We start from the raw sequence: 144179 nt of genomic DNA on the forward strand, positions 1-144179 counted from the left end.
AGCAGAAGCTAGCAAAATTGTTTTCTAGAGCGTTTACTCAACTTTTTCACAACCATTATTCAATTTACCAATCTCACTGAATAACAACAGCCAATAAACGCTAATGTCACTTTTACACACATCCTAATCAAATTTCAACTTGTAGCTGCAAAACAAAGCTAATAAAGTGAATATATTACTCATTTGATGGCTTCTACACAACCAACCACTCTTGCTGAATAACATAAACATCAAAAGTGCTTTTTCAACAACTAAACAACCTGTACTCAGCTTATAAACTGTGTTAGCGCTACTTTGGATGCATTTTTACAGTCAGCTAGGTTAATTTTTAGACGTGTGCAGTTTTACAGCTTCAACTCTGCTCCTTTACAAAGGTGAAGTAACTAGTCGAGAAAAGTGAGTCATGTGCACTATTATAAAGCCTCTACTAAGCGATTTTGTTGTAGGAGGACATGTTGATTTTTTTACATCAGTTCTAAGTGTTGGTGTAGAACAGTTGTTAGTGTCAAGGATTGCCAATGCGGTCGTCTCGAGTTTGATTCCAGATTTCCGGTGCAGGGTAAATAATTTGGTGGTGTTGCCTGTAACTAATTTGGATTAATTTGATTTACAGCAAACTGTAAACTCAATAAATTCCTTCATTAAAAAATATCGTAAACAATATTTAACCCGGCTTCAAGACAAAGCTGTGTAGTGATTATTGGATAACCGGGAAAAGGTTGAATAAGCGCCTTTCAAGTCCACACACAACTAAACAGCAGGATAACAGTTGTATATAAGTGTTAATGGATATGCAATAAAACCTTGTCCCAACCGTGCCAACAGCCATAAGTAGCTGACTAAGTTCGCCAGATTTGCTTGTATAGAGGTTGAGTAAAGGTTTTCTCATTTCGTACAACGTTTGAATACAACTTGAGGCTGTATAAATAAAATGAGTAAAGCGTTTACGTTGTGAAAATTGTTAGTTGGGTGGGTTCCAAATGCCGAGAATCCCACCACGCATGCTATCACGGGTTATTAAATATTAAACGTGAAGAACTACAATGGTAAGCATTTGCTGCGTCGCGGCCATTGGTCTTCTCGTTCATTTACCGGCAGATTGCTTCTTCCGATGAAATGCCGAATATGCACACAAAAAAACAAATATTGTAGCTCTAAAAATTATGCAATTTTATATTGAAAGTTTCGCAGATTTCGTAGTTTTAACTACGAAAATATTCAAAACGAAACTTTTTTTTTTCGTTCAAAAGTTTTTCTTTCACTTTCGACTTGTAATTTTAAAAGTGGATTTTTTTAAATAAAAATTGTATAACTGTCAAAAATACCTCTTAATTGCAAAGTTTTGGCAGCACTGCACCTTAGTTTTCTGCTAAAGTAAACAAGACGTAGCAGTGAGCAGCAGGAGTGCTTCCACTTGTCCAAATTTTTCTTCCGCCGGTTTATCTATGTCATTGGAATCGGTTCCTGCTACTAGCAGAGCGGTACACCACAACTCGAGCCACCACTAATTTCAACAAATTTCAAGTGTCATAGCAACCAACGAAATAAGCTCAGTGTGCCTGAATGATCAGCGAGCAAGGGTTCCGCAAGTGTGACGTCCGGCTCGAACAAACATGCATTCTGATCCTGACAATTGGAACTGCTTATGGATCAACGCCACGAAATAGCTTCTGGAAATGTCGAAAGGTGCAATAAGTAAGAATAGATTTTAAAACCCTCACCGTCAGGAAATAAAACAGTTTTTGTTGTATTTTTGCAGAAAAAAAACGAGCTTATTTCAACGGAAAAGGTAGGTTGTGAATCGGGAAGCGTACACGGCTAACAAGCTGCTGATTCAGCCACGCTTGAGGCAGGAAGAAAATTCTCCGATGTACAACCCAATTGAGAAGCATACCAGGACGTTTATTCTAAGAAACTCGACTTCGAGCGAATCAGTCCGTAGAAAGGAAATCTTTGGAGGATTCCAAGGCCACTGCACCGACGCTTTAGGAAACCGGGTGGACGAAATGGTCCCAATAGAGGATGTCCGCAGCATCAGCTGATGAGATCAAATTCTTTCGGATAAATCAGACGGATGACCAGAGCAGCTTAGTCCGGAACCAGATAACGGAATCCAGTTTTAATGTAAATAAAATATATTTAGTAATAAATCATTTGAATAGTAATAATTTTTAATGTAATACAAATTAGGTCTTAAAATGAAAATTATACTGTAAAAATTAAAATACTTGTTTTTAAATTGAAAATATATATTTTTACGATCCGAAATACCATTCTTTCGTATTAAAAGTTGTTTTAATTAAAAATATCTAATCCGCTTTTAATTTCAACACTCCCACGCTTTCCATTTGACAGTACAACAATTCATTTTGAAAGTTTTAACTTTTAAAAGTAGGGAGCAAACAACTTTTGAATTAACAGTTGACTGAGTTTTGTTTTGAATGCTGAAGACTTTCTACCAAAAAGAACCAACGCAAACTTTTAATTTCACCAATGCTTTTTTTAATTTTATTAACGATAATTTTTTGTGTGTGTCGATAAATAATATAAACATTGCCATCTGTCACCTGGCTTTCAAATTCAAAAAATCGTTTTAGTGTTTTCGGCGTACTTATTGCTTGCATAATAAGGAATAAGTGCACCGAACACACCAAGACGATTAGACGGAAACTCGCAATTTTATCACACTTTTTAATAGTTTCCAGTTTGGTGTGAAATGCGAACTATGCTAGCTTGGAATGTTTTCAACCTCTCTGTGCTAATCTAATAGTCCTTAACTAACTATTATCGGTACAGCTCTAAACCGGACTAACTCACTAGCAACAATCCATTTTACTCTCGTTCTATTCATTATACATAGTATCGGAAGTTATAGCACATCATTATGCGATTACAGAGTGCACTACTTCCGAAACTTTGTGTAAAGTACAAAACTAGTGTAAAATCGATTGTACCGATAATATTGTAAATGTCTTCACCGTCGTCTGTTACCCAGCAAAACAAACACGCCGGTTACAATATCTTCAATAATATTAATACCGCATCGAGTACCGCATAACCGACAGATTCCCACTCCAGGATCCACAAATTAGATACGCTTACCAGCAGTATCGCCACCACGATGCACCAGTACCGGTTATTAGTTTTACCTGTCAGCGCATTCCACCCTGGATAGTGACTGCCCTAGGAGGCCAACTCAATGAAAACAGCCTCTTCCTCTTAATACTTACCTTTCCCAACTCCGGTTACTGTGCCATACAATCCTCCGGTCCACTCCGCGATTTTCACGGTAGTCCTCATAGGAAAAAAATACAGCCGTGCCAGTTCTCCGGGCGCTCGATCTTGATTATCGGTCCAAAGTCTAAAAAACACAGTCGCAAAGTGAAAGCTTGAAATTTTCACTATTCTTTTAATCTAGACCAACAATTTAAATAGGCAGAACAACCAAACGTAAACAATGCAATGGCTTTAAACACAAATTTCTCGAGAATCAAAACACACGCACACAAACTAACAATTGCATTCGATGAAGGAAGTTTTCTCTTTCAGATGCTGGAATTAGATTATGTGAATGTGTTTTGATTCTCCGGAAATTTGCGTTTAAAGCCATTGTTTAAGTTTGGTTGTTCCGCCTATTTCAATTGTTGGTCTAGAAATGCTCGTTTGTTCACACTCTGCGATCGGAGCGCGAAGTTTGACACTTGATGCTCTAGCAGAGTGTAAGCGAACAAGCATACAATTTTTATGCTTGTTCGCTTACTCTGCTAGAACCCGAGCGTCAAGTGTCAAACTTCGTGCTCGGAAGGCAGAGTGTAAACAAACGAGCATAAATTCCACCACATAGATGGTCTAACGACGTCTATCCAGCCATACAAAAAATTTCTAACGTTAGTCTCACGTTAGACTAACATGTTAGATCGAAAAGAGCTGTAACGTCTAACAGAATGTGTCATATCAGTCTAATATTAGACGAACATTAGACTAACGTTAGACCAAATGTTAGTCTAATGGTCTAACGTGTTAGACTAACGTTAGACTCATGTTAGACTAACCTTCCGTGCTGGGTAGTGTTGTTAGTTTGTGTGGGCGTATTCGGTTCGCGTGAAAAGGCCTTAACAAGTTTTGTGTACAAAAGTTGATAGGCCCATTTCAAATGTTACGCGAGTATTATTGATGTGTTCATTTTTAGTAAACAGGGCCCCGCTGTTGTGTCACTTTTTGTCGAGTGAGTGAACTCAAATCCATCCGTGCACTCGTCTATACGAGCTCGAAACGAGCTGTAACGTCTAACAAAATGTGTCATATCAGTCTAATATTAGACGAACATTAGACCACAAACGAAGTGACAGACGGAGCGGCTCGAAAACTTTGGTGACTAACCAACTATTTCAATTTTTCAGTGTACCACATGGCAACACCACTACTACTGGATTGTACCACATGGCAACACTACTACTGGATTGTACTAGCATTTTCACCAAATGTATTAGAATGTTTTGGTTCTATCTCTTTCACTCTACTCAAAACTGAAATGCATAAAAAAATGAGAAAATGATACGCACTCTTTGCACACTGTCAAAGAATCATGTATATAATTGATGCTATTGGCTTTGACGGCGAATCTATATAGCTCTTTACTCCTATGGTAAAATCCATAAGCAAACGTCAGACTGTGCGTGAAATTTACTTCCAAAAACGAAGAGGTTCGCAAGTGGTGCTACAATTTATGTTTCCCAACAGCGAACTTCCTGTTTTGTCGGCTTTTCCTCGAGTAAATAGTTCTTGGCGCAGGATCAAAATTTCTATCCCATTTTTTGCGGTTTTCGTCCTTTGATTCCCGAAGGAGTTCCTGCAGAGCGGTTGATGATAATAATTATTAATTATTAATTGTGAAAGGGAGCTTCCTCCGTTTTGTTGTTTTTATGCTGCAGTTGAAAGTTATCGGTGTATTTATTTTGGCTTGATGACCATCAACGTATCGGAGTGTCGTAATCTACGAGTAGCAAGCTACGAACACCTCCTGATCCATGTCGATAAGCCAATGCTAATGTTCCACCCAAGCCACATACGCACCCAAGCCGAGCATCGTCATCGATAGGGCCAAAGGACCACTCCTACAAATGAGGTTAATGTTCCGTTCCACCTACACTGCGGCAACCGCAACCGACATGACAAGACGTGCCCCTATAATGACCTGTGTTGCCGAAGTAATTGATACCAAACATCGTTATCGAAGATTAAGGAAAGAACCGACGACGATGTTCTAATTAACAGTCAATAAAATTAAAGTGCCAGTCGGAAGCAGCACGTTGTGTATCGCTCGAACAATAACTCCGCAGGTGAAAGACGTTGTCAAATTTACTTCGATTTTTGACCCGGCCTCGAAGCTACCGTTTCCGTATCGATACCGATCGGTCGTTAGAGTCTAAAGCTAGCCCATTAGTTTCTATCCCACAGCTCGTTCTCTACCAGGAGAACGGGACGGACCACGACGACGGGGAGAAACCACATTCGGACCGACCACTGATACACATGTTCGCCATTGCCACTCTGATGTTGCTGCTGCCTATTAATTTGGTAATAAATCAAGCTGAACATTGCATTAGGTCCTAAGTAACATTGATCGATTATCTTCGTCGACTTTCTCTTTCGTAAATAACTTTATCACATTATTGATGTGTTTGTCGTATTAGATGCTAGACAAAAGCTTCTTTTATCGATCTGTGTGCCGGGGAATGTCTTTACATGGCCGTGGTGATGCAAAGAAAAATTCAACGAAGAGAATCTGTCAATGTTACTTAGGACATAATGCAATGTTCAGCTTGAAATCACTAATTCAATTACACAAACCCACTTCATCTGGCCCGTTTCAATCGGATGGTGGGGGAATGGGGGTTGAATGCGAGAGGCTCCCAAACATACAAAATTTGCTCTTTCATTATCACGATGTTCTTATGCATAATCTAGTGTGACGTAACGTTGGACCATGCGTGAGAACACCGTGAGAACAAAGGAGTCGACTACATTCTTTCTGCCGCACCTATAGTACCGGACACGGTTCCCGCGCTGAATGTTCCTTACTTTCTCACTCTAATCAAAATTTCCTTCGATGAGTGAGAAAACAGCACACCGTCAACGCGAGTTGCCAGATCATTGCACACAAAACCAACTTGAATTAATTCAAATCAAAAATACTAGCGAACCTGGCGGTGACCGGCGGAAAGTGGTCTAAAATTCTATTACAGAGAACCACATTATTTTAATTAATTTCTTCGGAGAAAGTCGTCTGTAACTTCGTTTGTGATTAGACTAACGTTAGACCAAATGTTAGTCTAATAGTCTAACGTGTTAGACTAACGTTAGACTAACCTTCCGTGCTGGGTTTACTCAAACATTATCGAGGCAAATAATTGACCACTTGTCAAGCAGTTTTGGCGTGACTTTCTACCAGCGATTTCACAAAACTGGACCAAATAATTTCTATTTTTTTATTGGAAGATTACCGCAAAAGCTCAACGCAGATGTCGCCACTGCATGATGATGATAATGTTGACAGACTGCATATAAAATTCGTGAAAGTTAGCATTAAATCATAATTTTCATCAAGCCTGCGTGAAATCCTTCCAATATAACATTCGAATTGAAGAAGAAAACGTTTTTACGATCAGACTGATGTGCAGCTTTGACTTTTCCAGGTGAACTTTCATAAGATATATTCATTTCATTTCACGGCTCCATGAATGCTGCATCGTAAATATGATGGTAAACAGAAGTAAATTGCTCAATTACTCAAAATAAAGATGATTTGTCATCTTGTTATCACTTTGAAGACCATCTAGCACTATTTTATAGTATGGTGCGTGTTGAGTAAATCAAGCTCCGGTGCATTTTTCGTCAAAAATTGTGAGTATCAATATGTTTGCTTAAAAAAGGCCAAAATGAGCATTTATTGAATTTTGGCGTCCCATACAACCAATTCTCAATTACCACCAGCATGATACAACCTTTCCTAAGTAAATTCACTTAATTTCCACTTTCATCTTAGTGAAAATCGCACATATTAACTATTTTCTGAAAAATGCAGCTGCGCAGGAGGTAACCTCTCCCTGTGGGTGCAAACTTGTTATGCATAATTTGCCATGAAAACAACTCCGATCCATACCGAAATAATAACAAATAGTTTTCAAACACGTTTTCTTACACGATTCAAGCAAAAGTTTCCACGGGAAATTATTAGTTTTTCTTAATGGACCAATTTGCCCCAAAAAGCGTCTGTTTTACTTGGAAAATTTGGAATCTATCCTCCTTCTAGTAGTTCTCACTTCGAAATGTAGGTGGCGAAAGCTTGGAAAAGTTTCACTGCAAGCCGCCAATTAAACGCTCAAATGTTGGCTACTTTTCTCGAGGTTCTAGAAGAAAAAATCTCAAAATAATGTGCCCTAATTAATTATATGATTTGAGTAGTAGCTATACTAAAGATCCGAGAGATGTCGCCCCTTCAGTGGTAGGAAAATATTTTTTGCAGTATGGAGAATATCAGAAAATCCACGATTTGTGATTAAGCATGCTTTCACAGAAGGAAAGAAATAAACGAGTGTTTACCTTATCACCATAGTAATGTACTCGTGCAATTTTTGTGCATCTAAATCTGCTCATAAAGACGATAATGAATAAAAACTGAAAATTTTCATGCATTTCCAAATGGTTTCCTACCATTTCCATACATTCGAAAGTGAATGGCCCTCTGAATGTGGATGATGTCAAAAACAACAAAACATTTCGGTTTGCTCGCGCTTGAAACTGATCGCGCATTTAACCACAGTGGGTTTTTACGAAACACCGTGAGGGAAGTTAATCGGATGAATAATGTGGATGGACTGAGCTCAAGTCTTTTAAGCGCATTTCTATTACACTACTATTATATATTATAGTCTTCTGCTGATGTCATCGAGGAACAATCAAAGCTGTGTATTGCCGTACACTCGGCGTGGCTCCATCAATAGGTTCATCCGATGGAATCGCCTCACCTTCCGGAACTAAGAAATTAAATGATTGAAAAAGAGTGGTGATGAAAAGGAAAAGATTGGATCTTCCCATCATTTCGCCCATGCACCGATGCCTGCCAACACCAAACGGATGGAAATCAGGAGGAACAACAATTTTTCCATCTTTCAAAAATCGTTCTGGTTTGAAAATATGGGGCTCTTTCCAATCATTTAACATCATACCGCGGAACATTCCCACCAGCATTGTATCCTAAAAATAGAGAAATCATGTAAACCATGGCCACACTATTACATTGCAAATGGTAAAGTATTATGTTTATGTTTATTAAAATGTTACTTTTGGAATGTTATATCCACATAATTTAGTGTCTCGTAGAGCTCGATGGGGAATACCAAAGGTATTTGCCATGAACATCCGTAAAGCTTCCAATACCACAGCTTCACAGTATGGCAAACTGAAATTAGATTATAATTGCTAGTTAGAGGTATAGAAAACTTATTAATCTACTTGTAATTACTAACTTTACTCTGTCTTCGAGTGTAGGGAGTCGTTCTCGACCAATGACTTCATCTATTTCCGTTTGTAATTTTTGTTGTGTTTCGCGTTGTCTTACTAGATGCAAAAAAGCGAAACCAAGTGTTTTTGTAGTAGTTTCCGAACCAGCGATGAACATGTCTAGACAGACGGCCAATAGTTGCTCTTGAGAAAAACTGTCAGGAATACCTTTATTTGACTGCAAAATCTTCAGATATACTTCCATCAGGTCACGGGGTTCGTCGGTATAGTTGAACTTTTTTTTATGGTTCTCTACTTCAGCTCCAATGAATTTATGCATTAGGTCATGAATTTCTACAAATTGTTTGTATCCAGAGAATTTGGGTGCGAAAAATCGTATGAATGGAAAGTGGCTAAAAAGCGCACCCATCATATCAATATTTGCGAATAGTTCGTGCAATAACGATTGAAGATATTTAAGATCCTTATTTTCTCTGGTATATCTGATTCCAGCCATCATCAGCCAAAGTGTATTCAGAATATAGACAGAAAATACACCTTGCATCTGCACAAGAGCACTACCATTTCCTGCTTCTACCATTGCACGAAAATCAGTGTACACATGTTCAGCTTCATTTTCAATTATTTCTGACATACCTTTTCTCGCAAATCCAAATTCTTTTAAATGCCGCACTATGAAGCGCCGCTGTTCCTGCCAAAATTCTTCATCCGTCAGTAAAACACCTCTTCGTAATCCCCACGTTCTTGTTTCATAAAATATTCCTGTTGGTCTACCATCAAGATCTTCATTGCTCATCATTTCACGCAACGATTCCCCAGATATGGCCATTACTGTCATGTCTTTGCCAACTTTAAAACCGATCACACCGTTATGTTTATAATTGGAAGCTATCAGGTTAATGGCTTTGCACAACATGCCAGTGTTCTGTCGAGCACGTGCTATCTGTAATGCGCTTCCTATGATGGGGTACCATTTTGGACCGGGTGGAAAATTTGGAGGTTTTATGCTGTCTAAATATAAAAATATCAAAAACACTAGGGTAAAACATACAATGTAAAACCAGAACATTGATTTTCGATGCTTGTCCTAATGGTCCAAAACAGAATCTGTGAATGAACAAAAAAAAAACATTTTAACATTTCAATTTTTATTAAAAAAAATAAGAAACTTGATGCACACTCAGAAACATTACTAAACAACGAAAGATTAAAATTTAATCATTTTGTGATTAATATCTTGTACAGACATACAAAGTTCACTGTTGTACTACCATTGTACCTCTATGATTGTACTGCTTTAAGCTAGTACCACAAATTGTACGTTTTGAGGTACTGGATTAAAGAAGTACAACGGTACTAATTTGTATGTCTGTCTGTTGTATAATCAATACATTGATTCTCACATTGATTGGATTAAAATTTACTTCAAAATTATACCAACCGGTGGCAACTAGGAATACTCAGAGGGAGAGATAGGCGGAGAAAACAAAATACAATTCGGTAGCAGGGATTTGTTCCTAACTTATCTTGCAACCCTTGCTAGAAGCTATATGGCGGCCTGTTTGTATGAATAAATGTATCCTTCACTGTGCTTTTTGACACTATCTGGATGTTCGGATTTTGAAGGCCGGCGCACAATAGATACGTTTTCAGGTTTTTTGACAGTTAGCCCATGCATTATCTGTCAAAAAACCCGAAAACGTATCTATTGTGCGCCGGCCTTGACCCCTCCCTTTCCCGCTTCCAGGAACAGAAGAAAATGGAACAATATACGCCCTCCAGTTAGTGTCAAAAATGACAGTGAAGGATACATTTATTCATACAAACAGGTCGCCATTACCGAGCATGGAAAGCTGGATTGGTTCCAAGTAAATTTATTTGTCGTTAATCAGTGTAGACCGTTTTACCACAAACGAAGTGACAGACGACTAACTGGCGAAGAAATCAATTAAAATAATGTGGTTCGCTGTAATAGAATTTTCTTAGAAGCTTGTGCCATCATCCACCAGATGGGATAGTATTTTTGTTTTGGTTTTGCACAAAGTTGATTTTGTGTACAATGATTCTTTGACAGTGTGCAAAGAGTGCGCAACCGGTGAACCACAAACGAAGTGACAGACGGAGCGGCTCGAAAACTTTGGTGACTAACCTGCTATTTCAATTTTTCAGTGTACCACATGGCAACACCACTACTACTGGATTGTACCACATGGCAACACTACTACTGGATTGTACTAGCATTTTCACCAAATGTATTAGAATGTTTTGGTTCTATCTCTTTCACTCTACTCAAAACTGAAATGCATAAAAAAATGACAAAATGATACGCACTCTTTGCACACTGTCAAAGAATCATGTATATAATTGATGCTATTGGCTTTGACGGCGAATCTATATAGCTCTTTACTCCTATGGTAAAATCCATAAGCAAACGTCAGACTGTGCTTGAAATTTACTTCCAAAAATGAAGAGGTTCGCAAGTGGTGCTACAATTTATGTTTCCCAACAGCGAACTTCCTGTTTTGTCGGCTTTTCCTCGAGTAAATAGTTCTTGGAGCAGGATCAAAATTTCTATCCCATTTTTTGCGGTTTTCGTCCTTTGATCCCCGAAGGAGTTCCTGCAGAGCGGTTGATGATAATAATTATTAATTATTAATTGTGAAAGGGAGCTTCCTCCGTTTTGTTGTTTTTATGCTGCAGTTGAAAGTTATCGGTGTATTTATTTTGGCTTGATGACCATCAACGTATCGGAGTGTCGTAATCTACGAGTAGCAAGCTACGAACACCTCCCGATCCATGTCGATAAGCCAATGCTAATGTTCCACCCAAGCCACATACGCACCCAAGCCGAGCATCGTCATCGATAGGGCCAAAGGACCACTCCTACAAATGAGGTTAATGTTCCGTTCCACCTACACTGCGGCAACCGCAACCGACATGACAAGACGTGCCCCTATAATGACCTGTGTTGCCGAAGTAATTGATACCAAACATCGTTATCGAAGATTAAGGAAAGAACCGACGACGATGTTCTAATTAACAGTCAATAAAATTAAAGTGCCAGTCGGAAGCAGCACGTTGTGTATCGCTCGAACAATAACTCCGCAGGTGAAAGACGTTGTCAAATTTACTTCGATTTTTGACCCGGCCTCGAAGCTACCGTTTCCGTGTCGATACCGATCGGTCGATAGAGTCTAAAGCTAGCCCATTAGTTTCTATCCCACAGCTCGTTCTCTACCAGGAGAACGGGACGGACCACGACGACGGGGAGAAACCACAGTCGGACCGACCACTGATACACATGTTCGCCATTGCCACTCTGATGTTGCTGCTGCCGGTTATTTTGCTAATAAATCAAGCTGAACATTGCATTAGGTCCTAAGTAACATTGATCGATTATCTTCGTCGACTTTCTCTTTCGTAAATAACTTTATCACATAACCGTTTATTGATGTGTTTGTCATATTAGATGCTAGACAAAAGCTTCTTTTATCGATCTGTGTGCTAAAAATACCGGGGAATGTCTTTACATGGCCGTGGTGATGCAAAGAAAAATTCAACGAAGAGAATCTGTCAATGTTACTTAGGACATAATGCAATGTTCAGCTTGAAATCACTAATTCAATTACACAAACCCACTTCATCTGGCCCGTTTCAATCGGATGGTGGGGGAATGGGGGTTGAATGCGAGAGGCTCCCAAACATACAAACTTTGCTCTTTCATTATCACGATGTTCTTATGCATAATCTAGTGTGACGTAACGTTGGACCATGCGTAAGAACACCGTGAGAACAAAGGAGTCGACTACATTCTTTCTGCCGCACCTATAGTACCGCACACGGTTCCCGCGCTGAATGTTCCTTACTTTCTCACTCTAATCAAAATTTCCTTCGATGAGTGAGAAAACAGCACACCGTCAACGCGAGTTGCCAGATCATTGCACACAAAACCAACTTGAATTAATTCAAATCAAAAATACTAGCGAACCTGGCGGTGACCGGCGGAAAGTGGTCTAAAATTCTATTACAGAGAACCACATTATTTTAATTAATTTCTTCGGAGAAAGTCGTCTGTAACTTCGTTTGTGCGGTGAACACTCGTGTTTATTTCAGTTACCGTGTGGACGTAATTTGTGATGAGCCCCGGTCCCTTTCAAATTGTATCATTATTTATGTACGGTTCATATATTTGAAATGACGTTTCACATTCATCTAGTGATGGCCGATTTTTATTCGAATTATCGATTAATCGATTAACGAACCGAAAAGTAAAATATTTGCAATCGGTTATATCATGCCGATATAAGCATTAACTTCTCCAGAGGATCATCACCGATCGTTTCAAACATGTGCTGCACTCTCATTGGTGGAAAAATGGCAGCACAGCGAACAAAAAAAATCGATTAGTTGTTAATCGAGTAATTAAAAAATGGAACACCTCTGATTTTGGTGTGTTTGTTTTGATATAAATGAGCGCAAAATTTCATCTCTACCGAGGGGGCAGCAAAACCATAAAATTACCTTGAATACGAGGGGTATTCAATGGATGAAAGGGACCGTGAAAGAGGACACTAAAATAGAAAGTTTTTCTTCCGACAGTTTCATCTTAGTATTCATCTTTGAGAACACCGTGAGAACAAAGGAGTCGACTACATTCTTTCTGCCGCACCTATAGTACCGCACACGGTTCCCGCGCTGAATGTTCCTTACTTTCTCACTCTAATCAAAGTTTCCTTCGATGAGTGAGAAAACAGCACACCGTCAACGCGAGTTGCCAGATCATTGCACACAAAACCAACTTGAATTAATTCAAATCAAAAATACTAGCGAACCTGGCGGTGACCGGCGGAAAGTGGTCTAAAATTCTATTACAGAGAACCACATTATTTTAATTAATTTCTTCGGAGAAAGTCGTCTGTAACTTCGTTTGTGCGGTGAACACTCGTGTTTATTTCAGTTACCGTGTGGACGTAATTTGTGATGAGCCCCGGTCCCTTTCAAATTGTATCATTATTTATGTACGGTTCATATATTTGAAATGACGTTTCACATTCATCTAGTGATGGCCGATTTTTATTCGAATTATCGATTAATCGATTAACGAACCGAAAAGTAAAATATTTGCAATCGGTTATATCAACAATCAATACGAAACTAACGATTTTAAATTGGCTCACCACTTTAGTAGCCTATTGGTCCCAAGCAAACGATTAACGTACCCTATTCTAGTCGAAATTCTAGTACTACGCAATGTTTGTTTTGATTCGCTATGAAAGTTTGACAGATAAAATGAGGGGTTATTGGTTTTTCCTATGTTTCGAGGGGTGATTCGACAAGCTTGGGACCGAAGATAGTACCAGAGGTGAGCCAAAAAGTTGAGCACGTTTCTTCGGGACCTACTTGTCTTAGAGTTACCTCTATGGTTATATCATGCCGATATAAGCATTAACTTCTCCAGAGGATCATCACCGATCGTTTCAAACATGTGCTGCACTCTCATTGGTGGAAAAATGGCAGCACAGCGAACAAAAAAAATCGATTAGTTGTTAATCGAGTAATTAAAAAATGGAACACCTCTGATTTTGGTGTGTTTGTTTTGATATAAATGAGCGCAAAATTTCATCTCTACCGAGGGGGCAGCAAAACCATAAAATTACCTTGAATACGAGGGGTATTCAATGGATGAAAGGGACCGTGAAAGAGGACACTAAAATAGAAAGTTTTTCTTCCGACAGTTTCATCTTAGTATTCATCTTTGGAGTGCGTATCATTTTGTCATTTTTTTATGCATTCCAGTTTTGAGTAGAGTGAAAGAGATAGAACCAAAACATTCTAGTACATTTGATGAAAATGCTAGTTCAATCCAGTAGTAGCATAGAGGTAACTCTAAGACCACTGGGTCCCGAAGAAAATCATTATTATTTTTGGCTCACTCAGTACCAGAACAACGGTCCCAAGCAGTCCCAAGCTATTTCACTCACCCCTGCATGTTCTGCATGAATCCACACACCCCTGATGTTATCTGTCAAACTTTAATAGCGAATCAAAACAAACATAGTGTAGTAATAGAATTTCAACTAGAATAGGGTACGTTAATCGTTTGCTTGGGACCAATAGGCTACTAAAGTGGTGAGCCAATTTAAAATCGTTAGTTTCGTATTGATTGTTGGTAGTAGTGTTGCCATGTGGTACAATCCAGTGGTAGTGGTGTTGCCATGTGGTACACTGAAAAATTGCAATAGCAGGTTAGTCACCAAAGTTTTCGAGCCGCTCCGTCTGTCACTTCGTTTGTGGTTTTACAATAGCTTACACTTTTAGAACTTTAAAAAACACACATTTTGATCACCTAATTATGACGTTTGGACATACGTGCGTAATTAGGTGATCAAAATGTGTTTTTTTAAAGTTCTAAAAGTGTTCTGAAGAATAGTTTTCTCTAAATACAAAGCAAAAAAGGTTATGGTCGAAAAACTGTTTTTTTTCATTAATCACCCTAACCTTCTAGTTGTTTCATTTCGTAGAATGCGTAGAATTGCATTAGGTCCTAAGTAACATTGATCGATTATCTTCGTCGACTTTCTCTTTCGTAAATAACTTTATCACATAACCGTTTATTGATGTGTTTGTCATATTAGATGCTAGACAAAAGCTTCTTTTATCGATCTGTGTGCTAAAAATACCGGGGAATGTCTTTACATGGCCGTGGTGATGCAAAGAAAAATTCAACGAAGAGAATCTGTCAATGTTACTTAGGACATAATGCAATGTTCAGCTTGAAATCACTAATTCAATTACACAAACCCACTTCATCTGGCCCGTTTCAATCGGATGGTGGGGGAATGGGGGTTGAATGCGAGAGGCTCCCAAACATACAAACTTTGCTCTTTCATTATCACGATGTTCTTATGCATAATCTAGTGTGACGTAACGTTGGACCATGCGTAAGAACACCGTGAGAACAAAGGAGTCGACTACATTCTTTCTGCCGCACCTATAGTACCGCACACGGTTCCCGCGCTGAATGTTCCTTACTTTCTCACTCTAATCAAAATTTCCTTCGATGAGTGAGAAAACAGCACACCGTCAACGCGAGTTGCCAGATCATTGCACACAAAACCAACTTGAATTAATTCAAATCAAAAATACTAGCGAACCTGGCGGTGACCGGCGGAAAGTGGTCTAAAATTCTATTACAGAGAACCACATTATTTTAATTAATTTCTTCGGAGAAAGTCGTCTGTAACTTCGTTTGTGCGGTGAACACTCGTGTTTATTTCAGTTACCGTGTGGACGTAATTTGTGATGAGCCCCGGTCCCTTTCAAATTGTATCATTATTTATGTACGGTTCATATATTTGAAATGACGTTTCACATTCATCTAGTGATGGCCGATTTTTATTCGAATTATCGATTAATCGATTAACGAACCGAAAAGTAAAATATTTGCAATCGGTTATATCATGCCGATATAAGCATTAACTTCTCCAGAGGATCATCACCGATCGTTTCAAACATGTGCTGCACTCTCATTGGTGGAAAAATGGCAGCACAGCGAACAAAAAAAATCGATTAGTTGTTAATCGAGTAATTAAAAAATGGAACACCTCTGATTTTGGTGTGTTTGTTTTGATATAAATGAGCGCAAAATTTCATCTCTACCGAGGGGGCAGCAAAACCATAAAATTACCTTGAATACGAGGGGTATTCAATGGATGAAAGGGACCGTGAAAGAGGACACTAAAATAGAAAGTTTTTCTTCCGACAGTTTCATCTTAGTATTCATCTTTGAGAACACCGTGAGAACAAAGGAGTCGACTACATTCTTTCTGCCGCACCTATAGTACCGCACACGGTTCCCGCGCTGAATGTTCCTTACTTTCTCACTCTAATCAAAATTTCCTTCGATGAGTGAGAAAACAGCACACCGTCAACGCGAGTTGCCAGATCATTGCACACAAAACCAACTTGAATTAATTCAAATCAAAAATACTAGCGAACCTGGCGGTGACCGGCGGAAAGTGGTCTAAAATTCTATTACAGAGAACCACATTATTTTAATTAATTTCTTCGGAGAAAGTCGTCTGTAACTTCGTTTGTGCGGTGAACACTCGTGTTTATTTCAGTTACCGTGTGGACGTAATTTGTGATGAGCCCCGGTCCCTTTCAAATTGTATCATTATTTATGTACGGTTCATATATTTGAAATGACGTTTCACATTCATCTAGTGATGGCCGATTTTTATTCGAATTATCGATTAATCGATTAACGAACCGAAAAGTAAAATATTTGCAATCGGTTATATCAACAATCAATACGAAACTAACGATTTTAAATTGGCTCACCACTTTAGTAGCCTATTGGTCCCAAGCAAACGATTAACGTACCCTATTCTAGTCGAAATTCTAGTACTACGCAATGTTTGTTTTGATTCGCTATGAAAGTTTGACAGATAAAATGAGGGGTTATTGGTTTTTCCTATGTTTCGAGGGGTGATTCGACAAGCTTGGGACCGAAGATAGTACCAGAGGTGAGCCAAAAAGTTGAGCACGTTTCTTCGGGACCTACTTGTCTTAGAGTTACCTCTATGGTTATATCATGCCGATATAAGCATTAACTTCTCCAGAGGATCATCACCGATCGTTTCAAACATGTGCTGCACTCTCATTGGTGGAAAAATGGCAGCACAGCGAACAAAAAAAATCGATTAGTTGTTAATCGAGTAATTAAAAAATGGAACACCTCTGATTTTGGTGTGTTTGTTTTGATATAAATGAGCGCAAAATTTCATCTCTACCGAGGGGGCAGCAAAACCATAAAATTACCTTGAATACGAGGGGTATTCAATGGATGAAAGGGACCGTGAAAGAGGACACTAAAATAGAAAGTTTTTCTTCCGACAGTTTCATCTTAGTATTCATCTTTGGAGTGCGTATCATTTTGTCATTTTTTTATGCATTCCAGTTTTGAGTAGAGTGAAAGAGATAGAACCAAAACATTCTAGTACATTTGATGAAAATGCTAGTTCAATCCAGTAGTAGCATAGAGGTAACTCTAAGACCACTGGGTCCCGAAGAAAATCATTATTATTTTTGGCTCACTCAGTACCAGAACAACGGTCCCAAGCAGTCCCAAGCTATTTCACTCACCCCTGCATGTTCTGCATGAATCCACACACCCCTGATGTTATCTGTCAAACTTTAATAGCGAATCAAAACAAACATAGTGTAGTAATAGAATTTCAACTAGAATAGGGTACGTTAATCGTTTGCTTGGGACCAATAGGCTACTAAAGTGGTGAGCCAATTTAAAATCGTTAGTTTCGTATTGATTGTTGGTAGTAGTGTTGCCATGTGGTACAATCCAGTGGTAGTGGTGTTGCCATGTGGTACACTGAAAAATTGCAATAGCAGGTTAGTCACCAAAGTTTTCGAGCCGCTCCGTCTGTCACTTCGTTTGTGGTTTTACAATAGCTTACACTTTTAGAACTTTAAAAAACACACATTTTGATCACCTAATTATGACGTTTGGACATACGTGCGTAATTAGGTGATCAAAATGTGTTTTTTTAAAGTTCTAAAAGTGTTCTGAAGAATAGTTTTCTCTAAATACAAAGCAAAAAAGGTTATGGTCGAAAAACTGTTTTTTTTCATTAATCACCCTAACCTTCTAGTTGTTTCATTTCGTAGAATGCGTAGATGATGAGATAAAAATTTGACGTCTAGGACAAAGTTGCTTTGTTTTGCATCCTCTACAACTTTGAAGAAGTAAAAAAAGTTCCCAAAAATTTCCTTGAAAAGTTAGATTTTTGAAGTCACCCTAAAACTGAATCACCCTAATGAATGATCCAATTAAAAGATGCGCTTTTTCATTACCAACTACTCTTTCGAAGACATCAAAACGCTACAACCAGTAGATTTTGCGGAAAACCCAATTTCCATGTATTTTTTTGCATGACCTAATTGTCAAAAAACCTGAAAACGTATCTATTGTGTGCCAGCCTTAAGAGCAACAATCAATTCGAAACTAACGATTTTAAATTGGCTCACTACTTGACTAGCCTATTGGTCCCAAGCAAATCGATTAACGAACCCCATTCTAGTCAAAATTCTAGTACTACACTATGTTTGTTTTGATTCGCTATGAAAGTTTGACAGATAAAATGAGGGGTTAGTGGATTTTCCTATGTTTCGAGGGGTGAATCGATTAGCTTGGGACCGAAGATAGTACCAGCAAAGATAAATACTAAGATGAAACTGTCGGAAGAAAAACTTTCTATTTTAGTATCCTCTTTCACGGTCCCTTTCATCCAATGGATACCCCCCGTATTCAAGGTAATTTTGTGGTTTTGCTGCCCCCTCGGCACAGATGAAATTTTGCGCTCATTTTTATCAAAACAAACACACCAAAATCAGAGATGTCCCATTTTTTAATTACTCGATTAACAACTAATCGATTATTTTTTGTTCGCTGTACTGCCATTTTTCCACCAATGAGAGTGCAGCACATGTTTGAGATGTTAATCCTTATATCGGCACGATATAACCGATTACAAATATTTTACTTTTCGGTTCGTTAATCGATTAATCAATTATTCGTAAGAAAATCGGCCATCACTAGATGCATGTGAAACGTCATTTCAAATATAAGGACCGTACATAAATAATTATACAATTTGAAAGGGACCGGTGCTAATCACAAATTACGTCCCCACGGTAACTGAAATAAACACGAGTGTTCACCGGTTGGTACCAGAGCTGAGCCAAAAAGTTGAGCACGTTTATTTGGGACCTTCTGGTCTTAGAGTTTCCTCTATGGTAAGAGAGCGTATAGCTCGGGTCCCGACTCAAGTGAAGTGATGTAAAAGAATAAGTGAAATAAACCGATCAGAAGTAGTTTAACCAACAATTAATACGAAACTAACGATTTTAAATTGGCTCACTACTTGACTAGTCTATTGGTCCCAAGCAAACGATTAACGTATCCCATTCTAGTCGAAATTCTAGTACTATACAATATTTGTTTTGATTCGCCATGAAAGTTTGACAGATAAAATGAGGGGTTAGTGGATTTTCCTATGTTTCGAGGGGTGAATCGATTAGCTTGGGACCGAAGCGAGTACCAGAGCTGAGCCAAAAAGTTGAGCACGTTTCTGCGGGATCTTCTAGTCATAGAGCTACCTCTATGGTTTAACTGAAGACGAAACCAGATGTATTTTTATACTACTATCACCGGCTTAATACTGAAATTATATTAGTGGCAACGAGGATACAGTGAATTCAAGTGCGAAGTAAGTTCGCGTGTGAAAGTTGAAGAAATCTATTTCCTGGCAATTTTAGTGCGTGGCCTACTGTAGATTGTAAGTTTTTTTTATCAGTTTTATACTATTGCTGGTTGAATCAAGTTTTATGTGTGGCGTAGTTTTCTTTTTTCTCGACCAATTTCTGTTCGTCAGGCAGTAAATTTGTACTAAATTTCTTTTTGTCTGATTCGAACAATATTGCGAAGTGCGGTGAGCTTAAGCTGGGGCCTCCCTTAGCTGGGAGGTGGCTGGGTTCGATTCCCGGTCCGGTCTAGGAATTTTTCGTGTTGGAAAATTTCTCGACTTCCCTGGGCATAGAGTATGATTGTACTTGCCACACAATTATACTAATGCAGAAATGGTACAGGCATCGAAAGCTCTCAATTAATAACTGTGGAAGTGCATCTAGAACACTAAGTTGAGAGCACGCAATAAGCTAATATGCGATATGCAATAAGCTTGAAATTGATGAACTACATCGGTGCACCCCTCGTTACTATATGTATCTTGCGCATATCATTATAATAACCTTGGCGCTCATCACCAATAGTTACCCTGTTGTTTTTGCTTTCCATTCTTGAATAAAACGTGTAACTTTGCTACCGCGTGTTTTTCTCTTTCGAAAGTATTTCGTGTCCGTTCTGGGTTATTCTTTTCAGCCGACGTAGATCCACTGTTGAACCTGTCCACCTCGGCCTACAAAAATGCGAAGAAGAAGAAGAAGAAGAAGGTGACCTTAAGCTATTGGAAATAGAAATTAGTAGAGAATCGCACATTTAGAGAAAATCACCATTTTGATAGTTAACAATTAAGCAATTTTCTTTTGTGTGCATATAAAAAGCAGTTTGCTACACCATTTTGTCTGTTCCCTTTTGTTCATACAGTGAGCACCGGCTGGGTGAACACTTGCAGTTAAGTGTTTTTTTCAGCGATTTGACGGTGTTGGGTTCGAGTGAGTCCTGTGAGCTTCCACTTGCTATTCCGTTGATTCAGTTGTGTGCATTTGCATATTTGTGCATTGCCGTCAAAGGTTATTGACCTTTTGAATATTCAAGGAAGATCAGGCATAAGAGTGGTGAAAGTTCATCGACCTGTTGGATTGGGAGTGATTGCTGTTGTTGCTGAATTTTGCTGCTGCTACTGGAAGGAGGTTATTGCTGTTGGTGAGGTTTGCTGCTTGTTACGACGCTGCACTGAGGATCAAACATTTTTGCTTGCTGTAAGTGTCAGCCGGTTTTTGTTTTTTGGCTGCACTTGAGTTTTTTTTTCCACGACTAGGGTAGTTGTGTGCATGGTGATTTTAATTTCTTCAGGTATGTGGTAATTTGTCTGACGCCAATATTATTTTATTTGTCTTGTGTTTATACAAAAGTGTATATATTTTTCTATAAGATTAAAAATCCCAATATTTATTTGCATTTTTTGCGTATTTCATTTATTTTTTGCTACAAGGATGTCTATCAATCCATCCTCTGAACCTTTTATCCCAGGAACCATTCCGTTTTCGCATTATTTAGAACAGAATGGATTTTGAACACAACAATTATACGGAAGATAAATATAAGACTGCGTTCTTGGTGGTTTGTGAGACTGAAGTGTTTTCTCAGCTAAAACTTTTGTTTCCCGGACAGAGTTTAAAGGATCTTACGTACAAACATATAACGAAAAAATTGAAGCAGCGTTATGACAAAAAAGACTCCGATGTGATACATAGCTTTAAATTTTGGATGCGTAGACAAAGGCAGCTTGAGAAGGCGGTTGATTTTGTGCTTGATGTTAAACATTTGGCTGAGCATTGCGAGTTTGGTGAGTTCAAAGATGGGGCCATTCGTGATGTATTGGTTATAGGAATTAATTATCGGAAACTACAAAAGCGTTTGTTCGATGAGGATGATCTTTCTGTTGCTAAAGCTGAGAAAATGATTGTTAATCAGGAGATAGCTACGGATAGAACTCAATTTTTGAGAAGCGGTAGTGTGTTAGCTCGTATGGGCCGAAGACAAGATCTTACACCACGTAGGTTAAATTTTCGAAGCAGAAGTAGAAGTAGGAGTGACAGCAGAAATCGATCATTTTTTTTTAGAAGCAGAAGTGGTGGAAGATATGGCTATAGAAGAAACAGTAATTTCGATAAAGAGTTTTTGTGCTCGTATTGCAAGAAGAAAGGTCATGTCAGGAAGTATTATTACAAGCTCAAAAACAAAAGCCCTCGCAAATTCAAATCCAGTGTAAAGTTTATTGATGTATGTATATGTACACGGACAGAAAATTGTTTGCATTGAACCAAAAAAAATTTCATTTGTTTTTAAGAAATAATTCCGGTTGAAATTATATTGCATTTTATTGTTTCGATAATATTTATACAAATAAATTCAAAATAAGATTCTTTTTGTTTTAATAAGCCACTCTTCAACTGCAACTATTGTAAAAACAACAATATTCTTTTATTAAGCCAACAATAGTTGATTTTAATTTAACATTTATTTGTTGTGTCTGTTCCCCGGGCCATGAATGCAAAAATAACTATCAACCATTCCCTCGTTTCCACCCGGACAAAAATGTATACAATAACAAAAAAATTCTCGTTTGATTCAGCTCTATAGAGGTAAGCAAGTATGCTGCAGTCGCAAAATATAAACAGTTTTTCTTTTTTATCCTTTATTTTTTCCGTCGATCTTACTTTCAGTACTGAGTACCAATGCTCCCGACGCCAGGAAGGCCGATCCCACACCTGGACCCTACTTATCGACCCATCAACTCATGAACCGGAGAGATTTTATGCCTCAGAAAGGTTTCAATTGTTATTCTGTTTGTTACAAATAGAAAACAAAACATAAATATAATCCCAAATTATTGAATAATGAATCAATAAACATATTTTTATTTCTACTGCGTATATTGTCAGTCTAAATAAAATAAATTGATTGAATCAACAAGAAATCTCTTTTAAAAACAAACATATTTTTTTGTTGACTCAGCTGCCAAATTTGACAGCTTACGTCAAAACCATAAAAGCTCTCTTGTATAAATTCGAAAATATTTTCTTTTTGATTTAACAATCCATGGGTTTTTAGAAACAAAGATACTGGATTGTTGAAATAATAATGATTCCTTTTTGCATCCAAAACAAAATGAAATTCTTATTAAATTTACGTCAAATATTATTACGCTTAAAATATTTTTTTCTGCGTGTATGTATGTATGTAAAGGATACCACTCATTGTTGCAAGGCACAGCCATTAGACAGTGGATCATCCTCCAAGTATGACTTGATCAAGTACGATACCTGGTTGTATTCAATTTACCATTGTAAGAAGGGCCAAAAACGGAGAGGCGGACCCGTAAGCAGATACACTTACGCGCAATCCGCGGGATCAGGAGAATCGCCTTCCAATGATAAAATCCTACAACCCGATGTAGAACAAGCCATCATACGAGGGAACGTCCCAATGAGTGGGGAGAAGAGCCCGCCGTCAATTCACGAAATGTTAATGACAGGGAGTTGGCAATTCCACTCTCCCCATCCAAATCGCTTCAATCCGGTGCCCTGGTGGTTCCATCCCTCCCCTTTGCATTTAATGTGTGTATATATATATATTAATATCGGCATTACCCGTTAGATTTTGTCAACACAATTTTGCCTTCTTAGCTATTCAAAATCTTTAATAAATGCAAATCTTATCATCTGACCTATTCCGCGAGTCGTGCGAATCTCCACCACCAATGAGTCAACAAAAGTCACGCACTAGTGGGGTGACTCTCCGTGCAATCAAATGAAGAGTCACCTCACACGAGGCGACCACCGTCACCCTACTAGCGACAGAGAGCCATACTACTCGCAGAACAGGCCTGCAGGTGACGTTTAAAGCTTTACAATTTTACTGAAAATCTAAGAAAATTATTAAACATAATTTAATAATATTACTGCAGAGCACAAGCAGTTTAAATATACTGAAAACGTGTTGCCAAAATCGAACGGATACTTTATATGTTTATTAATTTATCTTACCTTGATGGACCAACTACTTACCTGTCCTTAATGGCCATAAGCTCCAATCGGTATTTTCCGGTAAATCCGATCACGATCCTTTACAACATTTGGCCGACACCAACGCGCATCATCGCAACCACTCAGCACTTTCTTCCTCTTCACTAAATTGAAGGGCTTCTAGGGAAACTATTTTCTTGTGGACCGCGTTGCGGTCGGACTTCACTGTTCTTCTCCTTCTTTTTCTCTTTTAACCCCTACAAGAGATGAACTAGCCTATGGCTAAAAATCTCTCTAATAATAAAGGAAAAAAAAAAAAAATTTTTTAACCCCTACTACGAGAAGATGAAACACCTATGTGGCACTCACTCTCCTACTATCGGTTGTCGCTGCATTAAAACCGCTGCCGCTCTCTTTCACCGTTTTCTTTTTGCTTCTCTTTCTACTCTCTTCGTCTCACAGAATTTCACCACCGCTTTACCATAGAGGTAACTCTAAGACTAGAAGGTCCCGAAATAACGTGCTCAACTTTTTGGCTCAGCTCTGGTACTCTCTTCGGTCCCAAGCTAATCGACTCACCCCTCGAAACATAGGAAAAACCAATAACCCCTCAGATTATCTGTCAAACTTTCATAGCGAATCAAAACAAACATTGTGTAGTAGTAGAATTTCGACTAGAATGGGGCACCCCGAATAGAAATTGTAATGTAGGAAACATCAGCAGACATCTTCAATACATTAAATTTTAACGTATATTGCTGTACCCTTAATGTATTCAGACTTCAGTGTGACGTCCAAGTACATAAAAATACATTAGCCTCAAACGTTACATCAGAATCAAACGTCTTGACGATGTAAAATTTGACATCAGAATACATCCAACGACAACAGAACCTAACGTTACATTAGAATCAAACTTCATCACGATGTAATATGTTGCACGCATAAAACATCAGAATACATCCAATGACAACAGAACCTAACGTTACATTAGAATCAAACTTCATCACGATGTAATTTGTTGCACGCATAAAACATCAGAATACATCCAATGACAACAGAACCTAACGTTACATTAGAATCAAACTTCATCACGATGTAATTTGTTGCACGCATAAAACATCAGAATACATCCAATGACAACAGAACCTAACGTTACATTAGAATCAAACTTCATCACGATGTAATTTGTTGCACGCATAAAACATCAGAATACATCCAATGACATCAGAACCTAACGTTACATCAGAATCAAACTTCATCACGATGTAATTTGTTGCACGCATAAAACATCAGAATACATCCAATGACAACAGAACCTAACGTTACATTAGAATCAAACTTCATTACGATGTAATTTTTTGCACGCATAAAACATCAGAATACATCAAATGACAACAGAACCAAACCACAGACAAACAGACATAACACATTGAGTATTTCTCACTGTAAAACATCGTCGTTAAAACATTACCGCCATCTGTTGAGTACACTGTGGTGGGCACTACGCTGAACAGATGGCGGTAGTGTTTAAACGTCAGACGCAAGGGGATTGACTATGCGCGCCACTAGTGGCGGTACTACCAACTACGATGCTTTTAAATTGTTCGTTAAATGCTTGTTCGATGAACAACTTGCGAGTGTTATGTCTGTTTGTCTGTGACCAAACGTTACATTAGAATCAAACTTCATCACGATGTAAATTGTTGCACGCATAAAACATTAGAATACATCATATGACACAACAATAAAAAGTGGCTTGCAGTGCAGTGATGCCTCCTATGCATAGTTTTGTGACATTATCAATTGCAAATAAAATTGAGCTCTTTAGAAGAGTGGAAACGCTAATAAAAGTGCACTTAGACGTTGTATCGTCTTGACGCCTTCTGCGCACTTATTCTTCATTCACCAAGGAATACCGTGCCGATTCAAATTTCGGACACTTAAACTCGAATTTCGGACACTTTTAAAAGTTGATTATCTCGGTCGAATATGATCCACATGTCTTGTAAATTTTAAATTTTTTTGACTAGTGCCCTCCACGATCATTTAACATTATTACTTTGTTTCTAACTGGATGTAATATTTAATTAAAAATGAAAGTGTCCGAAATATGAATCGTCCGAAATTTGAATCGGAACGGTATGTGCGATGAAGACACAACAACAATTTAACGTAAAACCGCACTTTTATTAGTTTTTCCGCATTCATAATCTCATAAATGTGCCCAATGCGCGATCCTCGACGCAATCATAAAAAATAGCACATTGCGATTACAAGGTAGAGCTTACCACCATTAACTCTTGCACGACTGACATAGCCTCAAATCACTGAAAGAAGTTTTGGCATGCCCTGTGGGCAATGTTTATTTGTATGTAAAACAATGCCCTGGTGACGTTACAGTGCAAGAGTTAATTAGTGTTTTAATTGATTATTATCGTTTCAATTGAAAACCGATTTTACTCTTGTTCTGTACGTTAAACATAACGTCGGCCATAGTGTGCTGTACACGCTAACTTGAAAGTACCCATTAATGGTTGAAAAAGACCCATTTTGAAGAAAAGTGGCTTGACTCATTAAATGAGTAAATTTTTTACCCATTAATGAGTATCTGTTACCCATTAATGAGTAATTGTTAATCATTAATGGGTAACAGATACTCATTAATGGGTAAAATTGTTTAATCATCAATGAGTTAAACCACTTTTCATCAAAATGGGTCTTTTTTACTCATTAATGAGTACTTTCAAGTTAGCGTGTATACCGCATCCGTGTACACGGTTAGAAAAAAGTACCCAAAAGTAAGTTCTTTTCACTCATCTCGGCACTATAGTGCAGGAACCCAAAAATAGGTAAAGCGGGTCAAAGTAGTTTTCATTTACTTGTGTGCAATTCGTATGGAATTTTCCACTAGCTTTCAACGCAAAAGTAAGTTAGTTGTACCCAACAGTAGGTAAATATTATTATACTCAACGTTGGGTTCCCACACGTTACTACCCCTGTTGGGTGGTTTTGCTCCTCCGTTTTTGACAACATTAGAAGGAGAAAAGGAGACAAAATAGTCAAAAGTAGGTAAAAGTGAACTGGCCGTTGGGTACTTTTTTCTTACCGTGTACGAATACAGCACCCACACGAATAAAGCCCTACAGTAAAAGTATGGACGACTGACACCACAAAACTGAAAAAAAAAGCTGTTCCAATCCCGGGACGGGACGTGACAATCGAGCTTCTCACTCTTCTTAATGTTTTTGAAGAATGCCCTTCGGAAAGTTGCGCGTGGTGTTTGAAGGAGTAGACCAATGATGCCAGGAATGTAAAATATTTTTCTATTTTAAATTTGGATTTTATCCGGAGTTTCTACCGCAGTCTAGCAGCTTGAACATCATTTTTGCTCAACACAATAAAATTAACCATAAACAAACAACAATATCCATAGCTTAAAACACGCAGTGCCCTAAATTTTTCAACTCACCTTTCGTAAATATAAACAAATAACAACGCCATTGACGTCAACATTCATTCCGGCATTTGTGTCAAAGTTAAGTTAAAGTTGTGTCAAAGTTAAGTTAAAGTAATTTTAAAGTTAAAGTTATGTTAAAGCTTAGTTAATGTTATGTTAAACTTTATTTAAAGTTATCCCGCATAAACAATAACCATTAGAGGAGCCTAACCACCAATTCGGGATATCATCTCAACTTTATGTGGTATGGTCGTACCATCTATGAAATTGTTAGTGTATGGTACCCGTTTATTAGGGATGTTATAGGTAAGGTAAAGTTAAGCAAAAAATAAATTAAATTTATGTTATATTTGAATAAATTTAAGTTAAAGTTTTGCTAATATTATGTTAAAGTAAAGTTAAAGTTAAGTTTAAGTTACTGTTAAGTTAAAGTTATTTTAAAGTTAAAGTTAAGTTTAAGTTATTTTAAAGTTAATTTTTTGTTAAAGTTAAGTTTAAGTTATTTTAAAGTTAAAGTTATGTTAAACTAAAGTTAAAGTTCTGTGATAAGTAAGTTAAAGTTAAGTTGAAGTTAAATTAACGTTAAGTTAAAGTTACGTTAAAGTTAAGTTAACGTTATGTTATGTTATGTTAAGTATAAGTTAACTTAAAGTTAAGTTTAAGTTAAAGTTAAAGTTAAAATAATTTTGAAGTTAACGTAATGTTCAAGGTAAAGTTAGGAATGAGGAACGGTTGACCACCGATCGGAAGCCCAGAAGTGAAGGAAAAAGTATTCCGTACAACACCAAAAATCACAACCGCGTAGTTGGGGCCTTCAACCGAAATCCGAACGCCTCCGTTAGGGATGTGGCTAAGAAGCTGCACCTAAGCCGAAGTTTTGTCCAGAAGACCAAAACTAAGGCTGGGCTTCGAACGTTCAAGGTACAAAAGGCCCCTAATCGCGACGAGAAGCAGAACAAGTCCGCCAAAACCCGTGCCAGGAAGTTGTACCTCAACATGCTGACGAAAGTTGAATGCTGCATCAGGGACGACGAAACATATGTGAAGACCGACTTCAAACAGATCCCCGGCAACCTGTTTTTCACGGCCAAGGATAAGTTCAGCGTTCCGGAGCATGTCCGCACTCAGAAGATGTCCAAATTTGCGAAGAAATTCCTGGTTTGGCAAGCCATCTGCAAGTGCGGGAAGCGGAGTGCACCTTTCGTGACCCAGGACACGATGAACGGACAGGTGTACATAAAAGAGCCCTAATAAAAATTGTATGGTTAATTTGCTTAACGACGTGTTCTGGGTATCATCCAAACCATTTATGGAATAGTTCAATGATTTGGGTTATCGTTCGTTTATGGTTATTTTTATTAGGGAGTGCCTCCAGAAGCGGCTGCTTCCTCTCCTGAAGGCCCACAACGTCCCAACAATCTTCTGGCTGGATTTGGCCTCATGCCACTACTCCAAGGACGTGCTGAAGTGGTATGCGGACAATAAGGTCAATTTCGTGCCGAAAATGTTCAACCCTCCCAACACTCCGGAGCTCCGCCCCATCGAGAAGTACTGGGCGATTATGAAGCAGCACCTTCTTAAACGACCTAAGGTAGTGAAGACAGTCGAGGAACTGAAGAAAGTATGGGTTTACATGCAAAAAACGGTTGATTCACAGGTTGTGCAGAATCTTATGGCCGGGGTTAAGGCCAAGGTGCGGGCATTTGCGTACGGACTGTAAATAAAATACGAGTAAAATGGTAAAATGAAGTTATTTCTCAATCCCTGAAAATTTGATGGCAATCGGATGAAAACTCGAATTTTGCGAATCAATTTTGTGTGTGGCAATTTCATCGTGGACACCCTTTAAATTTATGTGATCTTCCCTGAAGTTCTGTGAGTTTATCTAAAGTTCTGCGAACTTCTCTGAAATTCTGTTCTATAAATTTCCCTTAGGAACTAAAAAATTATCTTTAAATTTACGAACATCACTGTAGTTCTGTTAATTTCTCTGAAGATCTTCAAACTTCCCTGAAGATCTGTGAACATCCATGAAGTAGTGATTATTTCTTGAAACGACGACAAACATTACTGTAGTGCTGTAAATTACTCAGAAGATCTACGAACTTCCCTGATTTTCTTTTGATTTCTCTAAAGATTTCAGTTTTTTAAAACTTCTCTGAAGTTTTTTTTTAATTTCCCTAAAGTTCTGCTAGTTTCTCTGAAGATCTACGACCTTCGGTGTAGTAAGATCTTCATAACAATTTCCGATTATTCTACGTTCTGAAGAAATTTTCAAACGACTTCAATTCGATTTTTTATCAGATGTTGGTCCTCAGAATAATTCCTGATCATCTTGACCTCTTCGAAAAATATCTCAAGATTTTAATTTCTAATCCTTATCAACCTGACCACTTCGAATATTTTCTAAATTACTTTATTTGAATTTCTGATCAGTTGTAGGTCTTCAAAACAATTCCTGCTTATTTTGATCTCTTGTAGTAATATCCGAAAAGTTTCAATTGATTTATTGATCAGTTGTAGGTTCTCAGAATAATACCTGATCAATTTAAACTATTCAAAGAATATCAAAAGGACATCGTTTGAATTTCTGTTCAGTTGTAGGTCTTCAGAATAATTATTAACTTAAATTAAATTAAATCTGGTATTTTTCTGATGTTTATAGAACTACCCTGAAGTTCTAGTAGTTCTTCTAACTAGCCTTAAAATGTACATTTACCGCTATACCGCTATGCCGCTGTCCTGGTGTAATTGGGTTCGGCCCTTTACCTGGCTCGTAGACATTTCAAAGACAACAATGTCTGCATGATGTTTATACATCGGTTCAAACTATGCGTATTGATAAGTTTTCTGAAAAGATTTGGATCTAGGTGCATAGTTTGCTTTGATAGTCTTTCACAGTTTCTCTAGCATTCTCTAGTCTTAGCTCATCTAAATATTTACTGCAAAATCCCTGGATTAATCTTCAATTTGGCTTTGTTTTCTTGTTTATTTTCTATCGTTCTATGTTCTGCAACCGAGTGGCAACCACTTACGCCAGGGAGGCAATTGAACACCTAGACCTGGACTCATCAACTCAAGGGCCAGGATCCACGGCTGTGCTTCTTTTCGAAGGAAGGCATGACACCACCAAAGCAACCAAGGAAGTCATCAATCACCACCAACTGACGAGTTTCGTTTGTGGTTCGACACATGGACGGAGCATTTGTGTTTTGCTAAATTTTGCAAATTATTGGGGAATTTCCCTAAACTTTCACGCGGCCACCAGTTTTCACTCTTCCACAGGCCTTAAGGGTAACCCACATTAGATCTGCTTGCGTTGCGTTGTCGTAAATTTTATAGTTAGACAATATATTTAGCTGTCACTTTGCTGCATCGCGCCAGATCCGGATCTAATGTGGGTGGCCCTGTAGATTTGGAAACTTGATTATGTAAACACTAGGCATCTTTTTCTGGTAGTTCGTTCAAAAATGATACAACAATCGTCAAGCTCGCTGTAACGTCACCTAGTGCCTCGTCACCTACAAATTGGCGCCTATGTCAGTGGTCAAATAACTCTTAGCGCGCTAATGGCATAGTTCCCCTGCCGCATAGAGAGTTGCCACAATGACATTAGGTTAGCTAAGGTCAGTTAACTGACTGGTGGGAAACGGGAGCTTACGCAATGGCTATTCTGTATGCATTTAAGAGATAGTCTACCAGAATGGATGATTTTTTTGTACAATTTTATGTTTTCTGATTGTGCAAAACATGAGAATTAACTTTTCCAATGCTTTCAATTGTACAAAGCATTAGTGCTAGAAACATGATCTTGTAAACACTACACACCTTAACTGTTAGTTTGATTAAAAAATGCTGCAACAATCGTCAAGCTCGCTGTAATGTCACCAAGTGCCTCGTCACCTACAAATTGGCGCCTATGTCAGTGGTCTAATAACTCTTAGCGCGCTAATGGCATAGTTCCCCTGCCGCATAGAGAGTTGCCGCAATGACATTAGGTTAGCTAAGGTCAGTTAACTGACTGGTGGGAAACGGGAGCTTCAGCATTGACAGTTATGTACGCATTTTTATGATGTTATCTAACAACAATGGTGTGTAGTGTTTACACGATTATGTTACTAATTCTAATGTGTTGTAAATATAATTGAAAGCATTTGAAAAGTAAGATTCTAGTGTTTGTACTTCTTAAAACATAAGTAAACATCTACATTTTAAAACATTCAAACAACGTTTACTTTAAACGTTTTGTACATCTGAAAACATCAGAGAACAACAAACAGGAAGTACAATTGAAAACATCCGAACAACGTTTAGTTCTAACGTTGTGTACATCCGAAAACATCCAAAAAACGTTTGGTTCTAGCATCGGGAAACATCTACATAAGAAAACATTAGAATACATTTACATATAAAAACATCCGAACAACGTTTAGTTCTAACGTTTTTTACATCCGAAAACATCCAAAAACGTTTGGTTCTAACATCAGGAAACTTCTACATTAAAAAACATCAGAAAACATTTACATATAAAAACATTTAAACAACGTTTAGTTCTAACGTTTTTTACATCCGAGAACATCCGAAAACGTTTGGTTCTAACATCGGGAAACATCTACATTAGAAAACATCAGAAAACGTTTACATATAAAGACATCCGAACAACGTTTAGTTCTAACGTAATGTACATCAGAAAACATCCTTAAAACGTTTGGTTCTAATGTCAAGAGATTGAAATTTTTGACGTCAGACCGACATTAGAATGGCAAAATTTTGTTCCAAAATTTCTGATGTATACACCATGTTACGTTGCTTAAATACAACTAAATCATAATGTTTTCTAATGTTTGACATCAGACATACATTTGATTTCGATGCTGATGTAGACATCAAAATCAAACGTTGGGCTAATGTAAATTTCTATTCGGGACGTTAATCGTTTGCTTGGGACCAATAGGCTAGTCAAGTAGTGAGCCAATTTAAAATCGTTAGTTTCGTATTGATTGTTGGCTTTACTCGAGGGGGACGACTCTATCTACGATGCAGAAAAAATTGTGTTATGCTGTGGCTAGCTGCACGCACGCTGAGTAGATAGAAAGAAGATTGTTGACGATTCTGAAGATTTCCTGCAAGAAGATGATGGGCGATGCAAGTAGATGCGACAAATGAAAGAAGATTTTTCGAAGATTGATTCGCTAGTGTGAGATTTGTTGAGCATCTAAACTTGAGATTTAGATGTGCCGCCCCCCTCGGCTTTACTCTGTATTCCTTTAGGGTGCTCACTCACACACTACTGTTTGCCGCTATATTTTTGGCTTTTTATTTTCCCCGCACTATCAGCTTCTTCTTTTTTCCCCTTTCCTGCCTTCTCGCACTCAAAATTATCGCTACCGTTCGGCGTGGAATCCACAATTTCCACTCTTAAGTGCAACTACCCTTGCGCTCCCCTCGCACACATATGCACACTGGGCCTCCCCGCATAGACCCTTCGCCCCTTCAGCAGCAATCCTGCCAAAAGCAGTCTCAATCACGCTTTTTCTTTCTTCTTCTATCACCGCCACCGATTGAAACCATCACGCAAGTTATAGCGCATCACCTGCGGATGTTAACCGCCACCTTATCTTCGTATCACTCCACCAATCCGCCTCCTAATCCGTATTACCGGACCAGCCTTCCGTCGAACACTTTCCTCGAACCAGCAACAGCCTGAACGCAGCAGCAAACAGCACACACGTCCGACTCAGTCGGTAGTCACTCACGTATGTAAAAATCATACGATGGCTGATTGACAAAAAACTGACAGTTCTTCATAGTTTGTTCGTATGAAAATGCAGTGTAAAGTTTATTGATTCACCTAAACCCGCCGATTCAGGAACTTCAAGATTATTCAAGCGGCTAAAGAAGGATATGCAGACTGATTCTGATGAAGATTCTCCTTGTTTACTGATTTCAACTGTAAACAAAAATAATGTACCTTGTTATGTTGATTTGAAAATTGAAAACAAAATAATAACTATGGAGATAGACTGTGGATCAGCGGAAAGTGTAACTTCTGAGGATCTGTTTCTTTGTAACTTTACACTGAGGCAAAAGAACGTAAGAATTCTATAAGAGCCACTTATGAATTTTAGCCACAAGAAATCGGTATGAATTTCATTGATTTGCCTTATGAAAAATAATATTGACAAAAAAATAATAAAACTGAGTAGACTGGAACCGAACCATGGACGTTGAGATTACGAGTCCTGTGTCTGGCCCACTCGTCTGTCAACGCTTGGGAAATTGGAATGATTAATGCAAAGAAGAGCTACCTCATGTAAGACGAAAAAAATGCATAAGTCGTGCTTATGAAATTCATATGTGTCGTTCATAATTCGAGCCTTATGAAATTCTTAAGTCTATTTGCCTCAGTAGGTCATGTAGTCATGTAGGAATCTTCCTGTGAACACGGTAAGAAAAACCCGAATTTATCCACCTATGGTGTGATCATACCCTTCTTACTTATTCAAGTTTATTTATTTTATTGTCATTATCAGTGACCAAGCCCCCCACCCCCGTGTCATCCAGTGACGCTACGCCACTGCCTGGGGGTACCCGGAATATATCCGGGTGTAGTCTATTTGGTGAGGCTACCAATCACCTTATCATCGTATTTTAATGTGATATAATGGGTTTTAATTCAATTCATATTCAAGCAACTTCCCCAGGGTACCCGGAACATGTCCAAGTGTGTCCAATGTGGTCTGGAACACTTAACACGACTTGCATTAATCTTATTTTTGAATTCTGTAGTAATTTGATGTGTCGCATGATGGTTTTGATACGTTTTTCGTTAAATCCAGCGTGAAGGCCCATATTCACCGGATCTTATTCCGGCCATATCTCCGGAACCGGTTCACCGATTCCAAAACCGTTCAATAGCGTTCAAAGACCTATCATTTGTCGCCGAGTTTGTCCAAATCGGTTGAGCGGTTGCTGAGAAACGTGAGCGCATTCATTTCGTTACATACACACACACATACACACATACACACATACACACATACACACGTACATACACACACACACAGACATGTTCCGATCTCGTCGAGCTGAGTCGAATGGTATATGATGGTTTTGATACGTTTTCCGTTAAATCCAGCGTGAAGGTCCATATTCACCGGATCTTTTCCCGGCCATATCTCCGGAACCGGTTCATCGATTCCAAAACCGTTCAATAGCGTTCAATGGGACCCCAAGACCTATCATTTGGCGCCAAGTTTGTCCAAATCGGTTGAGCGGTTGCTGAGAAACGTGAGCGCATTCATTTCGTTACATACACACACACATACACACATACACACATACACACACACACAGACATGTTCCGATCTCGTCGAGCTGGGTCGAATGGTATATGACACTCGGCCCTCCGGGCCTCGGATCGATAGTCGGTTTTTCAAGTGATATCTATACCCTTCTTTGTAAGAAGGGTAAAAAGTACCCAAAATTGAGTTCCTTTCACTCATCACGTCCGTGGGGCTAGGTAAAATTAAGTTAAAGAAGAAAACTCAATTTTGAGTAATCCTGGCGTTGACCAAGTTGACAAAAAAATAATAAAACGGAGCAGACTGGAACCGAACCACGGAGGTTGAGATTAGGGGGCCCATGTGTTGACCACTCATCTATCAACGCTTGTGAAAATGAAATGGTTAAAGGCGCATAAAAGCAACCTCAATGAAAATAAACTTATATTTGAGTTCATTTATTATTACTCAATAATTGAGTAAATTTTAACCAACGCTGCTTTTCTGATTCACTCAACGGCGGACCTCAAATGATAGAACCCAACGTTGAGTTTTTTAACTTAATTTTGAGTATTTTTTCTTACCGTGAAGGCATGCAACAAGCGTCTAGTTGTTATTGATGAAAAAAAACTGAAAATTTTAGGAAAGGTTGAGGTGTCGGTACAGCTAGGAGAAATTCATAGGCAGTTTTACCAACAATCAATACGAAACTAACGATTTTAAATTGGCTCACCACTTTAGTAGCCTATTGACGAGTGCACGGATGGATTTGAGTTCACTCACTCGACAAAAAGTGACACAACAGCGGGGCCCTGTTTACTAAAAATGAACATATGTGTTCATTTTTAGTAAACAGGGCCCCGCTGTTGTGTCACTTTTTGTCGAGTGAGTGAACTCAAATTCATCCGTGCACTCGTCAATTGGTCCCAAGCAAACGATTAACGTACCCTATTCTAGTTGAAATTCTATTACTACACTATGTTTGTTTTGATTCGCTATGAAAGTTTGACAGATAACATCAGGGGTGTGTGGATTCATGCAGAACATGCAGGGGTGAGTGAAATAGCTTGGGACTGCTTGGGACCGTTGTTCTGGTACTGAGTGAGCCAAAAATAATAATGATTTTCTTCGGGACCTACTAGTCTTAGAGTTACCTCTATGGTTTTACCATAGAGGTAACTCTAAGACTAGTAGCACAAACGAAGTGACAGACGACTAACTGGCGAAGAAATCAATTAAAATAATGTGGTTCGCTGTAATAGAATTTTCTTAGAAGCTTGTGCCATCATCCACCAGATGGAATAGTATTTTTGTTTTCGTTTTTGCACAAAGTTGATTTAGTGTACAATGATTCTTTGACAGTGTGCAAAGAGTGCGTATCATTTTGTCATTTTTTTATGCATTTCAGTTTTGAGTAGAGTGAAAGAGATAGAACCAAAACATTCTAATACATTTGGTGAAAATGCTAGTACAATCCAGTAATAGTGTTGCCATGTGGTACAATCCAGTAGTAGTGGTGTTGCCATGTGGTACACTGAAAAATTGAAATAGCAGGTTAGTCACCAAAGTTTTCGAGCCGCTCCGTCTGTGACTTCGTTTCCCTAATAAAAAATAACCATAAACGAACGACAACCCAAATCATTGAACTATTCCACAAATGGTTTGGATGATACCCAGAACACGTCGTTAAGCAAATTAACCATACAATTTTTATTAGGGTTGTGCTAGTAGGTCCCGAAGAAACGTGCTCAACTTTTTGGCTCAGCTCTGGGACTATCTTCGGTCCCAAGCTAATCGATGTACCCCTCGAAACATAGGAAAATCCACGAACCCTTCATTTTATCTGTCAAACTTTCATAGCAAATCAAAACAAACATAGTGTAGTACTAGAATTTCGACTAGAACGGGGTACGTTAATCGATTTGCTTGGGACCAATAGGCTGGTCAAGTAGTGAGTCAATTTAAAATCGTTAGCTTCCACCGGTTGGTTTTACCAAAGATGAATACTAAGATGAAATTTTGTGGTTTTGCTGCCCCTCGGTAGAGATGAAATTTTGGGCTCTTTTTTATCAAAACAATCACACCAAAATCAGAGATGTCCCATTTTTTAAATTATTCGATTAACATCTAATCGATTATTTTTGTTCGCTGTGCTGTTATTTTTCCATCAATGAGAGTGCAGCTTATGTTTAAAACGATGGGTGATGATCCTCTGGTGAGGTTAATGCTTATATCAGCATGATACAACCGATTACAAATATTTAATTTTCGGTTCGTTGATCGATTATTCGATTATTCGAATGAAAATCGGCCATCACTAGATAAATGTGAAATGTCATTTCAAATTTAAGGTCGTACATAAATAATGATACAATTTGAAAGGGACCGGGGCTAATCACAAATTAGGTCCCCATTGACGAGTGCACGGATGGATTTGATTTCACACTGTTTACTAAAAATGAACACATATGTGTTCTGAAATAAACACGGGTGCGGACCGGTTGGTTTTACTAGGTAATTTTACGTTGCGAAAAAGATTTTGTTCCTTTGATGGGACGCACTTGGCTGGACATTCTTTATGCTGGATGGAGAAATGTTTTTGCGAGACCGACTGCGGCAACGGAGTACATCAGTGCGATCAATGACGAGGAGACAGTTATTGATTTAAAGCGTAAGTTTCCGAAGGTTTTTGATAAGGATTTATCTAATCCTATAGTAGGATATGAGGGTGATTTGGTATTAAAAGAACACCTATTTTTCGGAAGGCTTATGAAGTCCCTCTCCGTTTGCGACAAAAAGTTTTGGAACATTTAAATAGTTTGGAGAAAGATGGAATAATTACACCGATAGATGCTAGCGAGTGGGCGTCACCTGTGGTAGTTGTAATTAAAAAGAATCAGGATAAAGGTACGATTAGCAATAGACTGCAAGGTTTCGATAAATAAGGTGATTGTCCCAAACTCGTATCCTTTGCCTTTAGCCCAGGATCTTTTTTGCTACTCTTGCGGGTTCCAAAGTTTTTTGATCGCTTTTCAAGTTCCAAAATTTTTTAAATATGTATGGGCCGCGGATAATTTCCACCCCCCCCCCCCCCCCCCCCTAAATTGTCTACGTAGTTTATGAACAGCCCCTTACCTTGCTCATTACGCATTAATAATACGGATACGAATTTTGTTCATTTAAAACAAAAATATAAAAAAAATATACACGCAGAAAAAACTATCGTCGTAACAAAAATATTTGAGGTAAATTTAAATGTAAACTCAGTTTGTTCTGGCCACAAACATAAAATAGCTTGATTTCAAACGTATTCCATGTTTGAAGTCATGTGAAATCAATGTTTGAAATAAAAATAATGTTACGTTTATTTCAAAAATATTCGCGTTGAAAATAAACGTATTTATTTTTGTTTGGTTTGATAGCTATGCGAACAATAATAAATATGTTTATTTTAAACATGCTTCTCATGTTTAAAATAAACATACATATTTTGGAATTATTTGAGTAGTTGAGTGCAGGGTAAAGCAAAATAAAACGGAAAGAAATGAAAAAAAAAGATCTTCGGACCTTCGGGCAGGGCATCTTAATTCCTGCTCTTTTCGGGTGCGATTAAGGGTGACATGTGGGTATTGGGGTCCTGGTTCGGGATGCGAGGACCCGTCGGGGTGGGTGTCCGGGGGTTCCAATTCAGTGGAACCGGTGCAAATTTGTGTTATTAGCGTCGTTTTGCCGTTTCTGCCACTGGTCCTCATACCGGTTTCTTTCCGTGTTCGATATCGGAGGAGGATCCGGAATGGATTCGGAATGGATGACCGTTTTCTGTTGAGTTTGAGCAAAGCTGGGGCAACTTTTTCCGAATGTAACAAGAAGGAAATAAAAAGGCATGACACGCTAAAAACCGTTTACCCAAATCCTATATTGTAGAAATAAACATGCTTTTGAATTTAATTCAAACATTAATATTTTAGTTTTAAACATGCTTTCAATTTACTTTGTTTAGAGTATAAACATTTATATTTTTGTTTTAAATGAACAAAATTCGTATCCGTGATGCAGCACAAGCTCGGTTAACAAGCTGCGGCAAGTTTTTACGTCGATGCAAATGTGAAATTGGAATTCAATCTGATATTGAAAACCAACCCTAATAAAATTGTTATGGTTATTTTGCTTAACGACGTGTTCGGGGTATCATCCAAACCATTTGTGGAATAGTTCTATTATTTGGGTTTTCGTTCATGTATGGTAGTTTTTTATTAGGGAAACAGTAACAAAAAAGTTGTTGAATATTACAGCAGATAAGCTGCACATAACATATACACACTAATCCAGTCAGTAATGTTTTTACTGGGTTTTTGAATTGTGGACTGTTCGATAAAAGTTTAAAACTCTGCAGAAAATTCAAAAATATGAAACTTTCTCCGAACTTGTACAGATATAGAGATTTTAACGTCCGGTTGTATTGGTGCGATATGTGAGAGTGTGTTAGTGAATATCCGAGGAAAATACATAACAAATCGATGTCAAACTCATTTTGACAGATCTACTTTCATACATTTTTTAGGTTAGCCAGAGGAAAATAATAAACAACTTTACACGGCGTTGCTCCCGCTAGTGTGCGTGCGTTAAACGTCACTAATCTCTATAGTTCTGTTAACTTCATTTCTTTTTTTTTCCTTTGATTTGTTTTCCGTCGATCTGGTTTTCCGTACTGAGCACCAATGCTACCAACGCCAGGGAGGCAGCTCCCATACCTCCCATATCGATCCATCAACTCATGAACCAGGGACCAACGGCTTCACTTTCCTTTTGAAAGAAGGCTTGATAAGGACTTTAGGCCTCAGAAAATCCGGCTGCACCGACTGGGACTGAACCCAGGCCTTTTGGGGTGAGAGGCAATCAGGCTTACAAAATCAATCACCACTGGCGCCGCTAATCTCATTTAATGATAGAAAATAAAATTTGTCGATTTAATTGATTCCTTATAGCTAATGGTCATTTAAATTGTTACTGAATTTTTCAGCAATTCAAAAACCCAGTTAAAAATACTGACTCCTGTAAAATAATCTAAGTATGCAGGTCATTCCGCAGGCTGTGTAATATTACGCTTTGCGATATACACCGATTTTGCGAACAACATTACATGAATGAATGAATTACATGTAAGGTAAAATGGTGCCCGACATCTGAAGGAAGGCAGAAAAAATGCGCGCAGCGAAACGAACCGACGGAGAATGACAAGTGCTGTGAACAATGTGATTGGTGAGGCAAAAGAAAAGAAGTCAGCTGTTTCATTATCACGACATTCTAATGCATAATATAGTGTGACGTAACGTTGCATCATGCGTAAGAACACCGTGAGAACGAAAGAGTCGACTACATTCCTTCTGCCGCACCGCACACGGTTCCCGCGCTGACTGTTCCTTACTTTCTCACTCTAATCAAAATTTCTTTCGATGAGTGAGAAAACAGCACCCCGTCAACGCGAGCGAGAACGCGAGTTGCCAGATCATTGCACACAAAACCAACTTGAATTAATTCAAAACAAAAATACTAGCAACCTGGCGGTGAGGGGCGGAAGGTGGACTAAAATTCTATTACAGAGAACCATATTATTTTAATTAATTTCTTCGGAGAAAGTCGTCTGTCACTTCGTTTGTGGTTGAACTTTGATGGGGTGGTGGTCAGTACCATAGAGATTCGTGTTCGCGCTCCACTGAGTTTTTCCGGCAAAGCAGCGGCTGACAGCAGAGACGTCGATGGCAGAAGTATGCCGCCCGTTAAAGTACGTGGGCACACCGTCATTCAGAATCACCATGTCTTCCTTCTCGAAAATATCGACCAGGGTAACACCTCGAGGGTCAGAGCGGGGGCAGCCCCAGCTTGGGTGGTGCCCGTTCAGATTCCCAACCAGGATGCGCGGTTCCGGTAGTTTAGCTATGGCTTCGCTGAGTTGATCGTGCTGGTTTGGCAGCCGTCCGCATGGCAGGTATGCACATGCGACGGAGATGTTCGCCGGTGCCGCCAGCTGGACACCAAGTATGGGAAGCTCGGAGTCCATATCGACAACCTGGAAAGGTATCGTCTTCAAAACCCCGATGGCCACCGAGTGCCGGAAGTTGTTTCCCCGTTTAGCTGTCCACGTATACTTACCGCCTAGAAAGCGGTTCATTTGGTCTGTTGTCGCTTTGTTAGTTTCCTGGAGTGCAATGAGCCAGGGGGGATTGTCGTGGCAAAGGAGCTCTAGATCACCAATGTGGTTCAGGAACCCGTTAATGTTCCACTGCAGGATGAAGTTTACTGGCTTATTTTACTCCGTACAATATTTAAACAATAAATTTTAATGTACTCAAAATTCAACAGTAAAAATCATTGTAGCGGACGAACTCGGCTCGCACTTTGCCGATCTCGCAGCCATCGAGAAGTACGAAGACGAATTCAAGCGGAAAGCTAAGCCTTCGATGTCATCCATTGCAAGTTTTTCTGTTTTTTTCTGACGCTGGAAACTCGGACATCAACCAGGCATTCTCCTGGCAGGAATTGCAGCATGCCCTCCGCTGTAGCAACGGAAAGTCGGCAGGTCTCGACGAAATCGGGTACCCTCTACTCAAAAGGTTACCAACGCCAGGCCAGCTACGGATACTGGAGCTTTTCAACAAACTCTGGCTCACTAACTCGTATCCAGCGTCGTGGTCTTAGTCATTCCCATCCCAAAAGCCAATGAAACAACCCGTGAAGCTAGCAAGTTCCGGCCAATAGCCTTGACATTCTGTATGGCCAAGGTCCTGGAGCGAATGGTCAACAGGAGGCTAAAGCATTTCCTTGAAGCCAAAAACCTGCTAGACCATCGACAGCACGCTTTTCGTCAAGGGTACGGAACGTCAACTTGTTTTGCAACATTAGGGGAGGTCCTCAAGAGTGCCAACGATAGCGGACTCCACACCGAGATCGTCTCGATGGATATATCGAAGGCCTTCAACAGGACGTGGACGCCCCTCGTCTTAGAGCAGCTTGTCAACTGGGGGCTGTGTGGACTCATGGTCCACTTCATCGAAAATTCCCTGACCGATCGCTCTTTCAGAGTCGCAGTGGGCAACATGAAGTCCCAGCTTTTCAGAGAAGAGACGGGCGTCCCACAAGGTTCAGTTATCGCCGTTACCCTCTTCCTTGTGGCCATGAACGGAGTTTTTGGAGGACTGCCGAAAAATGTTTACATTTTCGTGTATGCAGACGATGTACTTATCGTAACTACCGGCCCAAGAGCACGCATGCGAATTTTGTTCATTTAAACTAAAAATATACATGTTTATACTCTAAACATATGAATTATTCAAATTAAATTGAAAGGATGTTTGAAACTAAAATATGTATGTTTGAATTAAATTCAAAAGTATGTTTATTTCAACAATATCGAGACATAAATTGTATTTGACAGCATCTGTCACTGACGTGTTTGTGTTTGACTGACAATGAACGGTTTCTGTACGTGGCGAATAAGAATGGAATCATTGTCCGGTGGGACCTGGCCAAGTGGGAATGTTTGGCGGTGATAAAGGCGTAGAAGACCAAGCAGAAAACGAGATCAAGAGCTGGACGGAGCGACACTGGAGCTGGTGAATCTTCACAGAACAGGGGTTTTCCGGAAGATCACCCATCATTCGTGGTGAAGGACTGGTCTCTGGATGAAGGACTGATGTGATTGCATCAGGATCATACGACGACTATAATGCAAATATAAGCGCACGATTGGTGATTTAACCTAATCGAGCACTTTTATTTGTTTCATCCGAAAATAATTTATAATAATAAATAGAAAATCACCCTAAACATTAAGTACGTTTAATATGAACATCAAAATCATGTTTAAAATAAAAATATTTATTTTTGATTATAAAGCTAAAGCACGTTTATTTTCAACACGAATATTTTTAAAATAAACGTAGCATGACTTTTATTTTAAACATTGATGTCACATGAATTTAAACATAAAACACGTTTGAAATCAATCTATTTTATTTTTGTGGCCAGAACAAACTGAGTTTATGTTTATATTTACCTCAAATATTTTTATTTCGATAATATTTTTTTCTGCGTGAGGGATTATTTCAAGCTGAACATTGCATTAGGTCCTAAGTAACATTGACATATTCTCTTTGTCGAATTTCTCTTTGCATTCCCACGGTCATGTAAATACATCCCGAAAAAAAATAATATTATAGTAAAACAATGAAATTACAATGATTTTCGCTGTTGAATTTTGAGTACATTAAAATTTATTGTTTAAATATTGTACGGAGAAAAATAAATTTTAGATTTTTAACGATACAATGCTCAAACAATGAAAATTAATGTGATGAGATTAAATTTGTTCTAAAAAAATCAGTTTTTTTTACGTAGGACTACGTCTTTGATTTCTATATGGGGGTACACTTTGTGAAAACCGAAAATGGAACATGTAACAATTAAGAAAGATTTTGAACGCTAATAGCTCAGCTGCCCCTGGTCCACTTTCAACAATTTTATCACCAATATATATATGGCTATGCATAATAATAAGAATGCTTCCTAATGTTGATTTTCAGCAAGAAACTATTGAAAAACTGGTAAATGTCCAGCATTGTCCAAAAGCGTCGAATTAACTAACAAATCCACCCATTATCTACATGCTGCTTCCCCAGCACAGTCGTCAGAGAGTAGTAAGTAGACGAAACAAGTCGAAGTAGCATTCGCCTCCGATCCTCGGGTGCGTGCGAATAGGGAGGATGGAATTGCGTAATATTTTGCACACTCATCGCTATATTCAGAACCAAACGCAAATTCTTCGAGACAACCACCATCCGTCGTCTGGCTCGCCGTGGCGGTGTCTTACGTATCTCCGGTCTAATTTACGAGGTGTGCTGAAAGTGTTCCTGAAAAATGAGATCCGTGATGCTGTCACCTACACTAAACACGCCAAGTGTAAGCGGCCATGGATGTCATCTACGTTTTGAAGCGCACTCTGTTTGGTTTCGGAGAATAAATCATCATCATCATCACGAAAGATAGTGCCGATGAAGAAAATCGATCAATGTAGATAAGACCTATTGAAAAGTGACGCGAGATTTGTTTTCCGTTACGAGCTCCAATGCTACCGACGCCAGGGAGGCAGCTCCCACGCATGGACCCTACCAATCGACCCATCAACTCAACCGGGGACCAACGGCTTTACTTCCCGAAGAAAGGCGCCGACTGAGATTGGACCCACACGGTAAAAAATGGTCACATTTAATCCAAATGCTCTTGCACTTGACTCACTCTGTCATGCGGCACTACGAATCGAAGTGATTTATCATTGATTTTCAAGTGATTTGCGTTTTGAAACAAAAGTGATTTGTCGTAGAAAAATATGTGATGTATAACACCTTTATATTAAAATGATTATCATTTGAATCGGCACCACTGTTTTCATCTATTGAATTTGATCAGTTTTGCTTTTGGAAGCAAATGTCAAAAACGCACACGATAAACATTACTCGCGAAGATGGCAAGTCAGCTAATGAAGTGTGAGCAGGAAAGCGGTAGTTCTCCATTTCCACCCGAAATTATTTGCATTCTAGAGCGTGAGTATTACGAAATTGTTGCTGTATTCAATAATAATGTATTATTATTTGTTTTCAGGTCATGGAATCGATCGGACGGACACAAATGCAGCAATCAACCTTCTCACCGAATTAGGCATTGTAACGCTGGAGGAGACGGAGGATCAAATCATAATTATTTACAACCAGCTGGATACTTTTGAGGCAAGCGAGGAACAAATAGACGGGAACGAACAACTTGTTGACGAAAACAATTCATCAGACTCTATATCAGGTACTATTATCCTCAGTCAATCAGAAGCCCTGCAATCCTGTTCCGATCACCAAGAGTCAAAACAACAGTCGGTTCTCGTCGAACGGAATTACATCCGAGGTTTGGCAGCTCGAACCCTACCGGTGAACACTGTCCCTGATCTGACGGTAGAAATATCGGTATTATAGGTAACATATAATGATGTACTTATTAAGATTATTTCTGTCATAGGTTTTAAAATCCAATGCAAAAGTACAAACGCCTCCCGAACAATTACATCAAGCATCCCGGGTTCCATCAACACCAGAAATATTGGAAGTAAGTACCTAAAGTCTTCTCATAATAACACAAATCAAACACAGACATATTTCAGAAATCGCCTGTTCGCTGCAACGATAATAAGGAGAATAACGGAGATGTCGTTGACGCTGAAGTCAACGATGTGAGCGATTTGACTCCCGATACATTGAAACTGCTTCTCAACGAAACAGTGACTGGCTCAAACATCCTTCAGCAAGCGGTAAAGGGTAATCTATCGGAGAGGCGGCAGTTGGAGTTGGCAGAAATAGTTGCGACTTGGCACTTGGCACACCGTACGAGACTTCATGAGAGTGATCTGAAGAAATATTCCCGTGTGATCGTGTTGCTGTTCAGAAACGAGAAGCAGGTAATTTGTTTGAATGTTACAGTATTGTTGAAAATTGCGCCGGCAGGAGCATTAAGTTATGTGTCAATGTAATTGTACTTCTGAAGAAGGTATTCACGTATTCAGTTGTTTCACTTTACAGTTTTCACTATTATTTCTAGATCAACAATTTAAATAGGAGGAACAGCCAAACGTTAACAATGGCTTTATACGCAAATTTATGGATATTCAAAACAGATCCATGCAATCTAACACCAGCATCTGATAGAACAAACAACCTTTATCGTATGGCATTGTTAGTTTGCGTGGGTGTGTTTTGATTCTCGAGAAATTTGTGTTTAAAGCCATTCTTTACGTTTGGTTATTCCGCCTATTGTAATTGTTAGTCTAGATTTACTTTTATTACAAGAATACGATGTTTTTAATTAAGTGCAACATGCAACTCTGTTAAAGCTGGTAAACCTATTACTTTTGTTTTACAGGATTCGTATTTTTTGCCGCGAGGCGGCGACAAACGTAATCCGAGTGGTAAAATCGCTAACAAAATCAACACGTTGAAAACCAGGGCTCGAAAACGTAAATTACAAGACGAGGAGCATGAATTGCATCTGAAGGATAAGAATAATTCTGAAAAAGAACTCAGTGAAGGACCAAACAGCACTGCACGTGATGCACTCGATTGGCTGATTACAAATGATGCTCCGTGGACAACAGTACTCGATGAGTGGAAAGCTTCCTTTTCAATTCGATCCACATTACTAAGAAAGCCCAAGCCTCTGGAAGAATTAGTGAAATCAAAGCTGTGGAATCTAATTAAATCAGAACACGGACACCAACTGGTAAGCTCAAAGAGTAAAAGTAAATTGATTCAATTTTAATGTTATGTTTACTTTCCTAGATTGACATCGATTTTCAACTGCTGAATTTGAATTCTGCCAAGGCAAAGACTACTTGGACCGAAAGTTTCCCAATAATTGGCAGGTTTATAAAGCATCGTTCTATTGATGAAACATCAGAGCATCTAATCAGCGTTCTAACCAGTGGCTCTGCAACCGACGGTATGCATACTATATGACACTGTTGCTAAGACGAATGTTTTGAAGTAATTATGTCTGTTTGATACTTTCAGACCTACGTACCTGTGTACTTCTCCTGCTACTGAACACTGTTTTGCATCCCCAGAAAGTAACAAAAAGTTACAAACCTACAGTAGTGAACGGTAGAGAAGACACCATATTATTTGCAAATACTGACCTTGAAGCTTACGAGAAGATTCAGGAGCTGTATAAAGTGTACCATCAATTGGGAATTCCCATCTCACCTAAGCTGGTATTTTTTGGACAACCAACTGAACTCTCGGGAGTATTTAGAGTGTATTTTCAAGATTTCTATTACTCATTCTCAACAGCTCGGCGTGCAATTGATGTGTACATTAAATTTACAACAGTTCTGTCACTGAAGCATTCGAAAATTAGCAAACTGGTGTGGATGTTCATTGCTAGGTACTTTTATGGATTGAAAGTGACAGAGAGATACACCAGCATTGACAGATTGGTAGACTATGTGAACTCGTCTATTACGAAGGAACACGATCAGAATGAAAATCGATTGCTTTGTTGAGGAGTGCTCCGTGCAGTTTGATTCGGCGGCAGAATATATTGAACACTTACACGGTCATCATAAAGTTCCAAGTAGCTATCGTATTCCTTGTACGTATCCGGGATGCTTATCAGTGTTCAGCAAATTCTACTCATTCAAACGTCACATGTTAAGCCACCGATTCCATCAAGATGCCAACCGTGTCATTGAAAACATAATACACGAAGATCATGCAGCTGGTTTGAATTTTGCCCCAACTTTACCGCAGGCACATCTTGAAAGCGACATCTGTTCCAAGAAACAACATTTAGAACAATCGATAGCAGACATCAAGGCAGCTGCAGTAAACTTTACTCTTAAGTTACATCAGAAGAACAATTTAACCAGAGCCGATGTGCGATCTATACAGAAAGATTCCCAAGATATGTATTCTATGATAGCTGAAAAAATAGAAGAAATTCCATTGCAGATTGACGCAGAATCGCAGTTTAAATTGGAGACATACGTTGATACGCTTAAAAGTACATTTAACTTTATTAACACTGACTATAAATTTCTAAAATATCTTCAACAACAAAATTTGTACAAACCTCCTAACGTTATAACTATACAGAATAATACTGTTACTGAAATTCCTCTATTAGACCCAGAGCATATGCCAATAGATTCAGAGAATAACTACGTTGTATTGATGGACATTGAGTTTCAGTTAAAATCGTTTTTCGAGAGTAAAAATGTTTGGAAAGAGACAATTAGCCATCTGCATGAACTTGAACGATCAAACAGAATAAGAAACTTTATTAATGGGAGCACATGGAAAACTGTTAAGGAAAAATATCCAGGAGATTACGTTTTACCACTTTCATTTTACGCAGATGAATACGAAATCAATGACAATTTATCTTCACACAATAAAAAAAGATACAATTTGCGGAATGTATTATACGTGTTTAATTATTCCAGAAAAAAATGCTTCAAAATTAAAAAACATTTTCGTTGCTGGAACTGTCAAAAAGGTATCTATTAAGAATGTTGGAATTAATGCATTGATGGAAAAAGTTGTTCAAAAATTTAAATCGATCGAAGAAGAAGGTATTCAGATAAATATCGATGGTTCCGATGTGTTAGTAAGATTTCCTCTAATAATACTGCAAGGGGATAATCTTGGCATCCACACTATGTTGATGTTTGCTGGTGGCTTCAATGCTAAGTATTATTGTAGGTTCTGCAAGAGAGTTAAGGATTATTTACAGCGAGATGTCTGTGAAGAACATGACTACATGAGAAATGAGCAAAATTATTATGAAGATGTAGAGCTAGGAAGTCAAAAAGAAACAGGAATCAAAGGGTTTTCAGAGTTTAACAAACTGCCATCGTTTAAAGTTACAGAGAATAAAACGGTCGATGCAATGCACGATATGTACAGTAACGGAATATGCAAATATGGATTCAAGCTAGCTTTAAATTATTTTATATATATGAAGCAATTCTTCACATTGAGCCAACTTAACACACGCAAAAGGATTATAAGTAAGCAAGCATATGATACATCATTATGTAGGATGCCAGATATAGAAGAAATTTATGAAAAAAACACTAAGTCAGTTAAGATGAGAGCAACAGCTGCTGAAATGCGATCATTCTGTTACTATTTCACTTTGATTGCTGGACTATTCGTGCCATTAGAGGATCCTGTGTGGAAGTATGTAACATCACTTGTCAATCTTGTCGAACATGCTTTATTGCCATCGTTCTCAAGTTCTGATATTGAAAAATTGAAGAGATTAGTTGCTGAGCACCATACAATTTACTTGAAATCATTTGAAAATGAAATGTTAAAGCCAAAGCACCATCATATGGTTCACTACGCAACTGTCATAGAAAGTAGTGGACCAGTCTGCAATTTAATGTGTATCAGAATGGAGGCGAAACATAAGCAATTTAAGCAATATGCTCACATTACCTCTTCAAGGAAGAATATTTGTTTAACATTATGTATAAAGGCAGCTTTGCAACATAGTTATGAAGTACATAATGTTACATTTTACAAAAGCTGTGATGCTGGTAACTTTCAAAAAGTGGATTTCACAAGTAGACCGTATTTTAGTAAGCTAGTGTATCACGATATAATTAATTTCCAAAATGAAACATTTGCCACAAACAAATGCACAATTGATTCTATATCTTATCAGAACGGACTATTTCTAACAGTTACACAGGCTGGGGTGACGGAATTAATTGAAATCGAAGAAATTTTGCAAAATGAATCAAAAAAGTACATTGTAGGAAAACTCTGGGAATGTGGTGATTTTAATTACCACTTCCTAGCCTATGAAGTAATTGGTAGCACTCAGCTGTTCAAAATAATAGAGGCATCAGATTTTGATAGCCCTCCTCTTATGATTCACATGATTCATGATAAGTATTTCTATCGAAAAAAACATCAATTTCTTCATGAAGATAGCGATATTTAGTAAACAAAATGTTAGTACTACCCCTAATAAAAATGTTATGGTTAATTTGCTTAACGACGTGTTCGGGGTATCATCCAAACCATTTGTGAAATTGTTCAATCATTTGGGTTACCGTTCGTTTATGGTTATTTTTTATTAGGGACTTCCATCGTTAAGAAAAAGCTCTGAATGTAATGCTAATTAGGAATTACCATAAAGTTGTAAAAATAAAAATTCATATAATAATCATCATTGTCATTGTCAATGTTTTGATATAGAACTCATAATATATCTAGAGTAACATTTGAAATGGGCCTATGTCCAAAACGTAAACAAATCGGGTTTTGATACCATTCTTTAGCACCGCTTGATAGCTACTAATAGTGTAAGAAAGTTCCGCATAATCGAGAAAAATCATTAAAAATAACTCGATTTTCGAAACGGCCGATCAACGAAATTTTTCGATTCATTTATAGGCCCGCACGCTAAAACGGCCAACCATTCATTTATTTCATTTCATTGCTAAGCCTAGTGACGTTGAAGGGCCGATGATTGAAAAATTTCAAACCAAAGCTAGGCCCTACTGCTTGAGGCAGGGCCGATGATTTGTTTTGAATTTATTTGACGTTGCGAAAAGGCTTAGCAAAGGGCCTACCATTTCTGATGACAAGCACAACGGCTTAACAAAAAGGGCCAATCCATTGAAAGATTCACAAAAAAGGCTTATTAATGTATGAAATTATATTGTTATCGATTTTCATATATTTTTGAAAGGTTTTCGCATATTTTGGATGTTGTATACTGAGATACAGTTACTATTGTTATTGTGAACAATATAAATGCCTAAAATACTTCAATTTTCTTAAATATGAATTGAATAGAGGCGGCAAAAATTTAAAATTCATTTTCAGGTTTGTTTACGTTTTGGACATAGGCCCATTTCAAATGTTACTCTAGATATACACAACCAACTAATTGCGTGTGCAAAGTAAATAACTGGCTTCAGTAAGTTCAAATAAGTTCTATTACAAAACATTGTCAAACTTATCAAATGTTTTGATCAGTGTCTCGTCTTGCTTATACTACAAGCCTTGCAATGTTGTTCAATATCACTTGGAAACATGTGAACTGGGTAGTAATATGATACATGTTCTATGGTGATATTCTGAATAACATATAACAAGGCTTCCAGTATGAGCAAGGCAATATATTTATTTCAACCTATTTTCAGCCAACATGAAATCCAAGGATAAATTAGTTAAAATTAAAGTGATAGATTGTTAATATCAGTATGGTTGACATTTCGAGTTCAAACCATATGTTGGAGCAACCCTAGGATTAAAATGAATTTCTTCCGATTTCAACAAACTCTCATGCACTAATATAAATAAGGTATAAGATAGCACTGTCGATCTCGTTTACTGCCATCAGAATGTAATTATTAATCTTTCTTCTGCTATCACTGGCCTTCAGCTAGGGAGAGAAATTGATCTCGATAGAGAGTAGGAAAGGCCTTTTCATCTATCCCTTCTGGACTGAATTCCCATATTTAGCTATACGCAAACCAATATCAAGTCAGTCAAAATAAATCTCTAAACAGTGCGCATCTTACTCTCGTTTGCCTCTTACGGAAATAGTTCTTATCGTATCGTAATACGGGTCGTGGTGAAGGTTTTAGGAAATTTATCCATACCGAACGGTCTTCGAGCTCCCGCCGCGGTTACATTTTGATCCTTCGAACCGGATATACCGTTTAGTGAGTTCTAACAACGGTGAAGAAGTCGGACAAGTGATTTGCGGTCAGTGCGATAGTCGAAGACTGAACTTTCGTTGCACGTTCTCGTATCGTTGCTTTCGGACGCAGCAAGTGAATAACTGCCCAGAGCAGCATAATTAGAGTGCGCGAAAGATCGAAGGTTAATTAACTTCGATCTCGTTAGTGTCGTTGGAGGCTATTCGGCAGCGATTCCTGAGGTGCTGCAACTCATCTGCAGCTAGCGTGAGTCCATCAGGCAAGCTAGGCACGCTGGTTTGGCTTGGGGCTGCATTGTGCTACAGCGGACAATAGGACGTCGGACAAAGGCATCAACTCGCCACGCCGTTGCTTCGTTTGCTTTTATCCCGGTTGAGTTTTCGCTAGGTGCTCTGGTTTTCATATTCGTTGGTGGTCTCATTGTGAGCTTAGGTGAGGAGTTGAGTTGATCGAAACGTGTCATCGATAGAAATAGGTTGTAAAGGATGGCACCGAATTTGAGGACATTTTCCCGCCAGGAGCGGTTTTATATGGACACCATGACCAATTTGAAAGAATTTGTGGCAAATTTCGTAGCTGAGCGCGACAGGGGACAACTTGAGGGATGGAAGTAACGGGTGGAGACTTTGTACAATGATTTCCAGGCAAATCGACTGCAAATTGAAATGTGCATTGATGTTGCCGATAAGCCCGATAGCGACGAAGAAGCAGCAATGGCTACAGAAGAAGCAAATCGGCTTATTCGGCAATCGTTCGAAAATAATTATGTGCGAGTCTCTAGTTTTCTAACCATGGAACTTAACAAGTTAGCCGCAGAAACGAAAGTGAATATCCCTACTACCTCCAGAGGTAGTGCCAATTTAATAGATCAGCCTTATTCACGCATCAAGCTCCCAGAAGTCAAACTTCCAACCTTTAGTGGATGCATTTCAGAATGGATAACCTTCCGTGATACTTTTAAGTCCCTTATAGATTCAAATCCCCAACTGTCGCCAATCGACAAATTGTCGTACCTCGTTGCGTCCCTTTCTAGAGATGCTAGGAAAGTAATAGAATCCGTAGAGCACACTGCAGCAAACTATATTGTAGCCTGGACCTTATTGGAACAGCGATTTGACAATAAAAAATTAATTGTGAAATCATACATTGATGCCCTGTTTTCAATTGAACCCATGAAAAGAGAGTGCTACGAATCTCTAATGCACTTGGTAGATGATTTTGAGCGAAACCTGTGTATGGTTGACAAGATAGGCATTCCAACCGACGGCTGGAGTATGTTGCTGGCACACATGGTTTGTAGTCGTCTAGATGCGTCGACCCTGAAGCAGTGGGAAACTCATCATAAGTCAACAGATGTTCCTAAATACAAAGATGTCATCACATTTTTACGTACCCATCTTACAGTGCTCCAGTCGCTGACACTGTCGAAGTCCCGTTCAATCGATCCAGTCAAATCGGACTCGTTTCGATCTCAGAAGTTCAAAATAAATACAGTCCACACGGTTACCAATACCAGCTCATCATCCTGTTTCTGCCCTTTTTGCATGAAACAACCTCACTCACCATTCAAGTGCGACTTATTCCAGAAGTTGTCAGTAGCCCAACGTTTTGAACAGGTGAAGAAGAAAAATCTGTACCTCAACTGTTTCTCCTCCTCTCACCTACTCAGAAATTGTTCTTCGGGCGCATGCAGAGTGTGCAACCAGAAGCACCACACCATGCTTCATCAACCATCGCAAGATCGCTCGTCCACTCATTCGAAACCACCCGCATCTGCTATAAGTTCGCAGATATCGGAATCTTCTCAGGGCGATCAATCCAACCCATCGAACCAACCTCCACAGTCCCGGCTCTCGTCCTCTGCAGAATCCCAATTGCCTTTAACCTCGGCCCAAACAACTAGCCTCGTGTCCACCACTCTTGTTGGTAGCAGTCGAAGCGTTCCTGCTACAGTTCTGCTGCAAACCGCAATCATAAAGGTTTTCGGTCCTGGTGGAGACGCCCAGTGGGCCAGAGCGCTGTTGGATCCTGCGTCACAACTGTGCCTAATCACTGAGAACATGGTGCAGAGACTGAAACTACGTCGTTATCGCAATCGCCAAGAAATTGGAGGCGTTGGCAACACTCTCGTCATTTCGTATCATGCTGTTGATGTTCGGATAGGGTCTCATTGCACGGAATTTACAGTGGAAGAACCCTGTCAAATACTAAATAAAATCACCCGTGAGCTTCCAGTGAATACGGTAGATTCTTCCTGTTGGAGCATTCCATCCGGAGTTATACTGGCCGATCCCAAGTTCCATGAACCGGGACCGATTGATCTGCTGCTGGGTATGGAGCTGTACTTCGAACTGCTCCTAGAAGGATTCATCAAGCTGGGTCCTGAGAAGCCTGTGCTACAAAACACTGTTTTCGGATGGGTAGCATCCGGAAAGGTAGGACTTGGCCATCCTCGTGAACAACCCAAGATAGCTCATGTATGCAGCATAGAATCACTTGATGATCCAATCTCTCGTTTTTGGGAAATAGAATCTTGCTGGTCACCTAGCACTCGTTCTCCTGAGGAAACCTTTTGTGAAGAACACTTTGTATCTAATACTTTTCGTGATGAATCGGGAAGATTTGTGGTCACCCTTCCGAAACGACTCGACGTGCTGTCACAACTCGGAAGATCTAAGGAAATAGCCACTCGTAGATTTCTTGCCCTTGAACGTAGACTTGATGCAAATCCCAAGCTTAAGGAGATGTATGCTGCATTCATTGGGGAGTATTTGCAGCTCAACCATATGCGGGAAATCGATGACACTGACAACACTTTCCCTTCTTACTACCTACCGCATCATGGTATGGAGAAAGCTGACAGCACGACTACCAAACTACGGGTAGTGTTCGACGCCTCTTGTCGGACGGACAGCGGAGTATCCCTTAATCAAGCGTTGATAGTGGGTCCTGTGTTGCAGGATGACGTACAGGATATATCGCTTCGCTTTAGGATGCACCAGTTTGCGATTATTGCCGATGCTGAGAAAATGTATCGACAGGTTCGTCTTCACCCTGTTGATTTTCCATTGCATCGTATTCGCTGGCGGTTCTCCTCTTCGGAACCGATCAAAACATTCGAACTAACCACCGTTACCTACGGTACTGCCTCCGCGCCGTACTTGGCTACAAGATGTCTTCTAGAGCTGTCAAAGGAAGGCGCTGATCAGTTTCCTCAAGCGGCGGATGTCCTGTCGAAGGATTTTTACATGGATGATATGCTGACCGGTGTCGACGACGAAGAAGAAGGACGGGAATTATGCAGACAATTGCGAAACCTGTTGCAGTCTGCTGGTTTTAATTTACGTAAATGGGCGTCCAACTCGCTGTCTATTCTCTCGGTCATACCGCCAGAACTGCGTGAAGAACGAGCCGTACTTGAACTAGATTCCCCAACAACCATCAAAACCCTTGGACTCATATGGGAACCATCGACGGATCTACTCCACTATTCCGTTCCCAAATGGTCCCAAACTAACACAATCACAAGACGAACCGTGCTGTCAGACACAGCAAAACTGTTCGATCTACTTGGGTTGATTGGCCCGGTGATAGTCCTTGCTAAAATCTTTGTCCAATCTCTCTGGCGAACGTCTGAATCCTGGGACGATCCATTAGACGAGCTCCAACAGCAGCATTGGTTGGAGTTCCGCAACAGTTTACATGGACTAGCATCGATCACCATCCCTAGATGGGCAGCCCCCACGTCCGTTTGCGTATCAATTGAAATTCACGGTTTCTGTGACGCCTCTGAGAAGGCTTATGGGGCCTGCATCTATCTGCGAACCGTTTCGACCGACGGGAAGATTGTCGTACATCTATTGGCTGCCAAGTCGAAAGTAGCACCTCTTGGTGATTTGAAGAAGCAGAAACGTATTTGTCTGCCTAGGTTGGAACTCTCTTCAGCACTTCTGTTGAGCCATCTCTACCAGAAGGTTCAAACCAGCACAGCGCTAAAGGTAAAGACCATCTTTTGAACTGACTCGATGATAACCCTACACTGGCTCCGGTCAACTCCATCGCGGTGGAAGACTTTCATTGCCAACAGAGTTTCGGAAGTGCAGCATCTCACGATCAACGGCATTTGGGCGCATGTACCTGGTATAGAAAATCCGGCGGATATCATCTCCCGTGGAATGTATCCGACACAGTTGCAAGACACATCATCCTGGTGGAAAGGCCCTGCATGGCTGAGCCAACCGTCACGGTTTTGGCCTCCTCTAACGCAACAAACATCTTTCGACTTACCGCCTGATCTACTGGAAGAGAGAACCGTTTCACTACCGGTGCAGGTGTCTTCACCAAATGAAATTTTTTTCATTCGATCGTCGTTTCCGGCTCTCGTTCGTATCGTTGCTCTTCTACGTCGCTTTAGTCACAACAGCAAGCCCGGCAATCGCCATGATCGCACTTATGGATTCTTACGTACTTCAGAACTCGCTGAAGCCACCAACAACCTAGTTTGGTTGGCACAACTCGAAGTTTTCGCTAAAGACATCGCAGCAGTAGCCAACAGCAGTGAGGTTGCACCCAATTCGGACTTACGAAACCTTGCTCCAATTCTCGTCGACGGAATCCTTAGAATCCGTGGCCGTCTTAGACACGCGGCTATACCCGAGGATAGGAAACATCCTGTAATCCTACCGGCACGGCATCCCCTTACCAAGTCAATTGTTACCTATTATCACCTGAAAAATTTACACGCCGGACCTCAGCTGCTTGTAGCATGTGTCCGGGAAAAGTTCTGGCCAATTCGCATTCGAAACTTGGCACGAAGCATCGTGCACGCTTGCATAAGCTGTTTTCACTGTAATCCTCGTAGCCTCGAGCAGCTCATGGGAGATCTGCCTCCAGAAAGAGTTACTCCAACGTTGCCCTTCCTCAACACCGGGGTAGATCTTTGTGGACCGTTCCAGTATCGTAAAGGCAACAGGGCTCCTCCAACAAAGTGCTTCGTAGCCATCTTCGTGTGTCTTGTCACTAAGGCAGTTCATGTAGAGCTTGTCTACGACCTCTCCACTGTAGCGTTCCTAGCAGCGCTGCATCGGTTTATCGCTCGAAGAGGCAAGCCGAACCTTATAGAGTGTGACAACGCAAAAAACTTCAAAGGAACAGCAAGGGAACTGAAAGAGCTGGCGAAGCAGTTTCGTTCACAACAACGTCAGGGTGAAATAGTTAACCGCTGTGCAGACGACGGAATAACGTTCAAATTCATTCCTCCACGCAGCCCAAACTTTGGCGGGTTGTGGGAAGCGGCGGTGAATTCCTTCAAACATCACTTTCGTCGAACCGTTGGAAACTCCGTCCTATCTCAGGATGAATTCGTCACCCTGCTGACTCGAATCGAAGCCTGCTTAAATTCAAGACCGTTAACTCCTCTTACGGCTGACCCCAATGACTTGGAAGTTTTAACGCCTGGTCACTTCCTCGTCCATCGTCCTCTTACTTGCTTTTCTGAACCCGACCTTTCGGAGGTACCTCGAAATCGGCTTGACCGCTAGCAGGAGAATCAAGAGCTTCTACGGCGCTTATGGAAACGGTGGACTATCGACTACCTGTCTGGCCTTCACCCTCGTACCAAGTGGACACGAATACGGGACAACATCACCGTAGGAACGATGGTTCTTCTGAAAGACGATAATCTTCCACCTCTGAAGTGGAGATACGGAAGAGTCAGCAATGTATACCGTGGAGACGATGACAATATACGGGTAGTAGATGTCCGGACAACAGAAGGAGAATATCGGCGCGACATCGCAAGGATTTGTGTGCTTCCCATTCGTCAAACAACAACCGAATCAACTGGTGTACCCGGTGGCAACCCAGATGACCACTAGAGACTCTTCCATCGCAGTACTCAGTATTGCGCAACGAACGGAGGCCCTTGGGCCTCCGTACCCTGTAAGTATTGTTTTATAATGAATTTTCAAAAAATAATGGAATGTTTGTACTCCGGCATGTACGGCACATACATGGCTACTCCGATGGGCAACCATTGAGTATGCCCAACCCCGATGACATCGAGACGATCTACGCAACCCCCTGAATCGCTACGAGAACGTCGTCATAATCAAGAAGTTGTTGTCCAGTAACATGAACAATCGAGCACAACCTGGTTTGCTCACCGGTGTCGCTAATCTACGGTGTTGAGAAGTACCAGAATCTAAATCGATGGTGAGACCGGCGAGTCTTACCGTATTGTGGCGACACACCAGAGGACCATTATTCGATCAGGAAACATCTCTCAGCATCACTCGTCGTAGTAAAGTCGGTTTAAAGGTGCAACCTTTCAACAGGGGCCGGCATATGTTGGAGCAACCCTAGGATTAAAATGAATTTCTTCCGATTTCAACAAACTCTCATGCACTAATATAGATAAGGTATAAGATAGCACTGTCTATCTCGTTTACTCCCATCAGAATGTAATTATTAATCTTTCTTCTGCTATCACTGGCCTTCAGCTAGGGAGAGAAATTGATCTCGATAGAGAGTAGGAAAGGCCTTTTCATCTATCCCTTCTGGACTGAATTCCCATATATAGCTATACGCAAACCAATATCAAGTCAGTCAAAATAAATCTCTAAACAGTGCGCATCTTACTCTCGTTTGCCTCTTACGGAAATAGTTCTTATCGTATCGTAATACGGGTCGTGGTGAAGGTTTTAGGAAATTTATCCATACCGAACGGTCTTCGAGCTCCCGCCGCGGTTACACATAGCACATCAACAACGATGTTCAATACAATCTAAAATGAAGTGATTTGCTGTTGATTTCATCGTGCTTCGATATGATCTTTTCCAAGGGATTTGCACATCGTATTGCAATGTTTGGCTAGTAGTGCAAATTCAACAGCAAATCACTTTACATGAGCATGATATTTTTTTACCGTGCAGGCCTGCTGGGGTGAGAGGTAATCACGCTAACCGCCGGCGCCGATATCTTTCAAGGTGATATCACGGCGAATGAGAACGACCCAAATTTGAGTTTAGTTATCTCAGAAATAAGAAATAAAGTGCAGGAACTCAGCGATGAGTAAATTTGCATCATGTTTTCCCAGCTTTTTCCAGGATTTTCCAGGGAAAAATTCCCGAATTTGAGTACTACTCCGAGACTGAATAAAATTTTCGTCAATTTCCTCATTTTCTGGCAGATTTTTTAGGTTTTCCACAGGAGATAAATTTACTCATCGCTGAGTTCCTGCACTTTTGGCGATTATGAGTGAACTAAACTCAAATTTGGGTCGTTCTCATTCGCCGTGTACGCAAAAGGAAAAGAGCCAGTGTCGCTACTTGATAGCAAACTACTCATAATGGGAGGAGTCTTTGTAGCTTGTATACCACTTGGGTGCACATCATTCTGCTTTAACTTGAAAAGATATAAAAGAGCGCTGCTGTATGGCATTAGCAATAGCAGCAGCAGGAAGGTAGTGGCTAGTCCACTCCTTCACATCTAGCAAGCAACAATTGACTGGTCGTGGCAAAGGAGGAAAAGGTCTGGTAAAGGCGGCGCCAAGCGTCATCGCAAAGTTATTCGAGAAAACCGCCATCGGTCGTCTTGCTCGCCGTGGTGGTGTCAAACGTATCTCCAGTCTGATCTACGAGGTGTGCTGAAGGTGTTCCTGGAAAATGAGGTCCGTGATGCTGTCACCTACACTAAACACGCCAAGCGTAAGTGGCCATGGATGTCCTCTTCAATAAAACGGCTCTTTTCAGGCCATCAAGCTTACATCAGTAAAGAGTTGGAATAGAATTTATCTGTGCTTGTTTTTCCATATTCAGAACCACAAGCCCCCAACGATCACACAAAATGCTCTCCAGAGTTGTAATCTTGTAACCAAACTTGGAAGCAGGGGTGCAAGTGGTTTTAATTGACTCTCTTAATCAACTTTCTCTTTGAAAAAAAAAATACTACAAATTTGGTACGCCTACAATTCAAAAACAGAAAGAGTTGGGATAATAGATAATTGATCAATTAAAAGAACTAAATGCTCTTCACATTTATTCCGTCCACTAGCGGTCCTACGTCAAGCTTCCGTTCGTGCCCCTAGGCACAGACCCTTCTACTTTTTTGTTAAGATTTTTAACAACCCCCCTTTTTTATTGTAAATTTCTCAAATACCATGATTTTCATTGTTGTGAACCATGAATTCTGTTGTGATTTCATGGTAATTAACAAAAATGTCCAATGTTTTGACAATAAAGGCCCAAGCGCAATGACAGCGGAAGCGGAACGGCAACGGCAGCGGAAAAGCCCGATCTGAGTAAGCCAACTTCTCGGATTGAACACTTGTTGGAACCAAATCGACTTCGGTTAGGCATCTTGATGTCATTTTCTGACAACTGTCAAACTTTCCGTTTCCGTTCCGCTTCCGTCCACATTGCGTTTGGGCCTTAAATATCATGGTTACAATGACAATAAAATTCATTGTATTTTTATTGGATTTTTTTTACTTAGGACCTAATGCAATGTTCAGCTTGATTTGTCCTCGTTGATATAGAGATTAGTGACGTTTAACGCACGCACACTAGCGGGAGCAATGCCGTTTAAAGTTGTTTTTTGATCAGTTCACGAAGATTTGCCGCACTCTTCTCTCACCCGTAAGTTTTGACAGTTTTGGGTGGTTTGTTTTGGCTCCCATTCGTTGCTATCTCTTTTACTCAGAAGCAAAATGATAGGGAGCAAAAAGTGAGGTTAGGGACCGTGCACTGATCTATTATTTTCCTCTGGCTAACCTAAAAAATGTATGAAAGTAGATCTGTCAAAATGAGTTTGACATCGATTTGTTATGTATTTTCCTCGAATATTCACTAACACGCTCTCACATATCGCACCAATACAACCGGACGTGAAAATCTCTATACAACTAGAGTCGGTGTATAATGAGTCACGCCAAGAGAAAAACAGTTGAACTCGCATCACGGTTTTCGAAGGATTCCCTTTCTTTTCACTTGGCAACAGAGGACTTCTATATCAACTTCAAATGACTTCTAGCTAGAACAAAAAATTGCGGCTGTACACAGCAAAAAAAGTTGTTGAATATTACATTGAAACTGATGCAACCAGGTCAATCCATCGGTTATGTAATATCACATTGTACGATGTACATCGATTTTGCGAACAAAATTACATCCATTGATGTAATATTGTATCTGCTTTTTGCTATTACATCATTATTTCATACATCAGCTTGAATTACGTTGATCGATATTACATTTTTTTTTGCTGTGTAGTGAATCATTATATCAGTGATTTTGTCAAATTATCTTATCAAACAATAGTAGAAGTTCTCATTACTGATCATTAACAAACGTATCCCATGACAATTTAATGCTCACTGCGTGTTTATGATCATTTCTTCAATTTTATTTTATATTTTATTGCAATACCTTTCGTGGACCATTCATAGCATCGTAATGTTTGTTTACTTTGCACAATAGGTAGCCGGTTTGACAGTTCAATAGGTAGACTTGGCTTCACTCTTGGCGTGACTCATTATACACCGACTCTATATACAACCAGTCCTGAAAATCTCTATTAATTTGTCAACTTGTCACTCCCAACATAGTTTACTTATTTTTGGGTAGGTTCAGTTTTGACAGATATGGGTGGATTCTACCCAAATTAGTTTTGAAATAGCGTGAATACAATGTTCAGCTTTATTTCCTGCATGGTAAGAAAAAATACTCAAAATTAAGTTAAAAAAAACTCAACGTTGGGTTCTATCATTTGAGGTCCGCCGTTGAGTGAATCAGAAAAGCGGCGTTGGTTAAAATTTACTCAATTATTGAGTAATAATAAATGAACTCAAATATAAGTATATTTTCTTTGAGGTTGCTCTTATGCGCCTTTAACCATTTCATTTTCACAAGCGTTGATAGACGAGTGGTCAACACACGGGCCCCTTATCTCAACGTCCATGGTTCGGTTCCAGTCTGCTCCGTCTTTTTATTTTTTTGTCAACTTGATCAGGATTCTCAAAATTGAGTTTTCTTCTTTAACTTAATTTTACCTAGCCCCACACAGAAAAACAAAACTACCCACCGCTTGGGTTTTTTAAACTCAAATTTGAGTTATTTGACCTCTGTCCGTTTCATTTCAGTGCTAACATTTGAAAACGGCACAAAAGCCATTTGTAAACAAATGGTTTGTGGGCCCTTTACTCACTACTTGAAGTACACCCACGCGACACAACAGCAACATCGGGTAGGGGAAATTTTCCCCTTCCTGACGATGCTGTTGGTTTGCGTGGGCGTTCTTCGGGTAGCGAGTAAAGGGCCCACAAACCATTTGTTTACAAATGGCTTTTGCGCCGTTTTCAAATGTTAGCACTGAATTTCCTCTCGCTATTGTTGTCAAAAATAGAACGAAAGATTCGACTCAACCGTCTAGTTCCGTACAAGAAGCCAAAATTGAGTAATATGCGATATACCCAAATTTGAGTTAATTGAACTTAATTTTGGGTAGAAAAAATTGAAAATAACTTAGCGATGGGTAATTTTTTTGCCGTGCTTAAATGCAAACTACTTTGAGCCGGTTTACCCAAATTTGGCTTATCGTACGGAACATGGGAGATGAGTGAAAAGAACTTAATTTTGGGTTGTTTTGAATTTCTGTGCACGGAAGCCACGTGATGAGTGAAAGGAACTCAATTTTGGGTACTTTTTCTTACCGTGTGGGTAGAGTCGGTGTATAATGAGTCACGCCAAGAGAAAAACAGTGGAAGTCGCATCACGGTTTTCGAAAGATTCCCTTCCCTTTCACTTGGCAACAGAGGACGTCTGCATCAACTTCAAAGGACTTCTAGCGAGAAATTTAATTACCGGCTGCAGTAAATTATTATATTAGTGATTTTGTCGGATTAAATCAGCAATATATATTACAAATTCTCATTACTAATCATTACCAAACGAATCTAATTACAATTTAAATGCTCACTGCGTGTGTATGGTCATTTCTTCGATTAAATTTTATATTTTATTGCAATACCTTTCGTGTAGCATTCATAGCATCGTAATGTTTATTTATTTTGCACGATAGGTAGCCAGTTTGACAGTTCAATAGGTAGACTTGGCTTCACTCTTGGCGTGACTCATTATACACCGACTCTACGTGTGGGGTTTACTTCTCGACTCTATACACGTTAACTTCAGTTTACTCACCGGGTGAGTCGATCGTACTCACTTTCGTCCGATGTATCGAGTTGTCAAAAACTGAGTAAACGAGAAATGTCAAACTGAGTAAAAGCCACTCAGTCTGCAAAATCCTAGTCTTAGAAAAAAATGTCAACCATGTTGGAGGAAACGTCCTAGAAAACGGGTGAATGTTTCACTCAAAACAGGCGGAAATTCCTTCAGGTAAGTAGAAATTGCTTAGGGCAATGGTTTTAAACCATTGTGCTCCGGTAGAATGAATCCGAAGCAGACATTTTTCAATTCCTTAAATAAAATCAAAACAAAAGTAAAATTTCTTTAGTTCAAGCTGAAGATTGCATTAGGTCCGACTTTCTCTTCCGTCAATTACCGTTTCTTGTTGTTTTTGTCGTATTAGATGCTAGATGCTTATTTTATCGATGTGCTGAAAATACCTGGGAATGTATTTACATGGCCGTGGGGATACAAAGAGAAATTCGACGAAGAGAATCTGTCAATGTTACTTAGGACCTAATATAATGTTCAGCTTGAGTTGCTCTACACTCAAAAAAGTTGGAAGGGTTGTATACTAGATACGACCGCAGGGTTGGCGTTGGATAACGTCTGTTATGTGTTGTACTTAATTGTGTATATTATATTTTAGGAATATTCCTTAATAACTCTTTTGCGATATCTTTCCCCAAAGCGCGTTCGGACAACTCAGGCGTTTTCATTAATTTCTTCTCTCGATTTCGGAAGTGCACGACGTATCTGGAACTACCACACCAAAATGTATGCAGAATATTGTCGGTACTGGATTAGTAGCGGTAACCAGCAGGACCTACGTTGATTTAAGCTTAACACCCGCAGATTGATGAACGCTCCATCACATCACTTTAACCTTTCACATTCTGGCAAGAAAGTCAATTCTAAAACACCCTTTAAATTTATATGGTGGCCCTGAAAAGGGCCGGTTTTTTGTTCTGAGTCGATGAAACTAAATTAACCCTCGAATCCGTACAGAGTACGTCCCTGCCGCTTCAGACCGTAAACGACATCCATGGCGGTGACAGTCTTTCTCTTCGCATGTTCGGTGTAAGTAACGGCGTCACGAATAAAGTTTTCCAGAAATACCTTCAGCACTCCTCTGGTTTCTTCGTAAATGAGACAGGATATTCTCTTAACTCCACCACGACGAGCCAAACGACGGATTGCAGGCTTAGTGATGCCCTGGATGTTGTCACGCAACACTTTTCGGTGACGCTTGCTTGGCTCCTCCTTTGCCAAGTTCTTTTCCACCCTTGCCGCGTCCTGTCATTTCCTAGTATGACGATTGTAACGTCGATGAAAGTTGAAACAAAAGTGAACAAAAATTCCAAATTTTGGCTGTTTTATACCTACTCGAGGGTTAAATTCGTTTGGTTAGTTGTTGTGTTCTTGTTCTTTCATCGTTTCTGATTGGTTGAACACAGCAAACGCATGTTATAAAACAGAATGGAAGTGATTTTTATTTTTTATTCCACAGTGTGCTTTCATTGCATACACATCACAACCAGCTCAGCAGACCGCTCGCAAGTCCACTGGAGGAAAGGCTCCTCGCAAGCAGTTGGCAACGAAGGCCGCTCGCAAGAGCGCTCCAGCCACCGGAGGAGTAAAGAAGCCCCATCGCTACCGGCCAGGCACCGTCACCTTGCGTGAGATCCGTCGCTATCAGAAATCCGTCGCTATCAGAAATCCACCGAACTGCCGATCCGAAAGTTGCCTTTCCAACGTCTGGTCCGTGAAATTGCCCAGGACTTCAAGACCGATCTGCGCTTCCAGAGCTCAGCTGTTTGGCTCTGCAGTAAGCTAGCGAGGCCTATCTGGTCGGTCTGTTCGAGGATACCAATCTGTGTGCCATCCACGCCAAGCGCGTCACTATCATGCCGAAGGACATCCAGCTGGCTCGTCGTATCCTAACAAAACCGGCCCTTTTCAGGGCCACCACAATAATTCAAAAGAGTTGAAGTGACCTTTCGTTCCGTTCTAGTCTAGATTAAGTCTAGACTAACATTTGAAAAGGGCGGAACTCCAAAAAAAACCATATGATGACCTAAAAATTAATCCTATTTCACGACTTTCCATTTTCTGGTTGATTTTATAAGCTTGACATACAGTTAATAGTGTAATCTATCATCATGCATAACTAAAAACTCAAAAAAAGTTTTCTTTGTCGTGAAATTGAGAAGAAAACATCAAACGCTCTGATAATTTCATTCATGTTGTTACCCCCAGATCTTCCACACTTTGAACTGCCAACACTGGTGATACGCCGTGGAAGTACACCATCGGGATTTTTTGTTTGTTGTTCCGCCTTGTTTCTTCGTTCGTAAATTTTGTGAGAGTGGAATTACGCCCGCAGATGAAATATCAATCGGATGCGTTTCAAATGAATCGGGCGTGACTAGATACTACCGAATCAATACGTTTGGCATATTAAAACAATATAATTCGTTGTTCTGGTGCAAGGCGTAACAACCAGTTGCATCATCGAGTTGAAAGTTGGAAATACGCCATGTAAGAAGAAACGTTTTTGATAATATGAAGTGATATTTTCTTTTACTTTTTCGTGTTTATCGAGTAGTTTGTGAACTGTTCTCTCTATATGTGCCAAAATATGGTTTGTTTACATTTTGGCTCTTCCGCCCCTTCAAATGTTTCAAATTTCACTTTATTTTCATGTAGCATCAAAGTGAAAAGGTCTTTGCCCAATCCACTAGAAAATAACATATGGTACTTTCTAAGTAAATTTTATTATGTTTTCAAGATTCTCGTTGCTAAGAATTTAAAAACTATTTTTCGAGATAAAATATGGCTCTGCTGAATCTTCGCAATTAGAAAATTAATCGTTAAACTCTTTCTTGATAATGTTGTGGCCCTGAAAAAGGCCATTTTTCCAACGCGCTCGGCGTAGTTGCCCTTGTGGAGCATACGGTGAATACGACCGACTGAGAACTGCAGCAGCTGGGCATTCCATGACGGCGGCCCAGTATACCAGAGCACTGGCACCAACGCACTCGGCGTAGTTGCCCTTTCGCCCCCAGGCTCTGCTGCCGCTGCTCTGCTGCCGCTGCTCTGCTGCCGTTGCTCTGCTTCCGCTGCTCTGGTACTGCTGCTCTGCTGCTCTGCTGCTGGGTCGACGATCGGATAGACAATGATGGAACGGGCGACCTTGTTGGACGCTTATATAGTAGAACAGAAAATATCAGAGGTGTCAGATACTCGCATCTGATGTCTCGGTTGGAGAAAGTATAAGAATATAAAAAAAATCAATCGATTTTCACCATCTTTAGACAATCGTTTACTTTTAACCATTTTTCAATAGTTTACAGACTGAAATCAATAGTTTTGAAACTTTCAGCAAATTGCTAGAAATATTTCCAATCGATTGATGCCATTATCTCGTAAATCTATCGAGAGACGGTTGAGTTATTATCGTTCAAAATCTTTTAATTTTTCGTAACTCATCCAAAATAACTGTTTTCAATTTAGTACCCCCGTATGTTGCCGAAAGACGTTATCCAACGTCAAAAATGTGCACGTCACTTGCCTATTCAATTGATCAATCACAATCATTTCAGTGCTAACATTTGAAAACGGCGCAAAAGTCATTTGTAAACAAATGGTTTGTGGGCCCTTTACTCGCTACCCGAAGAACGCCCACGCAAACCAACAGCATCGTCAGGAAGGGGAAAATTTCCCCTACCCGATGTTGCTGTTGTGTCGCGTGGGTGTACTTCAAGTAGTGAGTAAAGGGCCCACAAACCATTTGTTTACAAATGGCTTTTGTGCCGTTTTCAAATGTTAGCACTGAATTTTATGTGTTTTACACGCTTATTTCTCGTGTTTCTAACGTTTCTAACTATGAAAAAATATCATAAATTCAGGTGTATTGCACGTTACATTCCATTAAAATATTCATGAATCTGCGCTACAGTGAAAAACATACAGATTCGAAGTATTTTGCTCATAGAATGCTTGCTTAGCAAAATTAAACAAAAATATTTTGCTTTCAACCAGTCAGCTTCAAGAGAGTAACATAAAAACCCTGGTTTGGACCTGAATCCAAATGTATAGAAGCGGCAAAAACAAATGGAAAATGTTAAATTTTGAACCCGTGGGCGGACGTTTGCGGCCGATAGATCCAGGATTGTTGTAAGGTATGGGTTTTTTAGTGGAAAAGATACATTCATTGATTTATTTCAGTTTGTTTTCAGCGTTGGTGGAGTAGTCTATTGATGTTCGGAGAAATCGATTACAGAGGATATTCTGAGAACTGTAAATTTAGTGACATATACCAGATTAAAAAGTCTTTTTTGTTTGATTTGTTTAAACTCATTCCCTTATCCATCATGATGTTTCACCGTATTGGTTTAAGTATGGGTCAATTCTATCTGAAACGATTATATAGAGGAAGAAAATTAATGGGTAGAGTAAGTTATTTCTGAAATACTTCCCCCCAATACCATTAACTCCCGATTATCTTTTTCTTTTCAGAAATGTTCTTTACAGTATACGGGGAACAACTCATGTCGAGGTTTAGTGAAACTTTTGAATACATTTGTGAATATTGAAATGTTCACTATTATATTTTTGTTAATTATTAGATCATTCTAGATCTTGTCCCATATGCATAGGAAATCAAGCAGAGATGGCATAGTTTTACATTTATGAGCAGCAGCTAGCATATACCTACATATTTCATAATAAGAAAATAAAAATTGAATAATAAAACTTCGTTTCAAAATACATTCTATTTATTACTTAAATGCAGGGTTGCTTCCACTCACTTGCTATAAAAAATTGTTTTTCGGAATTATAAAATCATTAGATGATGTAACGATATGTTGTGGTGGGCATTGGCCAGAGTTGGATTTTTCAGATATAATCCTAAATAGGACCTAGATTATTTTAATACTCTAGTAACCTCAAGTCCGTGCTCTGTCACAATGTTTCATTGTGATTAATCAACACTCAAAGGGGTAAAATATCAAATTTGGGGTGAATTTGAAAGAAAGGGAACTTGGAGTGTAGAGCGCACTGCCCACTGGACGATTCTGAAGCCTGGCCAAGTGAGTGGGGTATGGGTTTATTTGATTAAACGTCATTTCCAATGTATATATTGATACATTCAAACCATTGGCATTTGAGATAAGACAGAGATAGGATGCGGAGGGCCCGCTTAGGGGAAGCGTATCCCATGTTATGGTTTCCATTTATTAAATAGTTCAGATAGGCTGGAAATGACAGGTTCATAGTGAGAAAATGTACCATATGGGGCCCGTTCACTGATCAAAATCAGATTCTCATCGTCAGGTCCTGCCCAAAAATAAGGGGATTGACGATGTCTTGTCAAGTTTTATTTTGAATTTGCGTTTTGCATTTAATACTCTAGTAAATCTCGCGTCCGTGCTCATTCACAACAGTGTGAGGTGTCAATACTCACTGGGTCATATGTCTTAGACCAGTTCCAGATTAGTTTGCTATTAATATCTTCTGCATCGCAGTTCGCGATAGATTACTAAATATGGGTTCTCTTTTCCGACTATAATAGTGTGAGGGAAGGGGGTGAGTTAAACGTTGCGATATGAGAGCGAATAGAGGCAAATAAATAGGGAAGACAACACCATGACCCAAATAAGTAACCAATGCATGCGGCTCACACTTAACTTGTTCTATTTCTTTCTTTCTTCCTATCATGTACTAATATTAACTGCCTGAGGACAAATGGGAACACGACCAGAAGATCAATAGGAGAAAAAGAAAATTCGAACAAGAAAAGAAGAATTAAACTTGCACCGGCAAGAGGAAGCAGACAGAAAGGATCATGCCGGTTGGAGACACCCAATGTATACTGGACGAAGCTTGTATCTAGGAAAAGTCGTATGTACAGGAAACCGTAAGTAGGATAAGAATCGTAAAAGGTGTGTGCTTGCTTGATAAGATCCTAACTTTACTTTAAATACACGGTAGGAATCGAATATCCATTTATGATTAAGGTTTTGCCCATTTTTCAGTGGGAGTGGCAATACTCATTGATGAGTGATTTTAGAGATGAACTAGCCTAAGGCTAAAAATCTCTTAAATAAAGAATAAAAAAAAAAAAATTGATGAGTGATTTATCGTACCCATTTATTAGTAACTGTTAGCAGCTAATGATTAATTGATTTACCTATTTTAGAATTACCTATACTTCACATCAGAACCTCATTTCCTTCAATTACTACTCCGTCGCAGCACACACCTTATATGGATCGCTAACCTTTATTTAGTTTCAGCATTTTAGACATTATAATCAAAAGGTGAGTTTTAAAAGTATAATTACCATGCATATAGATAAGTTAATGTACCAGAACCTGGACGGACACGAGTCTACCCAGGGGAGGACCCGGATACGACCACCCATGTGTGTCTAGAGTATCGCACGAGCTGACGAGTGCAACGGGAAGGACAGTAGGTGTATAGACTAGGGGGTTGGTCCCTAGATAAGCCTTCTTAGCGGAAGGCACAGCCTATGCACTGAACAATTACAATTAAAATCATTAGATGATGTAACGATATGTTGTACTTGTAAGTAACAAGAAGAGGGTGTAAAGTATGTGTTTGACTCATAAAACCTGTCAATTTCGCTTACAAAACGTCACAATCTGCGATCTTATGATTCGTGAGCGTTCACTCAGAGTGAGTGCTCACGAGTCGTAAAATCACTGATTGCGACGCACTGAAAGCAATATTGACAGGTTTTTGATTTCATAATTCTGAAAAACAATTTTTTATAGCAAGTGAGTGGAAGTAACCCTGCTTAAATGTAAGGCCCTCAAATTAATTATGATTAACAGTATAATTTCATGTATAGATAACGTTGCGGTAATGAGTGAGACTGTTAATATCAATAAACGAGGTACATGAAATCTAAATGTGTCATAATTGGTTTTATAGTGCTCATGAGTTAATTCATATTATACACGGACAGAAAATTGTTTGCATTGAACCAAAAAAAAACTTTAGTTGTATTTAAACAAACAATAACTATTTTTACAATAGTTGCAGTTGAAAAGTGGCTTATTAAAACAAAAAGAATCCTATTTTGAATTTATATGAATAAGTATTATTGAAACAACAAAATGCAATATAATTTCAACCGGAATTGTTTGTTTAAATACAACTAAAGTTTTTTTGTTCAATGCAAACAATTTTCTGTCTGTGTATCACTGTGAAAACCAACTAGAATCATTCTAGAGCATAATGCAACATTTCCAAAGGGTGAAACCGCTATTGTACACATGCAAATTAAATGCACCATCAGGTAGAATAATATTTCCTCTACCAGCTGACTACCAGCTTCAAATTAACAGAAGTGAACTTTTTGAATTGTGAGAAATCGGCGGTCTACACACTAAGATTTTTTTTACAGTATACTGTATTTTTTTCCAAATATGGAACAGCTGAACATTCGGTAATTTTTTGGATTTACAATTTGTTCGGTAAATTTGTCTTAACTCTTGAGCTGTCAAAAGTTACTGGCCTGGACTGTAAATAATACTGAATGATTGGTAAAGCTTACAATAGCGTTCAGTAATGTTTTAACCGAAATATCTGTAAATTATTTGCCATTGTGGTTATATAAATTGCAATTTAATCAGCAATAATTAACGAACGGCTTGTTCCATTAACATATATTTTATGTATTTTCCCTGGTATTTTGAACTTGTTGTAACACGCCAAGAAAAGGATTCTTCAGGTCCAGGTCCAGCAGGGAATCTAAACCAGGTTATCGACGGCAACATGCACTTGAGGGAAACATCAGGTCACCTTAAGTCCAGATGACTGGAAGCGATGGCCTAGGATCGAATTGAAAGTAAAACAATTATCCGCTCCATATATTCAGCGGACTATAGCCAAATACTTACTTTTCCAAACAATACTCCTTTTCGAAATATCGACAAAGGATGTTTTTGACAGTATGACATTTACAAATCTGTTCCGTAATATTTACAAGAATCTGGTACTTTAATACCGTTTGTTTTTGTAAAAGACTATTTTTACAGTACGTTCGCCACTTTTTTTTACAGTATTATAGAATTGCAGCCATTTACAGTTTAGATCAGTTATTTTTATTTACAGTTTTCGGTAATTTTTGGAAAGTACGTAAATTTAGTATTATTTATTGCTGAAAGTTTGTATAATGATACATTTTACATAGCTTTCGGTACAAAATATATTTTACAGAACGAATTCAGCAAAAAAAAGTACCGAATAGAATTTAAGAAATTTGGTGTGTATATAAGTCATTGTTTACAAAAGCAGTTTCACCATAATGAAATGTTGATACTGAGTTGTATTTTCCATCTAAATTTATGAGTATTCAAATGTTTGCCTAAAACCTCGCCTAAAACTATACCGTAGTTAGTAAACAGTCCCTTAGTAAACTCACTAAATTTCTCTGTAGAAATCACACATTTTTCATCATCACATTACATCACACAGCCGCTAAATCACTTGTTTCCTTTTTAGAATTTTGCAACCATCATCCGCATACAAACATACATAACACATTGAATACTTTTCAATTTAAAACATCGTTGCTAAAACACTACCGCCATCTGTTGAGTATACTGTGATGGGTAGTACGCTGAACAGATGGCGGTAGTGTGTAAACGTCAAACGCAAGGGTTATTGACTATGCGCGCCACAGGTGGCGGTATTACCAACTAAAAACATTTAAATTGACCGTTAAATGCGTGTTCGATGAACAAATTGCCAGTGTTATGTCTGTTTGTCTGTGCATCATCCATATAGCAGTTCTCACTTCGAAATGTAGGTGGTGAAATCTCACAAAAGTTTCACTGCAAGACACCAATAGCGAAAAATTTTCCTAATAAAAACAAATCAGTGACACAATCTAACTTTAGAAATCTATACAGTCTATATATAGACGTAAATCACAGGCCGTAAATATATTACGTGATATTTTGATATCAGAACCATTAAATTATGACGTTTAGTCGGACTTGCGACTTTCAACGGCAATTGTACACTATTCTGCGATGCACAGGACAATAGTATTTAGTATTTACCTACATTATTTGACAAATTCCGTGCGTTCTTATTGATGAATTTACGCGAAACTGCACCAGTGCATGCGACGCCTAGGTTTGAAATTCAAAACCACAAAAGTGATGATGTACTAAAAAATATCCCATTCGATTTGACAGGAAGCAAAACGTCATTATCATTTGCACATCATTTCCATCTGCTGAGTGCTGGTCGACCGTAACGTAAATTCATCATTTTTTTTTTTTTTTTTTTGTCGGGAAAATTAATCTGCTTTGTTTTATATTCTGTTGATAAAAACAGCGTCGATCTTGAGGTTTTAAAACATTTGTTGGACTTCTGCAATCGAACATTTAAAATCAAAACTCACTACAATATTTTTTTCAATATTATTATGCATTACAAGAAATTTTTAATTTATTAGTTGTGCGCAAATTATTACAAACTACGCTTCTACCACAGACAAACAGACATAACACTCACAAGTTATTCATCGAATAAGCCTTTAACGGACAATTTAAAAGTATCGCAGTTGGTAGTATCGCCACCTGTGGCGCGCATAGTCAATTCCCTTGCGTTTGACGTTTACACACTACCGCCATCTATTCAGCGTAGTGCCCACCACAGTGTACTCAACAGATGGCGGTAATGTTTTAGCGACGATGTTTTACAGTGAGAAATATTCAATGTGTTATGTCTGTTTGTCTGTGCTTCTACATTAATAAGGACCCGAAGTCACCAAAAAGATTTAACGTAAAACCAAAGTTTTATAAGTGTTTGCGTATTGCGCGTAACATTAGTTGTGCGCAAACAACTACATACTTAGTTTTTTTTCTACCGAGCTCGGCTGTGCAAATCTCGACAAAAAAAGTTTTACTGAGATCCCAGCAAACATTTCAATTGTTGTACTAGTCTACGCTGGTTGACGAAATAAATAAATAAATAAATTATCCGAGACTCAGCAATCAAATATCACTTTTACTGAGATCTCAGTGCAATTTATTTTTTCGAAGATTTGCACAGCCGAGCTCGGTAGAAAAAACTAAGTGTGTACGTTTTTACGTTAAATCTTTTGGGTATCTTCGGGACTCATCAATGTAGAACCGTAAGCGTTTGTGCAAAATCAAATAGGGGAAATGGCTCTAATGTTGGTCTATGGATCTAATAGCGAATTCGTTTATTATTCAGTTCCAACCTGGATCGGGTATCAAGATTGGGTCTGCTTGTTTTCTGACAAACGTCAGTTTGCTCGTTTGTTTTAAAACCTAGCTCAGGTTGAGGTTCACACTGACAAAAAGTTCGGTTTCGCACTGGGTTGGAACTGGTGTTAACCCCGATAATAAACGAATTCGCTATAAGATCGTGCCCATCGCTAAAAATCTGCTATTTATCAATTTTATGTAGATAAACATAACATTGGGACGATACTAATGGATATTTTTGGTCGCTATTGAAAATTTAGTCGATTGCTGTATTTATGTATGGGCTAAAATTAGGGAAATTTAGTCCGACATTACATCCATTACCCCTAGCTTGCGTATTATTTACTATGATAAGCTCTGCAAAGATTATGGCACGTGTTAAACAGCACTGGTTACGGCCAAAATGTTTTTTTTATTAATTTTAATGGTTCAAATTGATATGCCTTTAGCTGCAAATGGTTCAGTTGTTTTTTTATCGTAAATTGCGAAAACATTCAAACCATCAACTATGCTATCTTCTTTCAATTATCTTGCGTAACTCACTTTTCGCGCACGTAATCGATCGCTCTGTTTTTCACCCGTGCCAACGATTTTCTAATGTACACTAAGTACAGCCGACGGCCAGTTTCTTCTAATATAAGGTTTTCCCCCCTTTTACTTTCATGGATAAGCACTTAGTACCTGTATGAACAAGTTCTTTCTGTAGCCAACACAAGGCGGATCAACTGTTGGTATGCAAGAGTTACTGTTATGCGATTTTTAGGGGAAAAAAAAGAAAGAATTTATCGCATCTTTCCATTTTTAATGTGCGTTTGCAGGTGGGGTCTGGTGGAGACGTAATGATTTTTAAACCTATTTGAACTATCAAAATCGAACCATTTTTTCTGTTGCAAGAAGGAAATAAATTTAAAAGTATTGGAATTTGAGTGAAATGAAAGTCAATTGTTAATTTTTTCACAATTCACTTCAAAATGGTTCCGATGATCATGTTCCGTTTTACCGGTGCACTTGCAGTGCATGTACACATAGACGAGTGCACGGATGGATTTGAGTTCACTTACTCGAGAAAAAGTGGCAAAAGCTACTAGCATTTGGCAATGTTTATTGATCATGAACACTAATAGCGAATTTGTTTACTATCGGGGTTGGAACCAGTGCGAAACCGAACTTTTTGTCAGTGCACTGAACATGCGAACCTCAACCTGCACGGCAAGAAAAAAGTGCCCAAAATTAAGTTCCTTTCAATCAACTCGTGGCTTCATACACAGCAAAAAAAAATGTAATATCGATCAACGTAATTCAAGCTGATGTATGAAATAATGATGTAATAGCAAAAAGCAGATACAATATTACATCAATGGATGTAATTTTGTTCACAAAATCGATGTACATCGTACAATGTGATATTACACAACCGATGGATTGACCTGGTTGCAGCAGTTTCGATGTAATATTCAACAACTTTTTTTGCTGTGTAGTCCTCTCCAGGCTAAAGCCCTACAGTAAAAGTATGGACGTCTGTCAAAAGTTGTTCCAATCGAACCGTCAAAATGCACCGCTTTGCTCGATTGGAACCAATGAGCTGTACCTCATTGGATTGGAACAGCTTTTTTCAGTTTTGTGGTGACAGTCGTCCATACTTTTACTGTAGGGCTTTACTCCAGGCGGGTTCGTATTGGTGAGATTTGCGTGTGTTGTGAGATGAAATTTTTTGTTAGCCGTGAGAAATTTTTTGTTTGCTGTAAGAACTGTCATTCTAAAGTAAAAATAAACAACAAAACGAAAACAAACCCTACGCTTGCACGATAACAGTCAAATACCCTTTTATGAGTAAAATTTAACCCGTTTTTAATAAAAGTGGTTTTACTCATTAATGAGTACATTATTTTAACAAGAATGAGTTTCTGCTAAAACGCTGTCCACACTGGAGAGTTATAACATGTTATAACGGTTGTCAACTAATTGCAACACAGAAACCACCATCAAGAGAGCGCTATAACATGTTATAACTCTGTAGTCTGAACGTACTATAACAGTAGCAAATAATTACTACTTAATTGACATAATAAATTATTGATTAATTAGTAGTGCCACTTTTATTGACAATGGGTTCACTTTAAATCATAAATGGATGTTTTATTCTTACCGTGCACATGACAGTATACGCTAGTGTGTGTAAAATTATATTATTAGGGTAGTGTTCGTGAGATCCTGCTTGCCCGCATAAACGCGAACCATAAATTAACCTTACCTAAAATGGTTAAAAATTGTTTATAATCCCTGCTAAACTTTAACTGAAATGGTTATGGAACTTTACATGAACATTTAATGATAAAGTTTCAACCTTATGTATTATGGTTTTTTGGAACTGGACCTTACAAATAATGGGTTGTTAAGAACCATTACCGTTCCAAATTCTTGTTTTCTCCATACATTTTCGGAAAGAGAACTATATTAGAACCTTTTAACTTATGGTTTGAGAACTTTAATGGTAATGGTTATGGTAGTTAGTAAGGTCCACGAATAGTTTTGTAACATCGACCAACTTTATGTGGAATATATCGCGAATTGGTTGCCTGTAATTTACTGATTACCAATTCACGATATATTCCACGTAAAGTTGAGCGATTATACAATACCATTAATGGACCTTACTGACTACCATAACCATTACCATTAATGTTCTCAAATCATAAGTAAAAACGTTCTTATATAGTTCTATTTCTGAAAATGTATGGAGAAAACAAGAATTTGGAATGGTAATGGTTCTTAACAACCCATTATTTGTAAGGTCCAGTTCCAAAAAACCATAATACATAAAGTTGAAACTTTATCATTAAACGTTCATGTAAAGTTCCATAACCATTTCAGTTAAAGTTTAGCAGGGATTATAAACAATTTTTAACCATTTTAGGTAAGGTCAATTTATGGTTCGCGTTTATGCGGGTGGAGAACTCAATAGGGCTAGGTAAAATTAAGTTAAACGCTGTCCAGACTGGAGAGTTATAACATGTTATAACGGTTGTCAAATAATTGCAACACAGAAACCACCATCAAGATAGCGCTATAACATGTTATAACTCTGTAGTCTGAACGTACTATTAAACAAGAAAACTCAATTTTGAGTAATCTTGTTGAAGAATCCATTGAGTAAAAATTACCTAACGATCAATCGAATGGAAGAGGTGAAAAATACCCAACGTACCAGTATCCAACCGGTGTTCGTTGCAATTTTTTTGTCACTATACCCCCTACGGACACCATACACAAACGATATCATAGATGGTACGACCATACCGCATAGAGTTGGGATGATATCCTGAATTGGTTCCCTAATAAAAATTGTATGGTTAATTTGCTTAACGACGTGTTCTGGGTATCATCCAAACCATTTGTGGAATAATTCAATGATTTGGGTTATCGTTCGTTTATGGTTATTTTTTATTAGGGTTATTAGGCGTTTCTTATGTTTATGTGGGATATGTACCAAACTCTAACGAAGACTAATGCGAGGACTAATTGAGCAGGAAAGGAGGCGATGGATCACAAACAAATCACAGCGTCGATGGCAGTGCAGGTTGCTATGATTTTCATCCAAAATTAAGTTAAAAGTACCCAACGGTGAAAACATAACGGTTGAGTACACTGATAAAATTCCAAAAATTATTTTTATGTGTCCCACACATGAATTTTTGCAATGTGATCAACAAATGATATCTATGTGTAGGACACATACTTACACGAACAGAAAATTGTTTGCATTGAACCAAAAAATACTTTATTTGTATTTACACAAACAATTCCGGTTGAAATTATATTGCATTTTATCACAAACGAAGTGACAGACGACTAACTGGCGAAGAAATCCATTTAAATAATGTGGTTCACTGTAATAGAATTTTCTTGGAAGCTTGTGCCATCATCCACCAGATGGGCTAGTTTTTTGTTTTGATTTGAACAAAGTTGATTTTGTGTACAATGATTCTTTGACAGTGTGCAAAGAGTGCGTATCATTTTGTCATTTTTTTATGCATTTCAGTTTTGAGATAGAACCAAAACATTCTAGTACATTCGGTGAAAATGCTAGTTCAATCTAGTAGTAGCACAAACGAAGTGACAGACGGAGCGGCTCGAAAACTTTGGTGACTAACCTGCTATTTCAATTTTTCAGTGTACCACATGGCAACACCACTACTACTGGGTTGTACCACATGGCAACACTACTACTAGATTGAACTAGCATTTCAAGCAGTTCAGTTCGGTGTTAGCTCGCTCTCTCGAGTTGTTTGAAAAGTTCATTGCGATAGTGTTCGCGCTCTCTCTTTCGCGGTTTGTCGTGCGTGTGTGTGTGACCCGTAATGGGGAAGCATCGGTCGCGAAGCCCGGCGAAGGTCCAGAACCCCGGAGAAGGAAGCTCCGGTGTGCCTACCTCGAACAGGTTTGCTGTTCTCCCCATGGATGGGAATATCCAGCCAGCTGTGTTGGAAAAACGCAGTAAGAAGAGGAAGAAGAATCGAGGCCAGTCCGATGTCACTGCGACAAACAACAGCGATGTTGGAGATTTCGGTGACGCTGCCGAAACCGTGAATACTGCCGAAATGAGCTCGGCAAAAGTGAAGCTACCTCCATTGGTAGTGAAAAATGCCCATCTTAATGTGCTCATGGCGGATCTAGCGACGCTGGGTGTTAAAGCCGAATACAAGTTGGGCAGAGTCGGCACTAAAGTGATGCTCCGTACCAAAACGGAGTTTGACGTGGTCGTCGCCCACCTGAGGACTTCCAAGGTGGAATTCTTTACCCACGACATTCCCGGTGAGAAGCCGTTCAAGGTCGTCATCAGGGGCCTACCAAACTTCGACCCGAAGTTTATCGAATCAGAAATCAGGGACCGGTACAAGCTGGCCCCAAGTGCCGTGTATCGAATGACAAGAAGAGACGAGAATGTGAAGGCGTATCCGGATAGCCTTTTCCTGGTTCACTTCCAGAAGGGAACGGTGACGCTCAACGCACTGAAAGCCATCCGGTCCATCAATTCCATCATCGTTCGCTGGGAGCCATACCGTGGCGGCCATCGCGATGTGACTCAGTGCCAGCGGTGTCTGAACTTCGGACACGGTACCCGCAACTGCAACATTAAGCCACGCTGCGGAAATTGCGCTCAAGACCATGCCACCTCCGAATGTCCTGCGGATGAAGCTGTGGCGTCCAAATGCGCCAACTGTGGTGGTGCTCACCAAGGATCCAACAAGCAGTGCCCTAAACGCGAGGATTTCAAGCGCATCCGAAATCAAGCGTCCACCAACAATCAACCAGCACGAAGGAAGGATAAGGCCCCGGCTTTCAGGACAGAGGACTTTCCACCTCTTCGTGGACAAGTGAATCCCAGGGTGCGATCCACGCCCTCTCAAGAAACGTCTGGATCTTCTACTGGACAAAGCTCTCCATCCCCCCCTGGATTCTGGAGGCAACCAACAGCTCAAACAAACAATCCCGATCTGTTCTCAGCAGACGAACTGATGGAGATTTTTATCAACATGACCGGTGCTCTACGTAAGTTCCGCAATAAGCCCGAACAGATCCAAGTGCTCGGTAAGTTCATCATCCAATATGGTGTCTAAACCGCTAACCATCGCTACCTGGAACGCTTGCTCTGTAAGAGCTAAACAGATTGAGCTTGCCGACTTCCTCCGCAAGCATAGCATCGACGTGGGTCTTCTAACCGAAACCCACCTAAAGTTCGGTGACAGCTTCTGGTTGCCTGACCACAACATTATCCAGCTTGATCGCACCAGCTCCAGGGGGGGTGGTGTAGCGGTCATCGTCAGAAAGGGAATCAAGTTTTGCACTCTGCCCCACATCCGCACTTCTATCATCGAGGCCATTAGTGTGGAGGTGGAGTCGTCGACTGGAAACGTCCGGTTCATCGCTGTTTACTGCCCACGCCAGTGTACCGCAAGCAACGGATTAGGAATCCAATTCAAGAAGGACCTGACCGCCATCACTCGTACTAGCTCCCGATTCATCGTTGGGGGCGACCTGAACGCCCGCCATGAAGCTTGGAGGAACTACCAGAGGAACCGGAACGGATGTCTATTGTTCGACCACGCACAACATGGTCTGTACACTGTGCAATTTCCGGACGAACCAACTTTCATCTCTCCGGCGGGAAATCCCTCCACGCTGGACTTTTTCCTGTCAAACATCGGACTATCCAAGCCGGAGGCGCACAACGATCTCAGCTCCGACCACCAACCGGTGGTGACTGAAGTCGGTGTCAATGTGGTTCCTGCTAGAAGCTGCCTGCGTAAAGACTACCACCATGTCAACTGGGTGCAGTACGGACGAATGGTGGACAGCAACATCGATGAAAATCCACTACTCAACACCGTAGATGACATCGACCGGACGTTGGAAGGGCTCCAACAGGCCATATCCATGGCTGACGAGGCATACGTTCGACAAGTTCCTGTGAGGGGTAAGTTTGTTGCTATTGATTCCCACACCCAATTACTGATTCGGTTGAGAAATGTTCGTAGACGCCAGTTTCAGAGGACTGGAGATCTGGGCAAAAAACGTGAAATGGCCGATCTGAACAGGCAGATTGCTTCCAGAATGGACTCACTCCGAAATGAAAATTTCGGGCGTGTTGTCCAGAATCTGGACGACCGCTCCAGACCATTCTGGAAGGTAGCCAAGGTCCTTAAAAATCATCCCAAACCCGTTCCACCTCTCAAAGTCGAAAATGATGACGATCGGCTTTTAATTACCCCACAGGAGAAAGCAAATGCGATCGGCGAGCATTGCACATTTGCTTGGCTCGACTATCCAAAGTCCGCTCGATGATCAGGTTGCGCAATGCGTTCAAAACCTAGATACCTCCCCTTGTGTCGTGCCTCCGGCGGATATGATTACAGTACAACAAATTTGCTCAGCGCTGAAATGCACCAAGAACATGAAGGCTCCCGGGTTTGACGGTATATTCAACTTGATCTTGAAGAGACTCAGCATGAAAGTGCAGTCTCTTCTAACCGCTATCTTCAACAGATGTTTGGAACTGCACTACTTTCCAAGCATCTGGAAAGTAGCGAAAATCATACCGATCCGCAAACCCGGTAAGGATCCAACATTGTCTTCAAGCTACAGACCAATCAGCCTCCTTTCAGCGCTGAGCAAATTGTTCGAGAAACTCATTCTCAATCGTTTGCTCAAGTTTGTCGAGGAAAATAACATTCTCCTTCCGGAACAGTTTGGGTTCAGAAAGGGGCACTCCACCAATCACCAGCTAGTACGGGTGATGAATAACATCCGAAGTAACAAAGCTGTATCCAAGTCCACAGCCATGGCCTTGTTAGCCGTTGAAAAGGCGTTTGACAATGTTTGGCATGATGGACTTGTGTACAAGCTTTGTAACTTCAACTGTCCTTTACATCTTATTAAAATCACCCGTAGCTACCTCCAGCAAAGGTCGTTTAAGGTATCGTTGAATGGTTGTCTCTCAGACACGTTTTCGATCCCAGCAGAAGTCCCGCAAGGTAGTCTGCTGGGCCCCTTGCTTTACAGCATTTACACTTCCGACATTCCTCCCCTCGGTGACGGTTGCGTGTTTTTCCTGTTCGCAGATGATACTGCAATAGCCGTCAAAGGAAGGATGCCTCGCGAAATAACGAACAAACTTCAACGATGCCTTAACGCCTTTGCTGATTATGCCACCACGTGGAAAATCAAAATCAATGCCACCAAAACACAAGCGATCATGTTCCTCCATCGGCAATCGCCCAAACTGAAACCGGCTCCATCTTGTACTGTAATCATGGATGGCACAAGGGTTGAGTGGTCCGCCGAAGTAACCTATCTCGGGATGTTGTTCGATGAAAAGCTCCTCTTCCGTTCGCATGTAGAGAAAACAGTAGTCAAGTGTTCTGCCTTGGTTAGGTGTCTGTTTCCGCTGATTTGCCGCAGATCCCGCCTCTCAAGGGTGAACAAACTGGCCGTCTACAAACAAATCATAGCACCTGCGATCCTCTACGCAGCTCCGGTGTGGGAATCATGTGCACAGACTCACAGGAACAAAATCCAGGTCGCTCAGAATAGAGTGCTGAGGATGGTACTTGATCGTCCTTTTGACACTAGAATAACAAATTTACACGAAGAGGCAGGCATTGCCAAAATAGATTCCAGAATTAACGAAATTAAGACTAAATTTGCACAAAAATGTAATTTATCAGAACATGCTTTGATAAGCAATTTGTATATAGTAGATTAGGTGTATATAGTAGTTGTAGGTTAGTAGTAGTTGTAAATAGTAGTTATAAGTAGTCTTCTTTTTCAAAGTTTCAAGCAAACCAATCCCACCAAGGTGGTCATTCTCTAAAACAGGCCTGATAGGACTAGGAACTGTAATTAATAATAATTGAAATTTCACAGGAACTAAAGTTGAAAAGACGCATCTGTGTCACTTGATAAGTTATACATGTAAACCACACAAATTCAAGAAATATAGATCATTTAAGTCAAAAAAAAAAAAAAAAAAGTGCTTTTGCTCATTATCGCTTCGGACGGCGTAGCACTTGGACTAAATCAGCGGCTTAAGGTGGATCACGGCGTGATCACAATGAGGAAATGCAATATATGTAAACCCCCTCCCCCTTTCACATTAACCCCTCCCCCTCCCCCTCCCCCCTTCATAACAATCTTCCCCCCTCAACAACCTCTCCTACCCCCCCCCCTCCCCACATTCATCAACAACCTTTCCTACCCCCCCCCCCATTTATCAACAACCTTTCCTACCCCCCTTCCCCATAAACAACCTTTCCTACCCTCCCCCCATCAACAACCTCTCCTAACCCCCCTCAACAATAATCTGAAAAAGACATAGACTTTGACCATCTCTATTATATATTAATATAATAATATTTTTTTTTTATATCTTTGTTAAGGAGACTTTCAGCCGTTGGCTGGCTCGTCTCCGAACAATATAATAATAAATTTTAAATCACAATTATTAGTAAAAACGGAAGTTTTTCCCTTAATTTCTTCCCACACCAAAACACAAATAAAAATAAAAGAGTTGATTTTAAAACTTAATTGCATATAATGGAAATTCAAACAGTTACCAGTGTCTACGCCAAAATATGTAACGGCTTGTTTAGGACCATACATTTGAACTTTCATAATTTATTACATTCCAGGAAAAATACTTGAACCGACATTGAACACTAACAAAATTTCAAATATTGTTTTTATGTGTCCCACACATGAGTTGTTGCAACGTGATCAACAAATCAATATCTATCTGTCGGCCACATACTTAATATATGTACATATAAAAACCATGCGTGACCACACATACTATTCATTTGCGTGTAAATTTCATGTGTACTTCTGAGTGGATTCTGTTTATGTGTGGTCAAATGAAAATCATGCGAAATTTCACATGGATATTTGTCAAGAAAAATGTGTAAATTGTTTTGAGTCAACCATAACCGAAACATTGAAATACTTGTAAATTTTAAGATAAAGTATAATAGTCAAAAATGCATGAAAACCATCAATTTTGTGTGGTTCTACGTCATACTGCGGTCGTGTCTAGGACACAACCCTTTAATTTTTTAATTTAATTGTAATTCTGTTGGTAACAAATAGAAAACAAAACATAAAAATAATAGTACGTTCAGACTACAGAGTTATAACATGTTATAGCGCTATCTTGATGGTGGTTTCTGTGTTGCAATTAGTTGACAACCGTTATAACATGTTATAACTCTCCAGTCTGGACAGCGTTTAATCGCAAATTATTAAAAATTGAATCAATAAACATATTTTTATTTCTACTGCGTATATTTTTAGGCTTAATAAAATAAATATGATTGAATCAACAAGAAATCTCTTTTAAAAACAAACATATTTTTTGTTGACCTAGCTGCCAAATTTGACAGCTTACGTCAAAACCATAAAAGCTCTTGTAAATTCGAAAAGATTTTCTTTTTGATTTAACAATCCATGGGTTTTTAAAAACAAAGATACTGGATTGTTTAAATAATAATGATTTCATTTTGCAGCCAAAACAAAATGAAATTCTTATTAAATTTACGTCAAATATTTTTACGTTTAAAATATTTTTTTCTGCGTGTAATATGTGTACACATAAAAGTCATGTGTCAGACATACTATTCATTTGACTCATAAATGTCATGTGTGCTTCTGGGTGGATTCTGTTTATGTGTGGTCACATGAAAATCATGTGGAATTTCTCACGGAAATTCGTCAATAAAAATGTGTGGAATTTTATTAGTGTACTATTAACTGAAAATTGAGTTATTTTTAACTTTGAATCGCAGCGTGTTTTAGTTAAACGGAATGTATCGATAAATATTTCAGGATATTCTTCGTAAATTACTTTACGCAATACAATTTACTAAGATGTACATTTTAAACAACTACGGAAAGTACCAATTCAATCAATAGTGACAAATACTACGTTTTGAGCTAAACGATGATTAACAGAAAATTAACTTAAATTTGGGTTCATCTACACGAAACGAAAATCAATTATTTTATTCATGTGTTTCACTTATACATTTTTGCCAAAGCATCAGCCTTATATATTCCATAAGACAAACCACATAGGTCCTACAAGAATGCATAAAAGGTATGTGTGACCACTTATACATTTCATTTGACACATGAGCTTCATTAACTTTTTGCAAGGCGTCTGCTTATTAGTTGATTTATACATTTTATGAATAATCAGCAATAGAAATTTGCCAAAAGGTATAAGGAGATTTCTATCCGTGTATTATTACTCAATAGATGAGTAAATTTGACCCATCGCCGCTTTTCTGATTAACTCAACGGTAGACCTCAAATGATAGAACCCAACGGTGAGTTTTTTAAACTTAATTATAAGTAGTATTTTCTTACCGTGTATAGGTTTGAGGTATACCTACACACCAAATTTCTTAATATTGTTCGGTACTTTTTTTGCTGGATTCGTTCTGTAAAATATAATTTTTACCGAAAGTTTTGTAAAAAATATAATTTTACTAATTTTCCGCAATCAAAACTGCTGAATTTCCGTAAATTACATAAATTTACCGAAAACTGCAAATAAAAATTACTGATCACAACTGTATCGGTCTGTAATTCAGTGATACTGTAAAAAGTGTGGCGAATGTACTGTAAAAATAATCTTTTACAAAAAGAAACCGCAGTACAGTACCAGATTATTGTAAACATTACGGAACAGATTTGTGTTCTTGTACCATTCTGTCTAAAACGCTGTCCAGACTGGAAAGTTATAACATGTTATAACGGTTGTCAAATAATTGCAACACAAAAACCACCATCAAGATAGCGCTATAACATGTTATAACTCTGTAGTCTGAACGTACTATAATAGTACGTTCAGACTACAGAGTTATAACATATTATAGCGCTATCTTGATGGTGGTTTCTGTGTTGCAATTATTTGACAACCATTATAACATGTTATAACTCTCCAGTCTGTACAGCGTTTAACTCAGCATTTGCTGCCATTTCGTAATTGATTTTACTTCGGTTCTCTGGTGTTAAAAGTAAGTACTTTAATGTTTGTACATAATCCTTGATTCTGGACCAGGTTCTGGACCAATTGTTTTCAGCCACCATGGACGTAAGCTGGGTCTAATGCCCTCATCAAATCAAATGCACTTGTGTGGTTTACTTGCTCTCTATAAAGCCTGGTACGCAGCTGAAAAGTAATGACAATTCGACAGCAGGGATTTGTACCTTAATAATCTTGCAACCCTTGCTAGAAGCTAGCATTTCACATGACTGTTACTTTTGATTCGATTTACGTGCTAATTAATAATTGATTACATCGCAATACTTTGCACATTTCTTTGTGCCATTAATGAACCAACTAAAATCAATTAATCATAGAGCTAAAATATTGTTTTTTATTCAAAAAACTAGTTGAATTTGAGAAACACACGAAACATAGAGGTGATTGAATTTCTGTTCGATTGTAATACTCTCAAATTTAATCTAGTAAGAATAAGAAAAATTCTAATGGGAATGTTCGATTGGCTCAGATTTTGACAGATCATTTGGCTCAAAACATTCCTTCCGCTAGCTTCCGCTTATCTCTCCCTCTGAGTATTTTTACTGGTGGTAAATTTGGCGGGGAACTCCCAACAGTTTCAATGTACACTCACCAGATGGCACTGCGATCACATAAGGGTGGTGTATCCATTGCCTTTGTTCGAGGAATTGATTTGTGGGATATCTTGCCAGATGGAACAAACGATAACCTGGAAAAACCGAGGGGCACGCAATAGCCTTTTTGACTGCGTTGGATTTAAAGTACAAGCTCAACTACTTAATTACAAGTAATTAAAAATGAAAATTAAGTATTTTACGTAATTAAATTTAATTTCGCGTAATCAAAGCAGTGCCAGTGTAATTAACACGTACTTCAATTTGATTACGTAATTAATGTAATTAAAAATTTATTTTCTGTAATTAATGTAATTAAAATTAAACAAATGTAATTAAAAACGTACCCAAATCCTTATTCTTGAACTATTTAAAAAAAATTGAAGAAAACCCTTAACACATACTCGAATGAATCAATTTATTCAAAAACACTTCTTACACCCTGAAATACGCCCATTAATGTTTTACTAGACTACAAACATGACCAATTCTGCGAATACTTATACTAAATTTCTTGAAGCACCATGCTAGATGGAAACTGAAATAATCCACTCCCGACAATCGATTTCACTCTCGTTTTGTACGTTCAACATAAATAACTAGTGCACTGCATTCGTTGAATAATGCTCTTTAATGCAGAATTAGAATAAAATCGATTGTCACAGTGGGTTATATCGGTTTACAACTCTAGTGACAATATATAGTGAAAAATGATACTCATAATGAGGGCCGTGATTGCCGTACAAATGAAATGAGAATCACTTAGTTGTGACTCCCAGGTTGTGACCAGGCTTGCTTCCACTCACTTGCTATAAAAACATGATTTTCTGAATTTTAAATCATTAGATGTTATAATCATATTTTGTATTTGTTACATACAAGAAAAGGTTGAAAGGCAAGTGTTTGACTCATGAAACCTGTCAAATTCGCTTTCAGATAGTCACAATCAGCGATTTTACGACTCACGAGCGCTCACTCTGAGTGAACGCTCACGAATTATAAGATCGCTGATTGTAACACTCTGGTAGCGAAATTGACAGGTTTTATGAGTCAAACACTTGCCTTTCAACCTCTTCTTGTATCTAACAAGTGCAAAATATCATTATAACATCCAATAATTTCAAAATTCAGGAAATCATTTTTTTATAGCAAGTGAGTGGAAGCAACCCTGGTTGTGACGACAAGTCTTCAAATTTTACATTTCCTTAAATTCAAGCAATTCCTCGAGCAAATTTCCTCCCGATTAAAAAATGTTCGAATTTTAATAGCGAATTTGTTTATTATCGGGGTTGGAACCAGTTCCAACCCAGTGCGAAACCGAACTTTTTGTCAGTGCGAACCTCAACCTGAGCTAGGTTTTAAAAACAAATGATCAAGCTGGCGTTTGCAAGAAAACAAGTAGACCCGATCTTGATACCCGATCCAGGTTGGAACTGAATAATAAACAAATTCGCTATAAGTTATGCTCGCTGCACAGTTCGACAGATGATGATATTAACTTGTGCCTGAATTAACAGATTCAATGGAAGATGTATTTGCATTTGCATAAATTTTCTGATATTACGCGTGAATTCTTCGATTATTTCAATATTTCTTTCAAGCCTTTTATTATTATACTAATAATAATTAACAGATTTAAGGCAGAGTTCATTAACAAAAAAAAATTATAATCAGGTTTTGGTTGCAGACACTAAGATGAGTCAAACCAATAATTGTGTGCTCTTATTTGTATTATTGCCATTATGATCACATCCGTATTTAGAATTGACGCGATAGCACTTATGAAAGGCCCAAGCGCAATGTGGTCGGAAGCGGAACGGAAACGGAAAGTTTGACAGTTGTTGCAAATGACATGAAGCTGCCTAACCGAAGTCGATTAGGTTATAATTAGTTTTCAATCTGACAAGTAGGCTTACTCAGATCGGGCTTTTTCGCTGCCGCTGCCGTTCCGCTTGGGCCTGAAATTCGCCTCCCCATTATTCGTCTTTCCATGCGTCAACTACACGGTAACCAGTGTAAACACATTAATGTGTAAAATTTCACACATTTCGTGAAAAAAGGGGCCTACTCATAAAATGTGTAAACTACGTTTACACATTTATGTGTAAACCCAGCAAACGTCAATAGAAGTGTATTTTTTACACATTTTTCAAGAACGGTTTTTACCTTTTTTTACAGCGAAATGTGTAATAAGTAATCATTTCTAGAACTTAAATATAATGGGTGCGCATGGTTTTTTATTAACTTCGGACTTTTCTTATTTGTGTCAATGATAAAATAAAGATTGCTCGAATAAAATAATATTTTATTAAAAAAAAAGGAATGCCATCAAAAAATCAGTAGTGGCACCGGTGGTGTAGAGATAAGCGTGATTACCTCTTACCCCAGCAGGCCTGGGTTCAATCCCACCGCTGGGATGTTCTGAGGCATAACATCTCTGATCACGCCGAGAATCACGCCTCCCTTCGGAAGGGAAGTGAAGCCAGGAAGGATCCAGGTGTGGGAGCTGCCTTCCTGTCGTCAGTAGCATTGGTGCTCAGCACAGAAAAACAAATCAAGGAAAAAAACAAAAAATCAGTATGAAGCAAGCAAGCGACACACCGGACACTGAATGATTTTTTTTTTCTAAAACTTAATTATGAAAATAGTATTAATCACCTACCGTCTAGTATGTCCATCGTTGCACTGTCCAGCTTGGAACATAGTTCCTTCATTTTCCGTTAAACAGGAAATATATACAAATGGCGTCAGGATACAGCAAAGTTTGAAGTTTTTTTTTACCCATTAATGAGTATAAAAATACACATTTTTTGACTGGTACTTCATTCTTAAAATGTGTATTTTTTACACATTTTAAGATCTCCAAATTTACACATTTTTTGACAGCTGCATATAAATATAAAAAATGTGTATTTTTTTACTCATTAATGTGTTTACGCTGGTTACCGTGTAAACAATACTATGGGCAGAACTCCAAACCGATAGGAAACGATGAGTCCCATGTGCACAGGACACGAAATGATCGTTACCGATCAACTTGACACACTCAAGTTATCCGTGCCGGGAAGACAATTGCATACTAGCTGCGATTTTTTTCCCGGAAGTAGCGCAGCGTGTGAATGTCCAAAGTATTCACCAGCTCCAGTGTCCGTTCAACTCTTTCTCTTAGGAGCTGTTCATAAACTACGTAGACAGTTTAGGGGGGGGGGGGGGGGTTGACAATTATGCACGGCCCATACAAATTAAAAAAAATTGTATGGACGCAGGGGGAGGGGGTCAATAATTAAAAAAAATGTTTACGTAGTTTATGAACAGCCCCTTATCGGCCTCAAAAAAAACTTCTGATCCTGCGAAATGGCCAGCGAAAGAACTACCGCCTTCTCCGCCTTTGTCACCGTTCCCGCTTGATCAGGTACCACGTACAGAAATCGATCATCGCCAGTCAAACACAGACACATCGGTGACTGATGTTTTGAAATACGATTGATTTCTATATTGCTAAAAAAACCGAGGGGCACGCAATAACCTTTAACTCCTACGCAAGCCTTTTTTAAGTACAATAATTACAGTTAACTACATGATTAATTACTTTAATTACGAGCGTCGGAATTTTTTTGATGTAATTACTTTTAAGTACAAATTTCAGCTTTAATTACAAGTCGCATAAATTAAGTACATTAACTCCATTAATGTACAGCGAGACATGTACTTAATTTACCCCCAGCGTACCGTTAGACCCTTTCGTTATTGGCCCGTGAAACAAAAATTTCACAGGCCCTTTTGCTACGTTAAGGATAATGTCAGCTCTTATAAATTGAATCGCTACCGCTGTTATGCCTTCAGAATAGACCCTATAAACATACATCTCCCGGGACCTACGAGGAAATCTACGTTGGTGATTGGTGCCAATTCACATGCAACGATCGGTTCGTGATTGGAAATGTAGTCGGATTTCAATACTGCCGAGGTGTAGGCAGGGCAAAAACCTATATCCTGGATCACGCCCCTGTTAAAGCGCCGAAGAATGCGGCAATGAACACGGTAACCAGCGTAAACACATTAATGTGTAAAAATTCACACATTTCGTGAAAAAAGGGGTCATAAAATGTGTAAACTGCGTTTACACATTTATGTGTAAACCCATCAAACGTCAAAGAAGTGTATTTTTTACACATTTTTCAAGTACGGTTTTTACTGCAAAATGTGTAAAAAGTAATCATTTATAGAATTTTAATATGATGGGGACGAATAGATTGCTCGGATTCAATACAATTTAATTAAAAAAAAAAATCACAGCCAGACAGCGGGCAATTAAAAACTTAAAAATGATTTTTTTTCTAGGGCTAAGCTATGAAAATAATATAAACCACTTACCCTCTAGCTTGTCCATCGTTGCTCTTTAAAGTTTGGAACGTAGTTCCTCATCCTTTGCCTAAAATTGCTGAAATTTATTCGCTTAGGCAAATGGCTTGCATCAACGAAGCAGTATGCAGCAAGTTTTGAAGTTTTTTTTACCCATTAATGAGTATTAAAATACACATTTTTTTGACTGGTACTACATTCTTAAAATGTTTTTTTTTCACACATTTTGAGATCTCCTAATTTACACATTTTTTGACAGCTGCATATAAACATAAAAAATGTGTATTTTTTTACACATTAATGTGTTTACGCTGGTTACCGTGAAAGGAATGTTTGTTTGTGCTAACTGGTTCAACCTTAGAAATAACGGATTTAATTTGGTTTCACATCCACCACGAAAACAGAATTACAATAGAAAATTATGTTAAGCACGTTTTGCCTCTTTGTATTTAACCCCAAAATGTATGGTTAAGGGGAAGCTTACCGCCCCGAAAATATAGCTTTTTTTTCGACACGGTTTTTTTTTTAATAATGGGAATAATTATCGAAAATTCAAGAAAATCAGTTTTTTCTTAGATTATTAACAAAATTGATTTCTCCACGGATACAAATTTTGTTCATTCAAATCAAAAATAAATACTCTAAACATATAAATGATTCAAATTAAATTGAAAACATGTTCAAAATTAAAATATTTATTTTGAATTAAATTCAAAAGCATGTTTTTTTCGAGGCTGATGCTGCTCCTGCTGATACCGATGACCGGTCACCACCACTTACGGTGATTGAATGAGCACCGTTCAGTGAGACCGCATTGAATTCGATTTTTAAGTCTGTGTTAGGGAATGCGCTGATTTCAGATATTCGGTGATAATTTTGATCACCACTGCAAAAGTTGGACATTTGTGTAATTTTCAATAACCCATTGAAAATTAATAAAGTGTTCATTTTAGCAGATTGGTAGATAAATTTCTAATCGTTTGGCTTGTTTAGAATTAAAATCTATGTGGTCAAAACCTGACCTCTTTTCGTAACGCGATCGATTTTTTGTAATTGCACCCCCAATATGTTGCCGAAATACGTAATACTACCTCAAAATCATACTTATGGGTCGTGGAGTTATAATTGTCAATTTTCCGAGACTTGGAAGCATTTTAAGGGTTATAATAAATTACAGAACAATCTATAAAATATTGCGGACAAACCCTGGAATTTTAAGTAAAAATTAAAAGTATTCAAAGTTTTGATTTTACATAAATATTGAGGAGGGCTCCCTCATAATTTTCCAAGGGAAAAATTCTTAACAGAATTCCTGAATTATTATGACATGAAGTCCTTAGATGAATTTAGAGGGATTTCTATGCAGAAGAATGCAAGTTCCAAATTAAACTCTTGGTAATTTTAGAAAATTTCAAAAGGAGTTTTGAAAAAAAAAACTTTAAGGGAAATTCTTACGTGATTCTGAGGAGATGTGAATGGGAATCGTGAGGAAAATAACAGATGGATTTTAAGAAGAATTCCAAGAGAATTATTATGAGAATTAAACAAGAAACAGAGTTCTAAGAGTGTTCCGTGGATAATTTCAACCCTAGTGCGAAAAATTCATCACAGAGCTTCAACCAAATTGATTGCAAAAAAAATACTGATAATTAAAAAGAAATTCTTTAAAATACTCCATGGGGTTTCTGAATAAAATTTCATAAGATTTCTGCTGCTTTGAATAGTAAATTTTGAAAAGAATTTCAAAGGAATCAAAGTCTCCGAATGGGTTTAAAGTAATTCTAAGAAGGATTCCAATCAAATTCTTAGAAAGAGTTTCAAGAAATTCCAAAAAGAATTCAACGGTAATTATTACTCGGAGTATTTCTGGTTAATTTCAGAAGTATTCCATGATAATTCAGAGAAGAACTATAGAGGTAACTCTAAGACTAGTAGGTCCCGAAGAAACGTGCTCAAGTTTTTGACTCAGCTCTGGTACTCTCTTCGGTCCCAAGCTAATCGATTCACCCCTCGAAACATAGGAAAATTCACTAACCCCTCATTTTATCTGTCAAACTTTCATAGCGAATCAAAACAAACATTGCGTAGTACTAGAATTTCGACTAGAATGGGATACTTTAATCGTTTGCTTGGGACCAATAGGCTAGTCAAGTAGTGAGCCAATTTAAAATCGTTAGTTTCGTATTGATTGTTGGTAGAACCATAGAGGTAACTCTAAGACCAGAAGGTCCCGAATAAACGTGCTCAACTTTTTGGCTCAGCTCTGATACTATCTTCGGTCCCAAGCTAATCGATTCACCCCTCGAAACATAGCAAAAATAAATAACCCCTCATTTTATCTGTCAAACTTACATAGCTAATCAAAACAAACATTGCGTAGCACTAGAATTTCGACTAGAATGGGGTACGTTAATCGTTTGCTTGGGACCAATAGGCTAGTCAAGTGGTGAGCCAATTTAAAATCGTTAGTTTCGTATTGATTGTTGGTAGAACTTCAAGTTAATTCTGGAATTCATATCATGAGCATAATGAAGAACGAGAAATTAAAACCCCAGAAAAAATAGTTTAGTTTCGGTTTTACAAATATTTGTTTCGCAAATGCCCAGCATCTTCAATATTTTCCTTTCATGCCCATAACATATGAAATTGAAACGACAAAAATCAATTTGAAATATTGCTGAGTGATTTAATTCTAAAAACAAAAAGATAAGAATATTATGCAGTAAATAAAGTAAGACATTCATTTGGTAAAGAATCGCTCTGTTTTAATGGTTTATTCTAAAATCCTGGTGTAAACAATTGTTGCTGTGGCATGGTTAATTTATTTTCCCGTTTCACTCTTCGAATTCCCGGGTTTTTCCGGTTCGCTGGTCACCCTACAACTTAGCCTGGTGGCAGGATGGCACCGTTACTTTCCCTAGCTATTGATGTAATGGCAAATAAATACGCTTCGACTAAGACAATAATTAACGTGTTCAACAGACAATCAAAACAACAATTGACATTACTGTAATATCTTGACCTCAGTATGCACAACTGTAATACTTTAAAACTGCCTGTCCAAAAACAATAGCAATACGTCACGTAGTTTATACTAGCAGTTTATAGTTGGCATTGCTTTCTTTTACGCTTTGAACCAGTTCTTGAATGTTCTGGTACTCAATATCAGATAGTCAGAAATTCAAATGTCGGCCTGCTCTTCGGATTGTAGTTCCAGCAGTTTTCCATGATGTCGAACACCTTATCCGGGCATATGTCCGGTTGAGACGTTGAGAGAGCCGTTGACCGTTCTCAATCAGTTTGATCACGTCCACTCCTTTCATGTCGTGGTACGGTGGGGCACCGAGTGAATACATTTCCCATAGCGCAACCCCGAAGGACCAAACACCGCTAGCGTGGGAAAAGGTTCCAAAATTGAAACTTTCCGGTGCAGACCTGGAAAAAAACAGAAATCCGTCAGGATTTTCAAGTTGGCTGCATACTGGCAAAGCACTTACCATTTGATGGGCCACTTTCCGCCCTGGCTAGCATGATAGTAATCGTTCCCGGCACCAATAGCCCGCGACAGGCCGAAATCGGATATCTTGGCTTGGTAGCGAGACGCTAGCAAAATATTTCGAGCTGCCATATCCCGATGAACAAAGTGGTGCTGTTCGAGATATTGCATTCCTGAAGAAAAAGAAACGGATACGATAATGTATTGCAATGATCGGTAGTGCGGAGCAGTCACTCACCACATGCAATCTGCGCAGCCCAGATGATCAATTCATGCTTCGGACTAATCGTATTCTTGTTGGCAATGATGTAGTCCAACAACGAACCCTGCGGTACCAACTCCTCGAAAATCATCAGCGGTGGTCCCTTGCAGATACCGATCATAACGCTAGCCTCTCGCAGGAAATCCACCCGATTTCGTTTACCCTGGCTCTCGACTAGCTGTTTGATGGCAATTGACCTAAACTCGGACGGTTCTTGTCCTCCCGGGATGAGTTGGTCCGTGCCGGGTTCCAGCTGACACGGTCTCAACAAGCCCTGATAAACATATCCGAACTCACCACGTCCCAGTATTTTCTGGGTCAGGATATACTCCTTGGAAATGAAGTAGTTGGGTCGATTGGATATAATGCGGTTCAGTCGCATATGCAGTCGGTCATCTTCGTCCTGTTGCTTTTGGATAATGGAAAGGAATTCGGAATCGCCACTTTGAATGCTGTCGCGACTGGCTGTAGACATGTTGGAATCCAACCGGTCGAAAGCACCACCCGAACGGAATGCTGCTAGCAAAGCAGGAGGTGGACTGATCGGTGATGTACATTCTAGAGTCGGTGTATAATGAGTCACGCCAAGAGTGAAGCCAAGTCTACCTATTGAACTGTCAAACCGGCTACCTATCGTCCAAAGTAAACAAGCATTACGATGCTATGAAAGGTCCACGAAAGGTATTGCAATTAAATATAAAATATAATCGAAGAAATGATCATATACACGCAGTGAGCATTACATTTGTCAAGCGATACGTTTTGTAATGATCAGTAATGACAATTTCTACTATTTTCTTTAAGATAGTTCGACAAAATCTCTGATATTATAATGATTTACTACAGCCGTTAATTTTTTTCCTCGCTAGAAGTCATTTGAAGTTGATGCAGAACTCCTCTGTTGCCAAGTTAAAAGAAAGGGAATCTTTCGAAAACCGTGATGCGAGTTCAACTGTTTTTCTCTTGGCGTGACTCATTATACACCGACTCTAGTACATTCTACCGTTGAAATGCTAATTGCAAAGATCGGAATGTTCCGAGTGGCGATGTAGTTAGTTGCCGTTGGTGGTTTCATCGGTGTGTTGTTGGAGTCTATCGGGGGGAGCTGTGGATAAACCCATGGTTATTTGTATTATTATTGTTAACAAAATAGTGTACCTGAACAGGAGGATTCAAAGCCGGGGTCACTGGCGGTGCATCGATGAAATAAATTTCCTCATTACTATTGTCCAGCTGACTTTCGCCGTAGATGTTAGAATTAATCGATCGAAGGGTACGTATCATTTGCAGTTGATTCTGAAGATCTTCTCGAACCGAGTGCACTGTGCAATGGAGGGCTCGCCAGGGGGGGGTTGTACGTTATTGTTATTGATACTGTCGATGTTACGGCTGGACGGAATGGCGAATGGTTGGCCAAAGTCGATATCCACGATGGCACAATTATTGGGCGGGGAATGATGATGATGATGGTCCCACCTCTTACCCCTACAAAGGTTTGAGCTGGACGATTTATCTTTAAGATAATTAAATATGACATTTTATTACTTACTTAAGTGTCCTGAGCGCCATCCCTGGCGCAAAGGGCCAACGTGAAAGATCTCCATCCTGGGCGATTGTTTGCTTTCGCCTTGACCTGGGCCCAGGTCAAATTCCGGTCGACTTGCTTAATCTCCTTGTTTAGGCTTCGCCGCCATGAGCCCCTGGGTCTGCCTCTGCTGCGATGTCCGGCTGGATTTCAATCCAGCGCTTGTTTGCAGATTTCATTTCCGCACTTCCGTAGAGTGTGGCCAACCCACCTCCACTTACGTTCCCGAATTTCTGTCGATATCGGCTTCTGGTGACACCGTCGATGGAGCTCGGCATTCGAAATCCAGTTGTGAGGCCACCAAGCACGAATTATATACCGCAGGCATCGGTTGATGAACACCTGCAGCTTCTGTGTGATCTCCGCTGATACGCACCATGTTTCGCTAGCGTACAGCAGTACAGATTTCACGTTAGAGTTGAAAATTCGGATCTTCGTGCGGAGACTAATCTGATTTGACTTCCAGATGTTTCGTAAACTCGCAAAAGCAGCCCTTGCCTTCTTGATCCGTGCACCTATGTCACTCTTGGTTCCGCCGTCCGACGCTATCTGGCTGCCAAGATATTGGAAACTTTCAACCTTCTCCACTTCCTGACCAGCTACCGTAAAATTGGATGGATTTCCCGTGTTGATATCCAACGATTTAGTCTTGCTGACGTTGATGTTGAGACCTGCCGCTGAGGAGCGTTCGGCGAGATCGTCGAGCTTACTCTGCATGTCAGAACGCCGTTGTGATACTAAAGCAACGTCATCCGCCAAATCTAGGTCGTTTAGATGCTCCATTGTATAGGCTGCCAGAGCAACCCACGGTTCGGCACACGGTCGATCGCACCAACCATTATCTCGTCGATTACGATGAGGAACAGTAGCGGTGATAGAATACATCCTTGCCTCACTCCAGCGACTACCCGAATAGGGTCAGATAGGGCTCCGTTGTGCAGCACCCTGCACGTGAAAGCCTCATACTGAGCTTCGATGAGGTTGACGATTTTATCCGGAACTCCCTTGCGCCTTAGGGCGCCCCACAGGTTTTCGTGGTTGAGTCGGTCGAAAGCTTTTTCGTAGTCAATGAAAACCAAGTAAAGGGACTCTTGGAATTCGTTGACCTGCTCCAAGATTATGCGGAGCGAGACAATATGGTCCACACAGGATCTTCCAGCACGGAATCCCGCCTGCTGCCGTCGGAGAGTCGCGTCGATCTTCTCCTGTATCCGGTTGAGGATAACTTTGCATAGAACTTTGAGAACACAACACAGTAACATAATGCCACGCCAGTTATCGCATACAGTTGGGTCCCCCTTCTTTGGGACCTTCACTAAGACGCCCTGCATCCAGTCAGCCGGAAAAGTCGCGGTGTCCCAGATATTGCAGAATAGTTGATGCAACATTTGTGCAGATAGCATGGGGTCAGCTTTGAGCATCTCTGCTGATATGCGATCGACCCCGGGAGCCTTGTTGGATTTCATGGTTCGGATAGCAGCTTCGATCTCCGGTAGGGATGGCGCCTCAGAATTGACGCGAGTGATGCGTCGCACTCTTGGCGGTTCATGCCGAGATGTTGATGGCTGGTTGACCGACGAAACTTGTAGAAGCTGTTCGAAGTGTTCAAACCAGCGTTTCAGCTGATCAGTGGGGTCGGTGAGCAACTGACCAGTCGCGTCCTTCACTGGCATCCTAGGATTCATCCTTGCTCCACTCAGGCGTCGTGAGATATCGTAGAGGAGACGGATATCGCCTGTTGCTGCGGCTTTCTCACCTTCATCGGCTAGGGAGTCCACCCACGCTCGCTTATCCCGCCTACACGAGCGCTTCACTTCCTTCTCGAGAGCCGAATACAGTTGGCGGGCCTGGTTCTTCGCTCCTCTGGTTCTCGCCCGCTCTATCGCGGCTTTTGCATTTCTCCGCTCCTCTATCTTCCTCCAGGTGTCATCCGTGATCCACTCCTTTCTCTGAGCGCGCAGCTCACCCAGGTTGTTTTCACTCGTTTCAGTAAAGGCATCCTTGATCGCCGTCCATTGCTCTTCTACGCTGCCACCATCAGGAATATCCGCAGCTCTGGTCTCCAGTTCCTCGACGAATGACCTTTTTACTGCTGGATCTTCCAATCGGCGTGTGTTGAATCGCCGTCCGAGCCGCTCCTCCCGCCGCTGGACCCGCGCGATACGAAGGCGGATCTCTCCAACGAGGAGATGGTGGTCAGACGCGATGTCGGCACTGCGTTTGTTCCGAACGTCAAGAAGGCTCCTTCTCCATTTTCGGCTGATGCAGATGTGGTCGATTTGATTTTCGGTATGTCCATCACGGGAAACCCACGTGACTTTGTGCACTGGTCGATGGGGGAAGAGCGAACCCCCGATCACCATGTCGTTATTGCCACAAAACTCTGCCAACAGCTCACCGTTTTCGCTCATTTCGCTAAGACCATGGCGCCCCATGACACGCTCATAATCCGTGTTGTCGGAGCCGATCTTCGCATTGAAGTCGCCGATGTAGATCTTGATGTCACCTCTCGGAATTTTATCCACGACTGCATTCAGTTGACTGTAAAAGTTCTCTTTGTCCTGTAACTCGGCAGCATCGGTTGGCGCATAACATTGGATTATGGTTAGGTTACGAACCCGCGTTCTGAATCTGGCAACGATTATCCTCTCATTGATAGGTTCCCACTTGATGAGCGCCGCATTTGCTTGGGCGCTAAGCAGGAAACCAACTCCACGGTGGCGGGGAGCGTTTTCACCTCGAATACCAGAATAGAGTAGTACCTGTCCCGACGGCAGCTTGTGTTCTCCAAAGTTTGGCCAACGGACTTCGCTTAGTCCCAGGATTTCGAGCTTCATGCGTCGAGCCTCGCTGGCGAGTTGTGCCAGCTTCCCCTGTTGGGCTAGCGTTAGTACATTCCATGTTCCAATTCTTGTCCGTTGTTTTGCGCTAAAAGTCGTTGCCGTAATATCAGTCCGTGATCTTTCTCTATTGGTTTCTGTAACAGTTGTAAAGTTTCGGGGACAGTAGGTAGTTAGCCTAAGGTCTCCTATCCGCCGTGATGGGGCTGCCATCTTGGGTATAGCTTTCGGGGATAAGCGTTTCTTGTTTCAGCCGCTGGATGCCAGGCAGACGCTGTTTGAGCCGCACCTCCATGGTGTACAGACGCTCAGTTATTGTGTAGATGGGGCTGCCATCTTAGATTTAGCTGACACAATACAGCATTTCTTATTCAGCCGCTGGATGCCAGTCAGACGCTGTTTGAGCCGCACCTCCATGGTGAACAGACGCTCAGGCCGTGTAGGCCGCGACATTTTATCCAGGTTGGCAAACAAAATCGAACTGGTTTCAGTTACAGATATAAATTCCCTCTAGAGTTTACAGTTGCTTCACAGCGATATAAATGTTGAAAAGCTCAGGCGTCCACCTCTTAGTTCGCCTTTTTGTCCACCTAAAATATTCATAAGTATTACAAGCAATCAAGAGTTAATGAACAATCAACAAAGCATCCTATTACACTAGTAACCCCGCAATCTGATGCTATCATAATTTTCAGCAATGTCAGGAATGCTCACGAACCCCCAACATTTGCCAGAAAACTTACTACTAACTCAAGGTATCTTCCAAATAAGCTTCAAAATTGCATTTTTTTTTTTTATCAAATGTTAAATTCAATCCTCTATATCCGTAATACGCGCGCGAGGCTCAAACTACTATTAAATCAAATATCAAAAATCCATCATCACCATCGTGGCGAACAAAATAGTTTTTTCAGTGCTACAATAATTATTAAAAAGTCGTTATAACATATAATCCGTTAAAAATAACTTCGTCAAGATACATAATTTGTCAATTCATAAAAAAATCACTGGATAACCGTTCAAAAGACAGTTTTAACGTGTGAAATGCAATGTCTCTTAAATTCTGCTAATGTTGTTGAACGTTTAATGTGTCTAGGCATCGAATTGAAAACATTTATTCCTTTAAAAAATAATGAATTCTGTGAAGCACAAGTCAAGAAATGTGGTGTTCTTATTTCATCCGCGTTTCTAGTATTATATCTATGATAGTCACTTCCTCTTTCAATTCGATCACACAAATATCGAGGCAGCAAACCGTTAACTACTTTAAAAATGAACACCATAGTCAAGTATACAATTCTTTGCTTCACCGACAACCATTGTAAGGCGTCTAGCATCAAAGTTGAGGAAGTGAATCTATTACATCTCAAAATCAAACGCATTATTTTATTCTGCAAGCGCTGTAATCTCGATATTTGTGTTGCATTGGACAGAAATAAAATGGATGGACAAAAGTCTAGATGAGGAGAGATGATTGATTTGTATAGCTGTATTTTACTGGCAATAGTTAAATCGTTCTTCAATCGACATAGAATTCCATGCTTCTTGGCAATTTTCTTGATGACATTGTCAATGTGAGAGTTGAACTTAAGTTTGTCATCAATAATCACGCCAAGATATTTAATCTCCTGAACGCGATCAATAGTCTCATCATCAATTACAACAGAGACGTTCTCATTTAATCGATTCCGCGAAATTACCATAAATTTAGTTTTACTTGTATTCAATTTTAACTGCTTACACTTCAACCATCTACTTAGATACTGCAAATCTTCATTCAAGTGTGAGACGGCAACTTCTAAATCTTTAGCTGCAATGAATAACACAGTATCATCTGCAAAAAGGTTAATGTCGCAAAACTGCAAAACCGCAAGTCATTAATATACATAGTAAATAAAAGGGGCCCTAATACACTTCCCTGGGGCACTCCAAGGTTGTTCCCCACGGGACTGGAAACAGAATGATTAAAAACAGTCCGTTGAGTTCTGTCAGACAAATAGCTTTCAAACCATTTATATGCAGTACTCGTAATTCCAAAGCGCTTGATTGTACTTAACAATAAGGGCCTAGAAATTGTTTCAAAAGCGCGTTTCAGATCCAAAAAAACAGCAACAATCGTATCTTTACGCTCCAAGTTATTTTTCCACTTTGCTAACACCAAATTCAATGCAGTTTCACAAGAATGACCTTCCCGATATCCCGATTGTTCTGGTATCAACAAACTATTACTATTTAAATACTCCAACAGCTGGCCTTTAACAACAAGTTCTAAAATTTTCTCTAATGTGTGCAACATGTTGATGGGACGAAACTCTTCGGCTTTAATCGTTCCAGCAACTCTTTGAATAGGAATCACTAAGGATTCCTTCCAAATTTGTGGCACATGTCCAGTTTGTAATGATTCATTAATAAGGTCCAGCAAGATGTGGCCAATGACATGAAAGCAATCTTGAATAACTCTAGCATTAACATTATCTACTCCAGCCGATTTTCCTAATGAAAAACAAATAACTCTAAGTTCATCTAATGTGATTGGGTGAAAAACTTCAAATCTACAACTACTATTAACTGGCTGTTTTATTTCGTCAGGTTCATCGACCAATTCAATAGATTGATTAATCAATGAAACGCTATCTACGAAATAATCATTAAACTTAGCTGCAATTACTTGTTCTAACTGTTCTAATGTGCCATTAAAAGTTATGGACCGCGGTTTGCAATTACTAGGTTTTAATAAAGATTTCAAAATTTTCCATAACTCTTTGCTGTTGTTTTGATGCTGATCAATCTTCCTTTGAACATATTCACAACGAGTTTTCTTTATCGATTGTGAATACTTATTACGCGCGATTGTGTACCTAGTCCAATGATTGTCATTATTAGATCTACAAAACTTTTTGTACCATTTGTCCCTTTTCCGTTTAAGACGCAAAAGATCCAAATTGTACCAGCTGTTCGAATTTTTCAAAGAAACAAACTTTTGCTCAACTAGTTGATTGGTACACGTTTTCAAAGCGTTATTAAGAACAGCTGTAGATTCATCTAAGTTACCGGCCGCGAATGGAAAATCCAGGCTTCTCTCAACAAGATTTGAAACAGCTTGCTTCGAATATTTCCTCCAGCACTTCAATTTTACAAAATTATCGTTATCGTTAACATGACCTAAGACATTAATCACTAAAGTCTCATGATCGGTTATTTTCAAATCAGTATCCGTAACTGAACAAATGGAATTAAAATTGGAATAAACGTGGTCAATTAAAGTTCTACTGTGCCTGGAAATACGCGTATACTCATTTACCGTTTGCTTTAAATTAAAAAACTCAGCTAAACGCTTCAAATGATTCGAATTATGGTTATCACGCCAATTAATATTAAAATCACCAGCCAATATATTTAATTTACTAGAATCAAGGAAAGCCAGTTCTCTAAAACTTCAACAAAACGCTGGTCACTAGAACTGGGAGAATGATACAAAACACCATAATTACCCATCTTCATGCCACGTACAACTGTAATGCCCAAGAACCAGTTGCCATCAATAACTTCGTTGGTACGAAGGTTGAATTGAACTGATTCTTTGACATAAATAGCAACACCGCCAGTGTGTCTAGAATGTGATAAACAAGCAGCAACAATATATCCCGGAATACTATACTGATCAAAAGCTTCAATTTCTACAATATGAGTTTCAGATAAGAAAACTAAAAGAGGACGTTTTTCCTCAACAATCTGACGTAATGCTACGTAGTTTGTTGACAACCCCGCAATATTCAAGCATAAAAAATCGAATTGATTCACATTCCTGGAACTTGGCTGCTATTTATTGAAACGCAAGCTGCTTTTCTTCTGATCAAAAAGTCTTTTATAGAGCAAACATTCCGAGCTAAATGCGGCATGGTTGACGTCCAAGTTCATTTTTCGTTCTTTATTCATTTTCAAACAATTAATACATTTCAATACAGTTGACGTACACTCCGACGTTTTGTGTTGTTGGCTGCACCTAGAGCATCTATCGCAATTTTTGCAATCCATGCTCTTGTGCCCAAATTCTCCACATTTGAAGCATCTCAACACATTAATCGCGGGAACTATCGAGCACCGATACACTGCATCAGATTGGTCTGAATGACTTGCTGGAAGGGCGAAATCCGACGAAAAGGATAATTGTTGCAAGACTTTGTCCGAACTGATTTGTTCAATCAGACTATCTCGGTTCAGTTGGCTGTCGGGTGCTACCGGAAGCTTTTGTTTGATTTTACTTTTCCTCAAGCTTTTCATACCATCGATGATGATATTTTTATCTTTTTCTTCAGAGTCGAACTGTTGAATTTGGATTTGTTTTCGTCAATGTTCGGTGAAAACTTGGGTGTGGAAGTTCTTTCGAGGCTGCGATCAAAAAGCCCAACTTTGTTCATCTACTGCAGGATACTGTCATTTGGCACCGAAAGATTCCGAGCTGGCACTGCCGGATGCGCTGGTTTGTGGAGACTGTTGTCGCATAACTTGCAGAAATATGACGGGGTTCCATTGTTGCCTTAGTTGGCTAGCTGAACTGGAGTTGAGCTAGCTCCCGGGCTAGTTGTTGCTTTATGTTTTGAAAACAACAAAAACAACATTCAACACGACACATGAGCTGTCATTTGCTTTGGAACAAAGCTTTCACTAACACTAATCAAGCTCATGTGTAAAAAGTAATGTGACATAAAAACGATCAGTTCGGCGAGTTTATTTTCGGTGCAATTGTAGGGGCCCAAAAAAATACACCAATTTAAAAACGATCAGTCTTCTAGGCGCTCAATGTCAAATGACGTCACTTTTTTGCCGGCAATTCGTGTGGGTACCGATATCGAATATATAATGAAAAAAAAATAGATCGGCTCTCACGGTAATCTTTTTACTCATTTAATGGGTAGTTCCAGTCTCCCTCGAAAATGCTTACTTTGTAGTCAATCTCGATTCTTTTATATGGGTATTTTGCGGTTACCGTGCTGCTTGTTTTCTGACAGACGTCAATTTGATCGTTTGTTTTTAAAACCTATTAGGTTTTGCACCGTCGGGGTTAACCTCAATCTGATGACAGTTTAGTGGTACTGTTTACGTGGACTTAGCCGATTTTTTCTTGGGTGGATTTTCTCGATAATTTTTCAGACTGCAGTGAGATGTAAACCACATTTCTGCAATGTTCACGAGCAACATCCTTGCAATGCGCTGTTCCTCGACAATTTTCAAGTTAAAATTCGGAAATTTTAGATTTTTTTTTTCGAAAAAACGACTAAATGCTTGTAAACAGTACCACTGAACTGTCAAAAAGGTTCAGCCGATTAACACTGAGTTCATTCGTGACGTCACGCTGCAGAACCTAATTGACGAGTGCACGGATGGATTTGAGTTCACTCACTCGACAAAAAGTGACACAACAGCGGGGCCCTGTTTACTAAAAATGAACACATATGTGTTCATTTTTAGTAAACAGGGCCCCGCTGTTGTGTCACTTTTTGTCGAGTGAGTGAACTCAAATCCATCCGTGCACTCGTCAATACACACTAAGATTTATTTACAGTATGCTGTATTTTTTTTTTACCGAATATGGAACAGCTGAACATTCGGTAATCTATTCGGTAATTTTATAATTTACAATCCGTTCAGTAAATTTTCTTTAACCTCGAGTTGTCAAAATTTACTAAACTGTATTGTAAATTTTTACAGAATGATGCAAAACCGTTTGGTACACACAGAAAAAAAAGTTGTTGAATATTGCATCCAAACTGCTGCAACCAGGTCAACCCATCGGTTGTTTAATATAACGTTGTACGATGTACATCGATTTTGCGAACAAAATTACATCCTTTTTTATAATATTGTATCTGCTTTTTGCTATTACATCATTATTTCATACATCAGCTTGAATTACATTGATCGATATTACTTTTTTTTTGCTGTGCATGGTTCAGTTACAATTTTTACCGAAATAACTGTAAATTGTTTCCCGGTATGAATAAAAAGTAATGATTTTTAATTGATTTTCTTTCGTGTGTTTTATTCAAATAATGATGATAACAAACAAAACGAATCGATTGACTCATAAAGCCTGGTACGCAGCTGAAAAGTAATGACGTTTTTACGTGCTACGGGATAGGACACGGAATGCTAAAGAAATTTATTTTCCTTAGCATTTCTTGACCCAGTACGCAGTTCAAAAGAAATCGGTAAAGGAAAGATCGATTACATTAGTATCGTGATCGATATGAAGGTGGCGCATTCTGAATGCAATTTCATTTTCCTTGCGGAATAATGGTCTGACCAATTATTCCGTTAGGTAATTTTAACGTTTGTTGTAAAAATGATGTTTTGGATGCATTTTAACAACATAAAAATTGATAATTGTTGATTTTAAAATTAGACGACACCACCTATGAACTCAAAATTTAGCAAAAGACACCTCCCTATAGCTGTCAAATTTACTTTTGGGAATATTCCTCAAAATTACTTTTCCGTTTTCTTTTCAGCTGCGTACCAGGCTTAAAGCTTGGTACGCAGCTGAAAAGTAATGACGTTTTTACGTGCTACGGGATAGGACACGGAATGCTAAAGAAATTTCTTTTCCTTAGCATTTCTTGACCCACACGGAGATGAAAAACTACCCAAAATTAAGTACTTTTCCCTCAATTTCGGGGTTCAGCCCAATAACCCAAATTTGAGTAAATCGCATATAGTAGTTTCCATTTAACACCAGCAAACAAATTACCTACTCTTAAGTATATTCTACCCAAAATTAAGTTCAATTCACGTAAATTTGAGAATATACATTTTACTCAAAAGTAACTTATTGGGCTGAACTATATCGTTGGGTCGAATCTCTCGTTCCTTTTTTGACAACAATAACGAGTGCAAGTGAAAGGCTGAAGTCAATATTAAGTAAAAAGAACTCAAATTTTGGGTAGTATTTTTTCTCCGTGCAGTACGCAGTTCAAAAGAAATCGGTAAAGGAAAGATCGATTACATTAGTATCGTGATCGACATGAAGGTGGCGCATTCTGAATGCAATTTCACTTTCCTTGCGGAATAATGGTCTGATCAATTATTCCGTTAGGTAATGTTGGCGTTTATTGCAAAACTGATGTTTTGGATGCATTTAAACAACAGAAACACTAATAAGTGTTGATTTTACAATTTGACCACATCTCCCTATAATCTCAAAATTTAGCAGACTATGGCTTTCAAATTTTCTTTTGGGAAAAATCCACAAAAATTACTTTTCCGTTTTCTTTTCAGCTGCGTACCAGGCTTAAAACGTTTATTCGCGTTCGTACAAACATAATAGCAAAGATGAATACTAAGATGAAACTGTCGGAAGAAAAACTTTCTATTTTAGTGTCTCCTTTCACGGTCCCTTTCATCCATTGAGAACCCCCCGTATTCAAGGTAATTTTGTGGTTTTGCTGCCCCCTCGGAAGAGATGAAATTTTGCGCTCATTTTTATCAAAACAATCACACCAAAATCAGAGATGTCCCATTTTTTAATTACTCGATTAACAACTAATCGATTATGTTTTGTTCGCTGTGCTGCCATTTTTCCACCAATGAGAGTGCAGCACACGTTTGAAACGATCGGTGATGATCCTGTGGAGATGTTAATGCTTATATGGGCATGATCTAACCGATTATAAATAGTTTACTTTTCGGTTCGTTAATCGATTAAACGATTATTCGAATGAAAATCGGACATCACTAGATGAAAGTGAAACGTCATTTCAAATATAAGGCCGTTTATAAATAATGATACAATTTGAAAGGGACCGGGGCTAATCACAAATTACGTCTCCATGGTAACAGAAATAAACACGAGTGTTCACCGGTTGATAATAGTCCCATGTTAAGCCTGGTACGCAGCTGAAAAGTATTGACGTTTTTTACGTGCTACGGGATAGGACACGGAATGCTAAAGAAATTTCTTTTCCTTAGCATTTTTTGACCCAGTACGCAGTTCAAAAGAAATCGGTAAAGGAAAGATCGATTACATTAGTATCGTGATCGACATGAAGGTAGCGCATTCTGAATGCAATTTCACTTTCCTTGCGGAATAATGGTCTGATCAATTATTCCGTTAGGTAATGTTGGCGTTTATTGCAAAACTGATGTTTTGGATGCATTTAAACAACAGAAACACTAATAAGTGTTGATTTTACAATTTGACCACATCTCCCTATAATCTCAAAATTTAGCAGACTATAGCTGTCAAATTTTCTTTTGGGAAAAATCCACAAAAATTACTTTTCCGTTTTCTTTTCAGCTGCGTACCAGGCTTAAAACGTTTATTCGCGTTCGTACAAACATAATAGTCCCATGTTAAGCCTGGTACGCAGCTGAAAAGTAATGACGTTTTCATGTGCTACCGTATAGGACACGGAATGCAAAAGAAATTACTTTTCCTCAGCATTTCTTGACCCAGTACGCAGTTCAAAAGAAATCGGTAAATGAAAGATCGATTACATTAGTATCGTGATCGACATGAAGGTGGCGCATTCTGAATGCAATTTCACTTTCCTTGCGGAATAATGGTCTGATCAATTATTCCGTTAGGTAATGTTGGCGTTTATTGCAAAACTGATGTTTTGGATGCATTTAAACAACATAAACACTAATAAGTGTTGATTTTACAATTTGACCACATCTCCCTATAATCTCAAAATTTAGCAGACTATAGCCAACCGGTGAACACTCGTGTTTATTTCAGTTACCATGGAGATGTAATTTGTGACTAGCCCCGGTCCCTTTCAAATTGTATGATTATTTATGAACGGCCTTATATTTGAAATGACGTTTAACATTCATCTAGTGATGTCCGATTTTCATTCGAATAATCGTTTAATCGATTAACGAACCGAAAAGTAAACTATTTATAATCGGTTAGATCATGCCGATATAAGCATTAACATCTCCACAGGATAATCACCGATCGTTTCAAACATGTGCTGCACTTTCATTCGTGGAAAAATGGCAGCACAGCGAACAAAAAATAATCGATTAGTTGTTAATCGAGTAATTAAAAAATGGGACACCTCTGATTTTGGTGTGATAGTTTTGATAAAAATGAGCGCAAAATTTCATCTCTTCCGAGGGGGCAGCAAAACCACAAAATTACCTTGAATACGGGGGGTTCTCATTGGATGAAAGGGACCGTGAAAGAAGACACTAAAATAGAAAGTTTTTCTTCCGACAGTTTCATCTTGGTATTCATCTTTGCTATAGCTGTCAAATTTTCTTTTGGGAAAAATCCTCAAAAATTACTTTTCCGTTTTCTTTTCAGCTGCGTACCAGGCTGAACTGCGTACTGGGTCAAGAAATGCTAAAGGAAAATAATTTCTTTAGCATTCCGTGTTCTATTGGCGTCTTGCAGTGAAACTTTTCCAAGCTTTCGCCACCTACATTTCGAAGTGAGAACTACTAGAAGGAGGATAGTTTCCAAATTTTCCAAGTAAAACAGACGCTTTTTGGGGCAAATCGGTCCATAAAGAAAAACTAATAATTTCCCGTGGAAACTTTTGCTTGAATCGTGTAAGAAAACGTGTTTGAAAACTATTTGTTATTATTTTGGTATGAATCGGAGATGTTTTCATGGCAAATTATGCATAACAAGTTTGCACCCACAGGGAGAGGTTACCTCCTGCGCAGCGGCATTTTTCGGAAAATGGTGAATATGTGCGATTTCCACTAGGATGAAAGTGGAAATTAAGTGAATTTACTTAGGAAAGGTTGTATCATGCTGGTGGTAATGGAGATTGGTTGTATAGGACGCCAATATTCAATAAATGTTCATTTTGGCCTTTTGTTAGCAAACATATTGATGCTCACAATTTTCGACGGAAAACGCAACGGAACTTGCTTTACTCAACACGCACCATACTATAAAATGGTGCTAGATGGTCTTCAAAGTGATAGCAAGATGACAAATCATCTCTATTTTGAGTAATTGAGCAATTTACTTCTGTTTACATCATATTTACGATGCAGCATTGTTGGAGCCGCGAAATGAAATGAATATATCTTATGAAAGTTCAACTGGAAAAGTCAAAGTTGCACATCAGTCGGATCGTAAAAACGTTTTCTTCTGCAATTCGAATGTTATATTGGAAGAATTTTACACAGGCTTGATGAAAATTATGATTTAACGCTAAATTTCACGAATTTTATATGCAGTCTGTCAACATTATCATCATCATGCAGTGGCGACATCTGCGTTGAGCTTTTACGGCAATCTTCCAATTGCATGGTACGCAGCTGAAAACCCGCATAAACGCGAACCATAAATTGACCTTACCTAAAATGGTTAAAAATTGTTTATAATCCCTGCTAAACTTTAACTGAAATGGTTATGGAACTTTACATGAACGTTTAATGATAAAGTTTCAACCTTATGTATTATGGTTTTTTGGAACTGGACCTTACAAATAATGGGTTGTTAAGAACCATTACCATTTCAAATTCTTGTTTTCTCCATACATTTTCGGAAAGAGAACTATATTAGAACGTTTTTACTTATGGTTTGAGAACATTAATGGTTATGGTTATGGTAGTCAGTAAGGTCCATTAATGGTTTTGTATTATCGCTCAACTTTACGTGGAATATATCGTGAATTGGTAATCAGTAAATTACAGGCAACCAATTCGCGATATATTCCACATAAAGTTGATCGATGTTACAAAACCATTCGTGGACCTTACTGACTACCATAACCATTACCATTAAAGTTCGCAAACCATAAGTTAAAAGGTTCTAATATAGTTCTCTTTCCGAAAATGTATGGAGAAAACAAGAATTTGGAACGGTAATGGTTCTTAACAACCCATTATTTGTAAGGTCCAGTTCCAAAAAACCATAATACATAAGGTTGAAACTTTATCATTAAACGTTCATGTATAGTTCCATAACCATTTCAGTTAAAGTTTAGCAGGGATTATAAACAATTTTTAACCATTTTAGGTAAGGTCAATTTATGGTTCGCGTTTATGCGGGAAGTAATGACGTTTTTACGTGCTACGGGATAGGACACGGAATGCTAAAGAAATTTCTTTTCCTTAGCATTTCTTGACCAAGTACGCAGTTCAAATGAAATCGGTAAAGGAAAGATCGATTACATTAGTATCGTGATCAACATGAAGGTGGCGCATTCTGAATGTAATTTCATTTTGCTTGCGGAATAATGGTCTGACCAATTATTCCGTTAGGTAAGTTTAACGTTTGTTGTAAAAATGATGTTTTGGATGCATTGTAACAACATAAAAACTGATAATTGTTGATTTTAAAATTAGACGACACCTACCTATGAACTCAAAATTTAGCAAAAGACACCTCCCTATAGCTGTCAAATTTACTTTTGGGAATTTTCCTCAAAAATTACTTTTCCGTTTTCTTTTCAGCTGCGTACCAGGCTTAAGTAAACCACACAAGTGCATTTGATTTGATGAGGGCATTAGACCCAGCTTACGTCCATGGTGGCTGAAAACAATAGGTCCAGAATCAAGGATTATGTACAACATTAAAGTACTTACTTTTAACACCAGAGAACCGAAGTAAAATCAATTACGAAATGGCGGCAAATGCTGAGTTAAACGCTGTACAGACTGGAGAGTTATAACATGTTATAATGGTTGTCAAATAATTGCAACACAGAAACCACCATCAAGATAGCGCTATAATATGTTATAACTCTGTAGTCTGAACGTACTATTATAGTACGTTCAGACTACAGAGTTATAACATGTTATAGCGCTATCTTGATGGTGGTTTTTGTGTTGCAATTATTTGACAACCGTTATAACATGTTATAACTTTCCAGTCTGGACAGCGTTTTAGACAGAATGGTACAAGAACACAAATCTGTTCCGTAATGTTTACAATAATCTGGTACTGTACTGCGGTTTCTTTTTGTAAAAGATTATTTTTACAGTACATTCGCCACACTTTTTACAGTATCACTGAATTACAGACCGATACAGTTGTGATCAGTAATTTTTATTTGCAGTTTTCGGTAAATTTATGTAATTTACGGAAATTCAGCAGTTTTGATTGCGGAAAATTAGTAAAATTATATTTTTTACAAAACTTTCGGTAAAAATTATATTTTACAGAACGAATCCAGCAAAAAAGTACCGAACAATATTTCAAGAGGAAATTTTCATTACGTCGAATGTAACAAAGGTAAACAAAGTCGAGCTATCAGCACAAACGAAGTGACAGACGGAGCGGCTCGAAAACTTTGGTGACTAACCTGCTATTTCAATTTTTCAATGTATCACATGGCAACACCACTACTACTGGATTGTACCACATGGCAACACTACTACTGGATTGTATTAGCATTTTCACCAAATGTATTAGAATGTTTTGGTTCTATCTCTTTCACTCTACTCAAAACTGAAACGCATAAAAAAATGACAAAATGATACACTCTTTGCACACTGTCATTTCATTGATTGTTTGCAAAATTATTTAATTTCAATGTAATTTCATGAAAATTTCTTGTCAGCATGGATGAATCTTGTACAAAATACATAAAACTATTTTGTAATGCATTGTTCTTAAATTAAAAGCTACTTCAAGACTTATAAATTACTGAAAACATGTTAAGGTTTGAAATCATCTGCCGATTAAACAACAGACAAAGTTGGCCGACTAAATCAATCGACGAAAAACTATTAAATAGGCCGATGGCTCGGTGTAGCACCAGACGAAAAACGATTTAATCTGCTGATTAATACACCGACTGAAATTAATTTTTAAGTGACAATAGATTTAGTCGGTTGACGATTCGGGTGATTTGGATGATGTTTGTTTATTTGGAAGATATTTTCGAAACAAAGCACGATAAAATTCAGCATTATATACCATTATTACGAGTACTACTTTTTTGCTCGGATCATGTTTTGACTTCCACAGAAACTCGTTTGAATAAATAGAAAATAATGGTTTTTTGGTTGAAATTTCAAAAATGTATTCAGTTTGACACATTATTTCGAACTTATCACCGCTGCGATTGCAGCGTCACGGTGGTCGATTGAAACATGGATTTGTCAATTACAGTGAACCATATTTTAATGGATTTTTTCGCCAGTTAGTCATCTGTCACTTCGTTTGTGCTATCAGTGTCAATCGATGCTCCTGCTATTACACTATATACTGTCCGAATATAGGATCACATCCCATTTTTAAATTTATTTACCAGTCGAATTGCTTTTTGACGTAATCACCTTCCGATCAAAATAGTTTTCGATGTTACTTAAGTCACCCAATTTCTATGGAGATGCCGTTTGCCTTAAGTAACAGCACTGAGAAACCCGTGAAAAGTGTACTTTCGTCGTTTCGCTTTCTCATTATTAAAGTGAATAAATCGAACTGTTTGTTGCTAAGATGATTTCGGTGGTCCTAAAATGATGAATGGGTTGTACGTAAGGAGACGTAATTGATAATTCTCCCGAATATCCTGGTAAATACACTTTGACTTAAGTAACAATAGGGGCCACCAAACGACGTATAATAACTTTTGACTCAAAAACCAGTATTTCTTAGCATGAAAACTCGCGATTTGCCTTTGTATGACTAAAACCCGGCTAAATATGTTAAACATTGCTATCACTATGAGATTATATGTGTTTAATTGGAAATAGGAATAACTTTTCGGTCATCAAAACAAAACTTTATTTTTCTCGGATCGGTGCGAATGTTACTTACGACATAATGAAAATTTGCTCTTGATTTAAGAAATTTGGTGTGTACACGGTTAGAAAAAAGTACTCAAAATTAAGTTATTTTCACTCATCTCGGCACTATAGTGCAGGAACCCAAAAGTAGGTAAAGCGGGTCAAAGTAATTTTCATTTACATGTGTGCAGTTCGTATGGAATTTTCCACTGGCTTTTTAACCAAAAGTAGTTAGTTGTACCCAACAGTAGGTAAATATGATTATACTCAACGTTGGGTTTCCACACTTTACTACCCCTGTTGGGTGGCTATGCTCCTCCGTTTTTGACAACATTAGAAGGAGAAAAGGAGACAAACTAGTCAAAAGTAGGTAAAAGTGAACTTTCCGTTGGGTACTTTCTTCTTACCGTGTAGGTATACCTCAAACCTATACACGGTAAGAAAAAACTACTCATAATTAAGTTTAAAAAAAACTCACCGTTGGGCTCTATCATTTGAGGTCTACCGTTGAGTTAATCAGAAAAGCGGCGATGGGTCAAATTTACTCATCTATTGAGTAATAATATGAACCCAAATTTAAGTTAATTTTCTGTTAATCATCGTTTAGCTCAAAACGTAGTATTTGTCACTATTGATTGAATTGGTACTTTCCGTAGTTGTTTAAAATGTACATCTTAGTAAATTGTATTGCGTAAAGTAATTTATGAAGAATACCCTGAAATATTTATCGATACATTCCGTTTAACTAAAACACGCTGCGATTCAAAGTTAAAAATAACTCAATTTTCAGTTAATAGTACACTAATAAAATTCCACACATTTTTATTGACGAATTTCCATGTGAAATTCCACATGATTTTCATGTGACCACACATAAACAGAATCCACCCAGAAGCACACATGAAATTTATGAGTCAAATGAATAGTATGCAGAAAAAAAATATTTTAAACGTAATAATATTTGACGTAAATTTAATAAGAATTTCATTTTGTTTTGGCTGCAAAATGAAATCATTATTATTTCAACAATCCAGTATCTTTGTTTTTAAAAACCCATGGATTGTTAAATCAAAAAGAAAATCTTTTCGAATTTACAAGAGCTTTTATGGTTTTGACGTAAGCTGTCAAATTTGGCAGCTGGGTCAACAAAAAATATGTTTGTTTTTAAAAGAGATTTCTTGTTGATTCAATCATATTTATTTTATTAGGCCTAAAAATATACGCAGTAGAAATAAAAATATGTTTATTGATTCAATTTTTAATATTTTGCGATTATTTTTATGTTCTGTTTTCTATTTGTTACCAACAGAATTACAATTAAATTAAAAAAAAAAAACTTTCTGAGGCATAAAATCTCTCCGGTTCATGAGTTGATGGGTCGATAGGTAGGGTCCAGGTGTGGGAGCGGCCTTCCTGGCATTGGGAGCATTGGTACTCAGTACTGAAAATAAGATCGACGGAAAAAATCAAGGAAAAAAAGAAAAACTGTTTATATTTTGCAACAGCAGCATACTTACTTACCTCTAGAGCTGAATCAAACGAGAATTTTTTTTTTGTTATTGTTTACATTTTTGTCCGGGTTTTCACGAGGGAATGGTTGGTAGTTATTTTTGCATTCATGGCCCGGGGAATTGACACAACAAATAAATGTTAACGCTCACTTGTTCCGTGTTGGGCTGAAGGACAGCAATCTCTGTGAATGTGGACAAGGTTACCAGGACGCAGATCACATTATTTGGTCTTGTGCTGAGCATCGCGGAGTCAGATCTGAACTGTACGATTCTCTTCGGGCTCGAGGTAGACAACCTAATGTTCCAGTTCGGGATATTTTGGCTAGATGCGATCTGGAGTTTATGAAACTCATATATGTTTACTTTAAGAATATTAACATTAGATTGTAAGTTTTATTAACCTTGTGTTTAGTTTGTATTTTGTACGTGTGGGTTTTTTTATGTTTGTTTTCAAGATGAATAGAAATTAGTTCATGTTTTAGGATTAATTAAATATTTGTATCGTAAACCACATTTCAAACCTCCCTCTCCCTTTTCCCATCCAAAAAAATTGTAAATCCCCACTAACCTCGAGACAACCGCGAGTATCCGGTCCAGCTCCTTTAACTTTAAATATAAGAAATCAATAATGAATAACAAAAATGATAACTCGGCTCTGTAAAGTTTATTCGATTGAGCCTGTACAAATAAAGTAATTAATAAAAAAAAAAAAAATGTTAAATTAAAATTAGCTATTGTTGGCTTGATAAAAGAATATTGTTATTTTTACAATAGTTGCAGTTGAAGAGTGGCTTATGAAAACAAAAAGAAGCTTATTTTGAATTTATTTGAATAAATATTATCGAAACAATAAAATGCAATATAATTTCAACCGGAATTGTTTGTGTAAATACAAATAAAGTATTTTTTGGTTCAATGCAAACAATTTTCTGTCCGTGTACATTGGACGATTTTTCTCACTGACATAATCAATGAGTGTTACATTGGACGTTTTGATCTACATGATACAAGATTCCCTTTCACAGATTTCATAGTAAAATACCTAACTTTAGATTGGCCCCGCCTTTAGAAAACGAGCACCAATCATGTTAGGCAGTCCGAATGACCGAAGTAACAATCATGTACCCATCATTTCAAACTTTTTTTTTTATAGTGCGTTAATTTTCCAGGCTTATTTGCTATAGCTTTGCGGAGCCATAATTCATTGATTAGAGTACAAAATTACTTAAAACTAACGATAGTAAAGCAGGGGGCCGATTACTCGCGGCTATCTCGAGGTTAGGGGTGACAAATTGTAACAAATGGATGGCAGGGTAGGGATTGTGAACACAAGGTTTGGAGAGCAATGTGCTCTTGATCTCGAACTAAGCGACACTCTGATGAAAAAGACAAACATAGGGGTACACCGATGGGGCAACTAACAACTTGGGAGAACACAAGATGACACTAACTACTAAATCCTCAGATCTATCCGTTTTAAAAACACATAAATTAAATTGAAATAGTCGAGATCTCGGCTCGCCAAGACATCTCTAACGGGTATCGTGGGTTGTTTTCCTCGGGCCCTGAGGGATGTGGATAACTCAGATCTGGCAACACGGTGTAGGGTACACGCGCAAACAACATGCTCGATATCGTGATAACCACTGCCACACGCATATAAATTGCTGACTGAGAGCCCAATTCGATAGAAGTGCGAGTCTAACGAGCAGTGATTGGACATAAGCCTTGATATAACGCGTATAAAGTCGCGGCTCATGTCCAACCCTTTGAACCATGGTTTGTTCGACACCTGTGGGAGAATAGAATGTAACCATCTTCCCAATTCACCATCATTCCATTTGTGTTGCCAACTGATGAGGACTTGCTGACGAGCAATGGAGAAAAATTCGTTGAAGGCGATTTGTCGCTCAAAAATATCGCCTTCCATAGCGCCCACCTTAGCCAACGAGTCCGCTTTCTCATTACCCGGAATTGAGCAATGAGATGGGACCCAAGCTAAGGTGATAGTATAGGAGCAGTTAGATAAAGCACTCAGTTTAGATCGTATTTCAGGCAGGAAATACGAGGAGTGCTTCATCGGCCTCATTGAACGAATAGCCTCCAATGAGCTAAGACTATCCGTAAAAATGAAATAATGGTCAGAAGGTAGTGAGGCAATTCGCTCTACTGCGTAAAATATAGCTGCGAGCTCCGCAACGTATACTGAACATGGTTTCTGCAGTTTATAAGAGGCGCTATGAAATTGATTAAATACATCAAATCCAGTGGAAGCATTTATGGTTGACCCATCTGTGAAAAATCTTTTATCGTTACTTACATGGTGGTACTTGATTGCAAAAATTGAGGGAATAACCATCGACCGATGGTGGTCTGGTATTCCATGGATTTCTTGCATCATGGTCAGATCAAAATTTACAGAGGAACTATAGAAGGCTTGAAAGCAATCACGATTGGAGATTAATGAAGAAGGGCCAACGTCCAGCGTCATGTACTCATAGTACAAACGCATGAATCTTGTTTGAGGATTTCGGTCGAGCAGCTTCTCAAAGTTTTCTATTATCAATGGGTTCATTACTTCACAACGGATAAGAAACCGGAAGGACAGTTCCGCGAAACGATCTGTCAGTGGGAGAACACCCGCGAGTACTTCGAGGCTCATCGTATGCGTCGAGTGCATACAGCCAAGCGCGATTCGGAGGCAACGGTATTGAACCCGTTGTAGCTTCAGGATGTGTGTTTTTGCCGCGGATTGAAAGCTACCGTACTCTAGGACCGACAAGATGGTTGTTCGATACAACCTGATCAGATCTTCCGGGTGTGCTCCCCACCAAGTTCCAGTAATTGTACGAAGAAAATTAATTCTTTGCCGGCATTTTTGTTTCAGATACGCAATATGTTTTCCCCATGTGCATTTGGAATCGAACCAGACACCTAAATACTTGAAAGATATACTTTGAGTAATTGTTCTACCCTTTAGTTGAAGCAGTAACTGCAGGGTGATGCTTCCTAGAAAAAAACAACCAACTCAGTTTTCTCCGGAGAGAATTCGATACCCAGCTTCATAGCCCAAGTAGACAAATTGTCTAAGGTATCTTGCAATGGTCCTTGCAGGTCCGGTGCACTTGGTCCTATAACGGACACAACGCCGTCATCTGCAAGCTCAATGTCTTTTACATAAAAATTATAAAGAAGGGGGCTTAAACATGAGCCCTGGGGGAGACCCATGTAACTAATTCGTGAAGTTGTCGAATTTCCATGAGAAAAGCACATATATTTCTCAGACAACAAGTTGCTCAAATAGTTGTTCATAATTGGTGAAAGCCCACTATCGTGGAGTTTATCCGAATGGACATCGATACAAACAGATTCAAAAGCCCCCTTAATGTCCAAGAAAACTGAACCCATTTGCTGTTTTTGCGCATAGGCCAGTTGAATTTCAGTTGAAAGCAACGCAAGACAGTCGCTCGTTCCTTTGCATCTCCGAAATCCAAATTGCGTATCTGAAAGTAAGCCATTCGACTCGACCCATCGAAAACGGGGAATCTATTTCGTTACTACCCGACGGACGATCACGAACGTTGGTTTGAACCGACACCGAATCCGGGCAAACTTTCCGCGCGAAGCTGAATATCCAACTGTCTGAGTACTCCTTGTCTTCGTTGACCGGTGATGACGCGTTTCGCATTCTCCTGCCGACATTCCAGTGTTCTCATGGAAGTCTCACGCGACAAACCATCGACGAACCGACGCCAGTAACCGCGTTTTTTGGCTTTAATCAAGCCCTTAAAAGTTTTCTCGAGGTCGGTGTACCGCTCGAAATCCTCGACCTTACCGTGTTTGCGGAAGCGTTTTAACGCGGCGGACTTCTCGCTGTTCGCGTCGGTGCAATCCTTATCCCACCACGGAGTGAGAGGTCGTTTGCGAACGAAAACACACGGAACGCGTTTCGTCTGTGCTTGAAGAGCACAGTCAACGATAAGTATGTATGTATGTAAGTAGCCACCATCCTAGCTTGGGTCTTGCCCTGCATGCGGCTCCACTCAACAGCAAGATCAAATTCCGTCATCATTCTGAATTCAACATACTGCTGTATGAAGGGCCAAAAAGGGTTGGACGGGCCCGTAAGCAGAGGCACTTACGCGAAACCCGCGGGAATAAGAGAATCTCCTTCCAACAATATGATCCAACAAAATGAATACCGAAATTCGCAATACATGTTAAGCTTTCCACGGGATGGTTTGTTAAAGAAGAGCGCGTCAAATTCATTGCAACTGTTGGAGTGAAATGTAACTATCTAAAATGACAGTACACATTCCCTCCTAGACTCCGGTTGGCACTCCACTCCATTGTCCAGTTACAACTTCAATGATGCCCTGATGCTCCCTCCCCTCCCAGTATTTATTGTAATTAACATTATGAATTTATATATAATCATGTAATATATAATGTATATAAAATATGTAGTAGAATGAAAAATATAATAAAAAATAAAGATGTTTTACAAAATACAAATAACCTAGATTATTGGGTCCTATACACACACTTTTTGTTTTATGTGCCATGAAATGACATAATCAGTGTTCACTCGGCTGTCGACAAAAGCAGGCCACTCTCGATGTGTGCTACGCGATCGTCTGTTTACTCGGCAGCAACCATTGTGTGGTCCTCCTCATTGTTCTTCATCAGCAGTTCTTTCGGTCGATGCGTCGTCGACTTTGGAAAGCAACCGTTTCGTGATGATTGTGTGAGTGCTGACCACGTTTTGCGTCCATTGCTGCAATGGACGCGCTCTGACCCTCGTTGGCGTACAACAATTTACCATACAATGAAACTACTGGAAGCGGCTCCAGTTCTGATGGAGGAGGCTTTTTGGATAGCGGAAGATAAAGTGTTTATTGTGTTGTACCTTTTGACTATAGCTTTAAGATGTATTGTATAGTGACCATGAATCCTCGGCTCTGTTAAGTTAATTCGGTTGAGCCTTATCAAATAAATTAATATACAAAAAAAAAAAAGAAATGACATAATGCATAATTTTATGTTTTGAAAATATAATACTGAAGTATTGAATCAATAGACCGAAAATCGAGGTTATTTGGACATGAGATATTATATTTAAAAGGATACCACCAAACCGACCATCAAACGCACTGCCCACAAAAGCAGACACGTCCCCTCGAAAATGCAATCGAGGAATGTACAAGAACAATCCTCAACTGGAACGCACTCACCAAAGCGCATTCCCGGTGTCGTCAAACGGCAAAAAAAGGGAACTCGGTGAGAAAATTTGTGATCCGGAATTTTTACTGAAAACAACCGCGAATTTCACCATCCAACTGCGAAACACGTTCAGAAGCACTTTTGGTACACTTTCAATATCAATTTCTTTCGAAAAAACTTAATTTTTTTTTTTGCAAAAATAGTTGCAAGTGAACCAACATCAACACCGATCGTGCCAAGCTGAAGAGCACAGTCAACGATAAGTCGCGATAAAAAGGAGTACTCATCCAGCGGAGGGAGTATCTCAACCGAATCAGTACCTTCGAGAACCGCGGACGCAAATTTTTGCCAGTCGATGTTTTTCGTGAGGTCGTACGCGATGTCAACCGAGCGAGTGGAAGATGAACCATTGGTAATAGAAAATTTGATTGGCAAGTGGTCACTACCGTAGGGATCTTGAATTACTTTCCACGAGCAATCCAACGATAGTGAACTCGAACTGAGGGAGAGGTCTAATCTACTTTCTCTTGCTGGAGGTTTGGCCACTCGTGTTACTTCCCCAGTGTTTAGAATTGTCATATTGAAGTTATCGCAAAGGTCGTATATCAGGGTTGAGCGGTTGTCGTCGTACAGTTCCCCCCAGCCTGTACCGTGGGAGTTAAAATCTCCTAAGATCAACCGAGGCTCAGATAAAGCTGAGCAGATAATAGAGAAACCTTGGCGAGAAATCGCAGTTCTTGGAGGAAGATATACTGAGGCTTTTACCTCGAATATTTACCTGACATGCGACAACTTCAATGCCTGTCACGGAAGGCAGATCGATTCTATAAAAGGAATGGAGCTTATTAATCCCGAGAAACCCCCCTCCATACGAATCTGGTCGATCAAGGCGAATAATGTTGAAATCGTGGAAACGGAGATCGGTGTCTGAAGAAAGCCATGTTTCACAAAGAGCAAATGCATCACAAAGTGAGTTGTGAAGTAAAAATTTGAATGTGTCAAGTTTCGGTATAAGACTTCTACAGTTCCACTGAAGAACAGAGATCATATCCCCGAATTTTATATTATATTTTATATAATATTATAAAAAAATATTCGGAAAATTATCCATCAAAGGATATGATCGACGCAAGGAAGGACCACCTAGAAGCTAGTTGCTTCAAAAGAGTTTTCACAAATGGAAGCACTAAATTAATGATGTTCCTAGTTGAGTCAGCGACGTTGAATATATTGAAGATGCTCTCCACAATTCCAGAAAACGTGAACATGGCATCATGTTCTTGCTGGTTATTCAGCTGTTTTTATGGCTGAAAAACTGGGATATCTGGGGTTTTAGATGATCCCGGAAGTGGCGGAAAGTCTTTGTAAAAATTACAAACTTTAAATCCCGGTGGTGGGGGTTTTGCTACATTTCCGCTACCTCTTAAATTTGTCAAGGTAGGTTGAGAGTCCGTACGAGAGGCCTTACGAGGTTTTTGGGTGACGTTTGTTTTGGACCGCTTCCTCGTGTTGCCGTTAAAGACAAAAGGACTACTCTCACCAACCTCTGAGTCAGAGCCCTGATCATCATCTGACAGGAGGTGGAATGTGTTTTTGCTTTTTGGGTGGGTTGGGAAGATGAAGCGGTCGTTTTCAAAATTTCTGCTAACGAGCGCTTAGAGCGAGCTTGCAAAGACCGCTTAATTTTGTCTCCCTGCTGTTTGTACTTCGGGCAATCACTCAGAGCATGCGGAGCATCCTTACAGTAAACGCATGTATGCTCCTCCCCACATAGATCGCACGGCGGTTTGTTGAAACAAAAGTCCGCGGAGTGACCTAGTTGTTTGCATTTCAAGCAATTCATTACCCTCGGTACAAACAAGCGTACAGGTAGTTGAACCTTCCCAATTGTGACGTAGTCAGGTAATGCCGATCCTGAAAAGGTCACACGAAACGAATCTGAGAGGGTATACTTTTTGTTAGTGCCTATGAGCGACACTGACTGCAGTTGAATGCAGTCCAGTATCTTGACTTTCGGGAGGGCACGGTTTTTGAAAATGCCGATAGATTCGACTTGTAGGAAATCATCACAAGTCAGACTCGATTCGGTGACCACTCCTTCAATTTCTACGTCACAACAGGGGACGTAGACTCGATATTCGATCGAAAAAAGCTCACAGGCCACAATCCGGTTTGCCTGTTTCAGGTCATCTACGGTAACGTGCAGCGTGACGTCACAAATGAACTCAGTGTTAATCGGCTGAACCTTTTTGAAAATTCAGTGGTACTGTTTACAAGCACTTAGTCGTTTTTTCAAAAAAAAAAAAAATTCTCAAATTTCCGAATTTTAACTTGAAAATTGTCCAGGAACAGCTCGTTGAAAGGATGTTGCTAGTGGACATTGCAGAAGTGTGGTTTACATCTCACTTCAGTCTGAAAAATTATCGAGAAAATCCACCCAAGAAAAAGTCGACTAAGTCCACGTAAACAGTACCACTGAACTGTCATCAGATTGAGGTTAACCCCGACGGTGCAAAACCTAATAGCAAGATTCTCACTTCGTTATGATTGCATCCATTTTCAATCATTACCACGTTATACGCATCAGAAAAGCTTGTTACTCAAAATAATAGAAGTACACATGGAAAAAACGCAACGTATCGAAATCATTGCTAAAAAAAACGTAATAAAATATGCCGTCTTCCTTGGCCAACGTTGCACGCTATTAGCTATTCAAAAATTACGTTGGAATGATTACTTTTCTATTTTATAAAGAAGGTATTTTTCAATGACGGCGAATTAAATCATAAACTGAAGCTGCCGAAGCTGAGTGATGACACCACTTCGTGTTTTGATTTGCGCTGTACCCTCCCGAAAAAAAAATTACAGTGAAATTTTCAGTGGAAACAATGCTCTAACATTAATATTTATTGTCGACAGTAAAAATGATTGTTATAATGTTGTACCCTTCCGAAAACGGCAAAACTGCTACCCGACCAACCGTTCGTGAAACTTCTTCAAAGTGCTTTATACAGAAATAAAGATTTATGTCGGCAATCCTTTACTTTAAATTTTCTATGATTTCGATGTACACATTTAAAAATCTTTATTGCTCGATACTTACATTTAAGATTATTTCTTCATCGGTCATATGATAGTAATCTATAAAGGTGCCATACTAAATTTCTTTTAATTTCGATATCTCACATGGACTTTGGTATTCTTTACAAATATTCATCAAGAAATATTTAAATACTGATATCATCGTAACTTTGAACTTTGACAAAGAACAACAAAGATTGCCATCGATGCACATTTATAATCTCCTTGTTATCGATTTGCATCGCTGGTTAAAGAGAGTTCGAGAGTTCGAGCGTTCGAGACACACCAGGTGACAGATAGCAATGTTTATATTATTTATCGACATATTCGGCATTTCATCGGAAGAAGCAATCTGCTGGTAAATGAACGAGAAGACCGATGGCCGTGACGCAGCAAATGTTTACCATTGTAGTTCTTCACGTTTTATATTTAATAACCCGTGAGAGCATGCGTGGTGGGATTCTCGGCATTTGGAACCCAATGAGGAAAATTAATACCTTTTTGAACTCTATTACACCTACATGGCTGACTGGTTGATGGTTATGACAAAACAATATTGAAAAGATTTACAGAAATTTCAATACACCACATACTAGAGTGTGTTTGCCTGTCGTTGATAAGCTCATCAACAGCAGCCGTGGACCCGAGGATTAGCAACCAACAACGAAATCAGTAAACCCCAGATGGCCTGGGATCGAAACTAGAAATTATGCAGATAAAAAATCACAAATCAAATCAGCAGTTGTGTATCGATATTTTGATTTTACAACAGAAATCGATATTTTGATCTGGCAACACAATCGATATTTTAACATTGGTAACGATTGGTAGCAATATTTTGAGACAGATCTTTATAAACGATTCACGATTAGACTTTTAGCATCTTTACAATTATTCATGAAATGGTGACGATCGCTATCGATTTTTCTTATGAATGGCTTTGAAGATCGATGTATAGAAAATTAAAGAAAATTAACAAAATGGTTGGTCGGGTACCTAGATGTGCAATGAATGTACATAATAAAATGTTGTTACAATGATTTTTATTATATTTTTCATTTATTTTATTGTTAACATGATTCGATCACGAACAATAATGAACAACTGTGTTTTCATTGTGGGTTACTTCACGAACAATAAAAATAAATGAAGCATGCAGACTATGAGAGGGTCAGCAACACTGCCAATGTAATCAAGATAGGCGCTGCTCGTATGGCTCTTGCTTTGACAGTTCGTTTGGCTCTATTCGTTGCCAAGTCAGTTGAACGACTACGACCAGATCGGTTTGAGTTGAATTCAACTCACCTGCCTTATCTAAATCCCGCTTAATGCAGACCTTTCCCGTGCAGTCAATAATCATACAATAATAATAAAAAATTCCACCGCTAAGATGTCAGGAAGGAACTCTCAGGTGGAAGCATATTTCATGGGCGATTCTCTCCAGTCGAATGCATTAGCTTATCAACGACGCTCAACCACCAAAGAGACGTGACCTAGGGAGATCGAGTGCAGGGATGTTGGCCTCCAATTCTCACAAGTTCCGGATCGAATCTCAATCCATAACCAGTAAAAAAGGACTCACCCGTAACAGACATACCACCCCCTTCCCTTCCCGGGGCGATGTTTTATTTTTTCGATTTATTTTTAAAGTCGATAAAGTAGATCTGTCAAGCCAACACATACACTCTAAAGTACACTGTTATTTTTTTTTAATCAATAAATTCGCCAACGAACAGTAACATAACAATAATATATAATGTTATTGTAAAAACAATATATGGGGAAATCACGAAAATTTCATTGTTAAGATACTTAACAACCCCCCTTATTTATTGTAAATTTTCCATTTACCATGAAATTTACTGTTTTGTACAACATAAATCAATGTAAATTTATTGTAGACGTAACAATGTAAATCATTGTTAACCCGAAAAAAAAATTACAGTGAAATTTTCAGTGGAAACAATGCTCTAACATTAATATTTATTGTCGACAATAAAAATGATTGTTATAATGTTGTACTCTTCCGAAAACGGCAAAACTGCTACCTAGATGGACAATGAATGTACATAATAAAATGTTGTTACAATGATTTTTATCGTATTTTTCATTTATTTTATTGTTAACATGATTCGATCATGAACAATAATTAACAACTCTATTAAAAATTGTTGTTACATTAAATATTGGTGTATTTTCATTGTGGGTTACTTCACGAACAATAAAAATAAATCTAATTGAAGCATGCAGACTATGAGAGGGTCAGCAACACTGCCAATGTAATTAAGATAGGCGCTGCTCGTATGGCTCTGGCTTTGACAGTTCGTTTGGCTCAAAATCAGGCAGTCCGCGTCCGCTCATATCTTATCCTAGACCCTCTCAAAAGCTTAATGGAGACCTTTTCCGTGCAGTCAATAATCATACAATAATAATAAAAAATTCCACCACTTGAAGATGTCAGGAAGTAACTCTCAGGTGGAAGCATATTTCATGGGCGATTCTCTCCAGTCGAATGCATTAACTTATCAACGACGCTCAACCACCAAGGAGACGTGACCTAGGGATATCGAGCGCAGGGGAGTTGGCCTGCATTTCTCACAAGTTCCGGATCGAATCTCGATCCATAACCAGGAAAAAAAAGGACCACCCGTAACAGACATACCCTTCCCTTCCCGGGGCAATGTTTTATTTTTTCGATTTATTTTTAAAGTCGATAAAGTAGATCTGTCAAGCCAACACATACACTCTAAAGTACACTGTTATTTTTTTTAATCAATAAATTCGCCAACCAACAGTAAAATAACAATAATATATAATGTTATTGAAAAAAATTATATGGGAAAATCACGAAAATTTCATTGTTAAGATACTTAACAACCCCCCTTTTTATTGTAAATTTTCCATTTACCATGAAATTTATTGTTTTGTACAACATAAATCAAGGTAAATTTATTGTAGACGTAACAATATAAATCATTGTTAAGACAATAATTTTCGTCTTATTGTTACATTGTTTTTTAATGTATTTTTGTTGTTATTTTTTTTCGGGAAGACAATAATTTTCGTCTTATTGTTACATTGTTTTTTATTGTATTTTTGTTGTTATTTTTTTATGTGGTATGTATACATATATAGATACATATATTTTTAAGTTCTTTTTGTTTTTTGTTATGTACACTGAAGTATTTTTTTACGCGGTTTTTTTTACACGGTTAGTGCCGCTGAGTAGCAATTTACGCGGTACGTTTTTAACGATTTCTCGACAACCATACAACCTATCGACTTGATTCCAATCACTTTATCCGTTTCAAGCTATAGGTAATCGAATGGCATACTTTAAAAAAAATCACTCTATCACCCGGTGGGTGACATCCTTCACCATTAGCTCTTCCTTCTCCGAACCCTTGACCGGTACCAGCAACGAATACAACTTGGGGCGAGTGGAACTTGAATTCCTTTTCCACTTGCTTGACGTATGGGGGTTTCATTGTCAGGTGAGGCTGGTGGTTTGAGTCCGGGAAGTGGATGTGCGTTGCCGTCTCCTCTATGACGCGCTTGATGTATTTGCACCCACGACCGATTATAGATGACTGATCCGTCATCTATTTAATGTAACCTCCCCCGGGAATCCAATCGAGAAATCACTTCATCCTTGGCCTCCAGCATAGCTCGCATTTTGCCGATTTTTAACCGCACGACCAGCTGATGTACGTGGTGGTTACCTTTGTACTATTCATTCCTTCACGTTTCAATTTTGATTATTTCCATCAGCTCCACCGTCCTGATTGTCCAAATCGCCACCTTGAACGACTCAACGCAAATCATTTTTTTTTTTAACAACATGTTTATTATGGAGATCGTTGAAAACTGACAGTGAGTGTGGCAGAGTGCTTCGCGGTCGACCTGAAAACTGCACGGCTAGCTTGACAATTTGTGTGCATGCAGAAGGGAAAAATTGGCGTTGACAGCACGTCAAAAATTTTGCTCTTCCAGCAAATTTAGACATTATGGGAATTTTCGGTGGAGTGAAAGGATAGTATAAAGTCCGCCATGTTTCACGCACAGTCTGACGTTTGCTTATGGATTTTCTCATAGGAGTAAAGAGCTACAGAGTCGCCATCAACGCCAATTGGGAATAGAAATAATAGACAGGATGGATTGAAATTTTGTGCACGTTCAAAATTTAAGGAGTGATTTGGGTAAAAATGGGATAATCCTGAAGTGTCGTTCCCCCAGGTGGAAAGCGTTTTGTGCTCATAATATTACAATACTTCTCCCTCAAACAACACAATAATGACGTCATGCTCGTTTGGCTACACTAACTGACAGTTCGTTTGGCTACATTATACTTTGCCTCCGCAGATCTACAGTATCTATAGTTTCGATGAGTTTCTAAACATAAATAGAGACCGATTCAGGGCGTCATTTAACGACCGAAATGAGAACCAGTGGTGGAGAGCTTTAATGTTAAGAGCCTGGACCCAATAAGGCTGTCCACGAGACAGTTGCGATCAGCTGACTTTTTTGTTTACCAAGAACTTTTGACAGATCACAGTAGAACTGGCAGTTTATTCTGATATGAATTTCTGCTTTGTTTATGTTTACATTCTGCATCATTAACACCATATCACTCCCACACTCTAGATTTCTTGCTGTCAGTTCCACTGAAAAACGTCTCTTGCAGTGGCGTCGCGTAACCTCACTTTTAAACTGTGCACCAACTTTCAAAAACAGATTTAATGCCATATTCATACTCGAATCGGTTGAAAAATACCCTTAATCTTCTAGTTAACTCGATATCTATCCATTGCTAGCAATATTTTGATAATTGTTTATGTTTTGAGAGTTGGTGCACAGGTAGATTGAGGTTAAGGCGACGCCACTGGTCTCTTGGATCACCTTGGTCCCAAGCAAATCGATTAACGTATCGCATTCTAGTCGAAATTCTAGTATTACACTATGTTTGTTTTGATTCAGTATGAAAGTTTGACTGATAAAATGAGGGGTTCGTGGGATTCTATAACATTCCCCAGAATGCACCATTCCCCAGAATGAACCATTCTTCAGAATGTAACATTCCCCAGTATGGACCATTCCCCAGGAAAGCATGCCATGTATTAGATTTAGACTATTTTTGTTTATTATATAGTCACTCCTGGAATCTTCTTTCGCGTATATCGAAAGAAGAGAAAAACTTCTTAATGGATCAAGGGGTTTTCCCTTCTTAATAAGAAAATGAAATAATGAATTCTTTGGATATACGATAAAGAAGGGAATATTTTCTTCTTTGAATATATAAAAGAGAACATCATCAATTCGTTAAATATATGATAAAGAAGGGAATATTCCCCCCTTCTTTGAAAGTATAATAAATGGAAATAATTAATTCTTTGGAAACACGATAATGAAGTGAATATTCCCTTCTTTTAATATATATAAGAGAAAACAATTAATTCGTTAAATATATGACAAGATAAAGAAGGGAATATTCTCTTCTTTGAAAATATTACAAAAGGAAATAATTAATTCTTTGGATATACGATAAAGAAGGGAATATTCCCTTCTTTTAATATAAAAGGAAATTATATAATCAATAGTTTTTGGCAAGGGATTCGGGGTAATGCCCATTCGGGATAATAACGTGTGGAATAATGTTATAGATTTGTAATCGGTAGTTCAACGTTCCATGCACCGATTTTTTAATCCATCACGAGAAATTCTTCAACTCAGGTCGAACAATTCTTTGATAAGGTTTAACAGTTTCCGACTTGATGAATTGGTTTGCATAATAGATTGCATAATTGGTCCCTAGTTCCTGACTACTTCAAACTAGGGGAATAGACTTTTTTAGTAATACAAGGAATACATCTTAGTCCTTGTTACTTTTTATGCCTTGTTGATAGTGACAAGACTCGGCTTTGTCTACCGAGGATGATCTTGAAACATGGAAAAAAAAAATGAGTTAGTTGTCTTCATCTATGTGATTCCTAATCTTCTATTCGTTGTTCCCTAGTTTGAAGTGGTTAAGACTAGGGTTCTGATCAGTGCTATAAATTTTCATATCATTCGATTGAAGATGAACCAATGCAACCATTCAATCAACTTTCTTCTTACCGTGTAGGTATACCTCAAACCTATACACGGTAAGAAAAAACTACTCATAATTAAGTTTAAAAAAACTCACCGTTGGGCTCTATCATTTGAGGTCTACCGTTGAGTTAATCAGAAAAGCGGCGATGGGTCAAATTTACTCATCTATTGAGTAATAATATGAACCCAAATTTAAGTTAATTTTCTGTTAATCATCGTTTAGCTCAAAACGTAGTATTTGTCACTATTGATTGAATTGGTACTTTCCGTAGTTGTTTAAAATGTACATCTTAGTAAATTGTATTGCGTAAAGTAATTTACGAAGAATATCCTGAAATATTTATCGATACATTCCGTTTAACTAAAACACGCTGCGATTCAAAGTTAAAAATAACTCAATTTTCAGTTAATAGTACACTAATAAAATTCCACACATTTTTATTGACGAATTTCCATGTGAAATTCCACATGATTTTCATGTGACCACACATAAACAGAATCCACCCAGAAGCACACATGAAATTTATGAGTCAAATGAATAGTATGCAGAAAAAAAATATTTTAAACGTAATAATATTTGACGTAAATTTAATAAGAATTTCATTTTGTTTTGGCTGCAAAATGAAATCATTATTATTTCAACAATCCAGTATCTTTGTTTTTAAAAACCCATGGATTGTTAAATCAAAAAGAAAATCTTTTCGAATTTACAAGAGCTTTTATGGTTTTGACGTAAGCTGTCAAATTTGGCAGCTGGGTCAACAAAAAATATGTTTGTTTTTAAAAGAGATTTCTTGTTGATTCAATCATATTTATTTTATTAGGCCTAAAAATATACGCAGTAGAAATAAAAATATGTTTATTGATTCAATTTTTAATATTTTGCGATTATTTTTATGTTCTGTTTTCTATTTGTTACCAACAGAATTACAATTAAATTAAAAAAAAAAACTTTCTGAGGCATAAAATCTCTCCGGTTCATGAGTTGATGGGTCGATAGGTAGGGTCCAGGTGTGGGAGCGGCCTTCCTGGCATTGGGAGCATTGGTACTCAGTACTGAAAATAAGATCGACGGAAAAAATCAAGGAAAAAAAGAAAAACTGTTTATATTTTGCAACAGCAGCATACTTACTTACCTCTAGAGCTGAATCAAACGAGAATTTTTTTTTTGTTATTGTTTACATTTTTGTCCGGGTTTTCACGAGGGAATGGTTGGTAGTTATTTTTGCATTCATGGCCCGGGGAATTGACACAACAAATAAATGTTAACGCTCACTTGTTCCGTGTTGGGCTGAAGGACAGCAATCTCTGTGAATGTGGACAAGGTTACCAGGACGCAGATCACATTATTTGGTCTTGTGCTGAGCATCGCGGAGTCAGATCTGAACTGTACGATTCTCTTCGGGCTCGAGGTAGACAACCTAATGTTCCAGTTCGGGATATTTTGGCTAGATGCGATCTGGAGTTTATGAAACTCATATATGTTTACTTTAAGAATATTAACATTAGATTGTAAGTTTTATTAACCTTGTGTTTAGTTTGTATTTTGTACGTGTGGGTTTTTTTATGTTTGTTTTCAAGATGAATAGAAATTAGTTCATGTTTTAGGATTAATTAAATATTTGTATCGTAAACCACATTTCAAACCTCCCTCTCCCTTTTCCCATCCAAAAAAATTGTAAATCCCCACTAACCTCGAGACAACCGCGAGTATCCGGTCCAGCTCCTTTAACTTTAAATATAAGAAATCAATAATGAATAACAAAAATGATAACTCGGCTCTGTAAAGTTTATTCGATTGAGCCTGTACAAATAAAGTAATTAATAAAAAAAAAAAAAATGTTAAATTAAAATTAGCTATTGTTGGCTTGATAAAAGAATATTGTTATTTTTACAATAGTTGCAGTTGAAGAGTGGCTTATGAAAACAAAAAGAAGCTTATTTTGAATTTATTTGAATAAATATTATCGAAACAATAAAATGCAATATAATTTCAACCGGAATTGTTTGTGTAAATACAAATAAAGTATTTTTTGGTTCAATGCAAACAATTTTCTGTCCGTGTACATTGGACGATTTTTCTCACTGACATAATCAATGAGTGTTACATTGGACGTTTTGATCTACATGATACAAGATTCCCTTTCACAGATTTCATAGTAAAATACCTAACTTTAGATTGGCCCCGCCTTTAGAAAACGAGCACCAATCATGTTAGGCAGTCCGAATGACCGAAGTAACAATCATGTACCCATCATTTCAAACTTTTTTTTTTATAGTGCGTTAATTTTCCAGGCTTATTTGCTATAGCTTTGCGGAGCCATAATTCATTGATTAGATTACAAAATTACTTAAAACTAACGATAGTAAAGCAGGGGGCCGATTACTCGCGGCTATCTCGAGGTTAGGGGTGACAAATTGTAACAAATGGATGGCAGGGTAGGGATTGTGAACACAAGGTTTGGAGAGCAATGTGCTCTTGATCTCGAACTAAGCGACACTCTGATGAAAAAGACAAACATAGGGGTACACCGATGGGGCAACTAACAACTTGGGAGAACACAAGATGACACTAACTACTAAATCCTCAGATCTATCCGTTTTAAAAACACATAAATTAAATTGAAATAGTCGAGATCTCGGCTCGCCAAGACATCTCTAACGGGTATCGTGGGTTGTTTTCCTCGGGCCCTGAGGGATGTGGATAACTCAGATCTGGCAACACGGTGTAGGGTACACGCGCAAACAACATGCTCGATATCGTGATAACCACTGCCACACGCATATAAATTGCTGACTGAGAGCCCAATTCGATAGAAGTGCGAGTCTAACGAGCAGTGATTGGACATAAGCCTTGATATAACGCGTATAAAGTCGCGGCTCATGTCCAACCCTTTGAACCATGGTTTGTTCGACACCTGTGGGAGAATAGAATGTAACCATCTTCCCAATTCACCATCATTCCATTTGTGTTGCCAACTGATGAGGACTTGCTGACGAGCAATGGAGAAAAATTCGTTGAAGGCGATTTGTCGCTCAAAAATATCGCCTTCCATAGCGCCCACCTTAGCCAACGAGTCCGCTTTCTCATTACCCGGAATTGAGCAATAAGATGGGACCCAAGCTAAGGTGATAGTATAGGAGCAGTTAGATAAAGCACTCAGTTTAGATCGTATTTCAGGCAGGAAATACGAGGAGTGCTTCATCGGCCTCATTGAACGAATAGCCTCCAATGAGCTGAGACTATCCGTAAAAATGAAATAATGGTCAGAAGGTAGTGAGGCAATTCGCTCTACTGCGTAAAATATAGCTGCGAGCTCCGCAACGTATACTGAACATGGTTTCTGCAGTTTATAAGAGGCGCTATGAAATTGATTAAATACATCAAATCCAGTGGAAGCATTTATGGTTGACCCATCTGTGAAAAATCTTTTATCGTTACTTACATGGTGGTACTTGATTGCAAAAATTGAGGGAATAACCATCGACCGATGGTGGTCTGGTATTCCATGGATTTCTTGCATCATGGTCAGATCAAAATTTACAGAGGAACTATAGAAGGCTTGAAAGCAATCACGATTGGAGATTAATGAAGAAGGGCCAACGTCCAGCGTCATGTACTCATAGTACAAACGCATGAATCTTGTTTGAGGATTTCGGTCGAGCAGCTTCTCAAAGTTTTCTATTATCAATGGGTTCATTACTTCACAACGGATAAGAAACCGGAAGGACAGTTCCGCGAAACGATCTGTCAGTGGGAGAACACCCGCGAGTACTTCGAGGCTCATCGTATGCGTCGAGTGCATACAGCCAAGCGCGATTCGGAGGCAACGGTATTGAACCCGTTGTAGCTTCAGGATGTGTGTTTTTGCCGCGGATTGAAAGCTACCGTACTCTAGGACCGACAAGATGGTTGTTCGATACAACCTGATCAGATCTTCCGGGTGTGCTCCCCACCAAGTTCCAGTAATTGTACGAAGAAAATTAATTCTTTGCCGGCATTTTTGTTTCAGATACGCAATATGTTTTCCCCATGTGCATTTGGAATCGAACCAGACACCTAAATACTTGAAAGATATACTTTGAGTAATTGTTCTACCCTTTAGTTGAAGCAGTAACTGCAGGGTGATGCTTCCTAGAAAAAAACAACCAACTCAGTTTTCTCCGGAGAGAATTCGATACCCAGCTTCATAGCCCAAGTAGACAAATTGTCTAAGGTATCTTGCAATGGTCCTTGCAGGTCCGGTGCACTTGGTCCTATAACGGACACAACGCCGTCATCTGCAAGCTCAATGTCTTTTACATAAAAATTATAAAGAAGGGGGCTTAAACATGAGCCCTGGGGGAGACCCATGTAACTAATTCGTGAAGTTGTCGAATTTCCATGAGAAAAGCACATATATTTCTCAGACAACAAGTTGCTCAAATAGTTGTTCATAATTGGTGAAAGCCCACTATCGTGGAGTTTATCCGAATGGACATCGATACAAACAGATTCAAAAGCCCCCTTAATGTCCAAGAAAACTGAACCCATTTGCTGTTTTTGCGCATAGGCCAGTTGAATTTCAGTTGAAAGCAACGCAAGACAGTCGCTCGTTCCTTTGCATCTCCGAAATCCAAATTGCGTATCTGAAAGTAAGCCATTCGACTCGACCCATCGAAAACGGGGAATCTATTTCGTTACTACCCGACGGACGATCACGAACGTTGGTTTGAACCGACACCGAATCCGGGCAAACTTTCCGCGCGAAGCTGAATATCCAACTGTCTGAGTACTCCTTGTCTTCGTTGACCGGTGATGACGCGTTTCGCATTCTCCTGCCGACATTCCAGTGTTCTCATGGAAGTCTCACGCGACAAACCATCGACGAACCGACGCCAGTAACCGCGTTTTTTGGCTTTAATCAAGCCCTTAAAAGTTTTCTCGAGGTCGGTGTACCGCTCGAAATCCTCGACCTTACCGTGTTTGCGGAAGCGTTTTAACGCGGCGGACTTCTCGCTGTTCGCGTCGGTGCAATCCTTATCCCACCACGGAGTGAGAGGTCGTTTGCGAACGAAAACACACGGAACGCGTTTCGTCTGTGCTTGAAGAGCACAGTCAACGATAAGTATGTATGTATGTAAGTAGCCACCATCCTAGCTTGGGTCTTGCCCTGCATGCGGCTCCACTCAACAGCAAGATCAAATTCCGTCATCATTCTGAATTCAACATACTGCTGTATGAAGGGCCAAAAAGGGTTGGACGGGCCCGTAAGCAGAGGCACTTACGCGAAACCCGCGGGAATAAGAGAATCTCCTTCCAACAATATGATCCAACAAAATGAATACCGAAATTCGCAATACATGTTAAGCTTTCCACGGGATGGTTTGTTAAAGAAGAGCGCGTCAAATTCATTGCAACTGTTGGAGTGAAATGTAACTATCTAAAATGACAGTACACATTCCCTCCTAGACTCCGGTTGGCACTCCACTCCATTGTCCAGTTACAACTTCAATGATGCCCTGATGCTCCCTCCCCTCCCAGTATTTATTGTAATTAACATTATGAATTTATATATAATCATGTAATATATAATGTATATAAAATATGTAGTAGAATGAAAAATATAATAAAAAATAAAGCTGTTTTACAAAATACAAATAACCTAGATTATTGGGTCCTATACACACACTTTTTGTTTTATGTGCCATGAAATGACATAATCAGTGTTCACTCGGCTGTCGACAAAAGCAGGCCACTCTCGATGTGTGCTACGCGATCGTCTGTTTACTCGGCAGCAACCATTGTGTGGTCCTCCTCATTGTTCTTCATCAGCAGTTCTTTCGGTCGATGCGTCGTCGACTTTGGAAAGCAACCGTTTCGTGATGATTGTGTGAGTGCTGACCACGTTTTGCGTCCATTGCTGCAATGGACGCGCTCTGACCCTCGTTGGCGTACAACAATTTACCATACAATGAAACTACTGGAAGCGGCTCCAGTTCTGATGGAGGAGGCTTTTTGGATAGCGGAAGATAAAGTGTTTATTGTGTTGTACCTTTTGACTATAGCTTTAAGATGTATTGTATAGTGACCATGAATCCTCGGCTCTGTTAAGTTAATTCGGTTGAGCCTTATCAAATAAATTAATATACAAAAAAAAAAAAGAAATGACATAATGCATAATTTTATGTTTTGAAAATATAATACTGAAGTATTGAATCAATAGACCGAAAATCGAGGTTATTTGGACATGAGATATTATATTTAAAAGGATACCACCAAACCGACCATCAAACGCACTGCCCACAAAAGCAGACACGTCCCCTCGAAAATGCAATCGAGGAATGTACAAGAACAATCCTCAACTGGAACGCACTCACCAAATCAATATATCCGGGAGCGCATTCCCGGTGTCGTCAAACGGCAAAAAAAGGGAACTCGGTGAGAAAATTTGTGATCCGGAATTTTTACTGAAAACAACCGCGAATTTCACCATCCAACTGCGAAACACGTTCAGAAGCACTTTTGGTACACTTTCAATATCAATTTCTTTCGAAAAAACTTAATTTTTTTTTTTTGCAAAAATAGTTGCAAGTGAACCAACATCAACACCGATCGTGCCAAGCTGAAGAGCACAGTCAACGATAAGTCGCGATAAAAAGGAGTACTCATCCAGCGGAGGGAGTATCTCAACCGAATCAGTACCTTCGAGAACCGCGGACGCAAATTTTTGCCAGTCGATGTTTTTCGTGAGGTCGTACGCGATGTCAACCGAGCGAGTGGAAGATGAACCATTGGTAATAGAAAATTTGATTGGCAAGTGGTCACTACCGTAGGGATCTTGAATTACTTTCCACGAGCAATCCAACGATAGTGAACTCGAACTGAGGGAGAGGTCTAATCTACTTTCTCTTGCTGGAGGTTTGGCCACTCGTGTTACTTCCCCAGTGTTTAGAATTGTCATATTGAAGTTATCGCAAAGGTCGTATATCAGGGTTGAGCGGTTGTCGTCGTACAGTTCCCCCCAGCCTGTACCGTGGGAGTTAAAATCTCCTAAGATCAACCGAGGCTCAGATAAAGCTGAGCAGATAATAGAGAAACCTTGGCGAGAAATCGCAGTTCTTGGAGGAAGATATACTGAGGCTTTTACCTCGAATATTTACCTGACATGCGACAACTTCAATGCCTGTCACGGAAGGCAGATCGATTCTATAAAAGGAATGGAGCTTATTAATCCCGAGAAACCCCCCTCCATACGAATCTGGTCGATCAAGGCGAATAATGTTGAAATCGTGGAAACGGAGATCGGTGTCTGAAGAAAGCCATGTTTCACAAAGAGCAAATGCATCACAAAGTGAGTTGTGAAGTAAAAATTTGAATGTGTCAAGTTTCGGTATAAGACTTCTACAGTTCCACTGAAGAACAGAGATCATATCCCCGAATTTTATATTATATTTTATATAATATTATAAAAAAATATTCGGAAAATTATCCATCAAAGGATATGATCGACGCAAGGAAGGACCACCTAGAAGCTAGTTGCTTCAAAAGAGTTTTCACAAATGGAAGCACTAAATTAATGATGTTCCTAGTTGAGTCAGCGACGTTGAATATATTGAAGATGCTCTCCACAATTCCAGAAAACGTGAACATGGCATCATGTTCTTGCTGGTTATTCAGCTGTTTTTATGGCTGAAAAACTGGGATATCTGGGGTTTTAGATGATCCCGGAAGTGGCGGAAAGTCTTTGTAAAAATTACAAACTTTAAATCCCGGTGGTGGGAGTTTTGCTACATTTCCGCTACCTCTTAAATTTGTCAAGGTAGGTTGAGAGTCCGTACGAGAGGCCTTACGAGGTTTTTGGGTGACGTTTGTTTTGGACCGCTTCCTCGTGTTGCCGTTAAAGACAAAAGGACTACTCTCACCAACCTCTGAGTCAGAGCCCTGATCATCATCTGACAGGAGGTGGAATGTGTTTTTGCTTTTTGGGTGGGTTGGGAAGATGAAGCGGTCGTTTTCAAAATTTCTGCTAACGAGCGCTTAGAGCGAGCTTGCAAAGACCGCTTAATTTTGTCTCCCTGCTGTTTGTACTTCGGGCAATCACTCAGAGCATGCGGAGCATCCTTACAGTAAACGCATGTATGCTCCTCCCCACATAGATCGCACGGCGGTTTGTTGAAACAAAAGTCCGCGGAGTGACCTAGTTGTTTGCATTTCAAGCAATTCATTACCCTCGGTACAAACAAGCGTACAGGTAGTTGAACCTTCCCAATTGTGACGTAGTCAGGTAATGCCGATCCTGAAAAGGTCACACGAAACGAATCTGAGAGGGTATACTTTTTGTTAGTGCCTATGAGCGACACTGACTGCAGTTGAATGCAGTCCAGTATCTTGACTTTCGGGAGGGCACGGTTTTTGAAAATGCCGATAGATTCGACTTGTAGGAAATCATCACAAGTCAGACTCGATTCGGTGACCACTCCTTCAATTTCTACGTCACAACAGGGGACGTAGACTCGATATTCGATCGAAAAAAGCTCACAGGCCACAATCCGGTTTGCCTGTTTCAGGTCATCTACGGTAACGTGCAGCGTGACGTCACAAATGAACTCAGTGTTAATCGGCTGAACCTTTTTGAAAATTCAGTGGTACTGTTTACAAGCACTTAGTCGTTTTTTCAAAAAAAAAAAAAATTCTCAAATTTCCGAATTTTAACTTGAAAATTGTCCAGGAACAGCTCGTTGAAAGGATGTTGCTAGTGGACATTGCAGAAGTGTGGTTTACATCTCACTTCAGTCTGAAAAATTATCGAGAAAATCCACCCAAGAAAAAGTCGACTAAGTCCACGTAAACAGTACCACTGAACTGTCATCAGATTGAGGTTAACCCCGACGGTGCAAAACCTAATAGCAAGATTCTCACTTCGTTATGATTGCATCCATTTTCAATCATTACCACGTTATACGCATCAGAAAAGCTTGTTACTCAAAATAATAGAAGTACACATGGAAAAAAACGCAACGTATCGAAATCATTGCTAAAAAAAACGTAATAAAATATGCCGTCTTCCTTGGCCAACGTTGCACGCTATTAGCTATTCAAAAATTACGTTGGAATGATTACTTTTCTATTTTATAAAGAAGGTATTTTTCAATGACGGCGAATTAAATCATAAACTGAAGCTGCCGAAGCTGAGTGATGACACCACTTCGTGTTTTGATTTGCGCTGTACCCTCCCGAAAAAAAAATTACAGTGAAATTTTCAGTGGAAACAATGCTCTAACATTAATATTTATTGTCGACAGTAAAAATGATTGTTATAATGTTGTACCCTTCCGAAAACGGCAAAACTGCTACCCGACCAACCGTTCGTGAAACTTCTTCAAAGTGCTTTATACAGAAATAAAGATTTATGTCGGCAATCCTTTACTTTAAATTTTCTATGATTTCGATGTACACATTTAAAAATCTTTATTGCTCGATACTTACATTTAAGATTATTTCTTCATCGGTCATATGATAGTAATCTATAAAGGTGCCATACTAAATTTCTTTTAATTTCGATATCTCACATGGACTTTGGTATTCTTTACAAATATTCATCAAGAAATATTTAAATACTGATATCATCGTAACTTTGAACTTTGACAAAGAACAACAAAGATTGCCATCGATGCACATTTATAATCTCCTTGTTATCGATTTGCATCGCTGGTTAAAGAGAGTTCGAGAGTTCGAGCGTTCGAGACACACCAGGTGACAGATAGCAATGTTTATATTATTTATCGACATATTCGGCATTTCATCGGAAGAAGCAATCTGCTGGTAAATGAACGAGAAGACCGATGGCCGTGACGCAGCAAATGTTTACCATTGTAGTTCTTCACGTTTTATATTTAATAACCCGTGAGAGCATGCGTGGTGGGATTCTCGGCATTTGGAACCCAATGAGGAAAATTAATACCTTTTTGAACTCTATTACACCTACATGGCTGACTGGTTGATGGTTATGACAAAAAAATATTGAAAAGATTTACAGAAATTTCAATACACCACATACTAGAGTGTGTTTGCCTGTCGTTGATAAGCTCATCAACAGCAGCCGTGGACCCGAGGATTAGCAACCAACAACGAAATCAGTAAACCCCAGATGGCCTGGGATCGAAACTAGAAATTATGCAGATAAAAAATCACAAATCAAATCAGCAGTTGTGTATCGATATTTTGATTTTACAACAGAAATCGATATTTTGATCTGGCAACACAATCGATATTTTAACATTGGTAACGATTGGTAGCAATATTTTGAGACAGATCTTTATAAACGATTCACGATTAGACTTTTAGCATCTTTACAATTATTCATGAAATGGTGACGATCGCTATCGATTTTTCTTATGAATGGCTTTGAAGATCGATGTATAGAAAATTAAAGAAAATTAACAAAATGGTTGGTCGGGTACCTAGATGTGCAATGAATGTACATAATAAAATGTTGTTGCAATGATTTTTATTATATTTTTCATTTATTTTATTGTTAACATGATTCGATCACGAACAATAATGAACAACTGTGTTTTCATTGTGGGTTACTTCACGAACAATAAAAATAAATGAAGCATGCAGACTATGAGAGGGTCAGCAACACTGCCAATGTAATCAAGATAGGCGCTGCTCGTATGGCTCTTGCTTTGACAGTTCGTTTGGCTCTATTCGTTGCCAAGTCAGTTGAACGACTACGACCAGATCGGTTTGAGTTGAATTCAACTCACCTGCCTTATCTAAATCCCGCTTAATGCAGACCTTTCCCGTGGAGTCAATAATCATACAATAATAATAAAAAATTCCACCGCTAAGATGTCAGGAAGGAACTCTCAGGTGGAAGCATATTTCATGGGCGATTCTCTCCAGTCGAATGCATTAGCTTATCAACGACGCTCAACCACCAAAGAGACGTGACCTAGGGAGATCGAGTGCAGGGATGTTGGCCTCCAATTCTCACAAGTTCCGGATCGAATCTCAATCCATAACCAGTAAAAAAGGACTCACCCGTAACAGACATACCACCCCCTTCCCTTCCCGGGGCGATGTTTTATTTTTTCGATTTATTTTTAAAGTCGATAAAGTAGATCTGTCAAGCCAACACATACACTCTAAAGTACACTGTTATTTTTTTTTAATCAATAAATTCGCCAACGAACAGTAACATAACAATAATATATAATGTTATTGTAAAAACAATATATGGGGAAATCACGAAAATTTCATTGTTAAGATACTTAACAACCCCCCTTATTTATTGTAAATTTTCCATTTACCATGAAATTTACTGTTTTGTACAACATAAATCAATGTAAATTTATTGTAGACGTAACAATGTAAATCATTGTTAACCCGAAAAAAAAATTACAGTGAAATTTTCAGTGGAAACAATGCTCTAACATTAATATTTATTGTCGACAATAAAAATGATTGTTATAATGTTGTACTCTTCCGAAAACGGCAAAACTGCTACCTAGATGGACAATGAATGTACATAATAAAATGTTGTTACAATGATTTTTATCGTATTTTTCATTTATTTTATTGTTAACATGATTCGATCATGAACAATAATTAACAACTCTATTAAAAATTGTTGTTACATTAAATATTGGTGTATTTTCATTGTGGGTTACTTCACGAACAATAAAAATAAATCTAATTGAAGCATGCAGACTATGAGAGGGTCAGCAACACTGCCAATGTAATTAAGATAGGCGCTGCTCGTATGGCTCTGGCTTTGACAGTTCGTTTGGCTCAAAATCAGGCAGTCCGCGTCCGCTCATATCTTATCCTAGACCCTCTCAAAAGCTTAATGGAGACCTTTTCCGTGCAGTCAATAATCATACAATAATAATAAAAAATTCCACCACTTGAAGATGTCAGGAAGTAACTCTCAGGTGGAAGCATATTTCATGGGCGATTCTCTCCAGTCGAATGCATTAACTTATCAACGACGCTCAACCACCAAGGAGACGTGACCTAGGGATATCGAGCGCAGGGGAGTTGGCCTGCATTTCTCACAAGTTCCGGATCGAATCTCGATCCATAACCAGGAAAAAAAAAAGGACCACCCGTAACAGACATACCCTTCCCTTCCCGGGGCAATGTTTTATTTTTTCGATTTATTTTTAAAGTCGATAAAGTAGATCTGTCAAGCCAACACATACACTCTAAAGTACACTGTTGTTTTTTTTAATCAATAAATTCGCCAACCAACAGTAAAATAACAATAATATATAATGTTATTGAAAAAAAATTATATGGGAAAATCACGAAAATTTCATTGTTAAGATACTTAACAACCCCCCTTTTTATTGTAAATTTTCCATTTACCATGAAATTTATTGTTTTGTACAACATAAATCAAGGTAAATTTATTGTAGACGTAACAATATAAATCATTGTTAAGACAATAATTTTCGTCTTATTGTTACATTGTTTTTTAATGTATTTTTGTTGTTATTTTTTTTCGGGAAGACAATAATTTTCGTCTTATTGTTACATTGTTTTTTATTGTATTTTTGTTGTTATTTTTTTATGTGGTATGTATACATATATAGATACATATATTTTTAAGTTCTTTTTGTTTTTTGTTATGTACACTGAAGTATTTTTTTACGCGGTTTTTTTTACACGGTTAGTGCCGCTGAGTAGCAATTTACGCGGTACGTTTTTAACGATTTCTCGACAACCATACAACCTATCGACTTGATTCCAATCACTTTATCCGTTTCAAGCTATAGGTAATCGAATGGCATACTTTAAAAAAAATCACTCTATCACCCGGTGGGTGACATCCTTCACCATTAGCTCTTCCTTCTCCGAACCCTTGACCGGTACCAGCAACGAATACAACTTGGGGCGAGTGGAACTTGAATTCCTTTTCCACTTGCTTGACGTATGGGGGTTTCATTGTCAGGTGAGGCTGGTGGTTTGAGTCCGGGAAGTGGATGTGCGTTGCCGTCTCCTCTATGACGCGCTTGATGTATTTGCACCCACGACCGATTATAGATGACTGATCCGTCATCTATTTAATGTAACCTCCCCCGGGAATCCAATCGAGAAATCACTTCATCCTTGGCCTCCAGCATAGCTCGCATTTTGCCGATTTTTAACCGCACGACCAGCTGATGTACGTGGTGGTTACCTTTGTACTATTCATTCCTTCACGTTTCAATTTTGATTATTTCCATCAGCTCCACCGTCCTGATTGTCCAAATCGCCACCTTGAACGACTCAACGCAAATCATTTTTTTTTTTAACAACATGTTTATTATGGAGATCGTTGAAAACTGACAGTGAGTGTGGCAGAGTGCTTCGCGGTCGACCTGAAAACTGCACGGCTAGCTTGACAATTTGTGTGCATGCAGAAGGGAAAAATTGGCGTTGACAGCACGTCAAAAATTTTGCTCTTCCAGCAAATTTAGACATTATGGGAATTTTCGGTGGAGTGAAAGGATAGTATAAAGTCCGCCATGTTTCACGCACAGTCTGACGTTTGCTTATGGATTTTCTCATAGGAGTAAAGAGCTACAGAGTCGCCATCAACGCCAATTGGGAATAGAAATAATAGACAGGATGGATTGAAATTTTGTGCACGTTCAAAATTTAAGGAGTGATTTGGGTAAAAATGGGATAATCCTGAAGTGTCGTTCCCCCAGGTGGAAAGCGTTTTGTGCTCATAATATTACAATACTCACAACTCTCAAACAACACAATAATGACGTCATGCTCGTTTGGCTACACTAACTGACAGTTCGTTTGGCTACATTATACTTTGCCTCCGCAGATCTACAGTATCTATAGTTTCGATGAGTTTCTAAACATAAATAGAGACCGATTCAGGGCGTCATTTAACGACCGAAATGAGAACCAGTGGTGGAGAGCTTTAATGTTAAGAGCCTGGACCCAATAAGGCTGTCCACGAGACAGTTGCGATCAGCTGACTTTTTTGTTTACCAAGAACTTTTGACAGATCACAGTAGAACTGGCAGTTTATTCTGATATGAATTTCTGCTTTGTTTATGTTTACATTCTGCATCATTAACACCATATCACTCCCACACTCTAGATTTCTTGCTGTCAGTTCCACTGAAAAACGTCTCTTGCAGTGGCGTCGCGTAACCTCACTTTTAAACTGTGCACCAACTTTCAAAAACAGATTTAATGCCATATTCATACTCGAATCGGTTGAAAAATACCCTTAATCTTCTAGTTAACTCGATATCTATCCATTGCTAGCAATATTTTGATAATTGTTTATGTTTTGAGAGTTGGTGCACAGGTAGATTGAGGTTAAGGCGACGCCACTGGTCTCTTGGATCACCTTGGTCCCAAGCAAATCGATTAACGTATCGCATTCTAGTCGAAATTCTAGTATTACACTATGTTTGTTTTGATTCAGTATGAAAGTTTGACTGATAAAATGAGGGGTTCGTGGGATTCTATAACATTCCCCAGAATGCACCATTCCCCAGAATGAACCATTCTTCAGAATGTAACATTCCCCAGTATGGACCATTCCCCAGGAAAGCATGCCATGTATTAGATTTAGACTATTTTTGTTTATTATATAGTCACTCCTGGAATCTTCTTTCGCGTATATCGAAAGAAGAGAAAAACTTCTTAATGGATCAAGGGGTTTTCCCTTCTTAATAAGAAAATGAAATAATGAATTCTTTGGATATACGATAAAGAAGGGAATATTTTCTTCTTTGAATATATAAAAGAGAACATCATCAATTCGTTAAATATATGATAAAGAAGGGAATATTCCCCCCTTCTTTGAAAGTATAATAAATGGAAATAATTAATTCTTTGGAAACACGATAATGAAGTGAATATTCCCTTCTTTTAATATATATAAGAGAAAACAATTAATTCGTTAAATATATGACAAGATAAAGAAGGGAATATTCTCTTCTTTGAAAATATTACAAAAGGAAATAATTAATTCTTTGGATATACGATAAAGAAGGGAATATTCCCTTCTTTTAATATAAAAGGAAATTATATAATCAATAGTTTTTGGCAAGGGATTCGGGGTAATGCCCATTCGGGATAATAACGTGTGGAATAATGTTATAGATTTGTAATCGGTAGTTCAACGTTCCATGCACCGATTTTTTAATCCATCACGAGAAATTCTTCAACTCAGGTCGAACAATTCTTTGATAAGGTTTAACAGTTTCCGACTTGATGAATTGGTTTGCATAATAGATTGCATAATTGGTCCCTAGTTCCTGACTACTTCAAACTAGGGGAATAGACTTTTTTAGTAATACAAGGAATACATCTTAGTCCTTGTTACTTTTTATGCCTTGTTGATAGTGACAAGACTCGGCTTTGTCTACCGAGGATGATCTTGAAACATGGAAAAAAAAAAATGAGTTAGTTGTCTTCATCTATGTGATTCCTAATCTTCTATTCGTTGTTCCCTAGTTTGAAGTGGTTAAGACTAGGGTTCTGATCAGTGCTATAAATTTTCATATCATTCGATTGAAGATGAACCAATGCAACCATTCAATCAATTCTGTGTAAACGAATTCTCATATGACCATAATTTGAAGAGCCCCTTTCTCATCCGAAGCTCATTGTCACTGTCAATTGAGTCACTCACTATCATTTGATATACGACAGTGGAGTATGGAAGAAATCCAGCAAAATGGTCCCGAACAGACAAGTTGACCCGATGTCGGATCAATGTAAGGCTAATTTAAAGTCGATTTCGACGCAATGTCGTGTTGTTGTCGGGTCAATTTTGGGTTTATGTCGGGTCAACATCGGGTTGGGATTTGGTAGAAGTCAGGTTGGTGTCGGATTGGCTTAGCTTTTTCGCCAGAATGTCGACCAGAGCTCCGTTTATGTGTAGGTTACACTCAATTGAATGATATCAAATGACTAAGCAACTGATATCACCCATTCTGAGGAGGTCCCCTTTGATAGAGAATAGCTCGTGTTCTCATTTTCATCAAAAATGTTCAAATGATTTTGAGAATTTAAAGCACTGGTTCTGATGCATGGTCATTATCGGTGTCATACCTTAATTTTGTTGCTAAGGAATCCAATTTTGACTGACAAAGGATAAATGCGATAAATGCAAGAGTGGCAACTGTAAAAAAAATCGAATAATACTTCATCATTTCTCAATAGTGATGGAGTAATACGACATGCACTAAACTAAGGACACGGGATATATACTACAATAGATCAATTTACTGGTCGCCGTAGTGTTAGGTCCCGAACAGAGAAAAAAAGACCCTTCGACTTTTTAAATGATGAACGAAGTGCTCGAAAACTTGAAGGTTGTCATTTTATAAAGAGCTAAAATATGGTTTGGAATTGATAAATACATACCCGTAAAAAAAAGAACGATACAGGTACAATGAAATGTATTGTAACCATACAATAGAATTTATTGTACTTAAAATACATTGTATTGTCAGTAACGATAAAGAAACCATAGAATTTATAGTTTCCACAATAAAATCTATGGTAAATGTGGATATCTACAATAGAACAAGGGGGTTGTTATGTATCTTAACCGTACAGAAAATCACTTTTTCCCGAATAAACTTGAGTCATTTACCATTAATTTTATTGTTTTTCTATTGTTGAAAATTCATGCTCTATGAAACGTATTGTAGATCTATTGTGATAACAATATTTTAAATTTACTTGTATGATATACATACAATAGGATCGATTGTTGGCAATAGATTGTGTTGTGATTTTATATTATTTTATGGTTATTGTATGGTTATTTTTTTCCGGGTAAGTTCCATAAAAGTAAACATAGTGTATTATCAATAGTAAAAAAAAAATAAGAAGAATGAAAAATACTAATTTCATCATCTTTTCTGGGGAATGGTACATTCTGGGGAATGCTTTTCAGGGGAATAGTGCATTCTGGGGAATGGTTTTCTGGGGAATGTTATGTAATCGTTCGTGGATTTTCCTATGTTTCGAGGGTGCATCGATTAGCTTGGGACCGAAGAGAGTACCAGAGCTGAGCCAAACTTTTTACGAATTCAAAATGTGTTATTCATTATTGAAATCTCCGATTTTTTCAGATCACGTTTTCGTAGTATTTGTGTTGACATGGTGAACGCGGCAAACATTATTGACAGAATTTCTGTACAGGGTCGGTTGAAGCTTGCAATATTTGTGGTATGCTTCATGAAGTATTATATTTCATTACCAAGATCCATGCCATTTAATTTTATTTGATTGACATTTACCCTAATTTGTTTGGTTCAATGTTGAAAGATCTAATAATAAAATGTAATCCGGCTTAAAGCAACCACTTAAAATCATTTAATTTCAGCTCAAATTAGTTTTATTGTTTCTTTTTTCTTTTTTTAATTCCTCACGTATGCTGCCACACAATGCGTATTTTTTATGTAATGTAATTGTTTAATTTATGAACACTGTTAGACTGGGAAAATCTCATGCGCTCAAAAAGACACGATTATGATATATGTCGGAACAAAATAGCGATGGTAAAAAGCCT

General features: G+C 38.8%; 3 protein-coding genes, 1 long non-coding RNA gene and 1 pseudogene across 7 annotated transcripts in view; 1 reads left to right on the plus strand and 4 right to left on the minus strand.

The window, feature by feature from the left end:
* Window positions 1-7944: 7944 nt before the first annotated feature.
* LOC135713555 (probable cytochrome P450 303a1) lies at window positions 7945-72872 on the minus strand. Its single transcript, XM_065236678.1, has 4 exons — window positions 72840-72872; window positions 8529-9630; window positions 8344-8461; window positions 7945-8256 (listed from the first exon to the last, which is right to left on the minus strand). The coding sequence occupies exons 2-4, from the start codon at window positions 9590-9592 to the stop codon at window positions 7945-7947; spliced, it is 1494 nt and encodes a 497-aa protein (XP_065092750.1). The 5' UTR covers window positions 9593-9630; window positions 72840-72872.
* On the plus strand, window positions 65880-66728 carry LOC135713552 (uncharacterized). Of its 4 annotated transcripts, XR_010518749.1 has the most exons (4): window positions 65880-65998; window positions 66061-66200; window positions 66247-66473; window positions 66538-66728. It is a non-coding gene; the product is annotated as an uncharacterized LOC135713552 (long non-coding RNA). The 4 variants fall into 4 exon arrangements; XR_010518748.1 differs by having other exon boundaries at window positions 65880-66200; XR_010518751.1 differs by having other exon boundaries at window positions 65880-66200; window positions 66258-66473.
* Window positions 72873-92026: 19154 nt separating the features above from the next.
* LOC135713550 (tyrosine-protein kinase Shark-like) lies at window positions 92027-93161 on the minus strand. The gene is made up of 3 exons (XM_065236673.1): window positions 92588-93161; window positions 92351-92522; window positions 92027-92288 (listed from the first exon to the last, which is right to left on the minus strand). Exons 1-3 carry the CDS (start codon window positions 93084-93086, stop codon window positions 92027-92029), a joined length of 933 nt encoding a protein of 310 aa, XP_065092745.1. The 5' UTR covers window positions 93087-93161.
* A 7363-nt stretch (window positions 93162-100524) lies between these two features.
* On the minus strand, window positions 100525-102466 carry LOC135713560 (uncharacterized; annotated as a pseudogene).
* Window positions 102467-143418: 40952 nt separating this feature from the next.
* The window catches only part of LOC135713558 (protein hu-li tai shao-like), a 71475-nt gene continuing 70714 nt past the window's right edge, over window positions 143419-144179 (minus strand). Inside the window, exon 5 of the mRNA XM_065236681.1 lies at window positions 143419-144179. This exon is cut by the window's right edge and continues 779 nt beyond it. The gene's annotated coding sequence lies outside the window, so the exon portion shown is untranslated.

This window comes from Ochlerotatus camptorhynchus, unplaced genomic scaffold (genome assembly GCF_037179485.1).
Source record: "Ochlerotatus camptorhynchus isolate MF236.1 unplaced genomic scaffold, CSIRO-AGI_Acam_v1.1 ptg000568l, whole genome shotgun sequence".
NCBI lineage: Eukaryota > Metazoa > Arthropoda > Insecta > Diptera > Culicidae > Ochlerotatus > Ochlerotatus camptorhynchus.

Coding starts and splice junctions, on each gene's coding strand:
- LOC135713555 (XM_065236678.1), bottom strand. CDS start 9,592: ATGTTCTGGTTTTACATTGTATGTTTTACCCTAGTGTTTTTGATATTT. Junction 8,462..8,528: donor ACACTCGAAGACAGAGTAAA/GTTAGTAATTAC, acceptor ATCTAATTTCAG/TTTGCCATACTGTGAAGCTG. Junction 8,257..8,343: donor GTGGATATAACATTCCAAAA/GTAACATTTTAA, acceptor CTCTATTTTTAG/GATACAATGCTGGTGGGAAT.
- LOC135713550 (XM_065236673.1), bottom strand. CDS start 93,086: ATGTCTACAGCCAGTCGCGACAGCATTCAAAGTGGCGATTCCGAATTC. Junction 92,523..92,587: donor GGCTGCGCAGATTGCATGTG/GTGAGTGACTGC, acceptor CTTTTTCTTCAG/GAATGCAATATCTCGAACAG. Junction 92,289..92,350: donor GGAAAGTGGCCCATCAAATG/GTAAGTGCTTTG, acceptor GTTTTTTTCCAG/GTCTGCACCGGAAAGTTTCA.